The 144,179-nt window shown below is 42.5% G+C and overlaps 1 protein-coding gene and 1 long non-coding RNA gene across 4 annotated transcripts; both read right to left on the bottom strand.

Annotated features, from left to right (window-relative positions):
- Positions 1 to 49,771: 49,771 nt before the first annotated feature.
- On the bottom strand, positions 49,772 to 135,145 carry XYLB (xylulokinase). 3 transcript variants are annotated; one of them, XM_087763577.1, is made up of 19 exons: positions 134,821 to 135,145; positions 132,474 to 132,556; positions 131,505 to 131,574; positions 130,003 to 130,083; positions 128,169 to 128,255; positions 126,835 to 126,963; positions 125,511 to 125,576; positions 123,070 to 123,142; positions 117,542 to 117,660; positions 116,269 to 116,350; positions 115,209 to 115,249; positions 114,685 to 114,800; positions 112,172 to 112,287; positions 109,683 to 109,756; positions 108,531 to 108,627; positions 64,181 to 64,239; positions 60,295 to 60,382; positions 57,880 to 58,028; positions 49,772 to 50,053 (listed from the first exon to the last, which is right to left on the bottom strand). In XM_087763577.1, the coding sequence occupies exons 1-19, from the start codon at positions 134,863 to 134,865 to the stop codon at positions 49,973 to 49,975; spliced, it is 1,656 nt and encodes a 551-aa protein (XP_087619703.1). In that variant the 5' UTR covers positions 134,866 to 135,145; the 3' UTR covers positions 49,772 to 49,972. The 3 variants fall into 3 exon arrangements, with proteins under 3 accessions (XP_087619703.1, XP_087619769.1, XP_087619838.1); XM_087763643.1 differs by having other exon boundaries at positions 57,934 to 58,028; positions 134,821 to 135,142; XM_087763712.1 differs by lacking the exon at positions 134,821 to 135,145 and adding an exon at positions 132,981 to 133,165.
- Positions 120,401 to 123,062, bottom strand: LOC148057687 (uncharacterized). The gene is made up of 2 exons (XR_015698660.1): positions 121,822 to 123,062; positions 120,401 to 120,928 (listed from the first exon to the last, which is right to left on the bottom strand). It is a non-coding gene; the product is annotated as an uncharacterized LOC148057687 (long non-coding RNA).
- Positions 135,146 to 144,179: the final 9,034 nt, after the last annotated feature.

Raw genomic sequence — 144,179 nt, 5'->3', positions numbered from 1 at the left:
CTGAGGACGGTGGGCTTGAGGACTCTGTGGGGACCTGAGCCTTGTCTTGGCTTCCTGAGAAAGTCACTCATAGCAAATTGGGCAGGGCAGGATGGATAACTCGACTCCAGGTGATTGAAATCACTCTCCAGGATCACCACCTTCAGACCAGCTCCCATAAAGGGGTAAATCTCAGGTTTCCCTTTCACTTTCATCCCTTTTCTGGTATTAGAGATGAAGGGAAGCATCTTCTTCAGTGAAAAAATATATTAAAAAATAGGCCTGATGTCTTTCTCTTGGGCTTACATCTTTCCCATGAGCACATAAACCTCAATCATTCTGACATTTTCATTGATTTCAATGAAAGGACAAATTAAAAGCTGATCATTAATTCACAGGCTCCCTCTGCCCCTCTCCCACAGAGGAACATTGGCTTATTTATGTCAAATATTCACTTCGTGCTCCATCCCCAAACGTGCCATTATGCCCCAGAAGTTTAAGAAAACCCTCGGAAATGTGAGGGCTTATCTGGGAATTACCTGGACTGCACCAGATCCTTGCCTGCCGGAGGCCTCCCCTCAACCTCACCAGATCACCATATTAATGAGTTTCTACTTTTCCAAACATTTAACCCTATGATGCCCCTTCATGCCAGTTTGGCTCAGTTTTGAATTCACAGCAGGTTTCCAAAGGAGGAAATCAGCCTTAGGACCCCTTGACTCAAGTTCGTCTGCTGTAACCCATTGAGATTTAATTTACTTTTCAGCAAATGAGCCATTGGCTTGCCACCACTTTGTGCAAAATACCTTCCCTGCAGCATTAGACCTGGCAGAGAGATGGCTTGAAAACTGCCATTGCCCCAAATAGTCAGCAGGGGAAGAGATCTCAGCCTAGCTGAGGCTGCAGCAGGTATGTGGACATGCAACCACATTGCAAACAACTTCAATAAGTATGTCCAGCAAGTGTGAATCCTGACATACAACAACAGCTTATGCTCCAAAATGTCTTGCTGCCTGTAGCCTAACTGCTTCCCAAGCCTTCATGTGGCCAGCAAGGGGGAAAAAAGCTGGAGTGGGGCAAACTCCTGACTCTTTTGGCCTTGGAGGCTGCATCTGCTTGTGCACAGCCCCTCACACACTCCAGCACCTCAGCATGATACTGTCTGAGCTCTTCTACCCAGACTTCATCTGCCACGAGTTGGACTAATAAACAGCATCCTCTCTCCCCCCAAGACCTTGCAGCTCTGACTGTGGCTTTGCTTTTGCATGGGTTTTCCAGGCAGAAAACATGATGTGTGTTAAAGACCCCAGAGCTATAGCAGGAGGAGGTCAAATACCTTAGGCAAAGTCACAGAAGAAGTCAGGAGAGGAGCAGCTAAGAGAAGCCATGGTCCATCTAAGGCCTCCCAGCCCTGTGCATTAACCACAGCCGTCCTTCTGCTTACATCTCATTTTATCCTTTAAATGCTGGAGGCTGTTTAGTGTCTTTTTTTTTGTCTTTTTTTTCTTTTTTTTCTGTTCAAATATTTTACTAGCTGCACTGAAAAGAGAGCTACAAACAGTAGGGGAGAATCTCTCATGGCCAAAGTACAATGAAGCGCATAAGTGCGAGGGATTGCTCCTTACAATGCTTGAATCAAAGATAAACATGAAAAGAGCTACCTCCTTAGAGCATAAAACAGAGGAAGACACCATTCCCGAGAGGAGCAGTAATGCCTTTAAAAAATAAACCAGCCACCTCAGAAGTCAGAGCAATGTGTTGAAGAATAATTTTTCATCTGACAACTCACCTGAATTTCAAATCCAGGCAATTTGCTGGCAAACAGCTTTTGGGAACAAAAATGGATTGGGATGCAGGACATGCTGCAGACAGAGTCCCTCTTCCAAGGACCCCAAAGCACTCATCGGTCTTTAATTAAGGAAACTTTACGACATCCCTAGATGCTGACTAGAAAGCTCTTGTCCTTAAAATGATGTCATACCTGTATTGGGCTGACAGATCACTCCTGGGCTGCCATGGGCACAGCGTGCTCCTAAGCCCCTGTTTTCCAGCCCAGAGTTGCCTTCCAGAGTTGGAGGCCACCATGGCAGCCAGCACTGGCTGTATCCCTGGGAAATGAGCAGACTCATTCCCCAAAGCAGGGGCTGTCTTGGGTGCCTCCTGGCAGACCCTCTGAAGGGCAGGGGGAAGGCAGCATTTTCAGTTGCTTTAGGAAACTGAGTACTCAAGATATTCAAGATCCCTAAAACACGTAATCTCATGAAATAAGAGCCATGGAGACAGGGACAAGCATTCCTAAATCACTAAAGCCAAATATAAAGCTCCCCTGATGCCCCTCTAAGGGACCCCATTACCCCAGGTGGATCTCACTGTGCCAGCCTGGGGCAACCCCAGCCAAAGCCCCCGCAGCAGCACGGTGCAGCATCCAGGAGGGGAGAGAAGTCCAACTCGCAATTCACTTCTACAAGCCCCGATGGCTCTTCACCTCTGCTGGGATTTGCATCAGCATCCCCAAGCCCCAAGGTCAGCAATGCAGAAGTCACCCTTCAGCCCTTGGGTTGGGGTGAAGCTGTTCCCCAGGAGCACGGCTTTAGGAGGGGACTGCGGACCACTACCAGAGCTGCAAGAGGCTGAGGTCTTTGCTCCACTTGAATTTTCTGGCCACGTTATCCAAGCGGTGAGACACTGGCATGAAGAAAAGAAAAGCAAGCTTGAGGTGTCTTCAGAATGAATCCTCTCCTCTTCTGCCCACTTGCAGGGAAGGAGCAACACGTTTCACATGACTCTGCCTTGTGCAACCTCCTGAAATAGAGGAGCATTTATTTGGCTGTGGGGAAAAAGAAATCAGTATAGGAAGGGTTAAACCCCAGGCAGATACGGAGTGGCACCATGTGAAAACCAGCATCAGGGTGCTTTTGGAGCCCACCATGTTGATTGTCAGCCACCAGAGTGAATTGTTGCCATGTCCAGGGGAGATGGAGGGCTGCTGAATATTTATTGCCCTTTGAGAAAAGCTGCCCACTGGTCCTATGTCCAGGGCTCTGCCACCGTTGGTTGTAGATGTCAAATTATTCTACACTTACACCTAGCATATAGCTCTGCAACTGCCCCGCAGCAGGGTCTACACACTTGGACTCTGTTGCTGCTATCAATAATTTTATTCAGCAAATGATGCGAAGATGCAGAAATCAGCCTGGCAGGGGAGGGGAAGGGATGGGCAGCTGCCCAGGACAGATGCTGGGCATGCTCAGCCGCTGCAGGCACAGCCTCAGCATCACCAGCTCTTGGTGGGGAGGAGGATGTTTTGAGCAGATAAAAAAGAATGATCAGAGAGAAAGCAAGCATGAGAAATAAAATGAGCATGCACAGAAGGACCGAAGCAAACAGAGCTCCTTTCACTGGTATTCCCCTAGCACCCAGAGGCAGCCAAAAAGTTGGGGGGAAAAGGGTGGTGGTGTCTTTCAGTGACTAATCCTTTGAGGGAGAAAATCAAATTGATGTATTGCCCAGGGAAAATAGGAGCCCGCCACCAGCACCAGAGGAATTTGATCGTAGGAGGGCTAAGTGAAGAAAATGCTTTTATTTTTTACTTGATTTGAGGACATGCCTTTTCCTGAAACAGGGAGGGAGATCCCGCTGTTAAGTTACATCAATGCTCTCCTTGAGTCCTGTGAAAGCCTTCTGCTGGCATCCATGACCTTGGGTACGGGTCATTTGGGGTATGTCACAGCCAAGGAGAGCTCCGCTTGCCAGATAGGCGCCAGACAGAGTTGAGTGTCCCATGGGACCCTTGTGCTTTACATTTCGAGTCTGAGGAGGCTCAGCTTGCATGGTTTCCATGCAGTTATTTTGGACAATTTGTTATCTTTTTGTGGAAACAGAACCTCCTTGAATTGCTCCCAGAGTCAGAGCAGCCTTTGCTCTTTGACACATCCCCGGTCGCCCTGACACTTCTTTCTCAGCACTCTGGCCTTGCATGTGTTACAATTTACGGTTTATATTTCCTCTGATATGGGATGGTTGAGGTGAATAACACTCAGGTTTCTCCAAGGTGTATATGGTTACTCTAGTTAGCACAAGAAACACACTGCTTTAGACAAGAGCAAGAAAACACCTGTGTGTTTTCAACTGCCTCAAACTCCAGCTTTTAAAACATAGGGCAGACCACAAAAGATAACCTTTAGCAATTGCTGGCCTGTCTGGAAAACAAATCCGTTTCCACCTGGTGCCAGCGGAAGGCTGCTTCTGAACCTCGTTCTTGCAATATGGACAAGTAACATAACAGAAAGCTGAACCAGCACCGAAATGTGGTAAAAGGGACGAGGTCACGTGTGCTCAAGAAGGGGTAAAAGAGTCTTTTGGCTCCAATGTCACTGGACTGATATGAGTCCATGGAAATGGCTGCAAAGATAATTTAAGCCAGCCCACCAGACCATTCATCTCTTCCCTCATGTTTCTTTACCCTCAAGAGATATAGAAAAAAAAAAAAAAAACAAACAAACACAAAAAACCAAACCAGTTTAACTATATTTATGGTAAATTCACAGCTCTCCTGAGATCTTTAGCAGCCCAACAGGCCAAGCACAGGCAACTCTGACCCCTGACTAAAACATAAAGCCACCGCAGGTCAGGCTAGCTCCTTGCACACTACAAGACCAGCTTTTCATGCAAGGGCTCTGCTGAGTGTTTGGTCCCAAGAAGGAATAAATTGCCTTTGTGCCCTTTCCATGTGGATACACCCCGCTGGGATGGAGGGAGCCACTGGGCCAGAAGTTTTCACATTCTGGCTTGAAATTCAGTTTTGCTTAAATGGGTCCATTTTAAAGGCAACCTGGGACTGAACGCATGTCACAGGCACATTTTTACCGATGACATCATTGTTCGCGAAGAGCACTGGGGAGACTCAGCCACAAAATACGCATTCACCCAACGTCGAGGATGCCCAATGTTAAAAGCAAAGCAACTCCCAAAAGGCAGCAAACTCGGTTGCCAGAGGCCACCCATTTGGGCTGCTCCAGGCGGCCGGGTTCCCAAGCAAACAAGGACGGGGCTGGGGGAGTAGAAAGGATTTTGCACGGTTCATGTGTCAGACACAGCCCAGAAAGGTCAATCAGTTTTGTAGCGGGAGCCAAAGGAGAGGGAAAACTGCAGCTGATTAGGAGGAAGGGGGGAAGGGGAGAAGGAATCTGTGGCCATGCCCTAACCTTTGTAAACAAACTTCACTGCAATGTTGCAGATGAAAGAGCAATGCCCGGCAAGCGGGATCCAGTTCTTCGGCATAAATCAGGAGCCTCTCCAGCAAAATCAAGGAAGTCACGCTGGCACAAGCGGGAGGAGAATCACCCCCTCCTGCTCCCAAACAATAGCCCTGGGCCCCCAAACACAGTCCCCGCTCCCACATAGGAGCAGCTCGCTTGGGTGGTTGCACAGCCGAGTGCCTCCGGTGTAAGAGGAGAGTTGAGCCCACAAACACCAGTCCCTGCCCTGGGTTTGGGAAGCGAGGGTGCATCCACCAAGCCGCAGCCAGTCCGGGAGGAGAGGGCGGTGGTTTCACCTCCAGCTGCTGGATGTCCTTTGTTCCTTCCTCGCGTCGGGTCCCTAAAATGTGTGCGCACATGCGGGCGGCCGCTCTCCCTGATAGGGGAAGGGCGGTTGTCCAGAAAGGAGATGAGCAGTGACACAGACCGCAGCTCGCCGACAACACACTGAGCCACAAGCCACTTTTTACACCCTTTTACAATAAATATTAGCTGGAGGGGGCTCTGCTTTTCCCACTCTCCCGCCAGCAAGGCCTCTTATTGTTTACTCTCCCCAGCAGTCCATGCGCTCTTGTTAATGTGCTGTGATTGAGTACTTTGGAGAGGACGGGGTTTGGGGTTAGCTCCCGGCTCCCTTTGGAGAGCTGTTTACTCTTTAGTGGTGCCTATGGCCCACTGAAGACAGAGCTCCTTCACCCCTGCTGGGTCCATCTGCTTTGTCTGCCTGTTTTCCTGCTGCCACCGGCAGGCAGCTGGCCTGCGCATTTCAGCTAGCTGTTCGTAAACCCCTGGAGGAAAAAATAAAATTAACCCTGTAAAGAAGGGGGCTGGGAAGGATGGGGAGGAAGGAGAAAACGGAGTGGTTCTGCCTACCAACGCCGCTCCCCCTCTGCAGCCACCGGCTTTCCTCCCGCGCAGGCAAAGCCTGCAAGGACAGGCGCCGGCGCGGGGCCAAGCCCTGGCTGACGTCAGGACACTGCTGGCACCAGGTGAGGATTTGGATGCTTTTTTTGTCTTGTTTTGTATTTTTTACCTGGAGTGAACAGCACGCAAGCAGAAGGTTTTAGCTCTTCTTGGGTCCTGACGTCTCTGCCCCACAGCATGGGCAAGCCAAGAGGGCTTCAGACCCCATTTCTCCTGGTCTTGATGTTGTGCCGTGGGTCTTCACTGGTTCCCCAGCTCCCGACACCCCTCAGCCACATCTGACCCAAGCCACAGAAGGCACAGTCCCCATCCTTCCCCACCATAGCGCCCAAAGCAAGAACATACCATCAGACACCACGATCACGGCCATGGGGCCAGGTCTGCTCCCCCACATCGTAACCCCACCTGTGCCTCTGTCATCGCTCTGCCAAAATGCTGCACCTTGGTTGCAGCCAGTGGTCCCTGGGAACCCACATTTCGGCTCAGGGGTCTCAAAGAGGCTTAAGGAGAGCTGTGACCAGAGCCACAGCTGGCACAAGCCATGGGGTCACAGTCTGTGAGAACAGAGATATCCTGATCGATGTCTTTTGAAAATCTGGCTCTGCATCCTCCCATAAAGCAGATCCTTTGCAGTTCAGGTGAGGGCCAAGGTGTCTCCAGTGTTTGCAGCATCACCAGACACACCAGCGCTCCCAGTCCCCCCAGGAGCATGCGCTGCCAGCAGCCTCTGAGGTCACCCGCCAGCCCACAGGGACCCTCCGTGGCAGAGCCAAGGATCACCGGAGTCACCGGCTACATCCTGACCCTGCGGGGAAGGAAAGAGACATCTGGCATAAAGCTGGAGCAGTGCCTGGAAAGCCCAACCTCCTGCAAGGGGCCTGACCTTTGGGTCTGGCAAGGGGCTGGGCTCTGGGCTTGTCCCTCCAGCTGCCACAGCCTCTGCTACCAGAGTATCCAAACCCTTTGGTCCATACCAAAACCCTCCGAGACAGTGCTCACTTCTGCACAGGCTGACCCAATTTGAGAAGTATTTAGCCACCAAAAGGTACAAATTATAAGCGAGCTAACAGGTTAACATGCTGGGTGCACGCAGGCAGATGCAAACACATACCTGCGTCCACACTCCCACCATGCAAACACAGGAACTGTGTGCATACATGTATGTACGCCTGTGTTTCACGTGCATACGTACACCTCTGCAGCCCTCACCAGCTGGGGGTTATTCACATGGAGTTTCTCCCAAAAACCCCATCTCTGAGTGGAAACCGGGGCTGTTCCTGGTTTGCCCTTGTCCTCCCTCAGATCTGCAGGCATAAACATAACCTGCTCCTCTTCACACACAACACTGCCGGATAATAGGAAAAGTAAGTGGAACCAGAAGTTAGTTACAGTTGTCAAGCCAATATTTATGCTGGGGAAACCAGCAAGAGTCGCTAATCTCCAGGGAAAACTGCACAGACACTCCTATGGATAAATAGGTATATAGGATCTAGCATCCCCCAGAGACCTCAGCTACTAAGCCTGCTCCCTGGGGAGTCTTCAAAGCATCTTTTCTCCTCCTTCACGCCACCCACTAAATCCGCTGAATGCGGCGGCTTTAGTCACTGCTCAGTGACAGCTCTCCTGTGCGGCGAGCCGGCCCTGGCAGGGGGAGCGGGCAGCGCTCGCTCCGGCAGTGCGGCGCTTGGCACAGGTAGAGCAGATGCCAGGTGCACATCAGCAGGGAATCGCGCCTCAAGATCTTGCATGGGCACACCGCTGCTCGCTGGACCCACAACCCCTTTGCAAAATGTGTCCCCCCCCTCTCCCCGCCCATGCCATCTCTGCAATGGCAGCTGGGCAAGCAAAGCTGCATTGCTTGTCTGACACATTTGCCCTTATATCCCCCTCTCCAGGTGTGCGTAGCTCTTACTAACATTAAACAGAGACGCTCCAGTACCTTCAACAGAAAATAGATACCCTTCATTGTTTGAGACTGTATTTATAATAGTCAAAGTCTCTGTAAATTACAGTTATGTGGATGTTCTGCCATTGGTCTGGGTCAATTAGAGACACTTATTTTTCTTACCCTCATTTCCTCTCTCTTCTTCCAAGTAATAGGCTTTGCCGGTGCTGGTTCCATACTGCTGCCCATTGGAAATGGCTGCAGGCGGGAGAGGCTGAGGATATTCACTCCCCAAAGCCTTTGACTGTACAGCAAGGAGAGAAAATGCCACCTGCTACCTGATGGGGACTAATTTCCTACTAGGAAAAGCTGGTTGCTAAACATCTGGCCTGACAGGCCAGTGAGATGATTTCCAGCAGAGCTGGAGAAGGCAGCAGAATGTGCATGCGCTGGACTGGAGACCCTGGCCACAGTTCAGCAGTACCAGGCTGCCCATGGTGACAGCAACAACAAAAAAAACTGATTCTGGTTACCAGAATCCTCTGCAAACTGTGCAGGGAGCACAACAGCGCCTTTATGTAGGGGAATACACCACCACAAATAGTATTTTGTGCAAATCGGGACCTCAAGTGGCAGGGAACTGCAGGAGTTTAGCCTGGTCCCACCTACCAGCTGCATGTGCCTAGCTTTTCCTGTATTCCCCCATGGCTGATGTAGTAACAGCCACTGATACCCTGACTGCAATGCAATAAACCACTGACCTGGGGAGGAGATACTCTGAATTTTCCTTCTTTCCTCTGCAGCCCTTTGAGTGTTGACAACTTAGCAGGGTTACTGGTTCCCTTCCAGTATGGGATTTGGTGTCCTACTTTCACCCCAGGCTCCGTCCAGGCTGTTTCTGGGAGCCCTGGCCAGTTGTCTGATCCCACACAGCAGAGGACACCCAAGCAGCCAAGGATTTGTGAGCTGAGATGATGAAACAGCCTAGAAAGAAAACACACCTTTTGTTTTCTGGGGAGTCCAGCACATTTCCAAAAGCGAGTCCAAAACCTACCTACGGGATCTTTCACACAAGAGAGCTGGAAGTGGACCTGGATGCTGGAAGTCTCCTGGGGGAAAGGAGAGAAACTTCAATTTTGATATGGTGGGGAAGTGTCCAGGGAACAGAAATCCCAGCAGCGATGGGACATACCCTGTGCCCAGGTGGCCAAGAAGGCCAACAGCATCCTGGTTTGTATCAGGAATAGTGTGGCCAGCAGAACTAGGGAAGTGATCATCCCCTTGTACTTGGCCCTGGTGGGGCTGCACCTCGAATCCTGTGTTCAGTTTTGGGCCCCTTGCTACAAGAAGGACATCGAGGTGCTGGAGCGTGGCCAGAGAAGGGCAACGAAGCTGGTGAAGGGTCTGGAGCACAAGGCTTATGAGGAGCGGCTGAGGGAGCTGGGGTTGTTCAGCCTGGAGAAGAAGAGGCTGAGGGGAGACCTTATTGCTCTCTGCAACACCTGAAAGGAGGCTGTAGCGAGGTGGGGGTCGGTCTCTTCTCCCAAGTAACAAGCGATAGGATGAGAGGAAATGGCCTCAAGCTGCGCCAGGGGAGGTTTAGGTTGGATATTAGGAAAAACTTTTTCACCGGAAGGGTAGTCAGGCATTGGAACAGGCTGCCCAGGGAAGTGGTTGAGTCCCCATCCCTGGAGGTATTTAAAAGCCGGGTAGACGTGGTGCTTAGGGCCATGGTTTAGTGGTGGACTTGGCATCGTTAGGTTAATGGTTGAACTTGGTGATCTTAAAGGTCTTTTCCAACCTAAACAATTCTATGATTCTATGAAAACTGCAGGGTAGGGCTGTTGTGCAGAACCAATAGCATCATGGTAGTCTGTATTTTGCAATGCGGCTTCATACCAAGAAATTAATTATGTTGAATTATGAATTATTTTGTGTAAGCAGTAGGTTGTGAGGAGACACTTTAGAAGAGAGGGGAGATAACAGAGCTCTATACATGGCCACAGAAGTAAGACAGCAGGAGGACCTCTTAGTGTTGCAGCTCAGCCTCCTGCCCCTATTTCTTCTTCTAAGGCACAGCATCATAAGAAGAGACATGACCTCTGTCCAAACTTCAGAGACTGATCTGATTTTGCTCATTTTTTTGGTATTTGGATGAAACTGAATGAGCTTTTTTAGCAGTCTGACAACAGAGGGTTAGCATTGTCACCATGAAGCATGAGAAAAACCATGAGCCAGCTTTGGAAATCATGAGATTGGCTTGAAAAGCAGAAGATTTTTTTATTATTATTTTTGCATCTGTTTAGAAACAGTACACATTCCTTGTGTTCAGTTCCAGTTCTCCGAAATGTCATGGCCTGGGCTTTTAAGGAAATTTATCTTTTTCAGCCAGAAGGAATAAGAACTTCTTTTCTTTTTTCTTGTTAGTGGTTCTTGCGTGGTTGCATGACACCGAACTCCAGCCTTTGGGGTGGGGGAAGAAAGCTCCCACTGTCAAATTAATCAGTAAAATAGCTGGTCATTGGCATGCATATAAACGCACGCCTGACTCGTGCTCCCACCACATGTGCGTGTCCACTCGCAGAGGTCACCTCCCATGCTGTGTGGCTACATGAGCCAGGAGCATCCACCCAGCTGCAAGCACACACACAGCACACGTGAAAATCAGGGTCTGCTTTTCTATTTGTCTGCAGCTTACAATAAGTGAAGTTATCCCCCTGCCCACTGCAAATTCCTGCTAAGGTTCAGCCTTTGGACATGAGCACCCAACCAAGGTGCTCAACATCTTCAAACACCAGGTGGTAAAAACCTTCTTATTGCTTTGATGCAAATCTCATGGCTGAGGGTCCTCACAATGAAATGCATTGGGTCATGCAAAAAATAAACCCAAAACATTTCTTTGCCTGAGATAAACACCACTGTAATTCTGGCGTTAGGCAGAGCCTGTCCCCTGATGCCAGCAACTGCACGTCTGGTGCAAGCAAGACCAGAGTCAGGCCCTTTATCAAAGAAATGGGCAGTTTTCCCCAAGTCTTGCAGTAAAAAAATGGCCATCAGTTTGCATTAAAAAGAAAACGCAAACTTCATATGAAGCATTCAGCCATGGAAACGTGCTTATGGGGCTCTCGGGATCCCTTTCTTTTCCTCAGAATTCACATGAAAAGCCCTCTCGCTGCTTCTCGTGTCAGCATTAACTCTTCCAAAATGATTGGCATCAAAGGTAGCAAACACTCCCTCCTGACAGAAGCCCCCCCTCCGCCTCCCTCCGGCAGCCCCTCGCCCGCCACTGTCCCGCTCCCCACCGCTGACGTCTCCCGTTGTGCCTCCCTCCCAAAGCAGCTGCAAAACGAACAAAGACATCAAGGCGCAGGGGCTGGGGCTTGTTGAAGTTGTGGAAGGAAACACAAGCAAAGGAGAAAAGTGGAGCTGAAGGGAAGGGAGCAACAGTCGTTGACTTATGAGCGCGCTCGGGAACACGTGAAAAGCAGCTAAAACCTAAAGGTTTTCTGCAAATGTACCTGCACAGGCATTTCTACCTCTGATTATTCACTGCGCTGGGCTTCCAATAGTATCGAAATCACAAAGCTAATTGCACTGTAAAAGTAACGGCCTATGAAATTTTTAATGGAGCAGATTGCACTTACAATTTTTTCCCTCTGTGGTTCAATATACTTCAATATCTTTTGTCTCCTGCAGCGTTTGATTCAGGCTGACAGTGGATATATACAATTGCCTTTCTCCACACCATAAAGACTGAACCACAGGACAACACTGGTCCATTTTCCAGCTGGATCCAGGCAGCCGAGGGCCACAGCTGGATACTCAAATATTTTGAGGAACATCTAAAAATACATCCTCACCACCAAATCACTGATACATAGATACGTGGAGCCATCACTTATCTCCAGTCACAGAGCTTTGGCATCCTTCTGCCATGGCATAGCACAGGGTGAGGACAAGAGGCAGTGGGCCTCGCATAGGAAGACATGGCCACTGTGCTTCTACTGCTCTTCCAGGGAAAATATAACTGGAAAAGGGAAAAGCAGAAAATATTTGAAGAGTTAGTGTCAGGGATGGAAGTAACGCAGCATTTAAGGTAGGATGAGGATAAGTTCTAAAGGCAACATGGACCACCGTGCTAGAATGCAGTAGTAAGAGTACTGGTGGGGGCCAAACTCAAGGCAAGCCTGCAAGCACCAGGCATCTTTCTGCACACAATTTAGGTCCAAAGCTGTCACATCTCACAACCACTGCCAACCCCCAAAGCTGAAAAAAAACTGCCAATGGCAAATGGTTGATTCGTGTCTTTCAGTCACACCTCTTCAGCAGAAATGGATTGTCCTCTGTTGATGCTGATGTCCAAGGGAGCAAGAGACATCCAGCTACAATCAGATCCTACAGACACATCTTACCCACTGCTACCTTTGTGGAATTGAGGATGTAAGCATCCGTCTCCCTCTGAGGTTCACCACTCATCCAGGAACCAGGCATCCCATTGCCCGAGTCCCCCGAGGGACACACTCCATGTTCAGTGCTTGCCTAATGCATGCAAAAGGCAACAAATCCTGCATAAAGCACAGCACTCAGGGTCACACGAGTACAAAAACATGGCTAATGGAGGAAAAGAAAGAAGAGAAGAAGGTGCTGTATTGGAGTTCTGCATATGGAGCAGGGAGAGCCAAGCAGCGCAGGGATCCACAGATGTTTTTCATAAGACATCAAAATGAAACATCCTCTCAGCTGTTTCATATAAATATCATGAAATTCCTATTCCCTCAGAGATAACAAAATGGTCCATTTTCCACGCTGCCTCAGAAAATTCCTGGGTGAAAAATTCCAGCTCCAGCCAGTCCTAAGTACTGGCAGACAGGCTGTGAAGTGTCTACAGACCACAGCTCCACTGGGCTAAATCCCATTAGAAGAGATGGGATCCCCCCAGTGGAGTGTGTCACACGAGATAAAGAGCACAGAGAAAGGCCAAACAGAAGAAATGGGGAAATATGCCCACACCCCAAAATTACCAAGCACCCCAAGGTGCCAAAAATAACTTGATTTCCTGACTGAGCCCACCCTAAAAATGATCAGTCACAGTCTGCGCTGAACAAATCATCATCAGATGAAGAAACAACCAGTGCTACGCTGATGACACCCGCTTTCACATCTGCAGAGAGTATCAATTTTAACAGCATTAGTGGGAAGCTTGTGCTGCTAATTCACACAAACACACGCACGATTTAGATATATTCTAATAGACAGCTCTGGTCCATGACATTCCTGCAGGTCAGAATTAAAATAAAAGGCAGAGACGCGGCATGCACCTCTGGTTAGACTGTTGGCTGGCTCGGTGCAGAGGCAGCCTGCAGTTAATCAGCCTTCTTTCTCCACTAACTGTCACTGCAAACAAAGGAATTAGCAGAAGGTCTGTAGGGAGCATTGAGATAATTTGGCTGGCTGAAGAAAAGAGAAAGAAAAGAAAAGCAAAACAAAATTACTGAGAAATTTACTTGCACTGACCTCTCCATAAATATTTAGATATAATCATCATTACCTTGGAGTAAATTAAGTTATAAACAGTCTCCACAATTGCACATGATGAATGCGTATCGGCATCAGAGAGCACTTTATTGCAAGTTAATGTGGAAACAGAGCACCTCAATCAATCAGGATGCAGAAATGCTGTCTGATGATGTCAGCCTATCTCATCCTGTTCATACTGGACACCGTACACTCGCTCACCCACCCACGCTCGCCCCACGTTCTTATTATATTAACAAATACATATCAAACCGCGGTAGATGGTAAGACGTATGTTTGTGGAGCTGGAATAACAAGGGATGTACAGTTCGTGTCCTCAGTTGTGCTAGTGGTATTATTTGTATTACAGTAACAGCAACTGAGGATATTGCCCCCCTGCGCCGAGCTCTGTATACAAACACAGCCAAAAGCCATCTGGGTAGGATCCATCCGACTAGACACAGACATCTACTACAGGGATGTTGAGCTAATCACCATCAGCTCCTTTCACAGCCAGCTGAGAGAAATCGGCACTTTCTGAGCACAACTTTCCAGACCTATTTTAGACGTCTAGTTTAAGAAGAGATGAATCATGCCCTGGACTCCTTCGACTGCCTTGGCTCAATCCCCGCAGACCCTTCGGGAGCTCTGGGTGACTACTGCTGAAGTCAGCATCTACACTGCAGATGCCAATTTGATGAGACGAGTCCCATCCGCTCCGACCGAGAGACTTGACGGTTTAGAAAAAGCAGACAACCACATGGCACGCAAAAGGGAATTGTATCTTAACTGCATTTTTGGACGTGAAACCCATGTAGCCTCCCAGGGCTGATGACTTCTCTGGCTTTAGAGCTCGGCTGTTGAAGAGGAGAGCAGAAGGGGGAGTGTGTTGCAGAGACTTGTGCTGCTCACACCTCGCCTACCCCTTCACTTTCAATGCGAGAGCTGAGAGATGACAGATCATAAGCTTTGCCTTCCCTTCAAGCCATAGAGGCTCATTCCCTGCCCGTGTCTGGCCCTTCACCTCAAGCTCCTGCCCACCCCAAGCTGGGGCAGTTGCAAGTGCACAGCAGGTTATCCAGTGAGCTCTGTCATGGCACTGCCAAGTAAGGACAGGTTTTAGGAATTGGCTTCTTCAGGACACCTACCAATCGCCCATACCTTACTATTGCCATCACCCAACACATCCAAAGTTAGACACACTGCACACACAAAACTAATAAGGGGTTTCCATGCTGCAAAGAAGGAAGGAAGGTGGTCTAATGAGACAACCAATGATGAAAGTGTTTCTAAAAAAAGGAGCGTGATCAGAGATTTTATTAAGACTCATGACTTCAGCAAGGTAATGAATCTTGCAAGAGAACAAAGATTTTAACTGGAGGGTATGTGTGCCTAAACCTCTTAAGAAAGTCACTGAAATAGACTCTAATACTGTAAAGCACTGGCCTTGGGTCAATTCAAGACATCAGTGCATCGTGCTCTGCTAATGGTCTTAGGAAAAACTGTCTTCATCCAGTTTTTCACTTTAGGGTTTTCTCTTATGAAGAAAACTTTAATATGCATTTTCCCACCTAAACTGGGATGTCCAGTTCACAGTGATGCTCAACTTGAATTTACCATTGCAAAACAAGAACAACAATAGACGACTCAACAGATGAAAAGTGCCAGACAGAGAAAATAATTAAAATGCAAACCAAGTGGGCTGAGAAGATCCTTCTCAACGAGCAGATATTTATAGCCAGAGGTGAAAGAGAGACAACGTAGCACGGACTGTCTCTACCCTGTTACAAGGTGAAACAAAAATATTCCTCTTCTTACCCTCCTCGGATATAGCCTAAATAGAGTAAAATAAATCTCAGCCTGTAGCTGCCTTGTTCCCTAAGCTGTGGGACCTTTCAAAAAGAGGTATCACAGATGCCTTTGCTGCTTTTGCACCAGCCCTGACGGTTTCTTCTGATAAGACCCTATCTTCTGTCAGTGCCGCCCCTCAGTGCTACAACACTGACCCTTAATCTGATAATTACCCAGCCCAGTAAATTATTGCAATTAAGCCCACTTCCCAGCTGCAGCCGAGGACAGACTCCCGACAGGGCTCCTACCGCCTCGACACAGCTCAGCAGAGCGACGAAGCCCATTTTGCCAAACGGTCTCTCATCCCTACCGAGCCTTAGTCTGAAGGGAAAGAAAGAAATCCCTAAATCTTTCAACACAAGGCGAAGATTTCTATAGATACCGAAAATCTATTGACGGGCTCAGATCAAGGGCTTTTTAATTGAGTGAAGAACGTTAATTAGTAAATCTACTGACTTCTAAACACAGCAAGACCTAGGGCTTCGGCTTACCATTGTGCAAGGACAAAGCAGCTTTCAAGGTCTAGAGAGCATTTTCCCTTTGCTGCCCTACCGCCAAACACCAAAAACTATTGCAGCTAATTGTGGAGATATTTGGACAGCATGGTGGCAATCAGACATTGCTTCTCTTTAGCTGAGGGAAGTGCTCAAAGGAGTCATCAGGGATGGTTATCTCTGAAAGGTGAGGAAGTCTGAAAAAACACAAGGTGTTGCTAGAAAACAGAAAGATCAAAGTTAAAAGCATTTGGATGGATAAAATGGTTGCAAAGACTATTTCTTCTTAACATATAAATTACTCAAATCACTCCCATCTGTCTGCCTCCACAGCCATATGAAAGAGGAGACCAAAGGCTTAGCTCCCAATACATTAAATCCTAATAAATCCACCCATGTTTTAAGTTGTAATACATGAAGCGCTTTTCCTGGAAAAACTGTCTGCAGACCAGCAGCAAAGGCTTTAAAACATGTTTGTTATGGAATCAGAAAAAGAAGGGATCAAACTGCAGCAACTCAGCAGTGAAGGATTGCTGGAAAAGCAGAAACTAAAAATGTAATAATGGGAAAATGAAGACAGGAGGAAGCAGCTTAGCAAAGGGAATGGCCTTGCTGGGGAAAGGCAGCAGAGTTTATGGCCCCACTCTTTACTAGCTGAGAAAGTCAACGCAGGCTTTGGGGGAAAAAAATAGGAAAGGAAATAAAAAGGAGTTTAAGATCATTTTAATGGTTTGAGGCCAGATTCATAGCAGACCTGAGCTGTGTCCAGGGATCTCACCTCTCTTTGTAACGTTCCCTGATGTTTTCCCATGAAACGATGGCTGGGAAGCTGACGAGCACCATGTTTCTCCTGTGCCGCTCTACATCCTTTGCCATGCATCCGCCGCCCTGCCAGCCCACAAGATCCCTCCAGCAGCATTCGGCAAATGTCCAAACCAACCTCCACGACCTTTCACAGGTCCTGAACCACTTTCCAGAGATGTGGGCAGCCCTTTCCCCAGCAGTAGATGACACATCATGGCTATTCTTATGAGCCACATTTTCCTGTCCAGAGACAACACTTTGGCCAAACTGTGGTGTCTTTGTGGAGCAGGGACGGTGCAGGGACATGTTTCCTCAGCCCACTTTGGAAGCCAGCTGCAATTTTTGACCAGATGTGCAAAACAGGAGAAGGCTGAGAGTGTGCAAGGAGGCTGGGGAGGGAGAATGGGGGCTTCATCCACCATGTCACACACATACACTGCCCAGACAGCTTTCCTACGAGGAACAGGGTGATATTTTGGAGAGGTTTTAGCACCCAGGGAGAGCTACAAATTACCTACCACCAACAAGCAGCTTCTGGCCAAGTGGAGCAACATCCAGCTTACACAGTTTGCCTGCATCTGTTCAGGAGAGGCCAGGAGTATCTTGACATGAAACTTGCACAGGGATGTGGGTAGGTGGGGTCATGTTTCAGCATCTAACTGTGGATGACAGCAGCCTGAGAATCTTTAACGGCCTCAAAAGGTGAGAAAACCTTTGCATTTCACTTCATAGACCAGCGATAGAGCCGGGCACTTGGCATGATACTTGCCCATATTTTTTTGCATGGTTACAACACATTAGGCCCCTGGTCCCTGCCAGGTCAGCATTTACAGAGCACAGCGAACAACGTGACAGTCCCGCAGTGACACCTGTCCTAGATGTAGCTCTTGCAGCAACCCATTTTTGCCTTGGTAAAGTCAAGCCCAAAGCTAAGTCAAGATACCTCCTAAGTTATGGACAATTTGCAGCCTCTGGTGGCACAGCGGCATATCACCAAGACACAAAGGCATTATTTTATTTAAATAATTCTTACAGGGATTTGTTTTCTTGACCAGAACAGACACTGGCACAGCAAAAGGTTCTGCTGGCCTGTTTAGCATAATCTAGAGTTAAAACACAGAGGTAGTATTTCCTATGTCGGCTCACTGCTTCAAATCTTACCTGACATCCTGCATCATGTATGAGACATCTGCGCTACACGCTGGTGGAACAAATCTGTCAGCAGAACGAACGTGCAGGGACAAATCCATCCTTATTGCAACAGCAATGGTGTTAACCCAGGGGACTGTTTTTGGCCCGCTAGAGTCAAATGGGATTCAGAGCAAGTAGGTCCCTATATGCATCTTGGAAGACAAATGAATGACTAAAATAGCATTAGTGGAAGCAGAAGTGCCTGTTCAGTATGCTGAGATACACTGGCTCGACCGTGGCTGTGGGAGCCACACTATGTTTTGATTCAATTTACCACCAATCAGTTATGCCCTATACAAATCCGTCCCTTAGTTAAAAAAAAAAAAAAAAAACAACAACAAAAAACCCCCCACCCTTCTTAAAACCTATCTTGTGTTATGCCTTCAGGGCAATTTTGCTTTTATGAGCATGAATAATTCATGCATGTTCATTTATTATTAATTAATATTCCATGAACATGCATGGTTTATTCACCCAAACAAAGCACTGCACGCCCCACGCTCTCCCTGCAGCCTGGCATTAGCTACTCACTGCAGCCCGGCTGACCAAGGCATTAGATCAGTACCATTTATCACCTCTTCCTCCCCAGAAGCTACTGAGAACATTTTCACCCTTCTTTCTGGTCACCGGCTTTCTCCATTTCCAGAGCTAGAATAGAGCAATTCAACTCCACTGAGCTTAAACATTTGGGAGAAGTTGAAAATTTGGTTGCAAGAGGGAGGCAAGAAGAGGAGTTTGACTTTTTTGCTGGGCTGTGCCAGGCTGCACCCATTTCCATTTTGGAGAGGCAATGCCAGGCACCCTGCAAAATGCTGGTCTCCCTAGGTCATCGCGTGGGTCAGTGGTCAGCAGGGCTGTTGGGGGGACTCATTTCTCATTCAGTGTCACGTCACCAACACCCACAGCAGCATTGCCCATGTGGAAGTATCTCCTATCAGAGAGACTTCATTGCTTATGGCAGAGCCCATGCCAACCACATTTCCCTGCTGTGCAGGCACCTTGCTGAGAGCAGACAGGGATTCTGCAGCAAAGCCAAGAAACTAAGGAAAATCTCTTCTATCTCAATATCGATCCTCATGTGCATAGACTCCGGCATCAGTCCACATCATGGCAGGGCAGCTGGATTTTTCTTCTCAGTGTCCATCCTCTGAAGAGCCCACACTTGCTGCATTTGCTACTAGTCCTGGATCTGTCTCCAACATATGAGCAATGCCTGCAGAGCCAGCACAAATCACGATCCATTGCCATTTGTAGGCAGCTCTAAAGGAACCCCAGCTGAGCCCCTTCAAGCAAGGTCAGACCTGCCACTCATAGCTCTCGGCAACCATCACCGTCTAAAGACTAGCAATGCTCCATATTTTTATGGGACAGGCAGAGCAGGATTAGCAATTGCTCTGGAAAAACATCACCCACAACACTGTCCTCATCATTGTCTCCACACAGGCCCAGGAGGACTTCAGGTGCAAGCAGACTCACTTGGTCAAATCACCACCTTGATCTTCTTTGCCCTCCCAGATGGTGCCCACAAAACCCCACTCAAAGGGATGTTTAGCTCTTGAACCTTCACCTGGTAGGAGCAGCCCTGTCACAAGGGCTCCCCAGGTCTCAAAACAACCACCTCACCTGCATCCTCTATGTTACAGTCATAAGGATGCAGGGCCAAGAGCTGGATTTTCTTTATTTGGGGTAAAACATTGCAATCTCTTTATATGGTCATATGCGAGTCCTGATTTCAAGCACAGGAATGCTGAAAGGAGATAGTAGAAAACTCCCTGTGTGTTAGACACTGGAACAGCTTCAAATCAGGAGTTAGCTGAAGCAAACAGAGGAGACACGATTTTGGCATTTACTAAGGGTTGAAGTACAGCACAGGGAGAGAGGGGGATAAGAGAGCATCACTTATGGGAGATGTTGACATGGTCCTCCGCACAATGAGGTACCAACCAGAACGACGGCAGGTCCCTTGATATTCCTGAAGTGTCACATGGAGGAAGAGAGAAATGAAAAGCAACAGCAATCTAATCGGTTTTAAATAGTGCTGGGTCCAAATCACAGGTCGAAAGCCAGATAACCCCATCTTTGAGAGCCTGGAGAGGGGAGTGGAGACCGGGCATGAAGCAGGCCATTTCACTTGTTTCTCTGTAATGGTTTGAACCAAAGGACTGGGTCCAAATTCCCCAAACATGGCATGTTTCAGATCCGGACCTGAAGTGCCTGATTCCAGTAAATACCCGGGGCACCCTCCTATTGCCTCAAAGTGTTTTACAAATAGAGATAAGTTCAGAAACACTTTGAGAGTTACAGACAATTTAACACGCAGGGGCTGCTCTGGGAAAACTTAAAACTGTCATAATTCATTCTCCCCTTCCCCCGGTCCAGAAATGAAAGATTAAACCTAGGAAGATTTATTAAACTGACATTTTAATAGAATTTTTAGACTTTCCCTGTTAATAGTTTAAATATAATTGAATTCCATGAAAGGAAGGAATATGGGATGGGGCCGTTGTCCCCCAACAATAAGAATGTTTTAAACACTGGGGCATATCGCTAATGCATAATTTAGTCTTATTTGCATGGCTCTTAGAACTGGGAGTAACGAAAACACAAATCTAATTAACAGAGTGAAAGAAATGCCTCCACCAGCAAACTTCATCGCAAGCTCCACTACCACACACCCACCCTCCCCAAGTTACAAACATGAAACAGATGGCAAGGAGGAGAAAAAAATAAAAGACATCACACGTCAGCTCTTGGAGAGGAAGAGGGGGGAAAAAGAGAGAGAGAGCAGAAGGAACAGGATGGATAACTATGCTACTTGACGATGCAGCAATTAACTTGCTGAGGGTGGAATAATTCTTGCAGTGCCTTTCTGGTCGGAGCACTCTCCCAACTTAGCTAAGGAATAGATGTATTGAGTGCAGTGGAGAGTAAACCAGTTTTCATAAATCCCAGCAGGACCCCGTTTCACTTTATGAGACTCGTGTGAAAAATTGAAAATTCAGGTTTTTCCAAACGCATCTGTAATCAGCAGCCTCAGCTGCGCGGGTCCCCAGAGGTAACTGATCACAGCACAAAGTAGGGTTTCACAATCACACTGAGCTTCTCCACTGCATTTTTAAAGGTTAGACATTAATTCCTGATCGATACAAGGAACAGCAGGCTACCCCCTACCCCCACTCCCAGAATTGTCTTACATTACTAACTGAGCCTTGGCTTTGTCCTAGAATTACTTCAAATCACAACTTGGGGCTGTAAGACGCAGAGTCCCTCCCGATCCAGAGCAGAGTGGAGTGAGAAAGGCCCTCCCCAATACCTTCTTCCCCCGTGCAGAGACAAATCCACCTTGTCCTAGTTCTGACTGGCATTTGCTTTTTTTTTCTAGCCCCCTTTTATTTTTTTACCCCCCATTAGCAAAGTTGCTAAAAAGAGCTGCTGGGCTGGGTGAGGTCCTCCCTCGTTGATCAGGGACAAAACCTGCTACAGGTTCACCTAAGTAACTGGTGGCTTTTGATTTCCTTACTCAGGAGGTATTTCTTTCACTAAGAGAAACACAGACAGCAATGAAGACCTCTAGAGCTCAGCCATTCACCACAATCCTTCTAGTCAGCATTAAAATCGCCGTGAAACTGAGAGCACAATGTATCCTATTCTAAAAGAAATGGCTAAGTTGAATTAGATTAATCACTCCAAAAAAGGTCTATGTTTCTGTCCATTCAGACCAAATATTGGGAAGGTTTCTAATTCAGTTCCCAGAGTACATAAACACACGGGCATGCACATCCATACACACATATTTCATATTTTGCATACTTCAAAAATAAACACCAGCATTTGAAGCTTCTCCATGTCTAGTTGGACTATGTAGAAACAAGTCATTCCAAATTAATCTTCATGTTTGAGTATCCCTCCCTTAACAACGTGCCACACTAAACATTTTTGCTGGGTTCCTCTGTGCCGTTACCATTACGAATTTCATTGACATCAAGGCAACCCCCTTGAGCTCTGGAAACAAAACTCAGTGTGTTCCAAACATCAGGTTTTCCAGCAGCATTAAAAAAAAAAAAAAAAAAAAATCCAAGCTACTCAACAGCCTTTAGAGATATTGAAAATTTTCTGGTCTTCTCCACACTTGCACACTGGGCTGTCGTCTGCTTTCCGTTCACGTGATAGGTGATGGCTGCTCTTATGTGAAGACCTGATGCAGTTTGACATGGTCTAGGTCAGTGGCAGGATGGATGCGAGCTAGTCAGTCAATCAGATTTAGAGTCGATTTTTGATTGTTGGTCATGCTGGTTCCTCCCCTGCTTCTCTTGCCCTCGTGGTAACACTCCCACAGCTGTGAAGGCTTCAGCTGCTAACTGGAAGAGATTCCTGGACTTCAGGCAGCATTTTGGGGAGTTTTTGGAAATCTTTACAGTTAGGCAGGCCTGGGTTCATTAGCATGCACTCATGGTCTCATATTTTTTACTGCCTCTCTTTAGGGCTCATTTATTCCACTGAAATCAAACACAAGAATTCCCCCAAGGCATCCTTGTCAGATACGAAGTGACTGGGCTAGATGACACACTCTTTCCAGGTACTGCAGCAAGTACAGGAAGGCTTACAATGGTTTTCGGTGTCGTATCAATTCATTATCAAAGGGAAATTGATGAATATCCACTTTTGCTGAGTTAGAGAGTCTCCTGATGGTTAACGAGCGTGAATAAAATGTTATGCAAATTAGTGGCTGAGAAGGGAATTCTGGAACTGAACTTGAATATGAAATAGGTCATTAATACAACACGTTTTTAACATCTGTTGATTGTTTCTAGTGTTACATTTGTGGTGAAAATATCTGTGTTAAGATTCAGTGAGAAGAATGTAAGATGACCCCGCACTCGTGCATGCACCCCTCTGAACCCCCCACCACGCTCGGTGTGAGAAAGCAGGAGGGATTCTGGAAAACCAAACAGGTCCCTACTCCTGATGAAGAAACACAATTTATAGTCTAGATTGCTATTTGCTCACCTGTTCAGGACACCTCGGTATTGTGTGTGCTTAGCTGGCTGTGCAGAGTTTCTCATAAAATATGAATACTTCTTCCAGATACAGATGGTGCTTAACTTGCATTTACTGTATGAACAGTTATAGGTTTCTATTATTATTTATAAGCCTACAGTGCAAGAAGATTTTCCCTAATGCTCCAGAAGTGGCGGTTTCTGTCTTGCCAAGGACAGACAGACAAAAGGACAGCAAACAACAAACAAGAGATGTGTAGACAAGGCAAACTAGATTTTCTGTAAGCTGTACAGGCCATCTAGGTGTTTAAAAACAATTAAAATTGGAATGGATTTGGGCTTTGTGGCCTTGGTAGTGTAAGGCACAGTTTGCGTCTTATCCTGTGGGTACAATCCAGTCTGTCTGGGTTCCTGCGCATGGCATTGTTTGGGATTTTTTTTTCCAGGTTGAAGAATGAGTGATAAAAGCCAGCAGGTAAAACAGGAAAAACCCAGTTTCTTTAAAGATAGTCCATGGTGCTCACAGCTGCCCCAAAGGGTCTCTGACACATCACAGGAGAGGAGTGGCAAGTTAATATTTGGAGGAAGTGTGTCAATGGTCTTTACAAACGAAAAATGAATACTGTGACCAAAAAACCAGAATGTCAGAATAACTGAAATGTTCCTTTGTGGGAAACAGGCATTGGGATACACAGACGTACTCACACCCCTCGCCTCCCCTGCGGCAGTATCGAGACCTCCCAGGAGGGCTAGGTCTGGGTAGGAAATGGTGATCATTGCAGGGCATTTTTAAATCTGGTTCTGCAAAGCAGCAACGTTACAGTCTTGCAGACAGTAAAGGGGAGAGGGAAGGAAGGACGAAAGGAAGGAAATTTCTTTCCTACCTTCTCCCTGCCCAATGGTTATTGAACTACCCAGATAAAGTGGAAAAGGTCCAAGAGGAGAAAAACAACCCATCTGCAATACCCAATAAACTGCGAGCAGGGCAATACACACAGGATGCAGCACAGTGAGTTTCAAGCCATGGTAGTGACACGAGCTTCAGCTTCTCTCTTCTGGGGTGACCACCAAACTCATCCCATCTTCAGGTACTTTAGATGAGGATATTTCTCTCTGGCCAGAAATTCTACCCTTCCAACATAAAGTTTCAGCTTCCATGAACTACTTTCTACCATCCTGTCAGAAATTTCTACACAAGCTCTACATAGGACAGCAACAGGAGCCCCCATTCAAATGAGGTCCATCACCGAGGGTGGGCGGGCAGGAAGGTGGTTTGGTTCCCCTGTCATTGCTTTAGATCCAGCACTTCATTCACAGTCATCGTTTACAAAAAGGAAAAGCAAACCAAGTCTCTTGCCAACAGATGATAAAAGCTGGCACAAGTGGCCCATCCAAGCCATGGTCTAGAGTTTTGGTCAGCAATATGAGGAGAGCAAAATACAATGACCACTTCTAGTTGAGGCACATAACCAAGGAGAACACAATTAGGGCAACACTGCAAGAGAAGACCAGGACATGCTTCTTCAGAGACAAAGGCATGGAATAGCAGGATCACAGGAGTACTGTCTAAAATTTAAGAGAGGAGAAAGGTAACAGTACAACATTTTTACATTTTCAGGTGAAGGGTTCTGCCCACCCCACCCACACTCTGTAGTGTCTGCACTTGTTTCTTAGGTATGAAACCTCAATCACTGCCTGATGAAGGAGCTTTGAGCCAATAGATTGGTGTCTCAGGTGGTGCAATGTGCCAAAGCCTACTGTCTCACAAGATAAGGATCACAAAACATGCCCTTTACCAGAGCAAGCCACAGGGCAGAAAAATAGAAACGCAAGTACCCAGGTTTTAGAGTTCTCCAAGTACAGAAGGACTCAGGTTGTAGACATCCTCATCAAAATCTAAGGTAGTGAGTTCAAAGCCCTCATTCCAGATCAGAGCCACCTCTATAAACGAGGGGCAAGAAAAGACAGCAACAGAGTTTCTCCATCCAATGTGCATTGCAACCCTCTGGAGTGAAACTCCAAGTGGCTATAAGGAATGACAAATCATCATGGGGAAATGAAACCTGGAAGTCACGCAACTTAACCACAGCCCAGGGGTTGGAGGTGCCTAGACATCAGGCTACCAAGATCAAGAGTCACCTGATTTCTTGAATGAGGACCCACAGCCAAGTTTAAATGATCCTTAACAGGCCCCTGTATCTCTCATTCATTGCCTGCTCCTAAGGGTTAGCAGCCACCTTAGCAGCTTCACTTCCATTCTACAAACCACAGTGGTGGGCTACTGTATTTATTATCCCATCACAATTAACCACCTCTGATTAGTTCAACTAATTACTGGGTGCTAGCAATTACTCACTGACAGGCCTCCTCAGAGTCTTTAATAGCTGTTCCCACAAGATCAAACAGGTGAAGGCCAAAAGAAGAAAGCAAAATAACTAAACAAGTGGGAAATGAGGGAAAGAATTAAGAACTCCCTGAACAGACCCAGGTCCTTTGAGACCCAGAGTAGCAAACAGCCCAGCTAATTAGCATGCCTGTTGCCTTGCCAGCGTGCATGGAAATTTTCCCTCCAGCCCTTTTTCTTGCAGAAGTTCATGATTTGGGATTCCTCCACAATACAAGCACAAGACAAGATGCATTTGCACATTCTTGTTTCAACACTGCAATGGCCCTCCAAAACACTAAATCTTGTCTGGGTAATTTTGTTTAGAGGGTGAATTTTGGATCCTAGGCCTCCAAGTGGAGGGATTTTCTTTGCAGCTGACTGAAGACCTCTGACGATGGGAGGGATTAGGGGAGAATAGAAATGCTGACAAAAGGATAGCCTTAACTGATGGGGAACATGCTTCTTTTATGGATCTCAGAGGCAAAAATCCTTAGGATGATGCTCTACACGTTGTAATAGCAACTGTATGTTTTCTGTTTCAGATCCTGCCAACAGAACTGAATAGAAGATATATTGTTAAAGACACTCATAGAAGTGATCTTGACCTGTATTAAATTCTACAGGATGCAGAAAAAAATTGATAGAATTGTATCTGATGCTTAGAGAATGCTCTTGCTCCTATTGCCATTGAATTTTATGGAATTTCCCTAAACAGGAGAGCATCTAAACAGTATCTTTGTTTCCAGGTGTGTCTTTTTGCACCTGTGGTGGGTTGGGTTTTCAGATGGCTGGTGAGGTCAGCTGAGATGTCAGCACCATCTTTACCTCTGGCTTAAGTCAGTCTTGTTAGAACACGCTTGTCCATGGTAGCCATAGACATGATAGTTTCTTCCTTGTGATGCAGATGTTTGCTTTCCTCAGCTGTGTGCTCACTTGGGTAAGAGCAGGTCTGGTTACAGGCAGAGCATGAAAGTTTCTGAAGAGTGAAACAGTTCATTCTCTTTTCTCTGCCTCTTCTCCCTCCTGGCTCCCCACTTGGCTGCGTGCTTCTCCCCTGTGGCTATAGCACCTGGAGGATGTCTGCTTCCAGACATCCTACTCCATAGCCTTTTGTCTTGAATAATACTGATCTGACAAGTTTTAAGGGAAGATTTCAGGGTGTCCATAAAGCACTTGTGTTGGCTTCCAGGTGACTTTTTAACCAGAAGCCAGCTAGCCACAGACAACATGGCCACAGATCCTGAATCACAGAATCATACAATCGCTAAGGTTGGAAAAGACCCTTAAGATCATCGAGTCCAACCGTTAACCTATCACTGCCAAGCCCACCACTAAACCATGGCCCTAAGCACCACATCTACCCGTCTTTTAAATACCTCCAGGGATGGGGACTCAACCACTTCCCTGGGCAGCCTGTGCCAGTGCCTGACTGCCCTTTCAGTGAAGAAGTTTTTCCTAATATCCAACCTAAACCTCCCCTGGTGCAACTTGAGGCCATTTCCTCTTGTCCTATCGCTTGTTACTTGGGAGAAGAGACCAACCCCCACCTCGCTACAGCCTCCTTTCAGGCAGCTGTAGAGAGCGATAAGGTCTCCCCTCAGCCTCCTCTTCTCCAGACTAAACAACCCCATCTCCCTCAGCCGCTCCTCATAAGCCTTGGGCTCCAGACCCTTCACCAGCTTCGTTGCCCTTCTCTGGCCACGCTCCAGCACCTCGATGTCCTTCTTGTAGTGAGGGGCCCAACACTGAACACAGCACTCGAGGTGTGGCCTCACCAGTGCTGAGTACAGGGGCACTGTCACCTCCCTGGTCCCACTGGCCACACTATCCCTGATCTCAGCGTCCCAGAACCAGCCTCTAAGCACAGGTGAGACCCTACCAGGAGGACTCTAATCCTGGGGAAGCTGCTGGAGAACAGATATTAAGCAGCTTGACATACAATAAACTTGGTTCAGTGCCTTATTCTTCCCTTGATCCAAACAAGATTTTCCAAAATGGTGAATGATTGTTTTGCAAATAATGGGTTTGCATTAGAAACAAACATTATTTCCTGATTTGCTCCTCCAGCCTGGAAAGACTGCTGCCCGCACAGGGGAACGCGTCCAACACTTTGAGCCTAGCTGTGCCACAGGTGGTGATGGGGGGACTAGAAGGCTGACATGGGACAGGTTCTCTGAAGGAGACTGGTGGAAAACATGACTCTCCTGTGGACCTCAAGCTTCCTGAGCACAGCCCTGGGGATGGGCATCAGACTTGGGTATCTGTGTGCGGTGGGATGAATCCCTCTCAAAGCCAACAAAGGCAGGATCATCTGCAGACCATGGATGGAAGAAACACCTACCCCACACGTACATGACATATTATTACCCAAATGCCCTCCCTGCTTGAGTGACAAAGGACAGCAAGCATGATCAGGAGACCTCTCACACCCTGACAAACAGCACCACAGAGGTCCTTTCCCTTTTTGAAAAAAACGAGGGGGAAAGAGGGGGAGGGTACAGCTAAAGCTAAATTGTCCCATAAAACATTTTACTACAACAAACCGATTAACATTTGACTCTGCTATAGAACCTGAACAATGCTAAAGGCTGCAAAATTCCTGCCTGAAAAGGCGATGCAGAACAATACGGTCACACAAAGAGCCCTTGCCGAGGCGGGAAGGGCCCCCGTACAGCCCCCCTGCCCAGCTGCCGAGCGCTTTCATGTTCCACTAGCTACCCATGCTGAAAAGGCGCAGGAAAGGTGTTTTGTTTCAAAGTAAAATCTTTCCATACCAAGTGTGCGCTGCAGAAAGGCAGGGCACGCGATGGTGTTCCCCTTTTACAGGAATGACAAGAGCCATTTGCTCTTGCAAATCAGAAATACTCCCCAGGTCCTGCTTTGTGCCCTCAAGGCGCTCCCCACCCACGCATGAACCCCCACAGGCTCAGCCTGGGGGATCCCTCCCGTCCTGCTCACGTGGAGATCGGGAGCACATGGGGACCAGAGAAACCGGCCACGCAGCCACCGCCTGAACTCAGCCAAGCCATTGCTAACGACAGTTCTTCTCCATTTCTGCAGGTACATTCGATTTACGTAACTCACATTCTTCTACAGTACTAGATGAGTTTTCTAGACCTAATGAGATTATCATGTGAACTGGATTAGAGAAGACTAAGTTTTAATTCATACACTTTTGCTAATAAATTCAACGCTGGAAATCAACTGAGGTTCAAGCAGCCACGAGCATCTCTAAAGTTAAGATTTGATACTTTTAGTCAGCCATAAGCAATACTTTCTCCTACAGACACACATGTACAGAACACACTTTTTTCCTTAAAACTATTCATACCTTTTTTTTTAAATTCTTTTCTGCGTGCTTTTTATGATCAGAACTGCCAGAACATCTTGCAGAAAGGCTTTGGGAGACCTCAAGAGCAATATCTCATGGGACCAATCCCTGCACAGGTCTTGCAGGCACCTCCGGCAGCAGAAGCAGAGCTGCAAGTGGCCTCCGACATTTGGGGACCCATCAGGAAAGCAACAGGAGCTGGTGCACTGCCATCTCACCCACCCTCCAAAGTACAGCAGGTTTCAGCGTCCCAGGCTCAAAGACAAGCAGGACTGACATTCAGGAGTGGAAGCCGTGGCCTGAGGAAGGTGGGTACAGGAATTTCCAAGAGCAGCTGCTGTCAGAAAATCAACGTCGGTAAGGAGCCTCCTGGGTGGGAAAATGTCAGACCAACTTGTCAATTAGAGGGCAATAGCTGGCAAAGGCAGGTTTCTTGCTGCCTCTTACAGGGGCTTTTTTTTCACCCACAAGCAGAAATTCTGGCTCTCCCACATTCATGACAAGATGCCTCTTGCAAAGCATCCTCCACACTCCATCAGGTAGGGAGCAACACAACAGCGGTCAGGTCTGACCTACTGCTCCAGGTCCCCTGAAAAGCAACCGCCGGCCATCACGGGCAGGTCAAGCAGTGCCAGATGGGGACCCATTTTCAGGGCTGTGTGCCTGCAGGAGCAGGGGTTTCTATTGTTCGAAGGGAGACGTGCCCAAGGGAAGCCCCGCTGCTCTCCTCCGGCAGCCCCGAGGAAAAGGTGGCCACAGCGTGAATATCTGCACTGGTCTGGGATGTTTGATATCAAACAGAGAGGGAATTAAGGTGCTTGGGTCTGAGACTGCTTTACACGTTAACTCTGGATGGGATGAAAACATAACCCGCTGTTTTTGCCTTTATAAGCAATACTTGGCTTATTCTGTTTCTGAGCTTGTCTCCTGTGCAGTGTATTTCTTTTGCTGATAAATATTTATGCTCCGTGATTTTGATTTATACAAGGGCTTAAATATTGTAAAGCTGGATATAACCAGCGTAAAACAACATAAAACAAAGCACTCATATCCAGAATGGGGTGGACTAAAAAGGCATGGCTCCTGCAGCAGCCAAATTTTACCCCAGAAATGACCTCTTCCCCCCCTAGGACTGGCACAAATTGGCAGCTTCCCCCTCTCCGCTTTACAATTGAGATTCCCAAACTGTGTGTATCAAACAGGAGAGGTGTTTGCAGTATTGCCAAGGTTACTAGAGTGAAAACATTGCAAATGGCATTTGCATGATTGTACTTTCAAATCCTAACTTGTAGCAACAGTGCATTTTAAATGAAGGTGATTTATAACTCAAACCAGAACACTAATCATATTCTGGAGTAATAGGATTTATTTGTTGGTTGTTTGGTGGCTGTGTTTTTTTTCAGCTCAGAGACAACAAGCTATGTTCATGAAAAGGGAGATGGCGGGGCTTAAACCCTACTCCAACAATGTTTTGAAAGGATTAGAAAATAAACACAAATGTGCTCCATTTTCAATATGCAGTTCAGAGTCTGTGTAGTCTTTAATGCTTCCTGCTATGAGAACATCCTAAATTGCTAAGCAAGTTCAGACAATTGCCATTTTAAATGAAAAACTCAGATTAGCACAAAAAAGGAGTTGTCTGGGGATCAAGAATGGATGTTTAACAGCGCCCAGCTGTTCTCCAGCTATGAAACTCCTTACCCAAAGCACACTGGGCACGTTATGAAGCAATGCTCAGTCCTCCACCAAGACTAGGATTTACAGCCCAATATCTTGACCAACTAAAGCTGGAAGCAGTTGCCACATTCCCCACGACACTGGATTTCTGGGATTGACTGTTAAGGTCCTGGGGCATCTAACTTAAAGTCATGCAATATTTACAGAGAGAAAGAGCTCGTTTAGGCCGTAATTTAGGAGGTGCACTAAATCTCATGGCCCGTATCCTTGCATGGAATAAATGGATTAAGTCAATATACACCACCCAAAGAGCTTGATTTTAACCTCCACGCCCTGCGCGCACCAGACTTACGGGAAGAAAGGTGCTCCATAAGGGACTGAAGGTTACCAGAAATAGTTCCGACAAATTCCCTTGTTTTTTTAACAAAAAGAATTTTTCCAGACATTTCTGAAATATTTCTGTAAAGCACACATTAAAGCCACCTTCTAGGTTTTGTTTTAATACAACTATTCTCCGTGGTGGTCTGTTAAGCTAACCTGTCAGACATGGGAAACCAAGAGTGCTCGTGCGGTCTGTAACTGCAGCCATCTGAAGAGATGATAAACTTCATCCGACCGGTGGGAACGTCATGTAACACGCACTAGCCTGGTCACTTAAATTGCATGATCATATATATATTGGCTATTGAGTTTGGGCTAGTTAAAGGGGTGTCAAGTTAGACACCTGAAAACAGCACCTAAAATCTCTGGTTGTGCTTGGAAATTTTGGCCTTAAGTATGTTCATACACACACTGATTATATACAGTGTGTGTGTGTCTATATATATATATATATGTATGTATAATTTCACATGCACATATACATACATCTATAAATGAAAAAATTAATCTAAAATATGTTGCCCTGCAATCTGTCAAATAAAGCTGATATAATAAATATGTCACTTTATTTAACAACTGATGCTGAAGAGAACTAGGCAGAATGAAAGAAATCAAGACAGGGCTTAGTAAAAACACTGAGGAAGGCAGAAATTAAAGCAATCAATCACATTCTCGTGGAATGTCTACACCACTCGAAATAATATTTTATTGTCTGCTATTGATTGGATGCCACTGAACAAAATTGCAAACAATGAATCTGGTGTTATAAACAAGAATCACAATAAGAATAACTTATTTCAAAGCCTCGGCCACACAACAGTTTGGACCCTGCAGAGTCGGGCATGGAGCATCAGGCATCTACTTGCTCTACCACCATAGCCTAAGAACGCATCCCTGCTCATTAACACAGAAAGGCTGGCGTGCAACGGTGCCCAAAATAAGGGCACACTTCCATTTTGCGCTCATTTGTATTATTTCAAGCGTGAACGTTTAAAGCTTGCAAACTTTGGTAGGATTAGAGGGAAGGACAAGGATGCAAAAGAGAAGTGGCACTGTTTTTTTCAAACGGTGAGATCTCCATCCAGGAAGGCGGAGAACACCTTGAATTTTAATCTCCTAGTACGATCATGAGAAAAATCAAGGAAATTATGCTAAATCAGAGAGCAAAGCATGGCTGTAGTACCCAGCAGCCAAACCCAGGCAACTTTGTGAAAAAGAAAATAGAATTTCCACGGGCCGTCCAGCAGCCACTGGCCCCAGGTCTCTTCCCAGGTGCTTTGCCTTCACACGGATGGGACGCTGCCACCCTGACCTGTGCAGGGACAAGAGAGATGGGTCAGGACCCAAGTTGAGTCTGATGGAGAGCGCAAGGTGCAGGACAAGTCATGAGAGGCTATGTCCTCACTGCTAACCAAACCACAAGTTACTCATTGAACACCTCCGCTAACACCACCGGGACAACCTGCGAAGCAAGGTGCTGCTCATGCTGAGCACTGGTCTGAAGATTCACCTCCAGAAAGGGTGAGTTGCCACAATACGGTGCTTTACAGCCATGAGGAGTAGGACCCACAGCTGGTACCCAAACCCTCTGAGCTTGGTTTGTTGTAAGAAGCAATCAATACCTGGCAGGGCTTTTTGTGCAACTAGAGGAAAGTCCTGCTTCTTTCTCTCCCCTCTAAAGCCCAGACGACAATAAAACAGAGCACTACTAACACCTCTAGGAAAACCAGATGGGATGGTGATTAGATGAGCCAGCCATTCCTGATAACATCCGGACTCTAAAATAGAAGTGGGCAACTATGAATGCAAAAGGCTAGATGAAGGAGCAAGCAGCCAGGATGGATCAGAAGATACGTCTCCTCTTCCTGGGTTGTCCTGTCATGCCACCGGGTTGTCACACATTAGCCATTTACATACACGTGCAAATGCCATGAAAACACTGGGCCAAATCCATCTGTGGTGCAAATTCATTGAGTTCCAGCAGATCTATGCTGGGTGCTAATTTGGCTCATTATGTATAACTGAACGTAATTCTAATTGATGGTTTTGATTATGCCTCACATCACTTCTGCTCTAATTTACCTACATGGGGTGAGAAAGGTAGTACACAGATTGAGGTCTGGCTCCAAGGGTGACAACAATAGGAGAAAGAAGGAAAACATCCCTGGACCTATGCACGATGGCGGGGGTGGAGCTGGAGGCATTCTCTCACTGAAGAAATATTTCCCCTGCTGGTGTTCAGGAATCGGGTGGTTTCTAATTTACCATTACACAGCTGTACATACCCAATAGTTTGCTACCCACCCCTGCAAGATCTGATCTCTACTATTACTACAGATTTTATGGAGTGGGAGTCCCTATAGGCATTCTGGGGGTAAAAACTCTGCTTGGTATGTGAGGGAGAGTGTGTTTGTGCATGGGCGGGATCACAGTTTGGGGGATTTGGAGTTTATAATTATTTTCTCCCATCTGTCTCATATACTCCCCCTTCCCATACAGACTCTTCGTGTCTCACATTAAAAGACAATCTCAAACCTACAGGGATCAATGGTGCCAGCCCCACCTTTCTGGGGAGAAGAGGTACTTCCAAGGGCGTTCAGCTGATGTGGATGAGAGTCTGGTACACTGGATACACCCACCAACCAGTTCAGAAGCAAAAACTCTTGTCCTAATGAATTATAATTACTTCAGAAAGGTCAGCCTAGACCCCCACCAGGATGGGAACATCCTCGCAGGGCTGGGACTGCACAACAGTGTCCATGGGCAGATCCATGGATCTTGGTGAATTTGTACCATGGATGCTTTGGGCCCAGAAAGCCCAGCTGATGGCCCCAGGCTGTAGGAGAAGCTAAGGAGAAAAGGGCACAACTGGTTGAAAGACAGCATGCAAAGTGGTTAGCGATGGCTCACTCCCAAACCTGCAGAGGCTTGCCTCAGATCTGGGTCTGGCCAATGTCTTGATCGATGCCTTTGATGAAGGGTTGAGATTGTGCTTGTGAAATGTATGGTGGGACCAAGCCCCAAAGGGGCGTGAGTGCTTGAGAGGAGAGGAGCAGAATTCAGACTGACCACAACCTCAAACACAACTATCTGAAAGAAGCAAGAAGGAAATCCAGAGAGGCGAGTTCAACCTCCTGCCCTCCGGAAGGACGTCTCCAGAGCACAAGCACAACAAGAGGTGCTGGTTTATGGTCCGGGGGCAGGCAAAAGGGCCACAAAGAGCCAGCAATGAGAGCAGCATCCCATCAATGTTGTGGGATGTGCTGACTGGAGGGGGTACACAGGGAGGCACATGCGGGGGGATAACCCCCAACCTTCCCACTGCAGGGGCTGAGGGCAGCTGCCCTCATCCCAGCCTCTGGGCTCCCTATCCAAGACCAGGGATGCTTCCTGCTACCAGGTTAGGCACGTCCCACGATCAACCCAATTTGCTCTTTGGCCACTGCTGAATTTCAAGAAGCAGCTTTGGCTTTGGGACCAAGCCAGCCTGTGCAGAGGAGGACACCACACATCCATGGCACAGATTTTGGGGTCGTCAGTGCCCTGCCGCCCAGTTAGCAGAAGGCTGTGCACGTACAATGAGCATTTAAAGGAGTGGAAGGAGCCATCAAGATGTACAAAGCCAAATCTGTCCAAACCCGTGCGAAGGAAGGCAGAGGCACAGAGGAAAGCAATCTGGCACCCTCTAGTGTGATGCTCCGAGAAAAGCTCGTCCATCCTGCACCCTTCGTCGTACCTCAGCCACATCTTTCCTCTCAACCACGCAGGCCGTCCGTGCCTGCAGGCTCAGTCTCATCAGCCCCCTTTAATTGCCATCCGCTGTAGCAAGACGCGAAACTCATTAGCGTGAGCAGCAGCGCATCACAGTGAGCCTGTCGGGCCATTCGCCTCCCAAGACTTTCAGCAGGCACAAGCCTGATCTGCAGGAGATGTGCAGCCTGGTGAGGCTTTGAAAGAGATTTTCAGTTTTGGGGACCTGTCGTGGCTGAGACCGAAGAAGTGCCAATGCCAGGACACCGGGGCCACTGTCACATGCAGTGCTGCGGTTGCGGGTTTGAACACGAAGGCAGATGTGTCCCAGGGCACATGCTGGGAAATGAGATAAATCGCTGTTTGACAGCATTAAGCCAGGAGAGAGCAGATTCAGGTGACTGCATGACATCTGGGGTGGGACATTTGTATTAAGAGTCTGAATTATGCAAAAAAAACCCCAAGGACCGGCCAGGGTCTCCCAGCCCAGCCCAGCCCAGCCCAGCCCAGCCCGTCCCCAGCAGCGCACACACAGCTACAGCTGCCCGAGAACATTTCACCTTTTATGACTTGGCTCTCAAGCCATTGGAAGAAAAACAACTTTCTTCCCTTCCTAATCACCTTCACAGTCCTCCAGTGAACTTTTGGGTAATGGATGCTGTGTCATCAGAGCAGCACCGCTCCGCGAATGGTAAACAGGCGCCCATATATTTCTCAGGATGACAGTTCACATTATCATTGAACCCGAGGAGCCAACGCAGAGCACAGGCAGGAGGAAGTAAAATACCCTCAAGCCCAAAAGCATGGCTCCCTCCCAGGGACTGGGACTGCTTCCACAAACGCTACTGAACAAAACCTCCTCCTTTCCCAGGGCTTTGCAAACAAAAGGGGTTTGGGGTCAGACCATGCGGCCGTGGGACAGCAGTCAGTGGCCTGACCTTCAGCACCTGGGATGGTGTAGGTGGGACGGCTGTCCCAGCAGTGACTGCCGCCTCTGCCAGCTGTCAGAGGACAGGGCTAAGCCCCAAAAGGCCATGATAGATATTGCTACTGGTACTGCAAAGCCATTAATGTGAGTGTCCCTGTCAACCCTGGAGAGCTGGCATCTAACCAACCTTCATGCCACCAAAGGTCACCCCTTCTCGTCACATCATTGCTGGCACTTTTACATGTCGGAGGTTTCTATGATCTGCATAGAAATGGGTATTTTGTGTTTGGTTTAGGGCAAGCTTGTTGCCCCCAAACAGTCCTCTATCCTCATCCCTTCTACCATGCTCTTCCTTGTCCCGTAAGTCCAATACCAAAGGACCCTGCTCGGGCAGGGAGCAACATGGGGCCACGTGTCTCCTGCATCGCCTCTTACATCTCCCATTGCCCTCCTCCAGGTCCTCTGCTCCTCTGCATCAGCCAGGTATTCCCCATGAAAACCAGCTGCCGGTAACACAAGCCATGGGTCTGGCTCAGCTCTGGTTAAAGCTGGATCCAATTTTACAAAACCCATCTCACAAGCAAGTTCATCTCCTATTAATAAAAACAAAACCTGGGATGTTTGCCTGGCCCCTGAAACAAAAAGATTTTTGCTACACAGCTTAAATTTTTATTGCTAGTTAGTGTAAGAGAGGGGGAAACACAAAAACGCAGGCTGAGCCAGGATCTACGCAAGCTTTTGCAGGCAGATCAGCCAGTGTATCCCCTTAATGACCTTTAAAATGCTTCTTGCCTGTCACGCTAAATTGCATGGTCATTTTGTGATGTGGACACACATTCACAGAAGACTAAGCTGAGACCATCCATGAGGCAGATTGCTCTCAATTTATATACATATATACATATATATATGTATTTATATACATAATCTCCCTTAAAGATGTAAGATTCTGTCTTAAAATCAATTTATATTTTCAAACCATAGACTCACCAAAAATGAATACACTGAATTCAGCGAGCTAAAGTTATCAGAGAGGTGACTCAAGCCATGTTCGAGACATTAGAGCTATGACCAGATCACCAGCCCCCATCAGAAGCAGCAATTTTTTTGGAGGCAGGGCAGGAGGATAAACATTAAAGCAAATCCCTTGCACTTGCTTTTCCACTTGCAAACCACGGCTTCCTTGACACATGCGATGCTTGAATCTTTTTGGAAAACCACAGAAAGATATAGCCTTGCCATAAAAACATTACAGAAGCAGTGCTTCATAGGACATCACTTTAAAAACAGGTCTTGGCAAGGTGCAATAAGTACTGCCCTCCCTGCTGCAAAGCAGGCTGATGCTGCTCTGTATCCTGCCTGCCACCGCAGGTGCCTCGGGAAGAGTAAAAAACAAAGTCTCTGAGTGTATAAAATTGGGTTGCCTTTTCTAGTTATGCGCTTACAGAAGACACAAAAGGAAGAGAAACAGGAGCCCAAGCACGATACTTGATCTACGTTTGTACAACAGTGCAACATCATGCTTGTCCACGTCTACACCTGTTAAGTGCTACTGCAGTAGGAAAACTAATACAGTAACACCCAAATCAAATGAGACATCTTTCCTCTTCGCCCCACCCTCCCCAAAAGTTTTGAAAAAGAACCATTAAATGAAAGCTGGAGGGCAGGTCATTGCTCAAGGTCAATCGATGCATCTCCTTCACGGTCAGTGAAGTTGCACCTGGCGAGGACCCGGCCACAGGGTCTCAGGAAGGTTTGGACAGGGGCTGCGTTGGTGAGACCAGAATGAAATCAGTGACAACGAGAGAAAGAGCCTGAGCTGTTGTAAAACTGAGGAGCTGAAACCAACTATCAACTAGGAATAGAATAGAATAGAATAGAATAGAATAGAATAGAATAGAATAGAATAGAATAGAATAGAATAGAATAATTTCAGTTGGAAGGGACCTACAACGATCATCTAGTCCCACTGCCTGACCAATGCAGGGCTGGCCAAGTTAAAGCACGTTGTTAAGGGCATTGTCCAAACACCTCTTAAACACTGACAGGCTTGGAGCATTGACCACCTCTCTAGGAAGCCTGTTCCAGTGTTTGACCACCCTCTCGGTAAAAAAAGGCCTCCTAATGTCCAGTCTGAACCTCCCCTGGCACAGCTTTGAACCATTCCCATGCATCCTATCTCTGGATCCCAGGAAGAAGAGCTCAGCACCTCCCTCTCCACGTCCCCTCCTCAGGAAGCTGCAGGGAGCGATGAGGCCACCCCTCAGCCTCCTTTTCTCCAAACCAGACAAGCCCACAGCCCTCAGGCGCTCCTCACGGGACATTCCTTCCAGCCCTTTCACCAGCTTTGTTGCCCTCCTCTGGAGGCATTCAAGGACCTTCGCATCCTTAAGCGGTGGGGCCCAGAACTGCACCCAGCACGCCAGGTGAGGCCGCACCAGCGCTGAGTACAGCAGGATAATCCCCTCTTTTGACGGCTGGCTATGCTGTGTTTGGTGCACCCCGGGATGGGGTTTGCCCCCTTGGCTACCAGGGCACACTGCCGGCTCCTATCGGGCCTGCTGCCGACCAGCACCTCGCTGTCCCTACTTCTCAGCTGGGAAAAGAGAGGAGTGCACAAGCAATGGCACGTATCCGTGTTTGTGCCATTAGGGAAAAAGCTTTAATGTTAACACATTATGTCTTGCTTTCCAATGATTAGTGAAACAGAGATAGATTTTTCTCAATATCCCTATTACCTTATTTTTCTTGCTTGTTCTATAGCCATTACTTAGTCCAACTCAAACTTACTGTTAAATGTACTCCCATCAATGCTGGTCAACAAAGCATTTAGGCACGTGCTTAAGTCAAAGCAGATAACTAAGGCTCATTCATCAAAACTCACCCATACACCTCACTTTTTTTTTTTCTCAGAAGAGGGACCCTCCATCGTTTCAAAAGCTGTATTTCTTTTCAGCATAAAGTACTGCAGCCGCAAAAATCAATGCACTATGCTCCATCAGTGTGCATCTGTCACTCAGCTCCCAGCACGGGAAAAAGAAGCGGCACGCATAGAAAACACTCACCCAGTCCCCTTCCTTTAAGAACAGCCAAGAGTAAAAAGATGCATAATTTAGCAGAACAGTTTTATTTGTGTATCGGGTTATTTTAAACGTCAGCTAAGGTTATGTTCTTGTCTTCAGTTGCTGCTGGGTGTTGTTTCAAAGTCATTCTGAGTCACTGCTCTCCATCTTCATCTGCTGATGGGCCCCCAGGTAGTGATGGAAACATAACTTCACTTGACATGGATAACCTCCAATAAAGGAGCGACTTCCCTTTTGACACGCTGATTAGAATAAACGAGGGAAGGCAGAAGGGAAGAGGAAGGGGACCGTAGCTCCTGAAAAGCAAAGAAAATGGGTCACATCCTGCTCTCTGCTTCTGTGGCATCAGGTCCACTCCAAGCTATTTGCAAAGCAGCAAGAAACTGCTGCTAGGGCTATTGATGGAAATGCAAATCTTTACCTACAGTACCTTATTCCACAGCAAATGAAGAGCAGGCTGAGGAAAACCAGAATGCTGTAGTCTTGGGTCCATGAGTCCGGCAGACTGAAGTATCATCTCTGGTTTTCAGATCTCAGTCCAAAAAAACCCCGAGGTCTGACTTCACTCAGATTTTCCATTAGTTGCACGAACACTGACTTTAAAGAAATTCCTCCAGGTTTCCATGAGCCTGAATAAGGTGAGGATCAGAGCCTGAGTGTTCAGTAAATCAGCCTCGGCCCGGTGCAATGTGAAAGGGCTGTGCTCAGAGGGATGCAGTCTGGCTGGCGCTTTGCAAGACCAAGGGAAGTCTCCTCCGGAGTCGAGCTTTTGTTCTGGCCTGACACAAGACTTGCCAGAGCCAGTAATTCTTTCCATTATCTTCCATGGTCTTTGGATTAGGTTGCTTATAGTGAATTCAGCTTTGGCTGCCCAAAGCGATACTTCATGAGATCATCTAGCTCAGAAACTGGGTAGAAGGTTTCCAGAAAAATCCTGCCCTCGTCTTCCAAGGGATCCTGCTGAGACAATGACTAAGTCATTGCACTGGTCCCAGTAAGGCTACCTGCAACTGGATCAGCCAGCCAGGGGCTTCTGCTCTCTAAGAAAGAGCATTACCACCCCCCATCTCGACCCCTCAGCAGGGTCTGCACTCGCTGTCACACGCACATTTTCCACAGAGCGCCAAACATTGTCATTTGCACCCATAAAAAGCTGAATTCAGCACTCTTTCCATAAAACGGATCGTGAACCCTTAACACCACTTGCCTCTCCTTGGAATAATAAATTATGAGGACAAATGGCAGAATCATTATCAGTTTCAATATCCAGTCATAAATAGTCTTGTAAGAACACTCAAATGATGGTGTTTTATTGCGTTAGATATCACTTGCCATTAATTACAGCATGAAACTTTTGTACTTTGATGAAAAGCATTTTAGCCAGCTCAGTTATAAATTTAAAACAGTCTTAAAACAAAAGTCACCTCAAGTTGTAGGGTTTTTTTTCTCTGTATATCTGAACACAAAATAGCAGTTTGAGCTTGGAATGACACAAAAGCAAGGTTTTATAAAAACTATTTTATCGCATAGACATTCAGCTTTAGTGCTTAGAGCAAACTAGCAGTACCCATGGCTATTTTTTTACAATAACATTGTTGGCAGCTGGATTTCACTGCTACAGATACTTCATAGTTCATTTGGTTTAGCAGGGGTTTTCTTACTAATGATGAAGTGCTGTTGTGAATTAACGTGATCTAGTTTACGTTTCTGCCCTGTTTCTTTTGTTTGGATCATTTCTCCTTCCTTCTGTCACCGTAACTCACCACACAGGACAGAAACACAGCTGGCTGCAGAGCAAGCCTGGCGTCAACAGGAGCTGGTGGGTTCAGCCCCTGGCAAAGCTGGGATACCCACAGGACCTCCCATACAGAAGTCAACTTCAGCCTAACTGCAGTGGGACAACCCATGGGAGTGAAGCAAAAATCTGCATTTTCAAACAGTTGTGGGATCAGTCTTCAAATTGGCAGGTTAAAGGGATTCACGCTGTGGCAATTTAAGTTGCTGCTCCTGTGGAACTGGGGATCAGCCCATGGCGTTGATCACATTTTGCATTCGTTTGCAAAAGGCATTATTCCACCCTCATTCTGGACATGGTAACCTTACAGCCACCATAGCCAAATCCCCCGAGACCAGGATTCAGAGCCTCTGCTCAGCTGAACAGCAGTACATCTATTATTAAATCCAGAGGGATTGCTAACATCCATACATGAACGTACAGTCCCAAATCCAGACGCACAGCACCAGCTGTACTGGTTCCCATAGATTTTTAAGTAGATTTGGAGAAGACATTTTGCTTTCCTTTCCCAGCCCTCCAGGAGGAATTATGGGTGGCTCAGTTTCTAAATTATTCTCATGAGACCTGGGAGACCAAGGTTAGGCTCTTGTCCTGCCAAAGGCTCTCGCTTTGCCCAGGACACAGGAAAAACAGCCAGCTTCTCACAGATATGGTGGGAATCTGCTCAAGCTTAAGACAGCTAAGCTTAGGAGTCAAATTCCCATGACAGTCAATGGAGATCTTGTCCCTGCATTCAGCGGTGACTTGTTGTCCTCACGTGCCTGGAAATGGCTCCCAGAAGATTTGCTCTGTAACCTTCCTGGAGACAGAGGTGAGGCTGATCAGTTTGCAGTTTTCTTGGATCCTCCTTACTCTCTTTGAGGATGAACCTAACACTGGCCTCTTCCCAGTCATTGGGGATCTTCCACAATCATCACCACCTTTCAGAGATGATAGAGAGCAATCTCACAATGACATCAACCAGCTTCCTCAGCACCCTCGAACACACCCCACTTGGTCCCACACACCCACGTATGCCCAATTGCTTCAGCAGTCCCTAAATTGATCCTCCCCTACTATAGGTAGCACCTCTCTCCCCTAAATTCTGCCACTAGGCAGAGATAAAGAGGCCTGACAGCAGACCTTGCCAGTAACGACAACAGCAAAAAGCACCTCAGCTTTTTCCATGCCCTTTGTCACTAGGTTAGCCAACCCATTCAGCAGCAGATCAATACATACCCGTTTTCCTTTTTCTGGTGATTTACCTATGGAAATCCTTATTCTTGCCCTTCACGTCCCTCACCAGTTTCATCTTACTTTTGGCTTTTTAAATTTCATCCATGTTGGACCATATTTGAGATCCAAGGACGAGTGACATTCCCCAGGATGCATCAGCACCTGTAAAAGCAGATGTCATTGTCGCAACTCAACTGTTGCTTGAAATGGTGACCATTTGCTTTTTGACACAAAAGTGAGAAACTGAAGAAAACAGTCTAATTGCTCATTTAAGGCAGCCTGTTCTTTCCCTTCTGCTTAGCCAGTTAAAACCTCATTTGACAATCTGAGAGTTTAGCTCCCAGTGCTCTTGCTTAAAATATAACAGATGGCCTCTAATAAGTAAATTGAAAAGTGCAAATAAGGTTAAAACAATTTTTCTTTATTGAATATCATTAACTTCAAGGCTGTCCACTTTAAAATGCTAATTAAACCTCGCTTCCTTTTGCAGGGTTCTAGTGAAGAAAGATTGCTGTGGGGTAAATTCCTCTTGTTTGTAGAGGACTAGCCCAGCAAACCAATAGCAAACTGGGCTATGACATGTCCCAGGCTTAAGAAATAGAGTTGGAAGCTTTCCATTTATTTGTCCCTTCCATACTAGTTCCTTCCCACAAAGCAAACACAGTCAAGAAGGAAATTCAAAAGAGGCCAAAAGTGTGAAACCCTGCTCTGTCCACGTGGCAAACAACAGTTTCTCTGAAGGTCACTACTAGTCCAAACCAAATGCAGTTTTCAGCACAGGATTTCTGATGCCATGTTATAGCCCTGCAAAATGTCACGCTGCAGGTATGGGGTTCGATAGTCCTGGCACCACACACAGAGTACAAGAGGTCCTTCAGCACACTGCCCCCACCTCATTCCTAATTTCCAGTTCAAATTTATTCCCAGTCAGTATGTGCCACTTATTAGTGTGCCAACATTGTTCTTTGGCTTGAACAGCTTTCCCCCAGCTCTTTACCCCCAACTTGAAGGATTTATACTGAACGATGGTATCAACTCCCAGCTTCCACTTGCTAGGAGAAGCAAGCTAAGCTTTTAATCTCCTCTCCTAGGACAGCCTTTCCCTTCCCCTAATCAATGTATGAGCCATCTTCTTCAACTGTTCCAGTTTTAGTTCTTCTTTCCTGAATACAAGAGAGCAGATCTGCAGATGCCCTCCCAGACCAGATCTCACCAGAGCCTTGCATGAGGCAGTGCTCCCACCTCAACTGGAAAGGCACCCAGGTAAGCTCAAGGATAACATTCACCTTCTTCATGACCAGGTCATACTCACAATTTCTAGTCACTGTGTAAAAAAGACAAGTATGTTGAAATCTCAGTTCTCTATGCCTGCTAAAGGTTGAGCTCCCAGTCCGATACAGATCCAAAAGGCACCACAACTCAGCCCCCAAAGCCAGCCTCATGCTTAACTAAAAGCAATGGGTGTGAAGCAGCCAGCTTTTTGGCCAATGGCCTCAGGATGACAGCACATCACTTGGAGCAGGGAGCTCCCTCTGCCCGCTGGGTTTGATCCCAGGTCCCAGTTTGCAGGCCAGCGTCCGTAAGCTGGAGGAAGCTTAGGGAGGGAGCAGTTTCTGTGTCTTCCATGATCTTGGGCTGCCGTAGAGGGAAAAAGGAAGATGCATCAGGCCAGAAGAAGGGGAGCCTGACTGAGTACCTGGGTCTTCTCACCAAGGAACTCCTGAGTCCAGATGCATTCTCCCTCCCCCTCTAAACACATCATTCTCACTCATCTGAGAAAGTCAATTTACTTTGTCATTTAAAGATTCAGAATATAAATTACAAAGCACAGCACTTGATATAAATTACCTGTCCAGTCTCACCTCAGTGATTTCTCACCTAGACAATCTGGCTGAACATCAGCAACCCTTAAGCCCAAAATACTCATGCTATGGACAATCCAACACTGCCTGTCCAGTGACTCTGTCTTACAGCAACATCTCTGGGCCAAGAGAGAAGGGAAAATGTTTCTTGACATTTACTCTGGCCTTTACAGCAAGCACTTGCCCCATGGTGGCTCGTCTCTTTTGCTATGGAAGCCCACGAACGATGGGGGCTGACTACCAACAGACAGGGGAAGTTGTTAGCAACACTTGTTTAACCGGTCCATTTATGAAGCTTGGCAAAACCACACAGATAATCAAAAATCTGTCTTCACTGGGCAAATAGCAAGATGAGTCTATGCTGAAAGGCTTTTGGGAGAGTCCGCTGTGCTGCAAACACAGTGAGATGGAATCAAACAAAACACCACGGCCATATCTTCTGAGCCAAGGGTCACTCTGAGAAAACAAAACAAAACAAAACAAAACAAAACACCTTTGACAGCAAGGGAGGTCTTGAAATGCAGCTTATTTGCTTATTCATTCAGTTGAACTGACTAAATCACATATTGGATTAGCTTCTTTCAATGTCTTCTCTTCCCTCTGCTTGAGTAGGCATTTCTTCTAAGCGACAACAGTGGTAGGGACCAGAATAATTAGGCTGAGAAATGGAAATTGGGAAAACATATCGTCACCTTTCAACATCTTTCTTGATCAAAAGGGTATATTCAACTGTCCTCAACTAGGGCAGAAATCTAGCAAAAAAATGATACCAAGAGTGACAGGGGAATGTCCCATCCTAACCTAACAAGCTATGGCAGCAGTGTGAAGAGATGCTCTCAGGAGACATAAGCCGTGATATCAAAGTTGTGTGAGAAACCTTTGCTTCTTATTTGTTTTCTGCAACATGTTTTATTTTAAGATAAAGGCCCTCATCTAAGAAGCAGCTCTGTTTCTGCTCTTTTTCTCTGTCTAAGCCCTTCTCTTATACAACATGGCTTAGACTATTTTTCAAGGAGAATTCCATCTTCCAATGCACCAGTATTTATCAGATCTGGAACAGAGTTGAGGTTTCAGGAGGGTAGTGCATACATGTCAGTCAGAGAGTAAATATTGTCTCCAAACAGCAAGTTGAACAGACCTTTGTTTTCCTGTGCAATGCTTGTCTAAGTCTTAAGGGAGCTGTCTTTTAGCGAACCGGGGTACTGAGCTTGCAGGCATAACACAAATGCCTGAAAGAGTCCAGCTTGAAGGGATAAACACAAGCAAGGGCATGCAACAAAAGGACAAAAAGCAAGAATGTAAGTAGCAAAGCTCCCGACCTATGTCTGCTGGGTATCTCCACGCAGGTGTAGGGAGAGGACTGTCTGAAGGGAGCCGGGGAGGTCAGTCTCATGGATTTGACAGTAAAAACAGAGCAGTCCTGGAACAAGAAAGCTTTCTAGTTGTACAACGGTAACTGGAGACAAATCTTGTCTCCAAAGTTGAGACCAGCTTTCAAACAAGTCTTCAGGAGTTTCGGCACAAGAAGAAAAATTGGCTTTTTCTGTCCTCCACACAACTGCCTTTCTATTCAGCAGGGAGAAATGGCTCACTCAGGGGACAAATCACCTGGTCTGTTGTAGACATCTGCCACAAGGTAAGATGAACAACAGCCAGACACTCCTCTCCCTTGTGGTCCTCTCCTTTGATTATAAAAGGAGCCCATACGAGAGCAGACACAGATGTCTACACTGGTCAGATGAATCCCATACCTGAATGACCAAAGACTTCTGTTTGGCTGATGAGATGCTAAAAGAGAAACGACAACCAGATGGATGCGTTACAGAGTACTAAGGCACAACATACCAAATGAAAGCAGAGCTAATCACAGCATCCTAACAAAGAACATATCACAAATACCTGTCATCTAAAGAGCTTAGAGCAAGAAACATTGTGCGCGATTAATAATATCCCCAGTTGTTCTAATGGGCAGGCTGACACATCAATGGATGAGGCAACTTAGCGAAAGACTGAAATCAGAGATCGTAGAAGTATCCACAAGCAGCAATAGCTGCTCCTTCACCCTTACCCCTCGGGGTACGCGCTTCAAGAACACTGAACAAAATCACCGGGTTTCCACAATGGTTGAGACATTCCCAGGAGTCTGGGATCACTGCAAAAGCATCATTCTGTTTGTCAAGGCCAACTTTGCAAGAAGCAACAGAGAAGCACATGAACAAGTAAAGCAAAATGAGGGGCTGGATGTCAGCAGGAGACAAGTTCACTTGGGAAACTGTCATGTAAGGGAATTTCTTAGCATCCCGCAGAAGTGGAAACAGCTAACAAGGCAAACTGTGTACAAGAAAAGGTCGCATCTGCTGCAGGAGAGGAAAAAAACATTCTAGGGAAAAAAAATTAATCTAAAAATCTTACATTCTGGTAATGCAAGCTCTGATGACTGAAAGCTAAACTGCTTGAACTGGCTAACCAGAGAGGCTTGACCTAGGCTGTATCAAAACACAGAAGTGAGCAGGGGCTCACCCCAGCTACTCTGAATACCCCAGTCAAAGATGTCTCACTCACACTTCAGAGACATGCTCAGAAAAAAGCTGGTTACCAGAAAAATTCATCCCGAGTTCTTTTGCCTTGCACATCCCATCGTGATTTTGACCTGCACAAAACGAGTGTAAAGTAACAAGAGAAGATCCTTTGGTGCAGATATGATTTTGTACCCCATTTGCACAAGTGTAAAACACCATACTAAAATGTCAAGTCACGTGGAATCAGGACTGTGGTCACCTTCAGAGAAGCTTCTTAAGGAAACACTCCTCATGGGATAGCGATCCCCTGATGTCTGAGTGAACGTCCACCCACCTTCTAATCATCCTTAGCCATATTTTTAACTTGTTTGCCAATTTCAACCCAATTTTAACTGAGGGTAGAGATCTCACCAAAATAAAAATCCTAAAGATTACATGTAAAGTCAGAAAAATCCAAATTAGCACCCTTCTGCTAGGGAAAGGGTTATAACTTGGCCCCATATTCATGACAAGCACCAAGAGCAGAGAGTTTAGTTCTCTAAAATGTTACTCTTTTCTTCCCCCATCCCTTCACCTGCACGCAGCAGTCTAGGGACCAAGGTAATAGAAATACAGATAAAACAAATGATTTGTTGAAAGTCCTGCTTTGGCTTTTTGTGGCTTTAGATACACACCCTTCACTGCGCTGCTCTGTGATCTGTGGTGGTAGCTGCAGCTCCAAAGGAAAAGAGAGCTGAAAAACAAAAAGGTCCCACCGGGATTGCACACGGCAGTATTCCGCTCAATTACTTATTAAAGCACTGACAGAGCATAGACTTTTTTCAGTACATTACTTATTCAATCAGAGCTCCAGCTCCCTCAGACTGATCCCTTAAGAAAAAGCAAACATCTTTTCCTGTTTGTTTCCAGCTGCATCACAAAAGACTTTAAAGACTTCAAGCTGCAAAGAAAACTGTTTGTCTTTGGGTCACGGTACACCAAGAGCTTGTGGGTGAATCCAGTGAAGCTCTGATTGACTGGTGAGGGCACAGGGCCATCGAGCTAAGGAAGCTGCTTGGATTTTTCCACGTAACTCCATGACCCACCTCCACCTAGAGTGGCTCTGCTTGTGCAGGACAGGAGCTGCAGGTCAGACAGCGATGAACAACCTCCTTGTGGCAATCAAGGGTTTTTTTCCAGGAGATGAGATCAATTTTCCAGCAGATCAGTCTAGACTGGGAATAGCTCAGCAGGTCTTTAAACACAGAAGCTAACCTTTTGTCTAGACAAGATGGGGATGCCACGTTGCTCACCTTGAAGAACAGTAAGGTCACTTATAGGGGAGGGAGGGAATCAACCTCCATCAAATATGCTGAGGTAGAAGACACTTGCTTGCCTTTAGATTTCTGTTAGCAAAGACGTTAATTAAGTCAGTAACCTCTCTACTCCAGACAACCAGAATAACATAAGGTAGACAAGTTGGCAAAAAGCCACATGATTTTGGAAACCAAAGGGCACCAGATCCTTCCATCACTGTGCCTGTGAGAGCAAGAAACCTGTGGTTCCTTGGCAGGCTAATGTGCATTCCTGGAAAGACAAAAAGAAAAGAGTGATGGAAGTCTTACAGCAGCATTTCTTCAAAGGACCTTTCTATGGGGAGATTTATTGAGTCTTATTCTATCTGACACTAGTCAGTGAACATGTGCAACTTTGGTGAGCTGGAAAAAAAAAAGAGCTTGCCTATAAATTCTTATACTCCAGACACCATTCCTCAGAGGCCAGCCCTAATAAACCCATCTCCACAGCAATACTATAATTCAGTGGTGCTCAACTCCTGGCCCTTCAGAGCCTTGCATCTGAGTCTTTTCTCAGGGACTCCTGCAGCAAGCACACAGTGCATCAGCTACCTTGAGGAAACAGTGGTTTAATGCTAACATGGGACACATCAGAGAGCCCCAGCCCAACAGAGAAGGATGTGCTTCCTTCTCCCTACCCAGAGAAGAGCTCAAGTCCAGAAAGTAGTTAAACCATCTAGACGATATCCTACTAGCACCACATAACACTTTGTTAGGAGCCAATGTATTATCTAGAAATGTTCTAACATGTGCTATGAGCTGGGAAGCGTAAGCTTTAACCTTCTTCAGCTGAGTAAGAAATTGACCCTGAGTCTCCCATTTCACAGGCAAATAAAGCCACAAAACTACAAGAGACATCAGTCTTCTCGCTGTGATAAACCAAATGAGCTACTCAAGAAATTGTCACCAAAACTGCACAAAGCTGAAACACCTCTCTGAATCCCTTCCCTGTGTGGTTAACCTTGATGTCAAACCAGTAACCAGGCAGAACTAAAGACTAATGATGATGGTAACGCTGCTTAAACTAGTAGGCATTGTTTCACTTGCATTAATGAATCCTTCTGTACCTCTCTACAGCCTTGCTCAATGACAAAGCAACTGCTGACGGCAGAGGCCCGTGAGAAGTATTATATGTTTTAGCACTGTACCTTGGGACACAGAATAATAAGCACATAAAAGAGATAGATGTGTATTTGTAATGCCACCTTTTAAAGCAATTGCTTAAAAGAAGCCTGCTTTAGAAACTCGGAAATGTAATTCTTGACCTTCCTGAGTAATCATGCTAATATCAAGAGAAGTTATAATTATTCAGTTGTGAACAAAAAAAGGCACTGTTTGTACTCGCAAACGAAGCACTTAAATATAAAAGGGAGAGGAAAGGAGGAACGTGCCCATTCCCCTGCCACTCCGGAGGTAGTCACAGCAAGGGGGTCCCAGCCTGACCGCAGAGATGCAGCAGGGACAGGCAGAGTGCTCCTAGGCTACGGTAATGTGAAGAATATGAATTTGAGTCACTCACTTCCAGCAGGGATATAATCCAGCCTGCAAATACTCGGTAAAGAGATCCTCTGCTCCCTACAACTCCCTGACTTACTCCCTAGGTATATTACAACTTCTACAAGAAGGGAAGAAAGGCTTCAGCCACTTTCATTAAACAAGTCTGCTCTATTCCCAAAAGAAATTTTATCCTAGAGGAAACATACCAGCACTGCAGAATGGTGCAGTAAAATGTTCCCACTTGCACAGGGTGATTTAGGATGTTCATTCAAATTCTGCGACTTCCACGTCTCTGTAAAAAGATCTCCTGGCTTGTATTTTCTCTAAGATTTTTCTCAGCCAAAGTCTACTTTATCTGCATTAAAACATTTGAAGAGCAACACCAGTTCTGCTCAGGATCTCCAGGAAAGAAATAGGATATTGGTGGTATAAAAAAAGCAGTCACCTTCATGCCTTGTTGGGAGCAGAGCCAGTCTTCTGCAGTTGCACTCAGCACGACACAAAGAATTTCATAGCCATGACACCTGAAGGAGGAAAGGAAAACAGTATAACCCCAAAATGCTGTGCAGATAAACTGACTCTGCTGTTTGAAACAGAAAGGAAACCTGTAAAACTTCCCTTTGTTCTCCTTTTCTTTTTTACAAAACTGTATTTTCCACAATTTATAAAATCCAACCACATCGTGTTTTATCACACAACAGACTTTCCATAGTGTCATGGGACAAGAATTCCCCTTCTGTGAGGATGCCAGGGAGTCTTGAAAGACTTTAATCACCCTTCACTCCACAAATCTCCACATATTAAAGAAAGATGGGATTAAGTCAGTGTGCTTATGCTTTCTGTTGGTTTCATGTAAGCAAAGATAGAAACATCGAGAAGTTACAGATGTACAGAAAGATAGTTTCAAAAGATTGAAGCAGAAGAAGTTGTGGAATTAAGATACTGTGCTAGATAGGTATGCAGAGAGGCCGGCATGCTAAACACATGGAATCAAAGCTGATAGAGATGGGTAGAGTGATTCATATATACAATGAACTTGACTTTGCCAGCTATTCCAAGACAGCAAGCACAATCTGAAAAGTACCCAAGTTAAATTGAAGTCACAAACACACAGAGCAACATGATGCTTTTTTAATCAGGTTTTCAATCACAATGCCATTTTTTCCACCAACACACTCGCACACAGACATTTAAAAATTATTTGTCTACAAAGAGGAACAAAATGATTTAAACAACTCCAGTAAATTCTGAGCAAATCTTTTCTGATCTTCTCCTTGGGAGTCCACTCTTCAGCCGACTTATAAATTTTGTTTGCTTCTATTTCGCAAGACAAGAGCTTGGGCTGTAGATAACCTTCTGTTCAAGCTCAGCATATCTTTTCAGAAGTGGACGATAGAGCTAAAAAGGAAAAAGAAATAAATACATCTAGGTTGAAAAATCAGATTTTTAAATCATGCTGCAGTTAAAAAGCATCTTCAGACCTGAAAAATGCAGCATCTTCATAGGTACCTGAAGGCTTAGGGTTTTTTTCCCCCCAATTTGCTCAAGAAAATGCTGCAGAGTCTTCCTTCTTCAAATGTCACAGTCCTTTTTACCATCTCCTTTACAGCTTAATTTTATGACACGCACAGGTTGTTCTTATTGTGGCTGCGTTCTTGCTATAAGCAGAAGTCATTACTTCCAGAGGAAGCAGCTCTGCTAAAGTCACCTCTCCCAGCCTGACATGCCCCCTCGGTAATAGCCGTCCTAATCACCCAGGCAGAACTCCTGTCCTTGCCTCCCTCTGCTACCTCAGGACGGATCAATGCCTCTGTCCCCTCCTCCTCTGCCTTGCTAATAAGCACACTGCCACCCCCTAGCACAGTCAAACACCACCGTCAGAAAGGTCCTCCTTGGCCAATATGCTGACCAGGGCCTTCTAAAATACACTTCACACTCCCTCTCCCGCCCCTCTCATACTCCTGTATCTATTTGAGCTTCTTCTCTCCTTCACATCTTTCACAGACACAGCTTTTCCCATCTACAGTCTGCTCCATGGCCAGGCTCCTCACTCCCTGATCCCAGGCTCAGAGCGACAAATGGAGACCCAACTTCTTTCCACAACCACACTGAGTATCTGAGTAGCTTTTTTTTGTATTTCCCTAGCTAGAATTCTCCAGGAATTTTTATATCCAGAATTGTTACAACCATAAAAAGAAGAATCAAGACTCAAATGTATTCAAAACCCCAGATTCAAACATGCCCTATGCTTTTGGATATGGGCGAGATCCATGTTGGGATTTGTTTCATTCGTTACCTTCCCCCCCCCCCCCCCCCCCCTTTGCTTCAAATTCATCACAGGACATATCGCAGAAGATGAGCTGCTTGTATGTGACCAGGTTACATAGCAGAAACCGTGAATAGAGCCTAGCCCTACTGCTGGCTCCAACCCAAAACTGTACTTCATCTAGATGTTGGAGATACATCTTCTTCCTTCTCTCTTCTTTCTGGTTTTAACTGTCCATCGAATAAAATCAGTAGTTTGACAAGCCATACCAGGACAGCTTCACTCATTTGCTGGCTTGAGCACAAAGAAGGGACTGCCAGCAGCCAGTACGGGGTCTGGTACAGGCTCGAGCAGTCCTTAGGAGGATGCCATAAGGTCATATCCCTGCCGCAATGAATCCTAGGGGCCGCCAGTCTAGTCTACACGCCTCTGCACTGATGTTATTCATAATCAGGGCAGTCTCGCTCCTGGCTCCAGGTTCAGAGAGGTTATAGAGCCATAATGAATCATACCCAGTAAATTGAATTACTGTTCTCATCAATAAGTGAGATCCAGCATTTAAATGCATTTTTATCCTTTTCCAGATAAGAGCCACAGCCAACAACTGTATATGCATGAAAAGTTCAGGAGGAAGATGTTTCAAGTGTAAACTATGAGGCCGTAGGAAGAGACAGGGTTGTTCTTGCGCAGTTTTATGTACAGTCCTGCAGTAGCCTCCATGTCTCTAACAGTCACACTTTCTCAGATGAAAGAAAAAAAATATCGAGTTTGCAGTTTTCTCATCTAGGAAATAAGAATTAGTGTGTTTTGTTCTCATTTTCAGTTGTTAGCAAAATATCCAGTTTCTGTGTTTCTTTCTTCCTGAATAATAGTTTCAAGTCTGAACAGTGAAACCTGGATTTATCTCTTCATTCCCACTTCCACCTTCCACGATGGCAGGTGAGACCAAGTTAATGAAGAAACTCTGCAGAAGCAGCCTCTTATGATCAACTCCTCCCTTTTGCCAACCAGATGTTACAGAAGTTAAAGTACATTTCTTCAACAGATTAAGTGTATCAAGGGGAAGAAGAGAAGGAGCACCTACAGCAAGTGGAAAGAGACACTGTTCGGTAGCCAAAGCCTCACCAGGACCTTTTTTAAACCTACCTCACGGTGATTAACTGAAGCTTACAGTGTCTTAAACTTATACTGATCAAAACAGAGAAACCTACTCACTCCTACCTCTGCAACAGACTCATTCAGCAACCCCAGGCAAGTCATTTAACATGTATGTGCCCCAAATCCTCTTCTCCACAGGACCGCAATACCGAGATCCATGGAGATTTATGCAGATTTATGAGATTAGAAAATAAAATGCACCACTATTACGAAATGCCACATGACTCAGCATGGTATTTTTAACTGACTACATGAGGGCCTTGGGGATTCAGTGAAGCATGTACATATATTCTTTTCATGTTCCCAAAGAATATTATTGCTCCCATTTCTGCTAAATATGCACATCAGAGTAAACAAAATATTGAGCAAGGAACTATGGCTATACTGGGAGTATCAGTATGTCAAACAAAAACAGCTCCTTTATTCACTGAAGCATCTATAATCAAGCCTCGCTATTTCTTACTCTGCTATTCTGTAAATTTGATAAACCCTAGGTGCTTCTCAACAAAGATTCAGCACAACAGAGCTGCATTGGTAAGCGAGCTCAGCCACTGAGAAAGCAGGCTCCATATTACTTACCCAGCAGTATTTTACAAAATACACAACAGAGCATTTACTAGAAGGCTGGGAAGTATTATTGTTAATACATCACTCTGAATTAAATTGTGTCAAAATAAATGAATGACCACATTTACTGATACAGTTTCTTTTCCTGTTTATTGGTCTTAAGCACTTAGCTTGCTAATTGAGAAAATTCAGGCATTTGCAATAAGCTTCCTAGCCATTAGTGTAAATGAATGCTGCATTATGGACCCTCAGAAAAAAATGCGAACAAAAAATTAAGAATATTCCTTGTACTCTATTCCTGTTCATTTGGGGTAAAAAGCAGCGCAGTTCAGAGGGCTAAGCCAAAGTTTTAAATTCCTCTTCCTCAGGGAATTTGGCTGTAATACCACCAGTACATCGTGGTTGATAAGCACAGCAGTACTACAGGCTTTTCACAAGCAGTATTTTTCATGCCAGCTTGACACCAGCTGAAGTTTGGGGCCAAACCAGTGCAGCTCTCATGAAGTACAGAGAAGAAAAGCAAAACTACACTGATCGAGAACATGGCCTGAGCACACACAGTTGTGTCTGCAAAAGATGCTTCGCCACGTCTGCCGTGACTGAACTGCCTCCGCAGAACCTCAGGCAACTCCTTCTAAGCGATTCCAGGAGCCTTCTTCCTGAGGCAATTATATAGATTTATTTTTATAATTGAGGTCCAAAGGGAATAAAGAACTCTCAATGATGCATAAAAGCTCAAGAACATAAATTCCCTCTCTGTCATAGCCTCAAACCTAATATATCAGACCATGATATTTAACAAAAGTAATTACATGTATCACAACATGAACCTTATTATTGTCCATAATTTAATTGTCCTTGCTAGATTACAGTCTTTTCTCCTGCTTGTCTCTATAGCCTACTCCACAACATTAGCTGTACTCTTATGGCTTCGTTTACAAACCCTAAACTTCTCTCCTGGGACAATTTGGCCACACTCCGACAGTCCCACAAATAACTAAGAAAATGCTAATGATAAATATTGCATTATAACAGAGAATAACTTAACCTGCCCTCCCTGGAAAATGCATTCAAATAAATGTTACCTTGCTCTCTAGTCCAAATCAAATATGTCATCCTCAGACTACATCTTGCCATAGTACCAGCCTATGAACTCAATAGGGCTTTTACTGTTCCTTTGTACGACGTCTGGGACAATGGGACATTGTCCCTGCCGCCCTCCAAAAGCAAACCCAGCTGCGAATTACTACTAGTGACAATCCACATGGATCCTTCTATCTCCTGCAATGCTATGTTAGCCAACGATTGGAGCAATTCAAAATTTACAAATCACAAAGATGATGCTGATGATTATCTAATTTTAATCTACCCGAGTATATTTAATCTACCCTGAATAGATTAAAATTAATCAGTCTCTCACAAACACTTGCCACATAGGTTCTTTTTTTTTTTTTAAACCAAACTCAAATTACTCAAAGAGATTTGCTTAAGCAATCAAGAGATACAGATATTTTATGTTTACATCATAGCAGTTGTTCACCTTTCTTAACACAGAAAGAATACTCTTAAAGCAGAAAGAATACAACAGTGTCCTGAAATACTCTGAAGACTCCTCCAAGGAACCACACCTCAAACCGTCACTTTACTTACTTCAGATATTCATCCTGCAAGCTTATCTTTATCAGTTTAATAGGTTAAAAAAAATTATTAGCTACACAAATCACCTTAATCAAACTCCCATCAATACCTATTATATTTTTGTGGTTGTATTATTATTATCTACTTTGCACTAAATTACCAACCTAAACCAATTCTAGGAAACAACCTCCCCCCTCCAAAATCTAACTCAACACAAATATCATTATTTTAAATCAATAAATAGGTCATTATAACCTTCCTGGGTAATAGAGTCACTTCTATAAATCCACCTACTTACAAGGCAATTCACCAAAGTCAAGAAAACCTGTTAGGTCCACATTTTCCCTTCTTGAATTTTTGCAGGATTAATACATCTCAGTAGAGTCAATAATGCAATCAAAAATTACACATGCAGAAGTAGTGAACTGCGCTGCACCTTCTCCCTACAAAGCCCTACACGACAGTATTACAATAAATCTGACAGTACATCATAGGCACACGGCTTGTATAAACACAAGTGATCAACTCCAGATAATCATGTTCTCTCTCATGCTTTTTTGCTTAATTAACCAACTAGCCAACCATCTCTGTTTTAATAGATTACTAAAATAGAGCTGAATTCTAATGCCAGAATAATAGATTCTTTCTGTCTGATAACATATATTTATTGCTCTACAATCTCCTGGTTATTTCTGTCATGCTTAGTGGTTCTGATTAATCTTTTTCCTTGAGGGAGAGAGGAGGCTCCAAAGAGGTGAGATGACTCTCTAATTTTTGCTATTCTGAAAACAGGGAAGAAGGATTCATCAGGTCAACCCACAGATGACTGACTTCACTTAGCCTCCTTAAGTGACCAAAGACTATCACCACGATGGTTACCACCAGAATACCTTATGACTTGTTTGGGTCTTGACAGAATTAGAAACAAGCTCAAGTTGGGTGAGCCCCGACACCCTACAAATATACTGTGAAATCAGGTTCAACTAAGAGACTTAGGGTCATAGCCACAGAGAGGGATTTATCCTCTTTGAAATGGTCTCTTCCAGGCAGGATGGTCTGCTACAGGATAAAGTCACATTTTTGCCAGACAAGGTGGAACTTATGGGACCTCAGTGTCCACTAACTACTAACTCATCACTCAGCACAAGCTCTGTGTCTCCCATCTTGTGACTTTATTTTACCTGCCCATCAGCTTAATTGAACCAGATTTGTCTGTCCTGCTTTTCCTTTTTGAAATCACCCTCATTATCACAAAGGATCCTTCAGCAATCAAAGAAACACTTTTTGCATTTTTGGTTCCTGGAAAGCCCTACTGCATGCATAAGCCTTGGCAATGAAGCTACATCAGACTGTTGTTTGACCTCTGTCTGCAAGAGGTTTTCCTCCCTCCAATGATCTAACACATGTTGCCTCCGACCTATACCAGGAAGAAAGGATGAAACCAGAGCAGATTGCTGTGTTATGACCTGTTTTTTCACCATCCTGCCAAGATTTAGCTGTAGCCGTCCAAAAAATGTAGAGATGTGGTCCGGGAAATTTCACATTGGTTAGCCAGACTCTTTCAGAATTGCTCCTCAGTGAGACAGAACTTAACCTCAGGATGACTTTGAAGTTTATAAAAAGAACCGTCATTTAAGTGAAAGCCTCTAACCTCAACAGAATGAAACTGGATGGACAGGGAGATGCAGCTCTGTAAAAAACAGAATCAAACTGACTCATCGCATTATGAATTTTTACTGCACTGTTCATGCTAACACACTGTATTACTGACAGGCCCTCTGGCTTTCTGCAGTTTCACAGCCATGAAACTAGCCAGGGAATCCACCATCAACTGCAAAATTGTAAGACAGGAAGAAAAAAAAAATGGTGTGGAATACATAATTGCAAGAAGCTGCTTTTAATGGAATGAAGCTGGCAAGCTAAGCTAAAGCACAGGAGTGGTTATTCCTTCACATGCTGTTTGGCCACTACCTTCTCTATCATTCACGCCTATCTACTGGGGCAATAATTCACTGCTGTACATCATTTAAAACCAATAAAAAGATGTGCTATGAGAGCCAGGTCTAACCAAGTGGAAAAGAAGAAGAAAAGTATCGAGAAGGAGATAATTAACTCTTTTAGCTTCCAGGCCATTTTATGCAGACAGTAAAATAGAAAGAGGTAAATGAATTCCCCACTGATCTTTCCAGCTAGGTTAGCTTGGCCCCTGCAGGGGTACAAGGTGTTTGCTGCTCTTGCAAGGCCCCTGTGAGTGACAGCTGTATTCCCTGCCCTTGAGTTTTATAGCTGAAGCAGCACTGGGGGGTCAAAAGCAGGTCTCTCAGCACTCTCCACCTCCACACAAGCCAGCCTGGCAGCTTTTCAGCAGACAGCATTTTTGGGGGGAACAGGGCAGCAACGTGAGGTTGAATCAGACACCGGGGATCTGCTCCTGAAGTGTATTCCCTGCAGAGGGCTTCAGCTGCAACACACACGACACAGGCCATTGCTGTTAATTATTTTATCTTTTAAAATGAGGGGGGAAGGTTGAGTAAATGAGATCAGATCAATCAAGTTTAAATTATTCAATGTCTTAATATTTCTGAAGGGGACTTCTATTCGATTACTGAGCTCCTCCATCTCAGTTAATAATTAAATAATACGCTGGCAGGCACAATACAGCATGATCATTTCTATTATTACTCATGATGATATCTGGTGCTCCACTACACATGTAGCTGGGAGTTAGTAGTTTTGGCAGATCATTAATTTCCCAGTTTAAATAAAAGCTTTAAAACCTTGTTGCCTGTAGTTAGGGCACATCCAAATCTCATAAATGGAGGCTGTGTTGATGTAAAAGAAGTTTCTCTGCAGCTGAAGACACAGTTAGATTCACCTTTGGTTATTTAAACTTCTCTTCTCTAGGAATCTTGCTATATTGTATCATTTATTTATTACTGGACATTACATTTCAGAAGCTGTTGTAAACGAAGGCCTTTGGCACCTGACAGTGAGAGGCGCGCAGTTGCACTGGAGAGCCTGGGACGATTCCTTCCTTGGTTTTACAGGGGCTGGAACCACACAGTCCGCAACAGTGACTATTTCTTTTGCTTTATCCATGTGGCCCCATAAAGCGCAAACATCACCTTCAGATGTGCTGAAATTTCCAGGATGGGCACGGTACCGAAGACCTGTGCCTACTGAATCCTCCCAGTTGGCAGGCTTTCCAACTGGGAGCTATGAGTGAAGATACACAATTGCTGACCACTGTTTAAGATCAGACAGGAAGGATTTTGGGGGATGTTTTCCCAAGAGGCCATCACCACGCCTTTTTCCACGCTGCTTGCTGCAAACAAGTCAAGACTATTTTGTCAATATTATCAGTTACAACCTGACTGACCTGTGTCCAAATTCAACCTATTTTATAACTTTTTCTGTCCCTTAAGGAACAGATTTCACTCTCTGATCACCTGGATGGACTGTTCAGATTATTGCATCATTACAGCACTAAAGATCTCTCAAAATCAAATCTATCTTTACAACAAGGAGGAAGAAATATGTAACCAAATGTTTCTTGAATTAATCTATTTTACTAGAAGAATTAGTAAACCATTACCTTTGGAAGCAGACAGGAAATGAAAAGAAAAATGGTATTCCCAAGCTTGCTCACCTCCTCAGCCCCAGCGGTTGGTGTAACAGCCAATCTAGGCTCCGGTGCTAATTTCACGACATCAGCCAAGGACACATTCGTCTCAGCTACAAGCCCTGCAATGAGAATCACAATCCTGATCAATGCAAAAAGCACGGTGAGGGATGTGCCTTGACTCCCTGGCAAATTAATACATTATATTGATCTTCCCTGGTCAAGTCAGCATTCAGGATTGAAAGATAAATGGCAGAAGATCTTACATTCCAACGTGTTAGCCTGGGAAGGGGGGACTCTGTGATTGAGTTTTTGCCAATCACTCAATTCGTACCCTGGAGAATAGGTAAGCAGCAGAAATGCTACTCAACAATATCAGTAATTATTTATGGTTACAACAATGCAGTAAACAGCAAGTAAAATATATGGAAGCAAAGGATTCAAGGACAAAATGTGACTAAACAAAAAAGGAAGAGAAATGAAAACACTGTCAAGAAAATATGCTACAAATTATTAAATATATTTATATAAAAGGAAGCAGAATAACAGGGGAGTTCTGCTACTACAGCATTTTGCTTTGCAAGTGAATCACAGCAGTTCAGGAGTTCCTTGTTACACCTGCTAAGAACCCCAGGCTAACTGCAGAACACCCTACTAGTACACTGTAATATTATTAAGGAGCCCTTGCCATCAATATTTCATTTATATTAGCAAGTCTTCACTTTTACTCAATTTCTTTGCTTGGCCAAGAGTGAGTCAACTGAAGGCATCAATCAAAAATGCCATTTAGAAACACACACAGCAAGCCCCTGGGGCTTGGCTGGCAGAGTACCTGAGCTAAGGAGTCCCTCCATCAGCATGGAAAATCTTCACTCAAACGCTCTGTCAACCAAGCCTCAAGATTTCATATGCCAAACTGGCAAAGGGAATTCACATCTTCCATACATACAAAATAACTGCACAAATTTTAATGACGGCTCGACATTTCACATGCATTCATGGACAAGGAATCTGCCTGCAGCATTAGGTGCTGGGAAGCTTCTGGTGGCTTCTGAAGCAGTAGGCAAAGTTTGAGTACAGAGAAAAACAGTTTGGAAACTTGGCCCCCAAGGTGGAAAAATGGTCCCATTGTGGCTTCAAACATACTGATAATGTAACAGCACTGTTTCCACTGTCCTGCAAAAGCGTACTTTGCCTGACAGAACCCTTGTGGCTTTTCTAGAAATAAAGAGGAGAGCATGCTGTGTGCATTAAACGCATCAACTCCAGTTTTGGCTGTGCAATTTTCTGCACTGTTTTCAAATGCAAGAGAGCATGTCATCTTCAGATGCTATAATGTGACAGCAGAATTTGCTTCTAAAATTAAAACTTGGCTGATTTCTTCTGATGGCTGATGCTATCTTTTCCATGCTTGTTGCGCAATCCCATGATCTTACATGAACTTGTACAGAAGTTATCCATGTCTTAAGGTCCAAATCGTAAAGCTTCTTATCAGAAAAACTGAGGCTAACAAAAGTTGGCCTAAATAAGGACTTCAAATTTGATACACATTCCTTGATTTGTTTAGCTGTAAGATATTAGAAACTGTTTTAAAATATGTGAATTAAATTTTCTGCCTGGGATTCAATTCATAAATGGCTGATGGCCCACTCAACATACACCTGCATGCTTTAATTAACATTAATACACCTGCATGCATAAGTTAATTGACACTTTAGATCTGGGACTTGGAATGTTGCATTACAGTGAGTGATGCAGTACAGCAAGCAAAATGACTGGTCAACCTAAGAGTATTCCAAGATTTACGCTTTTACAAGAGAAAGTGCATACTTGAGCATGGAGCCCAGGACACCTTGCATATCCTTTGTCTTGACATTTAAAAGCTGGAAGATAGATATAGGTTTAACAACATTTACTTGGCCAGCAGTATTACTGGTCCTGTCGCCCCTGCCATCTCTGATCTTCTTTACTAAGACTGATCTTTTGTTTGGTTGGACCATTTCAGCCATCCAGTTTACAGCCTGCTCCACAAACTGGGGCAGCAGGCTACACCAACACCTTCAGTTGGCTGTATTCCTCCAAGAGCGGCACATGGAGGTAGCAACTCAACACATTAAGGTCCTAGACCTTCCCCTGTCAGTATCAACAGTTTCCAGGTCCTATCCCTTGCTTGAGAAGCAGCAACCAGACTTAAATTATAATGTAAATGTTATTCTTGGGTCTGATCCAAGCATACTAAGAGCAAAAAACCCTCTTTGACCTGAGTGACCTTCCAGTCAGATCCACACAGCTTTATTCTCACCTCATTTTCAGTAATGTTAATCCCAGGTATTAACCAACTGAAATTAAATGCCCAGACCGCTCAGAAGTATCTCCTTACAGTCTTACCGTGAATTGCTCTGTAAGCACTCCCTAAACAAGCGGAGTTGGCGGTATCAATAGTGTACACCGGTGCGCTGAACACATCAGACAGGACCTGAGAAGTATCAAAGCATCGGTTATGCATGTCCATGAAAGACAAGGGATAAGCAATCCCCTATCACTACTTAGGAAAACAAATAACTACCATACACCCCAGCCAAGCATTTGGGTACCCATGGAAAGAAGCACTGCAGGCAACAACGAGTCCTGAACTTGTCACACAACAGGGTATTGGTAAATCTGAGTTAGAGATGTAACTGCAGCCAGGAAACAAAATCCCATTTCTCTCCAGATCTCTTTATCATAAGTTCAGAGGAGTCTGGGTTCAGGCATCGTCTCCCTCATAAACCACACAATCAGCTCACACCAAAGGCTTACATCAGGGCAAGGAGATCTGCTCAGGAACCCACAACTTGTCCTTGTTTTCTTCCATCACGTTTATGGCTGAGCCAAGTGGGAAGGAAGGAGAGAGGAACCAGTCATGGCTCCTCAGTTCTTAACTTTGATAAAATACAAGCTCCAGCAGTATGAAGACCTGCTAAGCCTGTCTTCTTCACCTCCACCATTCCCATCATATTAAGGTTAGCAGGAAGACAGGAGCTGGTTATACAGTCTCTACAGCTACCAGGAATTTTCCTGTATTTGAGGGATCCTTAGCTATGAAGATATACAAGACACTGCTCAGCTTGGCTTGAGCAATACAACGAAAATTTTACAGGCAAAGAATTCGTTATGATATTCAACAGATACTAAAGTTATTCAACCACACATCATTCTGCACTGAAATCAACACCAGGCATTGCGCATTCACAGAGTACATGTGCTCTTCCCCACAGTGTAGGTTTAGGAAAACAGATACAGAAGGGGAAAAATGAAGACATATTTGGATAGGGACATGGGAAGTTCAATAACTCTTTTCCAAAAACATTGTCAACAAACCCTTTCCATTTTGGTTTCATCACCTCTAAGATTGCAGGTATCCCTCAGGCTGAGCAACGCGAGAAGCAGGTAACAATTCAGATTTAACTCGTGCTGGTTTTATTATTTTTGCCAAAGGGAACAGTGTATTACCCGATTCACATCCATACACTCAAGTCCAAAATAAGGCCAGAGTGTCCAGGAATTTGGATCATTTGGATCAGTGATCTGCAACCCCGATCCAGGAATTCACAGCCCTACTGATCATGGGCCCCAAGGCTTCATAAAAGATGACTAAAAAATTCAATCCATATATGCTATAGAAAAAAATAGTATGTGACATTTCTAAAGGATTTTTCCTCTTTCTCTGAAAGTTTGTGGGGAATCTGCAAACCAAAACCTTTGAAAATCACCATTTTTCATAATTTTAAATAAAAGTGGCTGGTTGCTAGCTAGAATCCAATCAAAGCCTGAGCTTATACACCTAAAACACTCTCTTCTGGTGAGACAGCCAAGTATTGCCTAACTTCACTTGCAAGCATTGAGCAATACATGAGCTTCAATGCTAGAGGACAAATGGAAAATTAATCATGGTATCTATTAAAAAGCCCTCTGGAAATTAGAAGGTCACAGAGTGCTGGTTCCACTGCCCACCCTGCCAGCCAATACTACCGTATTGTTTCAGCACATTCCCCATCTGCTTCTTCATCTCATCTCTAATAGGTATTTCTTGTCTTAAGCTTGAATTGTACATTCCTTCGGACAACAGAGGTCTTGTCTTTTTTTTTTTTTTTCATCTCTGCGGAGCCTTATACAATGCAGCTCTACTCTATACTGAATGCTAATAAGTGCTGTGATACTACAAATAATAACTACTTTTTGTGCCACATGATTATAAAGTTAAAATTATTCCAAGTTCATATATTTAGCAAGTCATTTGAAACTGTAGTCTCTCTCATGAATATTTTTAAAAGAAACTGTTAGAGGTTTTACTGTTAAAATATTTCACTGTGTTTCATGTAGTCATTAATCAAGCACCACGTATGTTATAAAAAGCTTCCCAGAACCGTGGAGAAAGCTGCCCTACTATATATTTTAACAGATTTTCCTAAGTTGCCTCCTTTGCAGTGTAAAATATAGGAGTTACTGAATGTTGATTAATTAAATGATAGTCTTTTGTAGCCCTGGAACAAATTATCCAAAATTGACCATGATAAGGGTGGAAGCTGTTATTCTTCATGCAACTGATATGGTTTCTGAGGTTTTGATTAAATTAAAAAGGAGGATCCAATTAACCAGTGATTGAATTAAGTGGATGACACTGTATTGATCATATTATTTTAAGACACTTCTAATGAGTTTTAAAAGCAGCTGTGTTGTTACACATGAAGACCAAGCACCAGAGCCACCACTCTCCCATCCCCACAATTTTTCAGCTATAAACGTTGCAGAATTACATGTTATAAGAACATTCAGTTCTCTGCCTTCATTCCAGAGCAAGGAATGGCACTGAAACGGGAAATACAGCTTTAAAAACAAACTCGTCTATTAATCCAATCTCTTTCCTGACGTATTCTCAGTAGAATTACTCCAGTAGGGACCAATGTTTTAAGCAATTAACCTATCAGTTAATTTTCTAACGTCAAGTTCCTAAGCAAAATAACCAAAGCAGATGAAGACAAGTGACATCTACAGGCAAAACATGCCAAATTTGTTGTGTACCAATCAGCTGTGCAACCAATGGTGATACAAATGTGTTTTAGATGCCTTAGGAGAGCAAGAGCTTTCTGCTCTTTGCTCTTCAACCTCCATTTATTCCAGTTCAGGTTTCGCAGAGCAGACGAGCTTCCTTTCATACGACTGCAATTGGATAAGAATATGGTGCGTAGTTGAGGCTGGCCTCTAGACTCCCTCTAGCTGATGGAAAGGGATTGGACTTAGCCCAAGACTAAGACAGGTACCTTTTGGTGTAAACACCCACCTCCAGCCTCTGTGTCTGCACCTCTAGTCAAAGGAGAGCTTGTCAAGGCAGTCAGTGGAGTACAGAAAGCTCGTTGGCTCACCCGGAGGGAGACATCTACGTTTGAGAAGTTAAAACACCATCCAGTTTCCTTTGCACTGTAACTGACTGGATCTCCCCTGACTATTAGAGGATTGACAGATCATAGACAGGCATCACATGGCAGATGACTGGATTCAGGCAAGATAAATCCCAACCCAGATGTCTAGTTCTGTGATAGCAAAAGGCAGGTGAGAGCAAGGCTCGTGAGCAAGGCTTTGCCATATCTCAATGCGCAGAAACAGAGAGCATGCCGTACTCTGTTCTCAAGAAGACAAATGAAGGATGCTAAACAGGGCTGGATGTGCAGCAACAGCAGCAGAAGAGGAAGGTGGGAAGAGGGAGGACAGACTATACAGAAGCGTAGCCTCCCCCCAGTATGTGACACAATGCTAATAAGTAACAGATACTCAGAACAACAAGGGCAGGGTTTGGGGGTTGGTTTGGGGTTTTTTGTTTGTTTGGGGTGGGGTTTTTTGAGTGTTCAGTACCAGCAAAATCCCCCTCTAGTTTAAATCCATGGTCCAACTTTGATCTGAATGACAAAAACTACAAAAATCTCAGGTATTGTATCAAGTCTCTTCTTGATTTCTTTGCTGATTGATTTGATGTAAGTGATGAGACCTGGAAATCACCAGTGCTTCAGATACACATTCATAAAACTAGTCGAGTGTAAAAAAACCTTTAAAGTTCAATACAAAATTAGCATTGGGCTAACGGTTTCCACACTAAATCTGAAGAAAAGCCCCTGCAGCAGAGTCACAATCCCATATCCACACCTTCCTGTGCAGCTGCAGTAATTTGGATTCAGTACATCAAAATAAAAATGCAGAGGTAACTGGAAGTTCAGTTCAAAGGATTTAATTTTCTACTTACCTGTAAGATCTTTTTATTGTGGGATGCACCACCAGTAGCCAAAATCCTTGTTCTGGGCACTGCAATGCAATACAACATATAGATCAGACTGAAAGTGCGTATTGTCAAGATCTGCACTACTGAACCAAGCAATGAGAACAAGGAGGTGGGAGTCAGGTGGTCTGGGCTCTCTTTCTGCACCTCTAATTTACCTTCTGTAGAAAAGGAGATAAGACTAATTACCCACCTTTCCAAGGCACATTAGAACACTTCCTTAGAAGACGCAACATAAATATTGCAGATCTATTATTATTATAGTGCTATCAAAGTCAGGGAGATTTGCAAAAGAGATATACAATAAGAAAGGCAGAGTGTTATTATACTACAGCTCTGGTTTGAGGTCAGATTGGTTTGGCTCACAGTTGTATATATACAAACTGACAGATAACCTTTAAAATCAGCAGTATTTTCCAAACTTATCTCCTTGTGACGTTCAAAGTCAGAGTTCACTGAAACCTGGGCAATCCCTATATGCTTGAATGACAAGGAAGCGTGTCAAAAAGTAATTAGAGATGGTCTAAGTCATTTCAATAAAATAAAAAAAAAAACCAACCTGAATCTTTATCCCACGCAAACCCACAGCTTTGAGGGTGTTAAAAAAATTATCCTGCATTCTTTAGTCCTTAAAGAAACCCACCCTTCCGTCTCACGTTCCTGAATGTCTATCCTATGCCTCATCGTTTCTTTGTGTGCATGCTCCTCTAGAGCACGGCATGCAACAAGCCATACGTCTATCCATAACCACAGTTCAGCGTGGCATTATGAACGTGAGTAGTCCAAATGATCTGACTGAAATTCTTCAAAGACTTCAAACAAAATAAATGCATAAATACTTTGATATCTTATATTTAAAAAATCTAAACACTTAATTACCCTGATTTATGACAATAATAAATTATACCATCATGTATACCCTCCCAAAAGGGGAATTTTACTGTGGTTATTGCTTTGTTATCTTAACCTCGTTTCTAATAAAAGCTAAAGATAATTTATTTCTCACAAGGCAAAGCTGGTCAACTTACACTGATGCCCTAAATAACTTATCGTCATTTACCCTTTCAAGTATCTTAATGACAAAAGCCCTGAAGAGAGAATTAGAAATAAAGAGAAGATACAGCTCACCATGCCATTTCCAGACCCACAGCTAGGTGCTCAGGTGGAGTCTAAGACCCAGACAAAGCATTGCATGGGGGACCCTATTTTACTGATAAATTTAATTTTATTTTCCTCTTTGGAGGATATTCAGTGATGCACAAATTGGGTTTTAAAAGCCATTAGGATCTCTGTCAATGTCAGTAAACAAATAAAACAAACAGCAGAGTGATTCCTCAGGGAAAACAAATTTCAATTATACCAACACAGAGTGACAGATCCCTGCCAAGATTATCACAACAACATAATAGCACAGAAACCACTGAAAAATAACTAGTAAGCCTCTGTTCCTAGACACCAAACTGAACTCGAAATGATTTGCCTAGTAGTCGCAATTCTGTCCTGCTAAACCTTGTTGCAAATATAAATTTTTGCAGAACTACCATATCCAACATGAAAACACGACATTTCAGAGACAGCCAGCATGACAGAATGAGAAACACACGTTTGCTACACTTCACAGCAGCTAAAACCAAAGAATAAGGCATGCTTGCTCTCCACTGTCCCTAGGAAGGGGCTTAATAAACTGCTGGGCTATCACCATCAGGAAAGAAGGGTGGACAATATAAAAGCGGTAAAGCCAAACAGCAATCACCCCTGTGAAAACTGCAACATATCTTAGCTCAGCTGCTTCTTGCACTTCCATCTGCATGCCAGCTCTCTCTGTCTTAGGGCTGCTGCTCCACAACTTTCCCAATGTTTTGGAGTGTTTATTGCTGCCTGCTTTCACTGGCACTGTAACGGATAGGCTGGGTAGGGCTGGTTTGTGCTTTCTAGCTGACTCCAGTGGCCCTGTAACAGATAATATTTTTGCATTAGGAACTGAGGACTGGGCAGGAGGCTTACTCCTTGCTAGGTCAGAAGATTCCGGTTTTGGCTACATTATCAATTTATGCCGTAACTGTAATTCAGGATACTTCTATATAAGTAAGTTACCATAAGAAAAGTAGGGGTGAATTTACAGTGCATTAGCTATTCAATACAAACCACTCGGGAGAATGCATTTACCCTACTATTAGTTGAGTAAGATATCTACCAAGAGGGTAAATAGATCTCAGGTCTAAAAGTGTTTAACACCCTAATTATCTTCACACTCATCTTAATCCAGACTAATTCTTTCATAGCAAAATAGTAAGAATTATTTAAGTATATTTAAGTATATAGCTAACCTACTTGATAAAAGAAACTAACTTAATTTACACCGTGAAGCTTCTAATGTTGGTTAGACATCTCAAGTTCTAAATTGGATCAGCTTAGATACACAGTAAAAAAACCCCAAGCCCTGGCCTGAAGCTACACGAAGGGCAAAACCATTCATTCTCCCCCACTTCAAATATTTAGGATGGTTCGCTTCACCAAAACATATCCCAGGAGGTAACAGCCTAGAGAACCTTAGCCATCACTGTCTGCCAGAAGAATCTGACCTGCTGTACTGGTGGGACTGATCCATCCACGGCACGTGGTGATCTTAGGTGAACCTGGTGCGCTGCATTTCCAGAGGCAGCTCTGCCTACAGCCAGAGCAGAGGCCACAGCTTCCCCGGTTGAGTTTCAGTCACTTCTTACAGATGAGGAGCAGGTCCCAAAAGAACCTTCTTGAATTTGCTGAATTTTAGGTTTACCTCTTATTTCAATCTCTCTCCAGAGAGTGAGGAAAATGCATTGATCGCTGATTTCAGGGATTGTCTTTTTAATGCCAATATTGTGCGCTTTACTGAATGGTGGACATTTGCTCTGAGATGTGTAATTGGATACATCTTATAAATAAAGAAAGCAAGACCATCATTTATGTATACAGGGGCATTAACAAAGACATCGTTCATCCATCACTAGCAGCGTTCTCAGCCAGCTGTGTTTGAATCTGTCAGGAGCTACCATCTATCCCCTACGGCAGTGCACAGAAAGAACTTAAATACACTGTTACTAAAAAAAAAAAAATCCACAACTGTAGCAGACATAATTCATGAATTCAATCCTTTGACAGTTGAGAGAATCAGATTTAAACATCTTTTAATTAAAAGCTCCCTGCATAGTACCTAACCAACCAGTTTATTTCCTTGCTGTTTAAAAATTAATGATTTTTTTAGAGAGCTGATACAGAATTTTAACCCTATCTAGAAAGCATGTGCAGCTGCACATGGCATGGTGTTGTCCCGCAATATGCACACCTTCTACACATCTATTATCTGCTGTGGAACGTGGTGACTGATCTAATGAAATTCAGTTAAAATAATAATTCCCACTGGACAGGAGGAGGGGGCAAGACCCAAGTAAAGAAGTTCACTTATGTGGGAGGACTGAGCATAAGGCACCTTCCCACGCCAGGCTGAGAAGTCAGTCCGCCCTGTGTATGTTACTACTCACACAACCACCCCCGTTCTGCCTTTCACAGACATCCAGCAAGAATTGAATGATGTTAAAGTTCATCTCCTGGCTCTTGTTTTCAGCCAAAATATTGTTTTCATTGAAAAGCACATAGGGGAAAAAAAAAAAAAACTGAGAGAGAAATTACTGTTATTTGTGTCCAGCCACTGTCAGTCCCAAAAAGACTGAAGTCCTGCATCACTGTATATTTACAAACACAGAACTGATGCCTTCCCAGAAAGGCAAGCAGTTTAAGCAGATTAAGACAAAACGTGGAGGGAAAAACAAAGATTTTAGAAAGTGCAGACTTGCCGAAGTGGATTCAGCACGCAAGACAGTGGAACCAGTAACACAGGGCAAGCCTCTCCTGAGCAGCCCGACGTCCCCTCTAATGGTCTTGGCACATAACCGTAGCTATTAAGAAAAATAATCACATAAGCAAACTCGCATCAATCAGAAGATTAGTGCTGATAATGAGCACCAAAAGTCTGCTGCCACATCATTTGTGCAAGGAGACTGGAGGTAGAAATTCGGCCTCCTGTTCCACCAGGAGTGGGGTCAGAGCAGACCGCTAACAGGTCCGGGTGCTGAAATCGATGGGATGACTCCTGACATCAGGGCTTTCGGATCTGGCTAGATTTCAACTGGACGATAACAATGCGCCTGTGTCAGTCCAGAATTTTGCTGGCTCATGCACCGCAAAGTCTGAAAGCAGAATTTGACCTTCCATTTTGAGGCTGGAAACTCTTCAACTTTTTCATCTAAATTTCCAGTGCTACACACAGCCCCGCTTTCTACCCCAAACTCCAGGTACTCACTGATTTTCAAAACTCCTAAAAGACATTTCCAAGGCTTCATCCAAACAACTTGATAACATCTTTCTCATCACAACTGAATCCATAAATAAAACAGAACAATAGAACATGCATTCAAAAAGCAGCTGATTATGCACATGAACCCACGCCAGCTATAAGCATGATTGCGAATAACTGCAATTTACAATTTGCAAGCAGCGAGAAAAGTATCAGCCCCTCCTTTATTTCTCTGATTAACTCCAAACACTATAATTTAAAAAAAAAAAGTATTTTCTAGCTTTTTGTTCAAGAAAAACAAAACAAAAATATGATTATTTTGTCCCATTTATAAAACAAATGTTCCCAAATCATCCTCCTTGCATATTAACTCTTCCAAAATTCATGCTAATCTTTCTTATTCGTATGAAGACTGTGAAATTAAACTCCCGCTATGGTAAAAGGTTTCTCTTGTCTATACCCTCTTAAATATGAAAATGTACAAGGTACTGAGCACCCTTTATGTTCCTGTGAGTTAAAGGACTGCGACCAAAGGCACTTGCTTCTCTGCCTTGTTGTGCTGCATCACTTCTGACATCTCCAAGTATTTCATAACCGAGAAAAAAAGACTGCCACAAACCAGTCTTCAGCATATTAGACAATATCTGCCTGACTGAGGCAAAAGGAATGCTAACCGGAACACACTCTTTTTTTTTTTCTTTTCCTCTTTTTTTTTTTTTAATTGGACCAATACAACTGCCCAAGTGAATAAATTACAAGCTTGAAGCCAAATTCAGCCACCTTTACAATTCTAAAAACAATACAGTAATTCATAAAAGCTATTCAAAACCTATTTTTTAGAATTAGTTTCTGACTTTCACTTGGAAGCATCAGCTAATTTGTTACAGAGAAAGGCAAGCCATATTTGCCATTAGGTTGGCTGTTTTCTTACTTATAAGCAAAGAAGTTTTCATATTTTGTAACATGCTTTAATTTCACCGAGGGTTTCAATTGCTCAAATGTATGTCAGAAATCTTCCAGACATAGAATTTATTCTTATTTTTTAAATGCAGTGCCTGGGGAAGAAAAACAACTTTTAAGGACAGAATTGATCATCAGCCTCTAAGGCTACAGCTATTATCATACCAGCTGTAATTCAACAGTGGAAAAAAGCCTCGATTTTCTCAGCAGCAATGACAAATATGGCTAATATTCTCGGCATTTATGCTACTTACATAGATAAAGTCTCTACAATGATGTAGGGGAGAACAGATATGATTCTTCTTGCTCATGCTGCTGTAAGGCAAGAATAATACTACTAAAATGAGTAGATGCACACACACCTAAGTAAAACAGAGTAGGAATGGTATCCATAGTATCCGTTAAGATAGTCTAGGTCACCTTATGCTCTCAAGCAACTTCTAATAGCAGAAATTGTTCTTCATGAGGATGCCAAATTTGGCTTTCCTAAGACCTTCCTTCAATAAAGACAAAACTTTGTATTTCACAACCTGAAGCTTAAAGACACCTAACTCTGAAAATCCTTAGTCTAGCTCACTTCAGATACAAATTTCAAATTTAACATTGACTGAAAGCCTTCCCCTTTTTGATGGATTTCATAAAAAATAAACATAGAAAAACACGTACCTAAATTCTCTCTTAACAGCACCTTAAATTTTTGCAGATGACCCAAAAAATACACACAGCCTAAGAGGTACTACAGGAAACAAAATCTACTGAAGATACAACGCCACTGACAATTCAACTTCATTGACTTCAGCAGAGTTATACAGCAAGGAAAACTTTGGTACACGAATGGTAAAGACTTATTTGGGAACAAGCAGATCAATAGTCATAACACTGTTATAACATATACATTGACACGCTCGCAACAAGACCTCTGAAATATTTGCACTTCTTGTAGAAATACTGCAGAGCTGCAATTGCTTATCAATTTGCTGTGATTTTTTTTTTTTTTTTGAGATGCAGATCTCTATTTGACAGAATATTTTGATGAAGCCTGGGATAAAATCCAATGGTAATGTATAAAAAAAAATCCACAAATCAGCACTAGAGTTTACAGCAGGGGGAAAGAAAAAAAGCAGCAGATTCAGACCAAAAGTTTTTGTAGATATAGGCTGAGTATTTTGGAAAAATATTTCAGTGAAAGCTTTTAAGGAAAGAGATGGAAGACAAATTAGAAGGACCTCTTAAAATCTGTTTGGTCAAGACTGAAAATGTATTTGGGGAAAAGTCCTCTCGTGAAGACATTATTGCTAGAAGTAATTTAATAAACCCTTGCTGTCTCTAACTTGTGTAAATTCTTGGTTCTGGATTAATTCCTTAAAGAAAAAATAAGCAATATATTTCATGAATTAGTAAGGTAAAATGGGTTCATGTACCAACAGAACTTGCTTACATCAGGTATAATTTTTTATTTTTTGGCCACTCAAAGTTTTCCTCTTTTATTACTCCAAGTTTGGATATGGCAAGAACTGTGAAACTTAAAAATAGTGTGTGTTGGGGAAAAACACTAATCACCACAAAAACTATTCAGCAGTTGACCAAACATCCATAAAGTAGCCAAGGCTCCAATTAAAGGCTTAACATAACAAAGCGCAAATCTGCTTTGATTTACCCCATGCTTCCACAATTATTCATAGACTCTTGGCAACACCTCTACCTTCACCTTCCACTTCAGAATTCCTGTCGTTCAGCAAATAAATGTGAAATCTGGAACCAATGTGACAAATTAACTGATTCTCAAAAAATATCCTGAAGCAGGTGGTACCAGTCTGAAAACAAAACCTAGAGGAGATCCAAACTGGACTTTTGAAATCTAGCCATCACATCCAGCTATTTAATAACCTACCTACAGAGAGCTTCAAAAATGTAAAAGGTCAGAGTGGACCATCTGCTTAAATGAGATCACACACTTTTCCTACAGTGATCCCATCATCCAGCCCAGCTCTGTACTCACTGAACTACAGTAATCTGAAGAAGACACAGAACCTCAGCTGAAGGACTCAAAGTGACAGAGAATTTACTGTGTCTACTGGCTGTTTTCAAGTTTAATACCTTTAATGTTAAATATTTGCACATTTACCGTAATTTAGATTTTTATTCTTTAAACTTCTAGGCACTTGATCTTTGTGGCTTCAGCCTTCCAGTTAAAACATGACTACAGAATTGGGTTTCCCCTTCACATGTTGGCACTTACAGACCACAATTAAATTGCATCTCGTGTTTCTTTTTGATAAGCTAAGGATATTAAGTTCTGGCACTCATTAAAAGGCATAATGTCAAGACCACAAACCACTGATGCTTAGTGCTGCTGGTATTCTACCAGTGTCTAGCAGAAAAGTTTTCACCTCTGAAACCACTATCAAAAAAGAGCAGAGTTGGTAAGAGCATTAAAAATGTCTACCCTAGAAGTATCTGACCCCACATGTTGTCAGTTTGCCCATCCAGATACTTAGTAGGAGAGTGCCAGTTTATAAAAACTCCTGATAAATCACAGAGAACCTTGCACTAGAAAACTGACTGGCTTCTTGGGAGACTGTTCTGGCTTTGAAGGTCTGTAGCTCCAGCAGACACATGCTTTGCAAAGCCCTGTGGTAGGAGGTCAGGTGTCCTATGGTCCCCGTCGCAGGAAGCCCCAGAGCTTAGGAGAGCTCTGCATTGAGCTGCACATCGGTGCCTCTGGGAACCCTGGAAATGCAAACTTAAAATTCCTGCTGCTCACTTCCCAGGACTGGAGGTGAGACATTCGCCCAAAGTCAGGAGCACGCAAGATGTTCCCAGAAATTGCATTAAAAAAAAAAAAAGGTCACCGCTACCTTAGGCATTTCCACTGACTAAACCCAACAATTTCATGTGCTCTGTTGCTAGCACTGCAACACAGCTTAGTATTTCCTAAAAATATTCTGACACATGAGAAATTCGTGCTTGAAACTCAGCAAAATATACACCCTCCCATGCCTATCACAACTTTGATGTGTATAATTACCACATGTGGCTTTACAGATCACACATCAGTAAACAATGCTTGCTACCGAGTTATTTAGAAACACAAAGACCATTGTTTCATTTTTAAAAACTATTTGTCCTCATATACAGCAATATTCAGCCTTGCAAATCTTCTAAGGGAAATAGAAAATTACATTGGCAAATCAACATGTGACACCATCCATCGAAGGTTAACATGAGAAAAGCAAGGAAGGAGATAAATGAGCCGCCCAAGGTCGCACAAAATCAGTAGAACAACCAAGAATAGAACAAAGACCTCTTCATTACTTAGATCACAAATGCATTCGATTCTGCATTAGTTAATCTGCAGAGCCTGCGCATCAGTAGCAAGACATGTCCACAGGAGAAAATATAATAATACTCAGCTGCAAGTTCAGTGTTACCTAAAGCCACAGGATATAATTAAAAGGTACACAGTGCGATGACCTGACCTTGAATGCCACTTGAGTGAAGAGAGGAAAGAACATCCTACCAGGTATTTTGCTTTTAGAGAAACCCAAACCACCCCAAACTTAGGAAAAAAATCCGTTTGGGATCTAGATTTGCAAACCAGATCTCTGCTAGATCTCAGGACTACTCTGCTTGATCTCAGGACCGGTCTTTGCATTTTATCAACAACATTAACAAAGGCTTCTAGAAACGCAACAGAAAAGAGTCAAGGCCCAAGTATCATTTTATTTTTGCAAAGGATAAGCCAGCTGAAAAACAGAAAAGAACTTATAAAACAAGGCAATTTGGGTGTTTTCTTTACAAGATTTTTTCAAAAGACTTATTACAATTATTTTGGCATCCACCAATATTCCCTGTAGCTCTTCTCCTAGTCCTATAAGACTGTTTTGTGTTTGGTGCTGGTGAAGAATTTTTCTTCTTGATTTTTCTTTTTAATACCTCCTACTCCTCTCAACAGAAATAACCTACAGGTTGCAAAGTACTTCACAAGAATAAAATCAATTGACTGGAGGGTGTACCTGCTTGCAAAACACTAGGCTGAGGCTGCAGAAAATCTGTTTATTTTGTTTGTTCAGTGAAGTTCCATATGGCAAGGAGGGAAGCAAATATATTGAGCAGGAAACATTTGCTCCTTTTTCTTCCTAAAAACTATGCCAAACTTACTAGCAGAAAAAAACAAAACACACTGACCTTCTGTATGTGACTGTGGTGGGTTACTTCACTCCTCTGAACCTCTTTCTTTCTGTACCTACAGAATACAGCACTGGGGACCGCTTGTGCCAGCTGAGGCTCTGAGCACTACTAAAGTGTTCTGTTATTAATAAACCTCCTGCTTTCCAAGTGGATTATTTATAAACGAATTTTGTGACCTCTGGCAGGCTAGAACTAAACAGAGAATACAGTTTTTTCCCCTTTAACTGAAAAATAAAGGCTACAGAAAGATGAATAGAGAGAAGCAATTAATATTTCCTAATAATTGTCATACTGAATGGGAGAACCGCTACGTTTCTCGGGGTTTCTGTGCAGAAAGGTTCCAGGTAACTATTCATTCACGGGGCTGGGTTCATGTAAATCGGATGCTGTTGCCAAGCAACTATAGGTGCTAAGGAATGAAATACAGTCTGCAGAAACCTAATAGCCTGGAGAGAAAAAGAACTACAATCTGAGATTTATGGCATATATAAAAGGAAAAGAGTCATTCTCCCACACACAAAGAACACAGATACTTTATTATAAATGTCCTTAGTGTGTTTTTCTAAGACATAATTAAGCAATAAAATCCCCACTCTACCCCAAATCAAACAGGTAAATTCGGGGTTTTTTTATGTTTTGTTCATTAAGCTTTCTAGAAATAAATCTGGAGAAATTACCTACCAAGACAAAAGCTGAAATTTAACCCAAAGATCTTTCTTTTGCACAAGAAAAATGATAGCTATACATACAGCTGATTGGCAGTTGCAGTGCTATCTACTTTACCTTCTTATGTTTTTATACCATGCTCATTAACATTGCATCTGATCATCAGAAATTCTCTTTAAGCTTATTAAGATTTTAAAATATTTTTAGCAAGTTAATTAGAATACATTAACAGAGCTCATCTGTGTTCACCCATCATGCATATTTTATTTTATTCAGGCAAATTGCTTTTAAATGAAATATTAGACCTAGGAAGGGTACACTGTTGGGTACTGAACAATACAACCCCTGAGTATAAACATCCACTCCCAAACACCCTAATAACTTCATGCCACTGGAAAGCGGGGAGATTTTCTGGTGGCAAAGGCTTTTTTTTTTTAGTGCGTGCCCTTATCACAATCCCCTCCAGCTGGGGTGTCGGTACACAGACCTGGTGGATCATCCTAGTACCTGAACCATCCTTAGCTGCCATCATGTTCCTGTACAATCAATAAAAGTTAAAGCCGCCAAGAAACCACTGCAATGGGAACCAAAGGTCCTGCTAAGGAGAAGGAAAGAACGTCTTCAACCCCTCACACTGTAGTTCAAAGGTTTTTACAAATTCATGTTTGGTGGGGCTTTTTCTCCTGCTGACAGTCTCTGAAGATATCATTTGATCTTAAGGCAGGAGCCCAATTAGAAGCTCTGGCATGGTGTGGCATGGGTTTCTAACAGGCAGAGGTGCACATGGATTTGGCAGAACAGCAAGAACAGCTCACAAAGAACAAACGTGAAATACCTTTGCTTTAGCTAGCATTATAAATTCCTCCCTTTAATGTGCACTAAATGTCACCAAATTCAATCACATAAAATTAAGTAACAGTTTATGAGGAAAAGGGAGACAGCAAAAACTACCTTGGGGTATTTTCAGCATGCCGCTTGCAGAATTTCACTCAATGAGATGAAGTCCATCACTGAAAAGTAACTACAACACTACCGTAATAATATGTTCCTCAAGCTCCTGCTATACATTCACTCAATCCAGTCAAATATGACATCTTTGAAATTGTTCCTTTAGACTCCATACAGCCCAAATCCTTCCTATCTAAGAAAGGAAGGAAAATCACACTAATTTCATCAACAGTTCTCAAGCTAAGTGGTTACTTTTAGAGATGTGCATAAATAAAAGGATGAACAAAGTTTGTCAACCTCATGCTTGATTCAGATTCTGCACTCTCGCTGCATTTCAATTAACCTGCCACAGATTGCAGATCTGACATATTCGATTCAGATAGTAAAGAAAACACTCTTCAAAAAACAACAGGTCTGAAGCTTTTGATGAGCGATCATACAATCCATATCAAAACACACATTTAAATCTCAGTCACCACACATTTCACAATCTGCATCATTAACACTGTCTGGTTTGAGGGATTTTGATAATCTCTTTTACAATCTATAACAGTTCTTTATCTCCAAGGCACTGATGCCTTTTAACCAATGATCATTATTTAGGTACGCTTTGCGCCTGTAGCCTGCCCTGAAATGTTAATCTCTTCAATTCTAGAGGCTGCTCTTTCATAAATTGCTGTCATACTCCCCATGTTTTCTCTCACTGACAAACCCCAAAACTGGATGCATTTTTTTAGCATTTGGCTGCACACATCAGCCATGCTAGCACAGGGAAATTTTAATCACAGCTGGGCAATTCTATGGTAAGCTCTTCCAAAGGCCAAGAGAAGAGAACCATATCGATGGGTGGAGTCCCTTTTCTCTGAATAAATCACTATCGATTGCACTGAATCCAAAACCACCCTGTCATAACCTTTTCCTTCTATTTCTACATTTATTAATCAACTCAAAAGCATAAGCTGCAGTCTGCACTTTCTCCTCAAGCTTGACCGAGCAGAAGTTTTGCTTTTTAAAGGAATTCTCCACCTTCGACAGCTGGAGCAGAGATTTCACTTCCCTGCCATGGAGCTGGAGTCAGGCAGCCGCCTTGGCCGCAGGGATCAGCTGGGATCTCTCCCCGGCACTCGCTGCATGCTGAGTAACCAGTCAAACAATCCCAACAACCTATTTGTTGCCATTAAAGAACACAAACTGCCTTCGTTTGTTTTGTAACATTTCAGCGGAGATATGTCCTATCCTAAGGAAAACACCCACCTAGAAATCAATATAAATTTCTAGTAGCATCCTAATTGCAAAGAGTAGGGCTTGAATGAGCAATGAAGGCAAACCAACATTTTAACGCCATTTAGAGTGACCAAAGACACTGAAATATGTTTACAATTAAAACTATTCACTAGCAAAAGGAGGGGGAAAGTAAAGCATGACTACCAGACAATAGTAAAATAAAATGCAATTTAGCAAAGCCCGTTTTGTCATTGGCTTACCCTGGTGCACGCTCACTGTTCCTGCAATGGAAACAGTGACTCAGTTATCCAAGCCAGCACAATTTTACCGAAACCTGACAATATCACCACTTGAGCTGCATCTGTAGTACAGCTACGCTCAAGCTCACCTGGCTCGGGATTTTAATGAGAACCTGGAGCTCTCCACTACTTACAGAAACCTCCCTGCTAACCCAGCCATCCCCAGAGCAGCTCGGAGCGTGCTACCCACCCCAATCCCCCGTCTGACTCTGCCACCCCTCCAGAGAAGTCTCAGCTACCTTTATCAAAAAGCTGCAAAACTCCCCCTGCCCGTCCTCTCTCTCCTCCCCTTCTCCCAAACCCACACCACAGAGGACTCCTGACCAATTCTTTTCTTTAAATTTTCTTCTGCAGAGGCCAAAACCTTCTGCTACCTAAAACCCAGCCCTACCTAAGTATGGGACATCACTGAATAGCCACTGAGTCTACCAATCAATTTTATTTTTTTGTTATTATTATTATTTTTTTTTATTACAATTTTTTTTTTTAAGTAAGAGGCTGCTCACATCTTCCTTGGAAATGGCAAAAGGACAAGGTTTTCCAGTCTGGGAACCCAAGATGTGGTTCACCACATACACCAAAATACAGCATATTCTCTTGAGTCCCACTCACTACATTATACCCAATCCTTGCATAGAACAGCAGTCAACAAAAATGCACAACATCTTTTCCCAATTCCTCACAGTTAACACGTTAAGTGGCAATAAAGGGTGCAATGACTTTCCAAGGGCATGTACCTGTTTAATTATTCAAAAGAAAATTGACTCAGGCACCACGGTATGAAACACTAAAATATGCAAACGAAGTAAATTATGGGGGAAAGCAACAAAAGAGAAAAAAAGGGATCATGGTGAGAGGAACATATGGGGGCAGATTCTGATCTCCTTGTCTATCTGAGTTTCTCTATATACTTGTGTATAAGAAGAAAAGGTTGTGAAGTGACAGAGAAATTATTATTTACTCATTTCAGTACTCTGACTAGGTCTTGAAACAATCTAACCATGCCTAGAATTTCCTAAGAGAGTGTTATTTTCACCTATATACATGAAGCAATTTCAGAAAAAGGGATGTTTACACCTTTCTAGACAATCAAATCTCACTGCTGGGAAAACACTTACTTGGTTCAACAGAGGCTGTATAGAACAGAAGAAAAGACGCAGGATCTGATCCATGAGTAAATCTTGCTTATTCTAAATTAAGGGCCTGAAATAACTAAAATAATAAGAACAGGTTAACAGAAAGATATCATAGAATCATAGAATCGTTAAGGTTGGAAAAGACCCTTAAGATCATCAAGTCCAACTGTTAACCTATCACTGCCAAGTCCACCACTAAACCATGTCCCTAAGCACCACATCTACACATCTGTTAAACACCTCCAGGGATGGGGACTCAACCACTTCCCTGGGCAGCCTGTGCCAGTGCCTGGCTGCCCTTTCGGTGAAGAAGTTTTTCCTAATATCCAACCTAAACCTCCCTTGGCGCAGCTTGAGGCCGTTTCCTCTTGTCCTATCACTTGTTACTGGGGAGAAGAGACCGACCCCCACCTCGCTACAGCCTCCTTTCAGGCAGCTGTAGAGAGCAATAAGGTCTCCCCTCAGCCTCCTCTTCTCCAGACTAAACAACCACAGCTCCCTCAGCCGCTCCTCATAAGCCTTGTGCTCCAGACCCTTCACCAGCTTCGTTGCCCTTCTCTGACCATGCTCCAGCACCTCGATGTCCTTCTTGTAGTGAGGGGCCCAAAACTGAACACAAGATTCGAGGTGCGGCCTCACCAGTGCCGAGTTACAGGGGCACTGTCACCTCCCTGGTCCTGCTGGCCACACTATTCCTGATACAGGCCCGGATGCCATTGGCCCTCTTGGCCACCTGGGCACACTGCTGGCTCATGTTCAGGCAGCTGTCAACCAACACCCCCAGGTCCTTTTCTACCAGGCAGCTCTCCAGCCACTCCTCCCCCAGCCTGTAGCGTTGCATGGGGTTGTTGTGACCCAAGTGCAGGACCTGGCCCTGAGCCTTGTTGAACCTCATACAGTTGGCCCCGGCCCAACGACCCAGCCTGTCCAGGTCCCTCTGTAGGGCCTTTCTAGCCTCCAGCAGATTGACACTTCCACCCAACTTGATGTCATCTGCTGTCTTCATAACATCAATTTGAGTTATTTGTCCATAAAACATGAATATCCCATTAAAACAAGGAGCATTTGATTTTAGCTTGGACCAAAGCAAATGTCTTTCCAATCAAGACATCTAGTGAATTGAATGTCTCTCATAAGCAGGTGCTACTGTGTTATATTTTCATCCAAGCTGCTGAGAATAAGCTAGAAGAAAATGACAAAGTAAATTGAACAAGAAAGTGTCTGATCTTGATGAATAATTCAATGATGCAATGCAACAAATACTGATTTTTTCCTGGTAAAGGCAGTTTACAACTGTCCTTTGCTTAGAAAAATGACCTTCTTGTGGTAATTATGCTTTTGTCTTTAGGCACTGGATGACAGTCTCAGTAATACTCGTGATTCCAGTTCACAGCTCTGTTGTTGATCTCAAAGCACTCCATTCCTGCTATATCATCTAATCTTTTTTTAATAAGATAATCCAACTACCGAAGAACTTCAACTACAGTATTAGGCACCCTGGTCACTGACTGTTCTTTAACTACTTTGGTCACTTTTCTTGGGTCTTGAAAAGCATGAGAGTATCTTTGAATAGATCTGACAGAGTCACAACCTGCACACAGGCATGAGCCATAGTAACTGCGGTGTGTTGTACTAACCAAGGCAGGAGCGATGCCATCAGCCAGCCATATGGCAGCTCGGTGGACACCTAACAACTTCTTACATCACCAGGGAGAACCTGGAAGCTAAGGATTTTATGATCACATTCAGGATTGTCCGAACTCTAACGAAAGTACATTATACCTATTTTTATCTTCTAGCTGTTAAAAGGCATTAGACTAGAACTACAGCTGGAAAGCGGGATTCAGGGCTGTGGGACTGCAGTTCTGCCTTACACCGTCAATGATTTCTTGCATTACCTTGTGCAACCTTCCTTCATCCTTAAGGTAGAGCTTCTACTTTTATGGACAGGCAGTATTAACATTAAACCTAGTGGAAACTAGCATCTGCAAGGAGAAAGGGAATAAACTCTCTTCTCCATAGCCAGGACAGACAGAACAAAGCCTGACAGTATTAAGCTGCGACCTGCCAAAGTTGGATTTGTTGCAATAAAGGCTTTTTAATAGTCAAGATAACAAGACATAGGAACAGGTTAACCACCACTCCCATTCCCTGAGGAACTGCCTGACTGTATGGATAACAACAGTGCAAACACAGACAACCATCACTCTTCCCTTATACAAAAGTTACCATACAGCCAGGACTGCCACAGCCACGGGTCCAGAATAACCATGGCCATATAGTCTAATGAGAAGCAAATTTACTTGGGAAAGGGCTGAGGTGGATGTCAGTCCCTGTTCCCAGAAGTATGTCTCTTATTCCTGACAATTAAAAAAATACAAATAAGGATCACTTGTCAACCTTGTTGTATCCACAGTAAAGACTGCATGGGAAGAATCCCACCACCGGGGAGGGTGGGCTCAGCCTAATGATCTAATGCCCAGAGAGCCAAAGAAATCTTCCTTGGAGTTGTGGTACACCACACTACATTCAGGTCTTTCTGTAAGTGACAACCTGGCATATAGGTATTAAAAAGGGACATACTTCACTAGAAGACCACGACTGAGAAAGGCTCGTTTTGCCTTCTCTCATTTATTCTTTGCTAATTGTGCTCTACATCTCTTTCTTGATGCATAGCCTTACTATAACAAAAATATACAGCAAAGAATCCAGTCTACAGTAGATTACCAGTTCAGCCAGAACAACAACAACAAAAAAAACAATTAAGAAAAAAATTAACCCTACTAAAATCTGCGATACTAGACACAACCATTGGCCTAAATGCAAGTAAGGACACAGGCACTCAGGTGCGTATTTTCTGTCCCCTGCAATGTATCAGTATCTCTTGCTCATGAATACTCAGATTACATTTGGCTAGTTGGCAGCACTTCTTAACACCTAACAATCTAATAAAAATATATTTTTTCTCTGTGCTAGACAAATCTGCCCACCTTCAACCTCTGCTACCCATAAAACACACAATTTATTCAAGTACCTTTACTCTGAGTATAATTAACCTTTTCAATGTACAAAAGCTTCTGTGCCTCTTAAATGAACAAAGAGCTATTAATGAACAAAAAAATACTTTCCTGATCAAATGTTTAATACTATTTCTGGGAATAGAGAGTATAAGATTACTACCCGTATGTTTTATATAATACAGTATATAGCTCATGCATCTTCTTCCAAAAGATCTCTGTTTTCAAAGTATCATTGTACAAGACTGATTTTTATACGCCACGAGGATACATAGTCAGGTTGCTGCAGATTTACACTGACAATCAGACACAGAATGACACGGTCACGAAAAAGAAAAAGCCTATTTGCCCTAGCTTCAAAGCCAAGGGATGAATGTAAGAGGAAAACATGATTAATTTTGTTTTATTCATTTCAAGGTTAAACTGCAAGGAACCTTAGCATCACACACATGGACATAAGTTTTCAATGCATGGTCCGTGAACTCTTGGCAGCCCATAAGGTAAGAGAAGCAGGTCAGTTGTCAAGGAGATTTGAATTTACCGTGTAAGAAGTCCAGTCCCATAGTGAAAAATTTATGGAACCTACAAATTTTAAGTTTGAAAATCAGTGACCAAGAGGAAAGAAGGCAGCACATGAGTGGTTTTCATCCTCCTTTCCCTAATTTCTTATAGGGATGAGAGATCAGAATTGGACTGGAAGGCTTGAATTCACCAGCGTCGCACATCTTCTCTTCTGTACGGACACTTTACATCAAGGCAAATGCCGGCTCTATTTCTGTATTTTTAGCTGTATTTTAAATGAAAAGATGCACTGAATTCTGCAGTAACACAACTGTTGATCACATTCTGTTTTGTAACAGAAGTCCTGTCAGATATTTAGCCTTAGTTACCAAAAACTATCTTCAGGGAGTACAAACATTTCCCCTCTGGCATCCTGTCAGTCACAGCAAATCTGTAAATAAACTGTCAAACTCCATTCCAATCATTCCTGAATCTGCAAGGGAAAAAAAGTAGCAAAATTGGTGCAGCTGGTTGTAGTCCCTGTAGAGCAGGGCTGATTTCACAGCTCTAATATGGTTCACTACTTCACAGCAAGTCCGATCTGATATACAGCATGCAGAAATGAGTGACACCTTTGCTAATCATTTTCTTAAACTTATCACATGTGGAGGTTACAGATGCAATGACTTTTCAAGGGCACGGACTGGTTAATTTTTCAAAAGCAAATCAACTCAAGTTCTGCAAAATTAAAAATCCACTAAGACACCCTGTCAAGCTATCTAAATTATGGAGAACCACACGAAAAGGGAAAAACAAAGCTCTGGTCATGAGAATGAGAGTGTTAGAAGAGGGTCTTGTATTGTCATATGCAAAGTGGGAATATAGCAGCTGCAAACAAGCCAAGGAGCTAAACAGAGATTCTGACTTTAGCAAAGACTTATTAAATAAAATGGGAAACCCTACGTACTACTACCTAGAACATATTGGCACCCTTGTTCTATAATTCATAACTTACTAAGTAATTCTGAGAGAGCTGGTCAAGAATTTTTCTGCCAGATATTTTTTGTTGGACCATGACAGCTAATCAAAGAGTTTTTCAGGGCCGCGACAGAAAATGTGCAACAGAAGAAAGATCAGAAAGAGAGAAGATAAACACTACCACCTCGCTGCCTATGGACTCACTTAGGATGTAAATCACCTGATTTAGAGCAGGGACCGAACCTGAACTGAGGTCTGCTTTATCCCACAAATTTTCCTTCACCACCAAGTCATACAAAGTCACACTGTCTCTCTGGACCGGTGAATATTTCATAAGAAGCAGAATAGCCCCAAGCAGAAGACAGACTATAGCAAAGACACTGGCTTGATTTATGTCAAATCTCGGTTCAAGACTCATTTCTGTTATCAGTCAGAAAAGGCATCTCAGTCTCAGTCTCCAAAAGGAGATGCATCCTTCATATTTCTTCACAAAAGCCCCCTGAAATGTGACTTTAATCATCAGACAGTTTGAAAAGAAATTTTGAAAGCACATAATTTCTTATGAAACAAAAATGCACATGCTTACTCAGTACCGCTGCTCGGGAAAGCAAACTTTTCATGGGAATAGCTGAATGCACCATAGGAAAGGAAAGAGCACTAAGGTCAGTATGACTGCAATGAGTTTGAAGGTGAAAAAAAATAACTTCACCCTCTTAATTAGGGTTGCCATATGTTCAGATTTCTGCTTTCATGTTTTCTTTTTTGAGCTCAAATTTTGACTGGCTGAAAAGAGAGGAATACAAAATGCATCAAGATTTACCATATGTGCCCTGGCCTCCTGTGCACTACATGTGTCAGAGATCTGACATATCAGAGACATCATGCTCACCATGCAAAGGCTACATGGCCTATCAGCTATTCTTTCCTTCCACGAATTCCCAGAAGAAACAATGTGAGCCCTACCCCTCATCTTCCATTTTCCTACTGCACAGAAATCCAAACCATATGCTACTCAAGTTTTCAGCAGAAGTGCTGCTCTCCAGAACTAAGTGTCAAACTGGTTTATTCTCCCCTACGTGTATACAAGCATCTCATCCGAGGCGCAGATAAACCACTGTGAACCTGAAAGCTTCAGTGACCCTGGTCTAGACCCCTGTACATGTTGGTGTACAGCATCCTTTGCAGATCTTTCATCTGAGAATTAACCACAAAAAAGAAATCTCTGGGCCTGAATCTCATTTCCCATATAACGACCAAGTGGGTTTATAATCCTGGCCTAATAATAGTCAATTCATCCTCAGAATACCCTTAACGGATAGAAATTATCATTATCCTGATTTCAGATGTGAGAAAAAGACACAGTGAAGATACTCATCTAGATGAACTAGGACTGCAGGCCAAGTCTTCTGAGTGTCAAAGCAGCATCTAAATCGCGCCATCTTTTCACTGTGAACTACAGCCAAGGCTTTGCTTTAAAATCAATGAGACATCAAAATCCAGCCTGTACACTTTTTTCCACCCAAAAAAGCAACATTATTTCAATTTCCAATACGAAAGAAAATAGTTTATTGGATTGTCCTTCCAGTATCAAAAAAAAAAATTACTTTGCATACAAAAGTTTCAGCCCTACAAAAGTCCACAGTGAAATACAACCCGCTCTGGCAGACAGCACAGCACAACACAACAACTCATGACATGAAATGAACCCTAAGATAATGGCTGACAAAAAGGGGACTTTAAATAAAAAGAATGCAATTATCCCAATGGGGGTTGCTCCAGAGCACCTGTGTTAACTCCCCTGCCAAAAGTATTTTGAACTCTCTAATGGCTACAAATGATAAGAAAAGCTATGATGAGAGAAAGTCCGTGAGGCTACACCTGCAAAGTGAAGTATTTTTAAGAAAAATGCTTCAGATACAGAGACGGAAGCAATTAAAAACCAAAAGAAAAATGTGTACTGCTGTCTTTGTTTTCACCCAAGCTGAACTTCCCCTGCAATTGAATCGCTGGCTCACGGGGCAGCTGGCTGACATCCTGAGCCATGAACAGGAAGAGCTTGTCTGGGAAACCAGCACAGACCTCGGGCTTGTTTGTTTGGAAACGTGCCCACACGTAAACATGCACACACATACATTGCTTGTATCAGGAGTAGTGTGGCCAGCGGGACCAGGGAGGTGACAGTGCCCCTGTAACTCGGCACTGGTGAGGCCGCACCTCCAGTGCTGTGTTCAGTGTTGGGCCCCTCACTACAAGAAGGACATCGAGGTGCTGGAGCACATCCAAAGAAGGGCAACGAAGCTGGTGAAGGGTCTGGAGCACAAGTCTTGCGAGGAGCGGCTGAGGGAGCTGGGGTTGTTCAGCCTGGAGAAGAGGAGGCTGAGGGGAGACCTTATCGCTCTCTACAACTGCCTGAAAGGAGGCTGTAGCGAGGTGGGGGTCGGTCTCTTCTCCCAAGTAACAAGTGATAGGATGAGAGGAAACGGCCTCAAGCTGCGCCAGGGGAGGTTTAGGTTGGATATTAGGAAAAACTTCTTCACCGAAAGGGTAGTCAGGCATTGGAACAGGCTGCCCAGGGAAGTGGTTGAGTCCCCATCCCTGGAGGTATTTAAAAGACGGGTAGATGTGGTGCTTAGGGACATGGTTTAGTGGTGGACTTGGCAGTGATAGGTTAACGGTTGGACTCAATGATCTTAAGGCTCTTTTCCAACCTTAACGATTCTATGATTCTATGATACAGACCAAGGTCTGTAGCATATGGCTGCAAACTAACGGGACCTGGTGATGAAGGACCAAAGTTCTCGATGCCATCTTTGCCTCAGTCTTTACTGCTAAGATTCACTTTCAGGAATGTCAGGTCCCTCAGACCAGGAGGAAAGTCCAGAGCAGGGAAGACTTACCCTCAATGGAACAGATCAGGTTAAGGAACATTTATATAAACTGGATGTACAGAAGTTCATGGGACCTCATGGGATGCACCCAAGAGTGCTGAGGGAGTTGGCTGATATCATTGTGAGACCACTCTTGATTATCTTTTAAAGGTCATGGCAAATGGGGAGGCTCCTGAGGACTGGAAGAAAGCAAACGTCACTCTGATCTTCAACAAGGGCAAGGAGGAGGATACCAGGAGCTACAGGCCAGCCAGGCTCACATTGACCCTTGGGAAGATGGAGCAAAATGTCCTGGAAACCATTTCCAAACATATGAAGGATAGAAAGGTGATTGGCATTAGTCAGGTTGGCCTTCTAAGATGAGATGACTATTTTAGTGGATGAGAGGAAAGCAGTAGATGTTGTTTATCTCAACTTTAGCAAGGCTTTTGACACTGTCTGCCACAATAACCTCACTGACAAACTGATGAAGTACGGATTACATACATGGACAGTGAGGTGGACTGAAAATTGGCTGAACTGCTGGACTCAAAGGTTGTGATCAGCAGCCCAAAGTCCAGCTGGAGGCAACTCACTAGTGGTATACCCCAGGGGTCAATACCGTTCAACATTAATGACCTAGAGCGTATCCTCAGCAAGTTTGCAGGTGATACAAAACTGAGATACACTGATACACAAGAGGGTAGTGCTGCCATCAGCAGGACCTCAGCAAGCTGGAGGGATGAACCGACAGGAACCTCATCGAGTTCAACAAATGGAAGTGCAAAGTCCTGCACCTGGGGAGGATACACCCCATGCACCAGTACAGGCTGAGGTCCGACTGGCTGGAGGATGGTCAGCCGGAAAGCAGCTTAGCAGAAAAAGACCTGAGGATCCTGGCGTACAGCAAGGTAAATATGACCCAGATATGTGCCCTGGCAGCAAAGAAGGCCAACAGCATCCTGGGCTGCATTAAAAAGAGTGTTACCAGCAGGTCGAGGGAGCACTGCTCAGCACAGGTGAGGCATATCTGGACTGCTGGGTCCAGCTCTGGGCAAGAGTACCGGAGAGACATGGACATACTGGAGTAAGTCTAGTGAAGGACCACAAAGATGATTAAGGGACTGGAAAACCTGACATATAAGGAAAGGCTGAGAGAGGTGGGACTGTTCAGCCTGGAGAAGAGAAGGTTCACAGGGGATCTTATTCATGTGCATAAATACTTGATGAGGGAGAATAAGACAACAAAGCCAGATTCTTCTCAGTGCTGTCCAATGAAAGACCAAGAGGCAAAGGGCACAAATTGAAATACAAAAAATTCCTTTTACACATGATTTTTTTTTTTTTAAACTGTACAGGTGATCAAACACCACAGCAGGTTTCCTAGAGAGGCTGTGGAACCTCCATCCTTGGAGATAATCAAAACCCAACTGGACACCGTCCTGGGCCACCTTCTCCAGCTGGCCCTGCTCTGACTAGATGATTTTCAGAGGTCCTTTCCGTGCTCATCCATACTGTGATTTTAACTACTCTTAGTATAACTTACTACATGTCACTGTAAACAGTGTAAAATACCCTGAAAGACTACTTTGCAAAATCAGCCTAAACTGAGATATTAATTTACAAAGATCCATTACTCATCATCACATGTTCCAGTCCGTACAGACAAAAATACTAAACCACATGTAAGAATCTACTTTGAAATATAGAAACTAAATACCTAGGGAGCAAGTAGTCAGAGCAAAACAGAAAACTGTTCATATGCCTGTAATTTAAAGTGCATCTTCACTAGACTTAATGAAGTCAGGACAGAACAAGCTTAAGATGACAAAATTACTCAAGAAAGCACCATTATGAAGGTAATTTTTTGAATGGTAAGTAACGAAACTCTTGAGGACATGACAGTTATTTTGCAGAGCAAAAGTTTGTGAATGTAGCCATCTCTGCTTTGCAGGAGCCTTTGACCCCAAGTAAGCCAACTGATTTCAATGGGAATTGGATGGGACCATAGCACTATGGTGCAACTTGTGATAATCTAGTCCTAAAGACTTCAACAAGAAACAAATACATTTAAAGCTGAAGATCCCAAAGATAGCTAATTCACAACTATACAATTGAGATAATTTTCTATCCCCCACTATAAAGGCAGGGGACTCTTCATCCTTTTCAAGTTCCTCACACAACATTTCATCAGAAAAAAAATGGTACATCCTAGCATGGACAATAGTATGTTTTTTCAGTGAGGAAATGGAGGACAGAATATGTATAAAAGACATGACTAAATTAATTTTGAGAACCTCCTGATTTTAAAGTGCCTGGTATTTAACATTGTGGTAACTCCAGGGAGGAGAGTTGCCCATAACTTTTTAAGGAGGAAACAAAAGGAAGCACTCGGATACTGCAGAGAAACAGACAGACAGACAGATTTACTTGACATGCTCTCTAGAAGCCCTGCAGGCTTCATCAGCGGTACTTGTAAGGCCTTTGAAGTGTAGCTGTTGCACAGCTTGTAAGTCCCTTCCCCCGGAGCTAGTGAGCTTGTGGTGTTATAAGCTACTTAAGCTCCTTAGTCTAGATCTAAGCAAACAGCTTGACGAACTTACAAGCTTCACTCCCTCTTATTCTGAAGATGTTAAGCTGCTTAGCTTACTGTCTTCAACTTTCAAATTCCTACAACCAAATCCTATCCGTACACCATGCATCCACCTTTATTAGCCTGATTCTCCCCTCTGCTGAGGATTCTGAATGTCTTGTGCCAAGTCAACGGTAGAACAAACTGATCTTTTATAGCTTAGTCCTTCCAAAGTCACAGCCAATACCTGAATGCCTATTGCTTTGGCAACTACCACTCTGCATTTTCAGTATCCATAGATTTACTGTAAATCAAAGATTTTATGTATTCTAACAAATCTCTTTCCATCAATAAAGTCTATTAAATATTTTGGTTATGATTTTCAAAAAAATCCTACACTGGTGTAACTGTTCTCACAAATATGAGCTTTTACTATTAAATTTTGATTCAGTAGGAACTGCAGAAGCTTTTGGAAGAAACGTCGCTTATGCAGGAAAGATGGGTTTCATCTGAATCAAGCTGGTACCAGACTACTGGCATTTACAATGTTACAGGAGAATCTTTAAACTAAGAAGTGCATTAAAGCTGGTACAAATGGACTTGACACATTTTCTAGGGCTGAAATCATTAAAACTTTGTATCTATAAATAAAAGATAGAGCAGACATTAATAAATCTGAACAAGAAACCACGAAGAAGAAATAATTCCATTTTAATCATAGCACAAGAAATAAGCTACTGAGCCAAGCATGGAAGTGCTGCTATACTGATACTAGAAATCTAAATAATAAGATAGAAAACCTTAAAACACCTAATTTTCAATGAGGATATTGACAGAAGCAGCATACTGGTGAAAGGCAGTCAATCATTACATGCTGTAAAATAAAAGAACAAATTATATTGCAAAGAGATAGGAAAACCACAGCAGTGAGTGTTGCTACACGTTAATGAAAACCTGAAGTCAGAGCAGACAAACAAGTTAATTGTACCAACTTGTAACACAATCCATATGGTTTGAATACCACATCAATATTGGGACCATACAACAGACCGCTTGCCCAGAATGACAACAATGACTAAAACACACACAAAATGATCAGAGGGACTGTCTGGACTGACAATACAGTAAAATTGAGATACTACAGTTATCCTTATATGAGTTAGGGTAAACATCAAACTCGCATATGCTTTAGGCTATGACTACTCAAGAAACCTAGACAAAAGGAAGCAACTCCTGACCAGTCTTACCTTAAGCAGAAAACACGTGGGTTACTACTGAAGAACCACGTTATAATAGTTACCCTGAAGTACTTAGATACAGGGGTCCATCAAGAGCCAATCAATCAAAATAGATAATCAATCCACAGCAGAAATATGTCATTTCAATGAAGTAAAATAACATAAAGAGGTGAAAGCACATTAAAAAGAAATTAAAGGCAGCAGCCAAAAGCCTAAAATGCTCTTAACTGAGACTGTTCAAGGGCAATGTATGAAGAATTTGGGATGTATTGGAGGACTTGTCCCAGACTGAGGTGTCAACAAGAGATGTTTAAGAACAAATCAGCTCAAATAAATGAGAAGAAATACATAAGATCATATGTTATCTGTGCAAAAGCTGTGTATGAATCAAGTGCCAATTTGTTAAAACTTTACCTGTGGAAAATATAACCTTTTGCTTAAAACTGCCTTACTATCAGAGGCATATTGATGACAAACGTGGTGCCAGTTATCAAAATGGGCTCCCAGTTGGACATAGGGAGCTTTCAATAACAGAGATCCATACTCGGCTAACTGTCAGGAAGCACTGCAAAAACATATTCATTAGATACTTTGACAAATGTGATTTAATGGGGAAGACTCGGTGCCTTTTGTAAGGGAAAGTCCTGCCAAACATATGTCAAAAGGCGTCTCTGCCTCTATTGCTTTACACAAGCATGAACATGGATTTCCAACAGTTTTTTTGACAAGGTCCTTCGCCAAAGTTTCTTGCAGAAAGAAGGCTGTCACAGGACAAGAATGGAAGTGGTCTTATGGATTAATGATCATTTTTAAAAAAGACATGAAACAAACAGCAGGAGTAAGTGATCGGTTTTCACAGTCGCTAGTGAAAGGTGATCACAAGTAATGTGGGAAAAGGCAGAGAATGAGACAACAAAGCCAACCCCGAGGAGTTACAGAATTTTCTCATGATAGAGATGGGATAAGAAACAAAATGGCAGACGAAATTCAATGTTAATTAGTACAAAGTAATGTACATGGAAAGAACAGACCTAAATTTGCACACTCACCAGGCTCTGAAGTATTATCTTTGAGTAAAGTGAGGTAAATGTCAATAATTTCATTAAAATATCAAATCAATACTCAAAAATTGAAAGAGCAAGTACGTTAAAATTTTTATAAAAGGAATAAAACCATAAACAGTATTATGCCACCTTTTACATAAAAGATTGGTCTCTTGTTTGAATACTCGCTGCAGTGCTGGTCCTACATCTCAGAAAGAACATAATAAAAATGGAAGCAATACAGAGAGGCACAACAAGGCTGATCAAAGGTGTGGGACCGCTTCCAACGAGACAGGAGTAAGTCTTGATTACAATTCTTCAGCCAAGAAAAGAAATGGCTAAGGGGATACCAGAGGGAGGCCAGCAGAGCACAAGCAGTCAAGGAGATGATAAATACAGAGTAACTATTCACTGTTTCTCATAGTACAAAACCTACTGAGGAACAAATGGAATTATCAGGTGACATGCTCAACACAAACAAAAACTAGTGAGAGACAATGCACAGCTCAGCTGAAGTACTCAGTGCTACAGGATACCACGGGTGCCAAAAACCTACATGCTTGTAAAAAGTGATTAGGGAAGTTCATGGGAAAACATCTGTAACAACTGTTAAATAAAAAAAACTTCAAGCTCAGGAAGTCGCTAAACTGCAGACTGGTGGAAACTGGGAGGATGTAATAGCTGTTCAAGCCTTGCTCGTGTACTAGAAACCGGCCACTGTCAGAGGAAGACTCTAGCCTAGCTGGCCCTTCGGCCGGACTCAGGATAGCCATTCTTACTTTCACCAACAGTAGCAAAACTATTTCAGCCTTGAGCACTCTTTAAAGAACCTCCCCTTAATTCTCTGTCATTTTTGAATGAAAGCCTGAAAATCGGGTCAAGCCAGAGGTCATCTAAAAGAATTCTCAGTGGGGAAGACACACCTTGCACATTTTTCCTTTCCCCATCACAAAATACATGAAAGTATTTGACATGGAGTGTTTAAAAAAATCCACCATCAAGCCAACAAATAAGGCAGCTTCAAATCTGGCAAACAGACATTTGATTGTACCAGCTCTAAATTTCCAAGTATACCCATTTTCCCCTGAATGTTTTTGTTTTAAGAGTTATGAGAAGACAAAAGTCTTACAGCCTTAATTATATTTATCATAATTCTGGAGATTGCAGCAATCTTGACCTTTTTTCCCACATCCTAATGCAATTTCAAATTAATCTTCTCTGTTTAACAAGAGTTATCAAATGCCACATAGCATGTAAACTACATCTTGATTGCTGAGAAAACATCTCTTTGCAGAACATTATTTAGGTATGCATTTAAGTTTCATTGACCTTACAGGTACCTAAGCACTTTCTTGCATCAGGCATTTCTAATCCTGACAGCATCAAGAATCAATGGGAGCTGAAAGCCTACACTTCAACATCGAGACTTTCAGTCCGTAATATCCTAACCAAAGGGTGGCTGGTCAAGATGCTGCTTTGCCTTTTTCCACTGTCATGAAGGGCATCACACAATACAGCTAAAAGAGAAAGCATTCTCTATTTGTCAGAAGTAATTAAACATGTCACTGACTTTCTGTAAAACTCAAGAGCCATCTGGGAAAAGAGCAGTATGTCTCCACATCCATCTGAGTGACAAGGTCAGAGCATCCCTCACTTCCTTGGTTGCATCTCCATCACTGACTCTGTTCATCATGCTGTAAATTAATCTGTAAAAATTTGGATACAGTACCTACTGTAATTAGCTCTCTCTGTCCAAACAAGGCAAAATGAGATGGGGTGGCAGCTGAGGGATCCAATTGGTTCGTGGCTGCAGAGTGACAGAACTAGGTCAATATACCAACTTTATTCAGGAGGAGAACAACATAAAATTAGCCGTGTCTTGCTACATTTCTGAGACAAGGTTTCAAGACTTTCAGTTACCCAAGAGCCTGCTAATAAAAAGTGTTACATTTATACTCCTCCCTGTGAAAATCTTCTTTTGTATATCATCCCATTAGAAACTCTAATCTACCGATTTATAGACATTGTCTCACATTCTTCTGCCCTACACTCTAGCAAAGAGCACCTCAGCAGGCTGCCATTAGGTCTCCCTGAAGCCTCCTCCAGGCTGAACAAGCCCAGCTCCCCCATCTCTCTGCTCAGAGCAGGTCCTCCAGCTCCCAAGCATCTTGGTGGCCCTCCACTGCACTTGGTCCAGTTTATCAATGCATTTCTTGCATTAAGGGGCCCCAAACCAGGCACAGTACTCCAGATCTGATCTAATGACCGCTGAATAACGGACCATAATTCACTTCCCTCAATTGCCTGGCTGTGCTCCTGTTGATACAGCCTGTATGCCGTCAGCCTTCCTTGCTACAAGGACAAATTGTTGGCTCATTTTTAGCTAGACCTCCCATGTCCCTCTCAGCAGAGCTTCCCCCTAGATTCTTATCAATGCAGGGAGTTCATGTGCCCCAGGTGCAAGACTCCACATCTTTCCTTGTTGAATCTGATGAGGCTCCCGACAGACCAGTCCTCTGTTTAACATGCAACTTACATGATTTATTCAAGTCACAAGCATGAGCTTCTCATCACCATATCAGAGGATAAGCCCCGAGATAGAGATGAATGTGCAACACAGGATTAGGTGTACGTTGGATGAAGTAGCGTGCTGCACGGCTCACCTCTTTGGCCTTTTCTCATTATATCATAAACCTTTCTCAATGTTTATATTCACAGTGACTAACACACTGGAAGTCTCTCCGCTAATAGTTCTCTGTTCTGAGAAACTTGGCCCAAGCCACATGTCCCTGTTTAAGGGATTTCTGCCAGGAGCCACGAAGCATACACTAGGTCACAAATGGCACGACTCCGTTTTCTTGCTGGCTCTCGGCAGAAGGTGAAAAATTAAAGCTAGAACTTAGGAAACTATTTCAGAGCATGCTTAAACACAAGTAGCATCACTAGCATCAACAAGTCAATGAGATGACAATGTCTTTATTTAAACCTAGACAGAAAAATTTAGCCAGACTAGAGATAAAGCCCATTTATATAAAATACATACATTTTCTTCTAAAGGTGCTTTCTTAAGTCCGAGCTGGGACTGATGGGTGGGGAAGCTTTCACTGCTGCTGTCTGGGCAGAACCTGTTCTGCAACTAAAGAAGGAATTGCAGTTTCCACCGCTGCTGATCCTGTTTTCTCTTGGTTTTTGCTTGCCTTTTAAACATTCTGTGAACTTTTAAAGAAGACAGAAGCATTCCAGGACTGGCCATCTGAAATGGTAATGCCAAGTGAAAGAATACAGGAAACTTTTCCTTTTTTTTTTTTTTTTTTTTTTTTAAAGAGTCTAGAAGACTTACACAAATAAGTTTGAGGGAGGAGGTACCATTAAACTGACAAGTCAAGGAAGTGCATGTATTTGTATTTATGTCAACCCATGGATACTTATGGATACGAACCAAGTGTGTCTCAAGGTAAAAATTTCTACCACTAAGATTAGAATAGCAGGACACCTGTGTAATTTAAACACCAGTTTCATAAGATTTAGACGGCCTTTTCACTAAAATAAGCATTCCGAAATAACTTCCCTGGGATTATTTATTAAAATTATTAATAACTTTCATAACCTTGTGTGTTTCCCTTTGAATCCTTGTCAAGACTAACATAACAGACAACTGCTATGCTTGCAACTTAGAAGCACTTGGGCTTTTCATGCATGAATGGCACTAGGTCAGGAAGAGGTTAAGGTGTGGAAACACAAAATGGATTTGGCAAGAAGGAAGACGAGGAAACACTGCACTTCAGCCGAAGAATATGACATTTCAGCACATGAGGATACTAAAACATCAGCTATTTTCTTTCTAGGCAACAAGGGAAGCACACTACTATATGCTCCATATCTTGGCAAACTGAGCATTACAATTTTCAGAAAACATGGAAAGGAATAAGGGAATCATTTCTCAATACAGTGTGGGATTTGGATGAACTTGTATCCTCTCAGGGTCTGGAAATGTCCTTTTTATCTCTCAGTTACAATACAATTTTAAATGTGGTGGGAAGGAAACAGTTATTCCCATCCTGTTCCGTAGCTGAACCATGAATCAAGACCCAAGGTGTCAATTTACCCTCAAGAATCCTTTGTTGCAGTTTAATTTACTTTTCCTCCTATGTAATCCTGGTGTCACCTTACTGTTTAATATTGAAAATTATTGACAAAGGAAACGCTGATTCATGAAAGTGAGATTTTGCTCTCGTGTATTCATGTGAAAACAAATGAGCCTGTACCATTCCATGGTTCTTCCTCTTGCTTACATTTCGTTTCAGCCCTGACAGAATTTCAGATGGGGTGACTGAATCCTGCACACATCCTGCAGCAAGTTTTTCTCAGTCATGGGCCAACAAGCAAATTTGATTTCAAAGAAAAGTTTCATCCTTGGTGCAATAACAATTGTCCTTAGAGTGTAAAAGGGCACGACCACTTACAGACTGAAGCAGAGCTGTCTCTGAAATTATGGAATCTCTTTAGCTTGTTTCCTATTCATACAGCACGTTCTGCTCCACAGGTACATATTTGCTGTGGCTTAATCCTGATTAAGATTTATATTCTAATCCAGCAGTACTATCCTCACTATTCATTGATACTGGGGCTTGATTGCCTGGGCTGGGTCACAGCCTGCAAAACACTTTAGCCACCTGAAACCAGTCTGCTTTGCAGGAGGAAGCAATACAGGCTTCTATGGTGCAGCATGGTCAAACCTTCAAGTTCAACACCAGCCCACCTTTCCTCCATGCCAGTGCTTCCAGGACTTCTCCATAATTGATTCCCATTTATGCATTGAAAACAACCCACTGTTTGCTCTTCCTGCAGGCAGTGATCCTCATTCTTTGCAGATTGCTGCAGTGCCACACCATTCAATTCAGTTAAGCAAGTACAAGATAACGCCATTGCAACATGGTGCTAGATGGCCAGAGGACCATTCTGGAAGTCTAGTTATCCTCTGATCACAGCGTGGCAAAAAGACCCAGAAGTTTGGAAGAAGCACCTGAAAACGTCTACGTAAGAGCATTTTCAAAAATCTTCCAGAAGAGAAGCCCAGCAATGTCAGCCTCAAAACCACAAGACGTCTCCTGCAAGGTAAAATCTCTGTTTGCAACCCAGAAACTCCTCATCTACACACCACCACCTGCCAGGAGGCACTTGATAGCTGCCATCATGCTCACCAACAAACCCAGCACAACACACGGGAGGTTTTTGAGCTAGAATGGTCTCATTTTTAGTCCAGGCACAGAGTAGGGATTCTGACGACCATGGGAATGGAGTAGCACAAATAGACTACACTGACAGACAAAAGTGTTTCAGGGGGACATTCTGGAGCCACACTCCACGGATTTCTGCAATGACGGGCATGGGAGGAAAGCATCAAGAAAGGGAAGAAGCATTTTGCTAACTGTATGGTAGCAGTTACTGAGCAGTCAAATGCACAAAACAAAGCAACATGGCAAACACCATGAGGTCCTCATCATGATGCAGAAAAGAGGGTTTTTTCCATTCATTCCAGTAACGAAAGATTACGGTCTCTTTCAGTGCTTTCACAGAACCATTTTGAGTGCCTCAGGATGCAGGTTGATCCAGAACTCGGAGAAACTGAAAGAGGAGGAGGACAGAGAGAAAGTAGGAGAAAAGGACTGGTTTCCAATATTTGAAGTAGAATGGGCAGAAGTTTCTCTGGGCACAGGGTGAGAAGGTTTAGTGCTCAATGTCTTGTCCTACCTCTGCCACATGCTCCCCCCATAGACACAGACATTGCAAACGACTTAATCCCAGCATTGGAATCCTATCTCCCAAAGCCAACAAGCACTTTGGATACACTAGCTATGCCCACCACATTAGGGTAAAACAGAAGAGGAACTACCCAACAAGCCTCTATCCTACCCAACAAGCCTCTATCACATCAACTCCAACACTTATCCTGCCGGGAAAAGGTTAATTGACTGAAGCTGAATCAGTTTTACTCACATGGATGATGATGAAGCTACTAGCACTGCTTACCTCACACAGCGGGAGAAAAAGAAATGTATGTACACACAGTGAAACCAGAGCAACTGCTGTAAACATCAGCTGTCGCCACTGCTCTGTCAGCCTCCCACGCGCATGGATTCCTCACCAAAGGCCAACAGGGCCTTCCAGAAGGTTTAAAACAGTGACGAGGTCTCATATTTTCTCTCTACACCCTGCTGTAAATGCAGTGCAGCCAGAAGCACAGGCAGCTCATCCACTTGTGCTGGACACGTGCCTTGACACTGCTAGAATAAATTGAAGTGAGGAGCATGCTGAGCTGTAAGTATTTTACACTACTGTACTGGCAAGCTATGAACGCTTCTGCGTGGGGGCTCAACAGGACAGGCAAGTTCTTCCACACTGCATGATAATACAATTCCTCTAGCAGCTCAAACAGCAGCTCTAGAGGACACCAGAGAAACCCTACCATCTTACCCAGAGTCCTGCAGCACCAGGACGGATGCAGCAGCACAGGCACAAACCAGCCACAGCTCGGGAACGTGGTACCACCACGTGTGCCTGGCTTGCCCAGAGCTGCGCTGGGCCAGTCCTGCAGCAAGGTGTACCCTCGGTTACAGTGTCCTCTCCCAACTTGGGACTGTCACAGGGTAGCCATGGGCAGCTTTGGCGGCTAGTTTGCTCGATTTCGCCTTCCTGAGTGGCTTCCGAGGAAAACAATAGCTTAAAAATGAAAAAGGAGCTTTTACAGAGACGAGTACCTTGACTGTGCACAAAGCAGACAAGCCCCAAAATGGCACATACATTTTCCTCTTTCCTACCTAGATTTCTACTGATTTTGGTCAGTTTAGGATACAGCATTTTATAAAAATATAAACCAAAGGATAAAGAACAACTTGGAGTAATCTAGTTCTGATACTTGAAGACACGCTTCATTTATTTTGGATGTTTTAATCATATAGGGAGATATATGACGTGAAACTAGCATTTTCCTCGCTAGCTACTAGTATTTAAAGTTAACATAGCAGAAGCCACTGAACATTTATTCAGGTGAACTCATGTATGTAATGGAGTTGCCTTTAGCAACTCTGCCTCGCTCCTGGGCCTCCTGTGACTACGCTACCTTAAGTTTACATTTATCTTTCTCTGATGATCACAGCTGGGCAGGATTTTAAAACTTTAACCTAGAAAGCCTTGAAGCCTGCATTATACGCAGTGCTAACAGCCCAAACAAAGAGGCAAAAGCAGCAAGAGGTTTATTGTAATACTGGTATTTTCTGAGCTCTTATTGAGCAAAACATTTAATCTAATGTATTACACTTAATGAAGAGTCAGGAACTTGTACTGCAAATAACAGATCAGATATAATTGGAATTTGTTCCGCACCACTAGCCTACATATATCAATAAAAACAATAACCACATTGGATTTTGGGCTCACTTCATTTGCATTTCTTAATTTAGTGTTTAACTAATTTAACAATAGTAATGATTTAATTCAAATTAAAATCTAAGGAAAATAAAACAATCTTAAAAAGCCATTAAAGATTTCATTAAGTTCCATCTAAATTAATATTAGCTTTCTTAATATTTTCAGTAAATGGCTTTTTCTCTCACCACTGAAACAAACATGAAGTTTCCTCTGTGCAGCCAAGCTTTAGACAAACCTTGTTAGATTTATTGGTATTATTTCAAGCAATTAATTAATATACATTAGAGTTATTTAGAAGAAAAGCACAAAAATGGCAGGAAAATGGATGAAGCTGTTTTTAAAACACTGCATTCAACTTATATAATTGTTCTTTGAGCCTTTTATGTGGAGCTCTTAGGTATACGTTATCCATTAGATCCCATTTCCCATACATTTGTGGTATGGCTCCTAAGCATCAGACGCACATGAGTTACCCAAGCCACAACAGTTTTTTTACAAGACATTTTCTCCACATGTAGCAGTCACTTGCACGAGTGACTACTCAGAGAAAACAATTCATTTCAGAAATACATCCGTTATAATAACCTAAAGGTTTCTGTAAAGCTCCAGTCTTGCCTCCCATCCTCTAAATGATACAGAAAAGTTATTTGTATGATATAGGCATCACTCTCTCTCTCTCTCTCCCCCCCCCATGTAGTGTGAGTATGCATGTGTATAAATAAAAATTTATGTATATAAAACTTTCTTGTTTTAACCAGTAGAATACAACACATCCTACGTCAGTCCTCAACATATTTTTGCTTTTGCAGTCTCCCAGAATTTGGAGCTGATTTTGGGGTGTTGGGCATGCCATCAGGCCAGCCAGAAAGGATGTACGGAGGAGGTAGATGCAAGAAGTCAAACTGAGGCCTCTCTAAATTGGAACTGCTCACTCTATCAGTTTAGCCCCTTGGTTAAAGTGCAAACCAGTTAAATGGTCAGGCCTCTAAGGAGCTATCTAGCTCATTTTCAAGCATATAACAAGGGCTGGAAATTAGGGTTATAGTCCTGCACTCTCCTGGTTCTCATGATTAACCTTTATTCATGCAAATGGCAACACTGAAATCAACAGGAATGCCCTTGCAGTGATTACGCTTGTAAGTAACAGCCTAGATAACATTTAAAATTTGCACTGACCTGTATCACAGCTCATAGCAGCTACTGTAGTTGAAAGGATTTATTAATAGCTTTAGGTAATGAATAAAAAAAAGGGAATTTAAAACACAAAAATAAATAAGAAGCTACTAGGTCCTGAGTAATTGCAAATCACTCAAAAACACAATTCCACCTTTTCAAATAGATATTCCAGTAATTTTTTTATTCTAATGTGTCATACTTAAAAACATCGGCTTCAGACGTTCACCTGCATTTCAGTGGGTACCAGCCTTTCATGTTCACAGGCAAAATTAAGTATGAAATACGAAGCTTTGTATCACTTTTTCAGCAGCACAAGTGTTCATTTGCAGGTAAACTTAAGTCATTTAACTAGAAGTGCACTTAATTTGAAGAGATTACTCAAGCAGCTCTCCACTTGTACATTTGTGTTACCATTATAATTTGAACTACTTCAAAACAACAAAAAGTTCATTTTTGACCAGAATAAACACAGACGAAAAAGATCAAGAGCACCTTGAGTGAAGAGGGTGAATGCTTTTGAAAATATCCTTTAAAATCCCTCCAGTTCTGTGACCAGTGACCACCTTCATTCCAATGCTACTCACAGGGCTGCTGCTACAGAGGCTAATATATGACATTATTTTCTGCTGTCATGTATGTTTTAAGATGGGCACTGAGAGGACTGAAATACTTTGCTGACCTGTAACAATGCTGAGTGCCCTCAGGCTTTCCGTAATTACTTGTTGAGATGCATACATGGAAATTGCTATGTACGGATAAATATTGACGCTTGTCTGTTTGGTAAAATATACCAGCAATGGAGAGGGAAGGAACTGAGCGACTCAGTCCTGGAAACACAGAGGAGGCAGCCAAGGATGTGCTGGAATAGAGCCCCCAGAAGCCTTCCTTCAGCACATGGATACCTCTAGGATCCAAAGCCCTCTACCAACAAAGCCCAGATTTGAAATATAGCAAAAGTGATCTTAACCTGTTGAAAATAAGACATGAGAACACCCTGAAGAAAGCTACTCTCAATGATGGAGTACATTAACTAGACAGGTAAGTACACTGAAACTTTGGCTACCGACTTTAGGCTACGGAAATCGAACGTATTTCTAAGTCAGTTCATTTGTTGTCCAAAATAATACTGGCATTCGATACCACTTCTACAATGAATATACATTGTTCAGTATTGTTACCTTTAGTAATATCGTTGCTTTGTAAAAAGAAAGAATTCAGTATGATGTGCTTGCGCACACCAAACACCTTCTAGTGGAGTTTTTCAGACAGAGCGTTCAGCTCATTCAAACTCCTATGCAGCCGTTCCTTTCGCTTAGTGTTACTGCAAAAGCGGAAATACAAAAGCACACAGATTTGTATTTTAGAAAGACGCTAGCTGATTTCTACAAACAGGGGCTAATGGAACTTTCATCCACCAGAACTTCTGAAAACATCTAATCATTATCATTCCAGAAGAACCAACTGAGATAGGCACACCCAGAGGTGAGACATTAAGAGTTAAGCCACGCTTTAGTAACATTTCAGATAAAGATTGACAAGTGCCGTTACCTGCAGTACAGGTATCCTCTAAAGAACTATTTCACTTTGAGACACTATCAAAAATAAAACCATCACAAACACACCTTTTCCTTGTATGTATACACATACTTCTATTTTTAATTTCAAATTTCCTGCTTTCAGAAATTTCTTATTAAGCTTCAAATATTGTCAAATGGAAGACAAATACTTTAAAACCAACAGAAGTGGTAGAGAAGTGACCGTTTTTAAACTCACTCTCTACTTGAGCAGTAATTGATGTACAATGCTCAGCAGGTACTCCTGGGTTTAGTTTTACTTTGAGTCTGTCTGATGCTGTACAATCACTGTAAGTGCAGTCAGAAAAAGACAATTTCAGATTCAAGCAAACTTTTTCTTTGTGTTCTTTCATCCATTCTTTAGATTTTCCAACTAAGAAAAGTATAGCACTGATGAGCTGAAGGCCACTGTAAGAGACTGCCAAGTCCGGCCTTTTCAGCATCAAAGAGAAAAATGATATCACTGTCCGGAAGCTGGGATCAGGAATTTCATGTCACCTACCCTATCACTAAGGGACTTAATTCTGTGGGTGCTCTAATCTCACTCTTCCACACACCCAATTTTTCTTCTTCAGGTCAGTCCTGTCACTGATCCCAAAGTCCAGCCTCCAAGTGCAAAGCTAAAAAATTTCTGTTCTTACTCACGTCAGAGAGAGAACTTTAGAAGTACGTACCGCACTTGAAGCTTATTTTTCATGAACGTCCCAACCTTTGCCACCCTTTACACTTGGACTAAACTGACACTGTGAAAGCCTTGGGGCTGAGACCTGCCATTTCACATGCACCATGCACACCTTTGCTAGTGCATAAGTTAGACACACCACATACAGGCTTAATAACATTATAGTTTAAAGGCGGAAAAAAGAATAACCTTCATGTGCGCTCTTGAAAACCACAGGCCAGAATAAGAAAAAAAAGCTGCCCAAATTAACTCTTTCATGTCTGAAGAGAATTAAAGTTATACAAGTAGACTGCAAAATTCCCCTTGTCCACAGACGTGTGAACTTTTACTTGGTTTTTACTTAAACAAGAAATGTGGGGGGTGCTTGGTTATTTTTTTCTTGAGATAATCTGAGTAAGCACTGAGCAGCTGTCCTCTGGAAATCAAAGTCTGGATCAAACCAAAGCTTTAGATATTTTAAATTGTTTTACAAACTTAGGCAGTAATCTCTTTTAAAGTAAGGCAAAACTGTTTTGCTTAATCTCATGCAACAAACACAGTCACAGCTAAAAATCACTGTACGTGCAGGCAAATAGAGTATGCAGGGAAAGAACGACTTCTCTAGTGGAACCCCTGTTAACACTGCAAAACCTCAAGTGTGGGTTGATGCAGCTGGAAGCACTGAGATACTCAGTGCTCAGAACTGAGGTGTAACGTGAGATGTGTAAGAGAAGCTGAGTCACCTTAAATCAGAAAAAAGGAAAGTCAGCTGGAGGGACTAGGGAAGATTGGGAGAGCTGATTAGGGTTCACTAACAGGCCTGTCACATTTGAGCAACAAAAATGAAAATACAGAAAGACACAGGAAGAACGATTTAAAATAATAAACATGTAACATTTCACTAAGTGTCAACTAAGGTAAATGTGGTATTTTACAAGCAGAATGATCATCAAAACAGGGTAGCATTTACAGTGATACCAGCAGCTGCTATTGGTATAAATGATTAATACAAAGCAATGTATAAATAGCTGTAAATCAGATGAGCTTCCTAGCAATGGCATCTCTTACGGATTCCCATGTGTCTGAGACAGAATGGACCATGCTGATCCTTTGAATTCACCCTTCTATGACATAAATGATCTCTTTGGACCAGATCACCTGTTTTTAGAAAAAAAACCCATCTTGTTCTTAAAACTGCCAGTGCTAAAGAATTCACTATACCACCGTCAATTGCTGCACTGTTTGATTTCAGTTTCTGTTAAAAATCTGCACCTTCCTTGACATTTGAGGTTTGCCCACCTTCAACTTCCAGTTATTGAACCATAATGTTTCTGTCTGTAAGGCTCAAGAGTCCTATACTATCGAGTTTCCTTTCCCCAAGAAGGTACTTATAGACTGCAATCATGTCACTCCCTTGCTAATCTAAATGGATTTAAAACTATAGATCAGTCTCAAAAAACAAGCGATAAAAGGAGATTTATTGGATAACCCAACTGATCTCCAAGTCCCCAGCTTCTAGAGATCCACGAAGCTCTAACAAAACCAGCCAGCTGACAGCTTGACTATTTTTCTGAATACTGCTTGAAGAGTACATCCACTGAAACACTCATAAACAATCTCTCCTAACATCAGGGCACAGGAATTGAACCATTTACATACTTGGTCTTTTGCTGACCAAACATTAAAAGTGATTGTTCAAACAATGACAACATTTTATCATTGTGTCAGGAAAAAAAGACAGATAGTACCCCTTGCAATCTTTTTATTAACTCTTCAGATTTTCTGTCTTCATTGTGTTTCCTGTATATGTATAACAATAATAAAACAAAATAAAAGCAAGACAATAGCCACTGCATGAAAAATTCTACAGCACGTAAGCAGCTTCCTTATAGCACATTAGGTCATTTCCTTCAGAGACATTTTATCTAACCCTTTTAAAAATTAGTTAAACTAATACTGTACTCTCCTGAGCCAAGTAATAATAAAAAGCCCTTTTCGTAAAATACTTGGTCAGGGAATTGGTAATGAGCTAACCAACCTTTCACTCCAGATCACTGGCTTAAAACCAAGCCTTGCTTGATCGTGCCTAGAAGGCTCTGCTACGTGATAAAAGCCTGATGTTCTGTGGGAAATAAGAGGGGATACAGTCAAGTCCTTGGCAAGGTATTGCCCGTCTCACGCTGGCAGTCTTATCAGCCAGAAGTTTCATCAGAAAATACAAATATCCTCTGCAGCAGAATCACTAGCTTATCTGGGAGGAAGATCCTGCCTTTGATGAATTTGAAAGCACTTCTTGAGCCAGCACTCCTCCCTCAAAAATATAGGCTTAAGATCTAATGGCAAGGGTGGTATTTATGGTCTGTTTGTACCACACACCGAGTGGTACGCTCTGCCCCGTCCCTATTCATACATGTTTCAATCTGACCATTACCACTATTCAGTATTACTTTAAACAGAGGACTTCAACCTCCTGTCAAGGGCACTGTCTTCTAACTGTTTTTAAACTGTTTTCACTCACTTGCTGAAGCACAAGGCCTCTAACAAAGCCGTCACCCTTGTGCCGCTGAAACATCATCAGCACTCTTAGCAGCAAACAGCAAGAGACAAGCACGAAGCCAACACAACATTTTAGTATTGATTTCTCCAAGAAATTTAAATCCCGTGGGGCATAAACATCAATTTAATCTGTATGCAACTACAAAATGGCCTCACTCACAGCGTTCCTAATTTCAGCCAAAACACTGCTACAACTGGAGTAGAAACATACTTGGCGGTGAAGGCAAAGGCGACTGACGGAACGAGTACCCCAGCGTTCCTGATAATTCGTAAGAGTTTGAGAGACTACAATCACAGAAGCCAGTCGGTCAAAGACAACCACCAGCAGAAAAACTTGTCTCATAGCCTGACACAAAGCCATCCCCAGAGAATCCTGAGGACCAGTGACACCCAGCCTTGCCGAACTGCAGAGCCACTTCATCCTCCAACAGACCAACACTTTGCTGAGAAGTGACAGCCTCATGCCTCACCTTCGGGTTTCTGAGCCTCCAAATGACAACATGAACGATGAAACACAATCGTTCCATGTTATACTAATTGATATTTTCCGAGCTTCCCTCGCTCCATCAGATTGCCTTCCCTGCAGACATAGAGCCACACATTATTACTACCTTCAATCTGCTGAAAAGAGCATCAGAAGAAAACACCACCTGAAGGAAAAAGGAAATTTGGCACCTTGGAGTTTGCCCTCATGTAATCTTAGACTGAGTTCTTCAGAAGATCTAAGTTCCCACTCTAACCACTGAGAAGTCAGGCCCAGCAGGCTCTGACATTTCCCTTTTTTTCCCTAGCGCTGCAGGACTGCTGTTTTGTTTAAGAATGCATCCTGTTGTGTATCCAATCAGAAAGATGTACTTTCACACATTTGAAACACTGGTAACATGTAGCATTTAAGGAAAAAAAATGGCTCATTCTTACACCAGTGCAAAGCCACAGGCATGTCTGTGTCACCCCAGCTAGTACTTACGCACCCAGTCAGCAGAATTCAGGGCACCAGCGTTATTTGCAAGCGACGGATTTATGTACGTAAGAAACCGTAAATCACATAATAAACACAGATGCAGGATTTTATGGACAAACCTTGCGCTTGTAAAATTTGGAACCTTCTATCCGCCTCCCCCTGCTGATGACAGTTAGGTGGCAGAATCAGATTCCTAAAGGTATAAATATGACACGAACAGCACATTGGGCAACTGGAGTACTACGAACCCGCTGACAGGCAGAACAACGTGAAGGCGGAAAGCCCTGTCCAAAGCTAACAGCTTCAACACAGACCCCGCCCCAGATAATCAGCCTACCTACAAGACAGGATTTATTAATTGCTGCTGCAGTCCCACAGAAGCTTATTTAACACAACCCTAGCACACACCTGACCCAGTATGCATAGACATAGTGCTCAGATTACCATTAACATGAAGGTTTCTACACTGTAGACCAGCACATCATTTAAATATCTATTGACTACATGTGTGATCAACACCAGAACCCCTACCTGTGTGCTGTTTTCCTTCAGCATACATAACATACATCATACCAATATTTACTTCACCCATCAGCGGGCAGGGGGAGAGATTTTGCTCCCAAGAACAATCAGTTTTGTGGGTCTTCACCAGGACAGCTTTGCTAGGCCCAAGCAAGGACCATCGCAACATTCTCCAGTCAGCATCAATATGAATTTTAGGATTGCTTGGTCAGGAACAGAGGCAACTCTGAAGCGATCATCACGATTATTAAAGTCTATACTGGCAGATCAGTCTGAACCACTGACAGCTTTATAGCTGCTGTGATCACCTGTGTCACTGAGCTGCAGACACTGTCATTTCTCTATAAAGTTGCCATGGGTTTGACTTCAGAGTCCTCAAACCACGCAGCAAGCCTGTCTGCATGACTAGCCTCTGAACTCCAGTTGTAAGTTCAGCTTTCAAAAGGGGATGGCTGCGAGCAGAAAAAGGAAGTGACAAAACAGAAGGTGTTTATGATACAATCAAAATCCAGGAAAATAAAGGCAGAACAGCAAACCTTCACCTTATCTACATGAATCTCTGAATCGGAGGATGTAAACAACAGGGACAGACCAAACTTCACTTGTTTGTTTCTAGATCACAACACTCTATCCACCCCTTAAGCACATAAGCAAAACAGGATACAGGGTGTTACTGAATGATTTCCCCTGAAATCTGATTGAGAAAGATTAGAGCAATTAGAACAGAGTGACACACACTTTTAAAACCCTTAAATCACGATTAATGTAAGGTTTAACTTTTCTCCTAAGGATCATCTGGTGACTCTGTGCCATTTCCAAAATAAGGCTGACATACACATCCCAGCCTCAAAGGAAAAAACCATGAGACAGAATCCCCTGCCCTCTACTGGCACATGAGCCACACTGAAACCTCTGCACATGCTTGCAGGCAAGCGCAAACAGCACCTGAAGAACTGTTTTAAGGGGTTTTTTTTAAACTATTATTTGTAATTTATGTAAGAACTATAATATACGGGACACATCAAACTGAGAACAAAGCCTCACATATAAAACACTCTTTCAGCATCATTGCACTTCTTCCTGCAGTGCTAGCTAGACCGAGGATTCAAAATACTGCTCCTAGCAAGATAATATATTCATTAACTGAAAGTAAATTCTAGGGGATTATCTAATGTTTGTCTTGTTCACAGCGCATAACTGAGAACTCTAGATGACAGATTTTTATTTATTTATTTTTATAAAATTCTCTTCCATGTACGCTGCTGCTTTTCAGATTACAGGCATCCAAACTGCATTTGGCCCAAGAATAAAGAGGCAGATTCATGACTCTGCCAAAACAATTTTCCATCACCTTGGTGCCAGAGCTAGGGCAATTCTTAGCCAGGTCTCCGACTCATTTGCACCACTGAGATGCCACCACACAAACCTCAGGACACCACAGCAAAGCCTTTGTTGTGACTGACCGTGCCACTTCCATTTCTGTTACGGATCAATTTGATAGGTGTCATCATATAACTTTCAAGATCTTCTGAGCAGTTATTACTGTATTCTCCCATTGGTGTAAACAACAATAACAAAAAAAGCCAAGATTTACACTGCTGTGATTGTATTTCTGAATGTAAATCAGCTTGATTCCTGGAAAAAATCAAAGTAAATTCCCCATGTAGACAAGGAATTGAATAAACACAAGGGTCCTGACTGTATATTTCATCCAAAAGATAAATAAGTTTTTAAATCACGCTAAAAACAAAAAAGCACCCTGAAAAACAGCAGCTATTAAACAAGAGAAAGTCTGGCAATACCAGAGTAATTCCCACAATGCTCATCCATACCCTGAAAGAAACATGCTGAGAATACACCCTGTTTTCAGAGCTGCCACACAACAAATGCAGATGTAAGCCTACCATCACCACACAAATAACTGAACATGACATTTAAATAATACCACTAAGGAAAAATGGGAGATGCGTACAGCCTACACTACGTACAGCAGTTCTTTTTTAAAGCAACTCATCTTTTAGTTACCAAATAGCTAAAAGACCCTTGGGATGAAACAAAACAAAAGCATACAAGGTTCCAAGGAATCTACAGGAACACAGTGCAATCACACCCATCTCCTTTTTACTGTAGACATATACAGCATTAAAAAAAAAAAAAAAAAAGTGTTCTTAAAGCTTATTAAGCCACATCCTAAAACTAGTTAGGTTTTTGGCTGTCCTACTTAGCCTGAATGTATTTACAGATAATTTCTACCTGTTTGTTTCTGTGCCAGAGCTGCCTGATATCTTAAATAGTTCTTCTTGCACTCTGGTGTTTGTCTAACCCCTGACATTTACAGAGTGCAAAAGTATCCTCTTCAGCCATGAGCCTTCTAGGCTATTCAAGCCAAGGTTTTGGTGCAGCAGAATCTAAGAATGAAGGATAAACAGGTATTTTAAACTATGTGGATCTCTGCCTGTCTCCATAAATAACCTCCACAAATAAATACGGTTTCAAGTATATAAGAAAATATATAACAGGAAAACCTTTACAGCATAAATTTATGAGGTGGTCTTGCCAAGCCTTGTGATTTGTTCCAGTATCTCCACATTTTCTCAACTTTCAGCTCTCTTAAAAAAACCCAAAAATATTTTATCCTTCATGATTATGGATAAAAGCCTGGAGGTTGGAGTCAAGCAATGGCTTGTAAAGGAGGAGATCAGCATTGGCTTGTAAAGGAGGAGGTCAGGATGTAGATAAAAATAATATGTTTTTAAAAAATAAAACATTGGTTAAGAACCCTCAAGATGAGTTAATTGAGTATTTTTTAGGATGCCACTAGCTGATACACTGACAGGAAACACCAATAAAACATCTTACCAACTTGCCTGTATTCTTTTTGTAGAATTGCACAGCTAGTAATGATCTGATCCCATTTCTATAGGTAAAATACTGGCTGATTTTGTTGTTCCAATATGCTAAAAACTATTCATATTACACATTCTAGCAAGCAGGATCTCTTGCTTTCTAAACCACAGGACAGGGGAAGGGCTTCAGCTTTATTAACAGAAAACAGAGGTAAAGAGGTAAGTGACCAGCTTATGGCAGATCCAGGAACTGAACATAGATTTCAGATTTTGTGTGCCTTAGGCAGAAGGCTGGTCGTCTTTTCACTTAACAAGCTGTCGAAGCCCAAACTCTTATTTAAAAATTGACAATGCAGCTCAGTAACAATGAAGCAGCAAGAATACTTGAAAAAGAAGTCATCTTAAAGTTAAACCATCGGTCCTTCTAAAGTTAATACCTGCAAAAACTTGCTCCCAACACACCACCAAAATTTCTTCCAGGAAGCTAACTTAGAATTCATATCAGTTTCCGTATCCGTCAGGCAGGACAAGAATCACAATACTGACACTACTGTCGAGACTCCTATCTTTGTGTTTGATCTCTGGCACCATTAGTTCTGCAGCTTTTTCATCGTACTTACTGACTTTATATCCCAGCTTTTCAGCATGAATCCTCTTGGCCATGAACTGCCCTTCAATCAACGCTCGTACTTCCACCTCCTTTGGAAAGTCTGAAACCTGTATCAAAGAGGGAATGCATGAAGTTAACGAGCACCTTACACAGTATAAAATGCCAAGCTGGAGACTGGTTAAAAACACAAAAGATATTTATCATTGATTATCCTTGTCTTGACCCTGAAATCTGCTTTCAACTAGGCCCAGTTCTTTACTCATACACACAAGATGGACCTAAAGACTCATGACGGAGAATGCAACCCATAACCTCGGTGCTGTTGGCAAATCCATCAAACTTTAAATCAGTGCATGATGGGAAGAGGTTCTAGTGCAAGTTGTGAACTCTTCTCTATGCATTTCTCAGCACCAAAGGCTGCTTAAGAATCAATAACTCAGAAATATAAAATTAAAGCAAGTACATAAAATTCAGATGCATCAAGCAACGTCACAAAAGTTTAAATCTATTTCTCTCTGCACAAAAGTGAAACTGTGTCATCTTTTAATTAATGTATTTATTTGCTATAAATAACATTTTTCTGTCATTTCGTCAACCAGAATATGAGAACGGCAATTCCTATTTTAATTCCAATTGGACTTGAGCTTGCGTTTACTTACATACCACTATGTAGCTTGTAGGTTACTCCAGGCAGGACAGCAAAATGAGGTCTTTACATACGCATTTAGAGCAAGATAAAAGACAAAATATTATAGCACAAAGTTTCAACATATCCTTATCTGTGTGTCTGCAACTTAGAAGATGGGGACTAAGTCATGTAAGTGTACTAAGCTCTCAATAAGCTTAAAGTTAATCCTGTTTCAAAAACGGCGTTGGTTTCAGTAAATCCACATTTTCCAGTAAAGGAAATATTTCCTCAAAAAACTACCGTATAAGTTCTAGTTCAGACTTTGCACTGTAGATACTCTCAAGCTACAGACCAAATACTTCCTTATGAAAATCATCCCAGGGACTTGCATCAATAAATGAAACTTGAAAGCAAGTATCTCAGACAAAAAAAAAAAAAAAAAAAAAAAAAAAGAAAAAAATCAGATAACGGCAAAGACTTCAAGCCTTGACCATATTCTTTCAAGGTTTGAGACGTTAACTAGGTTATTACTACCTTTTCGTTGTCTCTGTTGAATCTGTGAATCCCAACTGCTTCAGGAGTAATTTCCATCACATCAAAGTAGAAACCTGCATCAAGGAACATTAAAGAGTGTCATGTTTGCTCCTTGCCCAAAGTTGGAATCTTATTTCAGCACACAGCTAAAATGATAATAAATGTTTATCACATATTTGGAAAGACATTTGAGTCACCACACAGCCTGTTTCTTAACTAATTTCAGTCCACACATTTATCAAATTTAACTACTTTCAGTTTACAAAAATGTGGATCTTAAGCATGTCTGGCTCGAGGCATCCAAACAATATAACAAACAAGTCTACAAAAGAGCACACATCCACCAGAACACACACACATGCAAGTAACATAGATAACATAAAATACATCTGAAGAAATAGTTTCAGTAGGTCATATGCAAGGGTGAGAGGGAGAAAAAAAAAGAAAAAATAGTAAGTTAGTAAGAAGAGTACAGGAATACGGGAACACTTCATGCACTGGATTAGATTTCATGAGCTTATTAGGGAACATCAGATATTTTAAGTCATGAAGCAGAGCTGGTCTCTGAATAGTTTTGATGAGATCTGAAGAAATGCAGTAATGCTTTGTAGACAGCTAGACAAAAAGTGTGAAAAAGATTTCTTTTGTGTTGACGGCAAGAAGGGTTGGTCAGAAAAGACATTCAAGAAAGGAGACAAAAAAAGAAAATGAGGACAGAAAAACTGAACTGAATAGCTAAGAAACTAAAGAGAGTTTCTAAGGTTCAGATCTTTGGAACAAGAGTATGCTGTCCTGGCAGCCCTATGAATATTAGAATATTAAAACACAAAAATAGTACTGTGCTTCAGCACACATAGTCTTTTTGGTTAAACATTCTGAAAACCTGCCAGTAAGCAACACGGCAGCTTACAGATCTGCAGGCCCTACCAGGGAATGGATATCAAAATTTCCTTTCTGACCCTGCTGCCACCTTGAATCTGGCATACGAGGTCTTCAAGTAAACTTGTTCTATCAGCCTTCTCAGGTACCTCCCAGACGCAACAGGACCCTCATCTCTTCACCACTCCCTGTAACCTATTTGTTACCCTGTTCCTCTCATTCTGCCAACCTCACTTTAGCAGCTGCCTCTGCCGGTCCCCAAACCTCCACAGCCTCCAGGGGCACCTTCTCACACAACAGGGAACGCCGGGAACAAGTGATAAAAGGGAGGGTGCCTAACCAGTTACTTCTTTGCCCTGCTTCCCTCGGGAACTCAGATTACCAATATCCAAGCATGCAGGTTATAGAGGATGACTTTCACAAAACACCCATTTTTGTAGGGGACTGAGATATCCAGGTGAATATGCCATAATACAAATTTTAAAACTTTAAAGCAGTGTCCTGATATATCCCTGAAATCAGTAAAAATATTTTCATCAATTTCCAATGTTTTTAATTCTGCCTAAAGTGGCTGACTTCTGGGTTTTGGAATAACTTCTTCCCATTTTCTGAAACACCTGAATTGATTTTGTCTTTTAGTGAAAAGAGATTCCTGTCCTTTTAATATCCCACACAGACTGGATTTCACAGACAACATAACAGAGCTTCCAAAAACAAAATCAGTGCTAACGTCACAGTGTCAAGAAACTGTATCTTAAATTCACATTCCTAAGGAATGAAGTCTTCTATAGCTTAAATATCTACATTAAAAAACTTTGCTACCTACAGGTTTTTTATATCATTTTTAATCATATTAATTCAGATCTAGTATGATTGCAATGTTTTCAAACCCAGCTCTGTAATGGTTAATTCTTCATCTTGATTACACATATGCTCACCTTTGAATAACTTATTTCAGAGCTATATACTACACCAGTGAAATGTTAAACTGTAGGAAAGAAAATAACTTAAAACTTCAAATACGTGGGTTTATTAATATTTTTTAAATATTTCCATCACCATTTTGTTTGATTTCATTCACTTAGCATAACGTGGGAAAAACAAGGATGAAATGACACTGTGACAGACACTGGGGAAACGCAGGAAATCTAGGCACCATTTGATATTACTGCTTTCTTCATATGCACTGAACAAGATTCTAGAGTAATGTTTAGAGATCAAAACCATTGAAGATTGAGAAAGAAATAGTATGGAGCTACTTAATCCACCTGGTTTGAGTCTTCAGTAAAAAGAAACAAACTTTAATGAAAGCCTCCTTCAGAAATTACTAGTTTTAAACATTCTACAGCTAACATGCTACTAGCACCTTCTCAATGACCAAGACAGCTCCATAAATATCATTTTCCTACTTAGTGAATATTGAAGAAAAATACTATCATGTCACTTAGCTTGCCAACAGAGCACTTCTAAGTACACATTAGGAATTTCTCTTACTCTAGTTAACTTAATTCTTGGCCTTTATAATGACCCAAGTGAAAAGTAGGTACAACTCCCACAAAACCACGTGTCTAAGCAAACCCTGGAACTCCCAGCCCTGCTAAGGCTCATACCCAAGTTTCCATTGTTTCCAGCAACAGTAGATGATAAGGCTTTGGAGAATTCATCCCAGGAGCCTGAAGCACAGTCATCTCTGATCCTCTCTCTCATCAGAGAGCCGTTCTTAAAACTGAAACACACAAACATACCATATGCATTTTCCGAAACATTTGGCTCTAGATTTTTAGAGCAATTTGTTGTTTTACTCAATATTGGAGTTTATTGTACCAGCTGAATACAGCTGGGCAAGCTAAAAGATACAACCATTTCTTCATGATGGAAAGAGATGGAGAGGGAGAAAACTAGATAAGAGAGAAAACAAATATTACAGGACATGTTGAGGAATGCAGTGCACAGATGCTGGTATACATCTCTCCAAAGAGTCAGCTTAGACCCAGTCTGGCAGGCCATGCTAAACCCAGGTTACCTCTGAACAGCTAAGACATCTCCTCAGAGCTCCACGCACAGGAGCTGCAGCCCACTGCCTGACTTACTATGGTCTCTTGGAGCTCAAAGCGCTGGAGAACACATGGTACGCACTGATGGAGCAGGAGCTCTGATCATGCTGGTCCTGGAGCAGGTCCTGTGGAGCTGTGTTTCTGCACTGTGCCAGCACTCCCGTGAAGAGCTTCACCAAGGCTGATTGCACCCAGCAGCCAAGATGAATACCTAGTTTTGGACTATCTGCAGATGAACCTTGTAACTGCTTTAGAGAGAAATGTTCTGTGCTGTGGTTGCAGAGGTAGCTCTACTATGCATTGTCAGAAGTACTCTGACCCAGCGCTAAAAAGATCACTCTGAGATGACTCTGCAAGGAGGAGCAAGAGCCTTTCTATGCTGCATTTATGATTTCAGGAGCATGGTACCAGTATGGAGCCAGCTTGGGTCCAACAGGACTTATGAGGTCTAGCTCCGTACCAGGATCTGGCACAGGCAAGCACCACAGCTGCATCGGCACGGTTCTGGTCCAGAGCCAGTAAACCATGCTGTAAAATATTCATCTGTTCAGTGTTTATCTTTGCACCCTTTACGCAGTCACCTCCTTCGCTTCCTCTGTGAATATAACACTCCTGCAAAACACTGCAGCATTGGACTCGGACCCAGAGGAAAGCAGTTTGAATACCCTCTAGCACGGAGTTATCAGAGCAACTCAGCAGGAAAGGCACAGAACTATCCAGAAAGAGGGCAAGAAAATTATTGAACTTGCTCAGTAACAGCAGCTGAAGTTACTCAAGTTTTCTGTACAAATACTCTGCCTGGTAGCTCAGGCACTCTTCTTCTACTAACCCAGGTAAGTCCCCTATTAACTCCATTATTTTATAAAAAAAAGGGGCATTGCTGCAAAAAGGGCAGCGTCAGGGCAGAAATGGCTAGGCAGGGGGAACTAGAACTCCTTCTATCTGCATGGCTATGGAAATATCTTGTGTTCTGAAAGGCAGGTTTGGCCTTCTGCACATGTTAAGCTGCAGTCAAAGAATGGCAGTATAACAGTTATTCAGAAAAATGCCTCTGCATCTCCTTTCCTATTAAAAACAGGTTGTTTATATAGCTCTTTTACGCAGCAAAAGTGGGAAAAATATTGGGTAAAGGAGAAACTTGAATGCAAAACTTCAAAAAACAACCAAATGCTGGGAAATCATACTATGAAACCCAGTGACTTGCACTAGACATTGCGCTTTTGCACTCAGCTTCACGAGCACTGTTCCCACTGTCATCGACAGCATCCTATTACTGTACAGGTAAGACTCGACATTACGGCTAAAGGGCAGATTTGAGCTTTGCTGAAGTTTTGAGTTACAAGCACCTACAATCCAGGGGATTTAGACACAAAATTTATCTGCATATTACTTGTAAATATTTGCCTAAGCACTATGACCTGTTTTGGAAGGTTTTGCCCTGAATACAGTGACTCAGTGAGGGAAAACAGATTCAGGCCATCTTTCCACCTACTTGGCTGGCAAGGGGCCAAACAATTCCCAAATCACAGTGGCCAAAAGCTACCAGGAGGATCATTCTCTCAGCTGGGTTTCTTGAGATCTCAGTATTCTCCACATGCTCAGCCTAATACGTCCCTGAACAGCACTGATCATGCTCCTCTACGAAAAGGGAATCTTCACCTGTCCTGTTATGTCCCCTCTGGACCACTAGAAGAGCACAGACGTTATACAGCCTGGTCAAGCTTCTGACATTTTACATTATTGTATTTCAGAAGACTGGTATTCCTGTACATTAAATGCATGCTATGCTTAGATACATAGTGAACTGGCTCTGTGTATACGTAAAAATAATTTCAGCTTTTTATTGCCATGAGAATTTATCCTCCACAACTCTGCAGTTTCAGTTACTCAAATTAAACAATAGGAATGCTATAACGTTGATGCAAATGTTTCAGCAGTAGATTGCCATATACCATACAGAACGCTGAATGTTCTATTCATTATCGTTTTGCAAAAGAAATGAAAACACTAACACAGAGGAAGAAATATATGTTATTGATCCCAGATGTACAAAAAATAAATTATATTACCATAAAAGTGCCATATATGTTTGAGAATCAACAGGATTGCAGAGGATGTGACCTTCTAAGGCAGGAGCTGGTTCTTGGAGCCACAGAAACAATGTGTCACTTGTGCCAAGGCTAATCTGGAGGGGAAAAAAAAATAATTGAAGCGTTATCACAATGTGCATGGAAAGCAATACAGAAATTAAATTAAAACCATTTGTTATTACCACTAATTGTTTTTAAATTACACATTAAGTCAATTGGATTCATGCTGAAGCTAGCTCTGACTTCGGTTGTCAGACCATTGAAATACATACTAGATGGAGACTTAGGTTTTCATGTCTGGAGCATCAGTTAAAAATAGGCACAAGAGTTTACTTAAAATCTTTCAGGCAGCTTATAGATTGATAGAAATAAAACAAGCGTGAATCCAATAAACAGAAAATCAACACTAGCAGATAAATTTAACTGATAACCTACATTTTACATTTCATGTATGTCATTTATTCGGGGATATGGACAGTTTTCGGGAGTATGTTTTGACTTACTGCAATATCTCCTTCTTGAAGTCTCATCCCTGCCAATGATGCTGAAAGCAAAGAGTCAGAATACCAGATAAAAAGTTAATCGTTTGACTCTATTACAGCATGTTGCATGAGACATCATAATACATCGCATTCACCATCTCAAAGTACGATATAAACGGCAAACATGCTCCTGGTGGCCTTGGCCTATACACTGTAAAAAATGGGCAAAGCATTTGGGCGAGGGAGTGATTTTTAACAGGACCAAAATGCTCAAGACAAAAGACTACAGAACTGTGTGATCCTCTAATGTTTTATGTATTCAGGTTTTAAATACAGAGGACCCTTACTTAACAACACACTCTAAAGGAGAAACACTCCCACTTACATCAGATACTCACATATTTATTGGACTAAGCTGGATTTGAATCTCTAGAAGAAAAATTGGACTTTTGGGAAATGCAAAGTTTAACCCTCTCCTAGAATATGAATGTAAAATATACCGTGATGAAGCCTCCATCTTGATTCAAACCTGCATATGCCACTATAATACGGATAAGTATTTTATTTTCACAGTCTTGAGAAACAGGCGACTTTGCTCTACACTGAAACAATCTCCAAGATTCCAAAAACTGACCCTAAATTAACACCTTCCCTTATACTGATAAGTCTGAAAAAAGGATGGCTCTAATTCTTAGAGAAAGCCTGAGGTCCATCTCCACCTTTTTGCTTGAAAAGATAAAACAGCAATTTTTAATTCATATTTTCTAAGTTAAAATGTTAGCAGTTCATAGTAAGAATAGTTTCTTAGGGGCAGGCAAACCAAAACTGAAGTTATCAAGAAGCAAATGAAGTCACCTCTATTAGTAAGCAAAAGAGAATTCATTTGTCATAGCCAGCTTATCCAAGATGCCTGTACCTCAGAAGAACCAGTGATGGAGGGCTGCTGGAAAAAGGTATTAATGCTGATAAACACGATATTCTTTCACTATACAGGGAGCATCTGAGAAGCAATGAGATTGATTTAGAATTTTAGTACATACATAATCATATTCACAGGATCTTATACATTTAATCATCTCACCTGGATTGTCTCCTGTAAATGCTACTATTTTACAGTCTGGGCTAAACCCATAACGCTGACTATAATATGGAGAAATGGGCCCCTAAGGAAAGAAAGAAAGAGAGGAAAAAAGCTCAAAAAATGGAAAGTAATCTTGCAATGTATGACACAACGTGTTGTAACATAGAAATGAAAACTCCAAAGCAGTTGTAATAATCATTTCTGTGTATTTAAGGTATGAATGAATATTTTAAAGATTTTGAACCCAATTTGTTTGTTGTTGAGAACCTCACAGAAATATCCTCAGATTAGATTTTGAAATAGGTTAAGTAAATAGTAACATTTTAGCTTTGGGTCTCTCTCCAGTTATTCACATCAAGTCACATAAAACACATCCATCTATTTTGCACACATACATGAATATTAATACATAGAAATTAGAAATTCAATGCAAACATAAGAGGAAACACCACATTAATATACATCACAACATCAAATGCTGGAATATGACCCCTATTATTTTAGGGATCAAGAACTGTATTCTTTTAAGCCACATTTGATAGCCATAGAGAAAAAACAGGAGAAGAAAACTATCCGTAAGAAATACAAGGACATCTACAAGGATTTTTTATGTGTTCCTCTCCATTACAGAAGATCAGCACTGAATTCAGATGGATCAGGTGATGGGTATCTACACTCTCTTGCATGCGCACCAGATAAAGCAATAGCTCTTTTTGTGCTGGGTAGTAAGACTAAATTCATTTACTCCAAGAGATGTGCGGCTTGATTTGATTTCAGCATTATGCTACATGAACTGAGGAGCTTTAAATATCCCAAATTATTCACAAAGATTACCTCATTAACTCTACAAACAGTTTAAAACACAGTCCCTGTCAAGAAATGCAAATGTTGGGCTCTGTTTCTGCAGTAATAAATACCGTGCACAGTTCTGCAGTGACCAGGTGTTTGTGGGCATGAGGGGGGACCCCAGAGATTCTTATCACTGGAGCATTTACCAAAACTTTTCTCATCATAGCCCAGGGCATGCAAGAATCCGAGGTGATCAATGATGAAAGCTACGACAGACACCAACTACCAGTCACTTTTCAAAGATGGCTGTTTCTGCTCTGGCATACACATTCGCAACACACCTGGAAATATTAAATCAAGCAGCGTAGCTCTGAGGATAACTGTGCATGAACGCTTGCACGCACGCACAAATACACTCCAACTGCAGAATTCTCAGCACAAAGCTCGATTCGTTGCTTACAACTCTAGAAAGACAGGCACATACCAGGACCGAATGGGATGGTACAGGGCATCCTAGTTTCTCCTCTAATCCAGGTGCACAAGCATCAAGGCAGGACACTGACCATACCTTTTCCCAAATCTGCAGCAAGTTCATACCAGAACCTACAAGACAGATCAAACCAAGAGGCATGTATCATTAAACATAAGACAGTACTGTATCAGAAACTTCCACCTCGTTACAGGCAGCAGAAAATTTACGGATGCGTATTTTACATTCACAAAGAATGGGTACAGCTCTTCTAAGCATGAAGGATACTGATGATTCAGCCTCTGGATAGCTTTCACCTGCACAGGTAGCAGAAAAGGCTTCTCCGATGCACAATGCACTAGACAATTCAGTTATTCCCAAACCAAGAGCAAAAGGAAGAACACTCATGCCTCCCCATCAATTCCTCCCCAAATCTTCCACCTTAGACAGAGACTTCACTACAACTATCTAAAGGTGATGCAGCAACGTCACTTGAAGGCTTGTTGTGCTCACCCAAGACCTAAGAATGAAGAAATTCCCCCCTGGGTGGTATGGCTTTATACTACTCCTGCCTTTCAGTAGAGTATCATATAAGCATCTAAATCCATGCTGACTCATCTTCCTCCGTATCAATGGTTCGTTCTTCAGAGATGACAAAATAAAGGCTTAGAAGTCAGAAAAAAAAAAAAAGGTGCAAGAGGGCAAATTTTGAAATGCAGCTTTAATTTTGAGGCTAGTTTGGAGAGTCCAGCTTTAAATACCAAAGTCACAATTTTCAGAAACGCTGAACAGCCCAGCTGAGGTCTACATAACATACTGAGCACTCCGCATCCCTTGCTTATGCTTCTAAGATGCCTTTAATTGCACATTTCATTAAAGTTGAAAATCTGTATGTGTTTCTGGTTAGTACTGTTCAGGGACATATCAGTCTTATTCTAGATGAACATTTTCATTTCAAAGGCTGCTTAGCCCACAGCTTACTTATCTCAGACACACAGCCACATTCTCAGGTGAGCACAGTGGAAAACCTGAAATTTACTTAATTTAATACACCTTTAAACTTTTTAAAACACAAAGACGGTGAAGTTGACCCGATTTGCCGTGTCTGTGGAATAAGAGCACGCTTGCGATGCTGAGACACAGAGGAAGAGAAGGGATGCAACCACATCTCAGGCAGCACATCACGAGGCTCTAGCAGCACTCTTACGCTAAAGAAGGGCACCCGCCTGCCGCCCACCCCACACACCGACACTACTGCTGCTTACGCACGCGCAAATGAGCCCACCCTATCAATTCCCAGCAGCCTTTTTCACGTAGGCTTAATTATTTATAAATGTTTTTAAATTCATTAAGTATCTATTTGTGCAGTCCAATCCTAAGCACCATCAGCAAGGTCCGGACCTAGTGCTTCACACACTGTTATAAAGAGAAAGCGCTGCACGCTCCAGCTGAGCCACTGGAATAACCCAAGCCAAACAGTAGGATATTTGGATTATACTTAATAACATATAAAATAGAATTCAATATATTAAATTTAATCAATCCTACTTCAGGCGAATGGAGCACACTTAACATATTGTGCAGTGGTTTATGTGGCCTATGATGCAACGGCAGGAATTTGATGGAGCACAAAAGTGCAACACACCTCCTGCAGGCAGAAGGTGCCTGTCCCTTTTCTGCTGTCAAAATTGCTACCACTCACAGAAAAGGGAAGATGGCAACATTTACTCCAGCTTCTCTCAGTTCTCTACGTGAGACCACTCTTAAATCTCGCCATCCCCTCTTTCCAGGGGTAAACTGAGTTCTTTCAGGGTAAACTGAGCCCAGCATCACTGTCTGCACTTCCCGGAGGCAGAGGGTGTGAGCAGCCTCGCGTCCCAAGCTCCCGGGCATAACAAGGCTTTCTGTGAGGAAATACGTAAAGCTACACGTTTTCCTGGAAAAGTCCCTAATTTAAAAGGCCAAGCAGCCCTTCGCTAAATTAAGTTAACCAGTGAGCAACAGAAACGTTAAATAAATAGGAATTTTACCAGAGAAAGGTTAGTTGTTGTTTTCTGTGGGTTTTTTTGAAAAAAATCATTTCCCCCCCCCCGCAAGCCTAGAGAAACATTTAACCAGTATCCTCCAATGCAATTTTGCAAGACATAAGGACAGCCTCCAATCTTTTCTGCATAAAACAGGAAAACCACTAACCTTTATAACTGAAAAGGTCTAAGTTTATATTATATAGAAACAACACTTCAGTTTATTGACTGGTAGATATAGTTGCACAAAGACTTTAATATGCCCTGAGAAAAGAAAGATGAGCTAATTTACCCCATCCTCAGAAACTCATTTAAAAGATGTGAAACAACTCCTTTACAAGAACTATTAATATGTTGGCCTGCATTCATCCTATCCAACTGCGGGCACTTGTCAGTGGAAAATAAAAACCAGAGCTGAATACTCCCTGCAACTGCTTCTCTTTCTCCTTTGATTATACAGGGAGTGATGCACAGTGAGTTCCTAACTCAAGCACCTCTGGTCATGTTTTACACTGCTAAGTTTACCATATCAAATAAGTAATAATCTGAGAACTAAGGGGAAAAAAAAAAACAAAAATCAAAGGCAGCCCTTTGACTTGTCATTCCAAACGGATACCCCATCAGCAACGAAGGTCAATAGCCAAGGCCATGATCTAGTAAGGACTGAGGAAAGGGTCAATACGTGGATGAATAGGATTCAGTATTTCACTGCAAGCATCACTGACTCTTAACATAAAATGACCAGGAGCACAATCAGGACTTGCTAGTATTTACTACATATACAAAAGTGTAAGTGCTTCAGTGCCGGGGGGCGTGGGGGAGGAGGAAATTCATTACAAAGACCAAACAATGCAGACTAATTGGTTTTATTAATCAACAAACTAAAGATCAATATTTGCATACATTTATAAACAGTTAAGTGCATCTGTATTACAGCACTCCGGATTGCCTTTTCAGTGAGCTAAAATCGTAAGCAATGTAACTCTGCTGACACCACGCAAGCTACATTAGGAGTAAATTCAACCCACCACGCTTCCTTTTGAAAAGGCTTCAGTTTGAAGCATCCTTGTTTGATAGAACAACAAAAACAAGTACGCTAAGCTATGATTTGCCTAAGGCTCTTAGAAAAGCATTTCAAAAGATAACGCTTCTCTAGGTCAAGAGCTGAATAGCTGTTCTTTAAGGTGTCTTCTAAAAGAAACAATGCCTCAAGTGTTCAAGTTGTTTAGGTCCCAAATGTATCTTACTTTTAACATCTGCACAATATAAATGAAAATCATTCTTCATTCCACCAGAACGTAATTTGATTTTTTTTAAATCAGTCACCCAGGGTGCTCAGCCATTCACGAGGAGTGATTTGAACCTTACGAGATTGGACCTTTAAAAAGAAAAAAAACATCCTGAAACTGAATAGCACATTTCCTACAATAACCTGCAAATTTAAAGAGATAAGTTATTGTGCAGAGCTAAACAATTTGACAGTGTCTTTTGAAGACTATATGACCTGAATTTAAACCTAGAGAAATGAAGAATAGGTCTATTATCTGAACAGTATTTTGAGATGCATTTTAAACTACAATATACAGGTGCAATGCAAAAGATCAAGTGAATTGCAAGAAATCATAAATGACAAGAAAACAACTTTTTCAGCTGGATCCAAATAACTACTGCATACATTATAATTCTATTTTATTACCAGAATTAAATTCTCTCTCATTATGTTAGCAGAAGAAAAGAACTAACAAGACAAAACAGAGCTTACAATGCCAAAAAATCTTTTGTCTTGTAAAGAGAACTATAACATCCTGCTTAGTTCTCTTATCTTTTTTTTCACACAAAGATTTAATAATCTTACATACTCTCAACAGTAGATAACATTTATTCAAGTTCTGTAAATATCCAGAGGTGTAACAGAACAGGCTCTCCTAGAGCTGTTTGAAAAATAAAATACGTTTTCTATGAAAATTTTCCAATGAAGCAAATTTTCATTTTCTTCAGTTTAAAATGTTTTCATTTTCCATCAAACACAGAAATTCTCATGTTCTGAAGCTGAAGAAGCACAGATTTCCCCCACTTTCTTCCAGGCAGAAAAGGCAGAGGTAACATTACCAAAAAAAGAAAAAAAAACAAAAAAACAAAAAAACAACCAACCAACAAAAAAACCAACCCCAAAACCAAGATTTTTTTAAAAATTCTTATATTTTTAAACATTTGAATCAAAATTAACACTTCACTCTCATTGAAAAATAAGAAGTGAACATAGTTCTTTACCAGAAAAAGTACCCTGAAGATCTCACCATCTCTCTTTGAAATGCAGTACATGGAGCTAGTTCTGTGGGTTGCCGAGTGGCTGAAGCGCTCAGTATTTGGGCCTACTGAGGGGCAAAGCGCACATCTCCAAAGAGTTATTGTTGCCAATAATACACAAAAAAAAAATAAAATTCAGCTGTGAAAACACATGGCTAACAGAACAGGACCAGGAGACAGATGTCATAATCTCACAACTGCTGCAAAATAAGCATGGATTGTCTTGCAATTTTTAAGGTATCAAGTATAACTGGGAGATCTGATATTGAATAAGTTGTCCATTAGCTAAAACTGAGGTTTCGTGCCTTTTCCTATGAGCTTTGATGGAACAACGAAGGAGAAAAAATGAGTTGGTCTTAACACATGGGTGTCAACTACGGCTCTATAATGCAAAATTTCCTTAGAGCGCCTTGTTATCTAATCTTTCAGCTCTGAAATATATCTTCTCTTAGTTTCAGAGCAGGAATCAAAAATGCTATTTAGAAATAACAGCACAGCTCCCAGGAAAATGGTTTCCTTTGTAATTGCCATTTAAAATTGCCATTTAAAAGCTGGATAACTGAGATAACACACAACAGAAAAGAGAGACACTAGCCTTGTCACTTTTTTGTCTTTGTTATGATGAAGAGAGAGATATGGAAGGTTGTTTTGTTTTTGTTTTTTTTTTTAAACTGAGTTTAGGATTTTTTTTGCTTGGTTTATGCTTTTTTCTCTCATTAATTTCAAAAAGATATTTCTGTTGCAGATTCATACTCCAGTTGGGGAAGGGAGGGGGAATAATCACAATATACATCTTGTTCACATCCTGTGCAACTCAGAGCTAAACCAGCAAAAGCAAAGAGCAAATATCAGAACTACGAAGTCTAGCTTAAAAATCCACAACTTTTTCATGCTTTTAAATAGATATTTCAACATTCCTTTATACATCATAAAGTAATGGAAAAAAGGTACAATTTCGTTTAAGAATATTTTCTGCAGATCCATTTTGTAGAAATGGGAACCATAGTATGATGGGGATAAATAAGCACAGCTGACAGCGCTATCAAGAGTAGCAACAAATTGAAAGGAGTAACTTAGCTTAAAATCTAATATACTTGTCATTAAAGACTGAAAATAAATAGCAAAGACCTTGTCTCCCGTTTATGTAAGGTGGGGATGGAAAGGAACATTTCCTTGTTGAATTGTTACTACAAGAAAAGCCCACAAACTTACCATCACTATAATCGATGGGTGCATAAGCTCCTAGGAAAAGGGAAGACGCAAAACTACTAACCAAAGAGATTCTCTGAAAGAAAAAGAGTGAGGTAGTGAGTCCCATCAGTATTCACTTCAAAGAAAGTAAATAATTAAATAATTGGAAGCAGCAAATGTTAATAGATGCTTAATGTTAAGCACAGAAAGCACACACAAATACGCCTAGAAGGATTACTCAGTTCTGTCTTACTGCCTAAGTAATACTGCAGATATTAATCTAAAAGTAACCCCATGATAAAACCTGTTAATAGCTTTGCATTCTGAAACATGCAAAATACACCTAGTATATTAGCATACGCTACGTTATCATGAATTAATTCACAACTTCGGTGTATCACAGAACCTCATTTCAAGGGAAAACACTTACTAAGAAAAAAAAAACCAAACAAAACCACCTGTATGTTGACAACAGGGCAAATGCCCAGAAACCATGCACTGGGCAGCCCAGAGCACAGGTCTGTAAGCTGTTCACCACCTCTGGCTAGGCTCTGCTAGCACCTTTACGTGAACTCTTACCCTCCTCCCAGCTGAGACCCCAGACCTCCCAGGAGTTACTCCCAGGAGCTGCTAATAATCAGCTTTGAACTGAACCACCACCTGCAGCTCTGCCTCAGGGTATGTTCCAACAACGCATTACATCCAGCTGTAGGGCTTCTAATACTGGCCCAAAAACGCCCCAGCCACAGGACACAACGCACTGATCCAACATGAACTTGCTTCCACTTCAAATCTGCTATACAAACTACCAAGTTAACTGGCTACTGCCAAGCTTTCTGCAGGATCAAGTATTATCTGTTCCCAAGAAGCTGGCATAAAAGCTGACAAATTCCTTATCGTGCACTCTGATTAATTCAGAAGAAATATGATTGTCACCCAATAACTAATTAGAATCACATCTCTACTGGTGGAGTGAGCCAGCAGTGACATTTTTTTTATTAATGATCATAAAACCACTGCTTCACGCAGCATTCAAAGACAAACTACAGCCAGAGCTCTAAGAGGTGGTTATAATGGCCAGGAAACTTAATGATGCACTTGCTCTTCGCGCATCTTTCCCCAAGAATATATCACATTGTGCTTAGATAACGAAGGCCTACCTTCTGTGGTGCCCCAATGGGCACTAGCTGCCTGAAATGGAAGGAAAAGGATGAAGTTAAACTGTGAATCAGTCAGTTTAGCAAGCTGACCTAGAGAAGGAAAAACATCCACCTTCCATGTCATTGAGGCTGCCGAGCTGCTAAGTACTTCCTGAGGGTTCCCAAGAGCAACCCTGACATAGAGATATTTTGTGCTTGAACATATCTTGCATATCCTTTAACGCTAAAAGGTGCCACCAGTGCAACCAGCCCTCAAAGTCTGAGCTTGGTCTGACTAGTTCTCAGTTCCACAGACCCACTTCCCCTCCACTAACGCATTTTTCTCCAAATGTAGTCTTAAGCTTATGATCAGAGTTGTATTAGTGTTCTGTTTCACCCCATCGCTTACTAGCATAAAGGTTATAGAACATGTACTTAGAAAGAAAAAATGGAAAAAAAAGCAGCATTGACTCACAAAATACAGAGTCAACTTTGCAACTCACTTCCCCATGAAGTTCCCAAGGGGTCCGATTGTAAAAGCCACAAAAAAATTATGATCAATACTATCAAGAACTGCAATAATACAAAAACACGAGCGGCCTGACTTCACTGGTTTGGGTGTTTGGCATATTCTAATCACATGACAGGCGCCCTTCCCTCATTTACATCATATTTGCATGGAGTTTTCACCTTGCTTCAAACCATGGCATTTCAGTCACAGCTAGATGCAGACTCAACAAACTGAAATAATGGAACTGCAAGCTGATTTCTGAAAATTAAAAATCAGAAGGAAACCAACTACACAACGCAATTCATTTGTAATAATAGAATCAAAGTAGCTCCTCAAGGGAAAAACTATGAAGAAAGTCTAGAATCAATTGCAGGCTTTTTTCCTACACACATCCACATGGATGCCAGCTTTGTATGGCAGAGCAATCACATTTCTGCATGCAGACGGCCAGTTCTAAGTGCGGACATTTCAACTGTGTGCTTAATTACCCACTTGTGTTCGAACTGCCGTACATACAATTTATTACCACTCAAATGAAAGTCTGTTTTTTTAAAACTTCTTCCACAAAGGTGAGATCCAATTGAGCCCGCTGTGTTAAACGTAACATTCAAGACAGAACTGATGCCCCATTTTTATCTGCCCAATGACTAATAATTTAACAAAACCAAAATAATCAAATTTACAATTTTCATCTTAAAACCAAATGCAAGAATCAAAATACTCTTTAGCAAAACAGTCTGACATCCCCACAAAATTAATTTTAAAAGATTTTCAACTATGTTTTCCGATAAGTGTATTGAAGTTGAGCCAACCTCAGTTTGCATGTAGACCTCAGGATTCTGGCTGTAAATCTTTGCTATCTGGTTTCCTGTAAAACGCTGAGAAAGAAATGCAAATGCTTAGAAACACAAACCCTAAATGGAGTCAATAATCATTAACTCTGTGTAATGAGTTCAGCACATTGCACTTTGGATATTTAATTTGCCTGATGCATGATGGAAGTCAGGGCACAGCAGGCAATCTGTACTAAACAGGCTATAACGCATAGTCTCATTATGAGAATTTTGCTCACCTTTTGAAAAAAAAGCATGTGAAAAAGTATTACTATCCATAATTTACATTTCAGAAATGACAGTTCAATGGAATGAATCACACTTATTCTGTTCACAGGAACTAGGACAATTCAAATGCTTCCTTCAAATCCTTGAAAAGGTTTAGGCTACCCAACCTATGTCTCTCTCTGAGGCAGGCAAATTGAGAGCAAAGCAGGAAGCTTCATACTCAAAGAAGCAACTCCAGCACAGGCTAATAATAGTTGTAAGAACAATCATTTTTCATCCACGTATTATATCAAATAACAAAAAACTTCTAACACTGAAACCTTAATCTTCAGCAAGTTAAAAATAAACTGTTAGTGGTATGCAAAGTCTGATTTCAACACTGGCCATAAACCTTGCAGGATGATTCAAAACCAGAATCAGCAATTTGGGAGGTTAGAGCCTTATTCTGTTGAACCAACAGTAAGAGTAGCCAGGTTCTGAGATGCCTGGAGGACAGCCCCGCTCCCACTCCACAACTCATTGCCACAGTTACGAGAGAAGAAAGTGCCAGGAAGAGGAGAGAGTACTCTCTGATAGAGTCCTGGACTTCTAAAACCCACTTCTCTTAGGTCAACAGCTGATTTTTAGCCTTCAGAGAACATTAAAAAGTCAATCTTTTAATTGCAGAAGTAACCTAGAGCAGTGACCCACAAACAGGGGGTCATAACTCCAAGTAAACTTGTAACATAAACTGGATTGCCATCCCAATGGAAATGAGGCTGCGTAGGAGCTCCCAGGGGAGAACCAGGCCCTGAGACTGTAACCACAGCCACCAAACAGTGCATTTCAGAACCACTGGCCAAATGCAACAGCTCACCCAAGCTGCTTCCTGCAGCAAAATTTCCAGTGTTTGCCTAATTTCACTTTAAAATTTCCACATCTTCCTTTTTGAGAGTACTGCAAAGCACAGTATCATGGGAGTTTCCTCTCTTTCATAGGTAATGGCTGATCATTATCTGCCATGGTACCACTGTAATGACAGAATTGTTTCTATCACAAGACTTTGCTGAGGACTTTCTTCCCATCTGCTCCTTACCTCATAGGCTCGAGAACCAGTGATGCTCGCTAGCTGCTGTGCTCCTCCCACGGCTTTCTCCAGAGCACTGCACTGGGAAGCTGTGCTAGAATCCATCCAGATGGGGCTGTTACTGACAGAAAAACAAGCCTGCAACGAACAATATCCTTTATTAGTAGGTCTGATCTCTAAGAAGTCCCTGCTAGATAAGAGCAATACAGCAGACCTACGTATCGGCTCACAGTTCAGTTCTCTGACATGCCTCCTGGTCTCCTCTCAATAATTAGAAGAAAGCAGATACTGGGCAGCATGTTGGTCAGTGGTGCAAAGTTTAACCCAAACTTCACACCAGAGGGAAGCAACAGGCTTTTTCTGCTGTTACTTGACATAAACTGCAGCACAACGTGTACATCACATACCCTGCAGCACGATGTCTCAGTACACTCCTTTGGTAGCCAAAGCCCCAGGCCCTCGTATGCAAGTTCAGCCCCACTTTTTAGAACTCCTCTCTAAACAATTGGATTATCTTTCCACAGCTCTACTAACAGATTTCTCTCTAATAACTGGCATAACCATTTGGAAATGCAACTGAGGTTTAGTACATCACCAGAGAGCACTTTAATTCCATTACCATGAGTTTTGCGCAGATGAGATACTTCCAAAATTAATCATTTAACAGATCAGTTACACAAATGTCTCTCTTTTAACATACAACTGTCCTTTCTGATCTTGAAGTAAGGAGGGTAAGGGTCTTCAAGAGGAATGCTGATCCCTCCTTACTTCTCTTTTTAAATAAAATTTGTCCAGTCTACGTTCAAAACTTACGAACCACACACACACAAAATGTTGAGGTTCAACAATATACTTGTTAGGAGTTTGTGTCCACACAGCATTATACTTCCATCCTTTCAGAGTTACGTGTAAACTGGTCTTTTTTTTTTTTAATATTTTCTAATGAAATCGCAAGCACTGCAAGGAAACTCAGGTATGATAGTATTTTTCACCACAATTTTTTGGTAATACAAATACATAAAAGAATGTAAAATATTTACAAGTTGTTTACAAAAATACTACATTTTGTAAAAGAACAAACAGGCTGTTACTCTGACACAGAAAGATTCTGGGACACCCACTTGCACCTGTAAGCTTTTAAAGCAGTATATACTGTCACTCAGGAGAAAAGGAAATGTCAAAAGCCCTGGAGTTGAAGGAATAACCAGTACATTTCACTTTATGCTGCAGGGGCATGCAACTCAGCCAAACAAGAGGAAAGGTTTGCAAGGAGAAAAGCAATGCGTAGGGATGAGAAAAAGAACAGCGTAGCTCTCCCTTCAGAGCTCTTTTACGCACGTTACCTTTAGCGACTGATGTAAAGGCAGTTCGGATGATGCATTCTTTAAAATTTGGATGCTTCCTTTTTTCCAGTACACACTCCCATGTTGCTGTAGAAAGCAGAGAAACAGAAGTTGGAGATGCTCTCCCAAGCCACGAAGTTCATATCCTGATCTGAATTTCAAACTCTAAGGGACTCTCTCCAAACTAGGACGAAAAAAATTACCTTTTCAAATCAAGTGCCTCATTAAAAGACTCTTCAAGATTGAGCAAAGCATATACTAAACCAGAAAATGTAGGAATCGAGACAATGATAATTTTCAACTATAGCAACTTCTAGTGGGACCTATTATTATACTGCTAATGGCATTAGATACTTCTTTGAGCACTCTTTGAGCTGTAGCCAGGGCTCCACAGTCAAGACTGTTAGTTCTGTGCTATTTCAGCACAGCCCCCAGATTCTTCAGTTACATGCCTGCCTCTGTCACCGCTGACAGACTGCACAATATTGAGAAGGTTATTTAAGCTCTGCCTCTCAGGCACCTTCCTCAAGGCAGGCATTTCTGGTTACGCACCTGCAGGACACCCTAGGCAAACTGCAAAGCACCATCCAGTGACCCACTAATAGTTCTGATGGCACCAAGTGCACACAGAAGCGCCTGGGCACAGAGTACTTGATCATAGTGTCATCCAGATTGTATTTCACATCTCTGCCATTTCTGCAGACAATCGAAACCAAGTTTGCCCCTACTTTGGGACAAACACTGGCACATCAGTGCACCTCTGCAGTGGTCTCCAGCATAAAGACAAGGTTCAAAGAGAAAAGGGAGACAGACAGCGTGGTTTGGAAGGGGGCAACTAAATGAAATCTTTTCTACCTGAAATAATCTGAATATAGCACCAAGTTGATACCCCCAGCTTGTTGGAGGATGGGTACAGTAAAGGGAATATGGGCAATCTGGAAACGCACTTTCTTTTTTCACTTGAGTAAGCTGGGGTTACTTGGCAGTCCCTAACTTCTGTTGCACTGAAGAATTCATAACAGAACCTTGATATCGGCTACGATTTTCAGACACTTTGCTCAGACTTTCAACTGAAATCAATGAAACATGGAGATCAAAGGAAGAGTTTTGATTTAGTCCTAGATACATCAAGATGAATAACCTAAACCTTATGTGTCAGAATTAGCTATCGCTTTGGTGCTGTCCTCACCCTGAATATCATCTGTGAAAGTTATAAAAGGCTTCCTTGGTTCACCAGAGCACTAGGAGACTGGCTAACTGACTGAATGTCAGGATGCGTTTTATAAATCTCAGAAAAAAAGGCATTATGCACTACAGGCTAAATCATGGCAGCATCTTTGTCATTTCTGCAAAGACTATCACCATTTGGTTTTTGTTGTTCCTAGGCAGATCTCTATCCTAACCAACAAAAACTGTGCTCAACGGGATGCTACTATGCCTTTAGCAAACTGCGCTCCTCCCTATTTTCTCTACCCCATTTCCCCAAGCACCTGGATATGCTGAAATTCAAAATGACCCCAGTCATTTCAGAATCTCTATGTACAAAGTGTTTAAAGAACAGGAAACCAACCAGTTACGCACTATGCCAATTTAAACAACTGCACTGTAAACCTCATCCTCCACTCCCACCACCTTCTAGTGATCGTTTTGTGTGCTTCAGGTTTTAAGTTCCCCTGAAGAACATGTCTTTTAATGGAGGCTTATATAGAAGACTCGGTCTTACTTGATGTCATTGTGGTCTTCTGCAACGTAATTATTTAAATGAAATTTATCACTATACCTTATACTCTATTTAAGAAATATAGTAAGACTGATTTTTTCTTTATAAACTAACCTGGCCAGCACCAGACAAAGCTCTGACTTGAGAGAAGTTAAAGCCCGAAGACTTCATCTTTTCCAAAATCATATCCAGAGCCTACAAGAACAAACAGAATCAAGAATGACTGTAACGAGCTATCAAATTATGCATACTCACAATCTGAATTAAACAGTAAATTCATGTCATCACTGATGAGAGTTCATTGGCAGATAATGAAAAATTAGCTAATGACTATGGACTTCTCAAGAAGCTGCATAAATTAATTTACTAAGTAAGAGTCCATAAAAGAAAAGTTGAATCACACAGGGAAAAAAAAAAAGATCTTTAAGCAAGCTGAATCACGAAGATCCATTCTTTGAAACCTCAATAAGAGGCAAGAGTTAAAGAATTCCAATTCATTAAAAAGCCCCTTTTAAGAGTGCCAGACACAAAGCAGGATTATCTTTTTCTGTTCTTACTTTTGGAAATCTATAAAATCTTAATGAGGTGCACCCTGCCCCCCACCCTACAAGATGTTAGGTATCCTCAATACCACTGCCCCCAGTGTCAGCTGAAAACTCAGGGTCTCTTTAATATGAGGCTAATTCAAGTGAATTTTAGCACTTTAAGCACCCAGGTTAATTTTGTTCTTGCCACATTTTCCTGAAGTTTAAAACCAAAAATTAATCTATCTTTACATACTCTCATTCAGATCAGGATTTCCCAGACTATCTTGATAAACGGACCACTGCAAGACTTCAAAATTTCCCAAGACACATCATATACCTTTATCATCATATTATTAATTTAATAATTACAACTGTTCCTGTTCATTATGGTTCAAAACAGCAACTGCAAGCAAATTTACCAAACCTTTGTCAGCTACTGTGGATCAGCAGCTGGGGGTTCTGTGACCTTTCAAATATCTTAACTATTCAAATCACACTAGGAAGACAAATTTACATAGTCCCATGTGAGAGCAAGTGTTGCAGTGCAGCAAGGAAGGCCTTCTTTTAAAACAGAAAAGAATGCTGCATTTCAAAATAAACACCAGTCAAAGTGACTGGGAATCACTGAATAAATTGCTCTTTAACCACTTACCATTTGAGACATCAATTGGTTAGCAAAGCCTAATCTAAAAAAATAGTGCAAGTAACCTGGATGCTACAAAAACAGAGATTTAAGCTAGGCAAAGCAACAGCTGCCCCTTTTGTGTATGAAACAAGAAGATGAGGAGAAAAAGAATAGTCATTTTTCAAATGAGGGAAAGTCAGGAAAGGATTAATCCCACATACAATGCTATAATAGCAGAGAGTGAAGAAACAAACAAAAAAACCCTTCAAAATACTAGCAACTTCCACTACCTTTGTTGATAACATTAATATTTGCATACCAAAGACACAGAATACCACTTAAAAGAAACAGAATACAAGGAAGGACTATGTTGATTTGAATGATGAGTTTCACTATTGTTTGGAATACATTTCCATTTCAATAACAGCAACGAAGAAGTCGAACTACATAAAGCTTGTTCATACCTTGACCCACATTAGCACAGGAGAAGTGACTGTCAGTCTGTCACTGTGAATATGGACTCCACCTTGAGTCCTACAGAAAAACGGTATTTTCTCTTGTTAAATTCATCAATTTTTTTACCCATCAAGCAAAGTTCTTCAAGTTTATTAATAACCAAAATGAGTCTGCAATGCTTTTATGTTAAGAGCAAGGATACAATCAGTGTTTGAAACCTGTAAAAATAAAAGCCAGCTCCTAGGAGGTGACATAAGAAATGTTTGACCCAATTGCAAAGGAAATAATTTGCAAGGAAAGGCTCTGATCCTCACGTAAGATCTGTGATAGACTCCAATGCTGATACTGCTCTTTGCCTCCATGTAATTCATAGTTATATCTAAGTTTCCTAACTGTCACCATTACTGGCTTGAATCTAGGAGATGAAATTCAATTTTTGCTGTTAAACCATCAAGTAAGTAAATGTACTTCATTGAAACTTGTGACCACGGAGGATGACATTTGTAAATTCTAGTCTATTAACCGAAGTAAGCAAATACTGTCATCCTACATCCTACTGTGAGATCTGGAACCACTGAATTTGTCTCCAAATGCCTTTTAGAAGTTCCCCTCATGCGATTTACTTGCTCTTATCATAGCATCCCACCCTGACACAAAGGTGTTGCTTACTTCTGTGACCCAAAAAGCAACAGTCATGTCCACAATTCTGGAGTCCCAAAAGAAAAAAACAAATGGTTTATTTATACATAATACTTTGGGGTAGATTTTTTTTTACTTATTTCCTGTTGGGAGTTCCTGCCATATTTACTCACCAAGGAAGGCAAGAGCATATACTACCCTTGCCAAGTATCGAACATGGCATGAACTTTTTCCACGCCTCCACACATATCAATGAGACCAAGTAAGGCAACAGCCCCCCTGCCCCAATCCCCAAAGTTCTAAGTTATATTATCCAAGTAAAATATAAAAAGCCTTACTTAAATTCTGGAAGGTCTTTATCAAAATGAACATTATCTTCATAAATGACTTTCAGCTGTTCATCAATAGCAATGACTTTCAGCTAGAAGATACAAAACAGGATGTTAACAAAAACTAACAATAATTAAATAGAGCTGATAATTTATAATAATTCAATTCTCACAGACAAAACAGGAAAGAAGATCACCCCAATCCATACAACTTGCTGAAAGTATGGGCACAATTTTACATGAAACAAGTTATTATGCGAATTTCCAGCATGCCACCTACTCAGCAACACGAGTATTTGTTTGCTTGCATTTCCCCCCCCATTTTCTCTCTCCTTGAATCGCACAACATCGAGATGCAGGCATATGCAACAAATTTGTTTGCTGTTTGTAGCTTGCATCATGGTTTGTAGCTTGCATCATGGTAACCAATTTTTCCGATTTCTCCAAAGAATACAGTATCTTAAAGATGCCATATGCTCCCCCCCCCCCCCCGTCCTTTTTTTTGCCCCATCTTACCAAGGAATCTAACAGACCCTTAGGATACCTTGAGGACCTTCCCTGCTCCCCAAATGGTGAGTAAATCAAACTCCACCAGTCTGGCAAAGCTCAGATGGCATTACACACGTGTATTCTGAGCTTCTGCAACATACAGAAAGCAACATCCCAAACAGGTAACTCCATAAAGCTGAGCTTTCTTGTAAGCACAAACTGGAAGAGTACCACAAGCTTCCTCCTCTACCTTCGCTCAAGTTCACCTACTACAGAAGAAAAACATTAACAGCCTAGAAGAAAAGTGAGAAGGTAGCTAACATTCCACACATATTTTCAACAAGGAAGAGAGTGCAAACTGCTGCTAAAGGAACAGACAAAAAAAACCTACAAAGTCATCTCGAAGAGTTGTATTCAAATAACAAGGCCATCCCCATTTAGGAGTGGCTTACTTCAATTTTAGCCATACTAATGTAGCACCATCGTTTATGCGCTGGCACAACTCATTACCAAGCTGGTGCCCTGCGCTAGCTTAAAATTGGCTCTGAGCCACTGCGGCTTCATTGGCTTTCTGCTTGCAGCACGCACCCTTAGAAAAACACTTGATCAGCCTCACATGGGTAACCTGGATGTGCCTTTCCAAGCTCCCAAACTTCAGCACAGCCATAATGAAGCTATTTATGCTCATATGCCTATTGGTTAAACATATTCAGGCTTACGCACAACTTGGGCAGCATTTCTATTCGCAGTGTAGTAATACCCAGTTGTGCCAACAAATCAAAATTTCAAGAAGTAACCTGGGCATCCAGGTTCACAACCCTGCTAATCTTGATTCACACGAGGACACTAGATAAATGGGATTCAGGTGCAAATCCCAGCTGCCGTCCTGAGGCAGGCAGAGGGGTCTCCGTGCAGTCTGCGTGCAGAGAAGGGCCGTACCAGTCCTTTCCAGGATGAAATGCATCCCTGGCAGGATGGGGAAGCAGGACATGTTAGGGCACGCAGGCTACAAGTTACGGCCTCAAGCTGCGCCAGGGGAGGTCTAGGTTAGATATTAGGAAAAACTTCTTCACTAACAGGGTGGTCAAGCATTGGAAGGGGCTGCCCAGGGAAGCGGTTGAGTCTCCATCCCTGGAGGTATTTAAAGAACAGATAGATGTGGTGCTCGAGGACATGGTTTAGTGGTGAACTTGGCAGTGATAGGTTAACGGTTGGACTCAATGATCTTAAGGGTCTTTTCCAACCTTGACGATTCTATGATTCTACAGCTTCAGACAAGCAATGGGACAAAGAGAAACGGACGAAGGATGCGCTCATGCAGGCGAAGGGAAGGAGGCATGCCGACAGCCGGGCACACACACTGCCCGTGGCCCGCAGAAGCCTTCATCATAGACCACGCAGAACACCAGGCTGGAAGGGACCTCAAGGATCCCCTGGTCCTTAAAACGCATTAAGCGCTGGGAAGTACTTTGCCTCAGCTGCGGCAGGCCACTGGCAGCCGGAGCCCTCGGCAGCGAGCGCAGCCCGGCCCCGCTGCGAAGGGGGAAGCCCTGCAACGCGCAGCCGTCGCCGGGCGGAGGACGAGAGGCGACGGGAGCTGCCCGGGGAGGAAGGCCCGTTCCCCCCCTGCGCTGCCGGGCAGGTCAGCGGGCCCCGATGGCGGGCGGGCCAGCCCGGCCCTTGCCCCCTTCCAGCTCCCCGAGGCGCGGCGGGGCGTAGCCGCCCGCACCTCAGACCCCCGGAAGCGGCGGCGGCGGCGCCGGGCGGGCCCCGGGCAGAACAGGCCCCGGGCGGGGACAGGGCCGCCCCGCCGGGCCCCGCTGCCCTGCGCGCAGCCGAGGGAGGGGAGGGGAGGCGGCGGCGGTACCTGCTGCGTGCTGAAATCCCAGCCCAGGTAGCAGGGAGCCGCCATGGCGCGGCGGGGCCCGGCCGGCCCTCACCCGTGCCCCGCGGCCGGGGGTGGCTCCGCAGGCCCGGCCTCCCCGGGAGGGAGCCGTCGGCCCGGCCCCGCGGAGCGGCGGCAGCGGGGTTAATGAGCGCTCGGCGCAGGGGGAGCTGAATGCCCGCAGGGCAGAGGGCAGCTGCCGAGGCCCGGGAATCGGCTGCGAACCCCCGGGGTCCCCCGGCCCGGGGCGGTGAGAAGGCACTGCCGCAGCTGCAGGGAGCGCCCGGTGAACAGAAACAAAACAAACACGGGACAGCTGCAAACCACAGTCCAGAGGAGCTCACAACATTTTAATATTCCATTAAGACGCCCCAGTCCCCTTGTGGTAATGCGCTCTGGTTTTCACAAACACAGTTTTCCATTAAAAAAAAAAAAAAAATGCAGAACGGTTACTTTGGCTGAAGTTTTGTGGTTTACTTTTTTTTTTTTTTTTCCGGTTGGGAGGGTTTTTGGGTTTTGCATTACCTGCCATAGCATGTGACAAGCAAAGTGGCATTGCTTAATCAGAAGAAGGCTTATCTAAGATGTGCTTTCATTCTGCAATCAAGCCGGTGTCTCAGCAGAGCCTTAATGAAGTCAAATAGGTTTTGCATGCCCAGGATCTTAAACTGGTTTAACAGTACAAATACTTAATTTGAAATGTCCTTCAAACTATAAAATATTACGAAATTTTGTCATATACTGAATATTTTAAATACATTTTAAATATTCCCAGTGATTTCTCAAAGCTCTAACTCCCATAGGTTTATACTTTTAAGATTCCTAGTTATTATTGCAAAAAAGAACCTTTAAAACATTAATCCTGAAGACTCTCAACCTACAATGCAAGAAACCATTCTAATATACTGACTTTGAAACCAATCTTACTCTATGATATCACCTTTGAATACTCCGTATTGAGGGTACCTGTATCAGAAATGCGATCACAAAAATCTTTAAATAAGACAGAGTTTAAATTAAAGCTGCCTGGAAAATATTTACCATGGGGGAATCCCTTCAAATGCAGTGCGTTGTTGGCCTGTTGTTTTAGTCTAATCCTGCAAACTTATCTGAAGAGTTTGCCATCAGGAAACATCCCAAGAAGTAAGTGGAAGTACCAGTCCATTTAAAAATAAAGGTATGTAGAATTGTCACTCAGTTTGTGTTCTTTAAATCAGATGGCTACCAGGTAGTGGTGGCATTTCCCTGCCCCTAAGGAGCTCCTGCTGGATGGACCTGTCCTGAACAAAGCTCTCAACCTAGAAGAGGCTGCGAAAGGAAATAAAGTTTTTTAAATGGTACCGAGAACTGTTTCCTTAGCGTAACTCTTACCAGACAACAAAGGACCAAATAACGCGTAGAGGCTGCTTTTCTATTAATGCAAAGTGTGGCTGGGGAGCCAGGGAGGAGAGGCTTGCTCTGCCCTTTCGCTTGCTGCACGTTCCCTCTGAACAAGTAGCAGGTACGGAGGCTGAGGCTGGAAATGCTGCCATTTTCAAAATATAACTACTCACAAAAATGAAGAGAAACTGAAGTCAGTTCTGAAGAAAGCCGTAAGAATGATAAATGATTTCAGGAAAAGAGACATTAGTGGATTTTTAATTTTTTTTGAAGTAGGTATTGGTTAGAAAGGAAACAACCATTTATAAATAAATAAAGCAATCTTATGGGGATGTAAGAATCAATTATATTCTTCAGCAATCAGATCGGAAGAATAGTCCCGAATAGCAAGAAATACTTCGCTTTAAATAGCACAGAAAATTTGGAGCTGGAATAACCACCCTTGTGTTATCAGATCTCCTTAAATTAGGAACAAGGGTGCAAGACAATAGGGCAGAAGAATCCACTCCAGGACAGAATGGGAACGTTAACGTTGCTACTTTCACTCGTTATGTTTTTCTAGAGAAAATAGGGAGGTTTGGAGAATCATTGCCTTACCCAGTCACTGTTGCCCACCCTTCCATCAAGGCAGCGTTCTCTCAAATTTAGTTGTTTGTGTATGGAAAATGTGCATTGCTGCTGTTCTTTCTGCATTAAAGTTGACGCTGGCAGATACTACCATAACCTCCAAAATTGAAAGCAAACAAGGTTTAGCTGCGCAGTTATCAGTGAAGTTGTAGTCATGTACTAGTGATGCTTTAGCACTGACAAATCCGGAATTTCCAGAGGGGATGGATAAAATTCCGTTTATAATTGAAATGTCACCACTGCAGATTAACAGTCCGAGGCAGAGCATAGATTAATCACTCAAGACGCACAGAGCAGGGTAAAGGGAAAAGCGAGTTTATTCCCCCTTTCCTATTAACTAGTTTCTGACCTGATGGAGAAGCAATACTTCCATGCTATCGTAGGCCCTTGGCTGTTTTGATAAGTTATAACTAGCATGTCAGTTAATGCTTTTTTTTTTTCTTCCCCCCGCTGTCAAGTTAACTTCAACTGCACATTTATTTCAAGTCATTGCAAAACATCAATTATTTTAACTGTATTCCATATTCCTACATACTGAGATTTTTCACTTTTTATTCTCAGTTTGAGTATCAAAATCTGCCTCTGATCTCAGTTGCACCCTGATATAAACTTAGATTTAACTGCATTCTTCAGCTTTACACTGGTGAACTCCTTCAAAGCCCCACTACCGTACTTCATTATCATCACATCATCGTAGACATGCCAACAAGCTAGAGAACAGATAGACCAGACCTTTGATATAAATTAGGATTAGTATATTGACAGCAAGTCCAGCTATCCTGATTTATACTGCCTACATAATTTAATGGGATGTGAAAATACTCACACCTTCATAGAAAGTAACAGAAGTCCATGGGCAACAACAAAGCTACCAATCCTTTTGCTTCCAGCAGTAGATTTTGGGCATCTAACTAGTTATTTTAAGTAGCAGGGCAGCCAAATATTTCTAAGCCCCAAACAGGTATTTCACATTCGTACGTGAGCATAGCTTGGCATAGAAGAAACAGCGGGACAGGTAAGAGTCACTGCACATACAGACATCAGTTATGCACACTGGATACAACCGCGGCAGCCCGTATTTTAGACCTAGCACCATTAGGCCTGCTGGCACAATTATCTTTTTCCCAATAAGAAATCTTGTGGGTCTTTAATTAGCCTCAGAAACATTAAACATACTAAGCTGGGTCAGATAAATGCCAGCCTATCTGCCAAGTAACCTGACAGTCAGGTACAATGCTGCTAATTAGGTGGGAGATGTTTACAATGTTAAGCCCCAAGTAACACAACAATAACGCATTAACACATCACCTTAAAAAAAAATCCCAGCTTGAGTACTAGACCTACCTACTGGAAAGAGATCTGAACGACGACAATGCTCTAAAGGTCACTGCCTTTGTGCTTAGCATTGCAGGTACTCTGTTATCACAAAATCTCCAGCAATGTTTAACCAAGTACTGATAATATAAAATACCACAGTACCATAAATTAAAAGATGAAGTTGCTCTTCTTTTTATTGAGATGGCATTATAACATCAAAAATATTTTCCTTTCCCTAAATATGCACTTCTCTGTTGAAGTTGCTTCTGCATGGGACTTTGTGGTAACCACTGTGTTTGTCCATACCTCCAAATGCTGTGGAGAGTCTCATTATTCACTCTGTAAAAATAAGTACTTAATGTTTAAAAGCAATGCATCGAGGTGGCTGTTATCCACTGTAATTTCACTGAAATTAAAATGAATGAAAGTATGTATAAAGACCCAGCAAAAGCCCTACACATGAGTTCCACAAGAGGAAGCCCAGACCACAGTTGTTACGTGGAGACTGAAGACATAGCTTATTTAGGTACAGTAATTATTCCACATACTTATTGGTTGATTTAATTCTTGACATGTGCATATTCAAAATCCCAGGTGTGGTACTGCATTAACCAATTCAGGCCCTTTACAGCGACCTGATGAAGAACTGGCACAGGATTCCGTTTAAAAGCACATATGTGCACATGAACAGTGGGTACAAGGAAGCACTTAAATGATGGCTCAACTCCGCAATCTCAATTACACTGCCAGTTTCATAGGTGTTGGTCAATTTTCAGCTTTTATTTCATCATGTACGTAAAATCCTCCAATTTCACTTCTATCGAATTCAACAGAATATGTTGACTTCAATGGGTAGTGAATCAGGCACTATGGAATTGTATCTGGTTTTACATACTCTAGTTTTACAGATGTAATTTCATTGACTCAATTAGGCTACTAGTGATTATGAAATGCAGTACAAATTCCTCATGAGATCTCTGCATGGAAGTGAAGGACGTTTCCGAATAGCACATTATTTTTAGGATACTTTTCTCCCCTGCACAGATTTCAAGTCCATATTCATTCTCACAATAGTAATTGTACTTAACCATCCTCTTTGGAGGACTATCTTAACTAGAGTCATTTGCAAGGCTTATTAAAGTTAACTTATACACCCGGCAGATTTCCTTGAAGATGAATGCTGAAGTGGTTTGTGTCCTAATGCTCAAAAGCAAATATCTCAGAAGCAAGATGTTGTCATCCAGATAAAACTTTTCATTAACAACAGATTAACCAGTTCTTTCATGCTGTACTTGATTCTTATCAAACTCCACTTACAGATAAGTACATTTTATTGATTAAAAACAATCAAAGATAAACTCATTCCTACTCAAACAATGCCTGAAGTGCAAACTAATAAGGGCCAAACCTTGCACTTTTCAGCACCATCCTGCAAGGATCAAAAATCATTTTGCAATCGAGAATGAATCAAAATCATGTAATTTACGGTTGGAAAAATCAAGGCAGAAAATTTACATAGCTTATCTCATTTGTTGTAGACCCTGCCTGAAATTCTCCCAGAGTTCCTATATGCATATTATGTCTGTTGGGAGAATGAATAAACACGGACTGCTGTCACCTCCCAGAGCTGTAGCCATCATAAATCTATGGATAGGAGACAGTCGGAGAAGTACATGGTATAGAAAAGATACTCAGCAGTATCAGAAAGGTGAACTCTGCTTATCAGTAACTGAAATTTTAGGCATCTGTAGGATCAAGGAAGCTTCAATGAATCTTCTGAAGAGGACTATGGAAGGGCATTCAGTTCCCTCACACCCTCTTCTCATGGACAGTTCTATGAGGTCAAAATGGAGTAAACCTAAGCATCTTGTTTGTCACGCTGATTTAAGAAACCCAAGAACTAAGAAGGAAGCAAGGGAAACGGTAAGGAAAGATGTCAGGGTTCAGTGGTTTAAAATCTCTAACTGGTAGATAACTTCAGTTTCTTCTTAGACTTGCCTCTGCACACTATCACTTCTAAAAGGCAATCTCAGAAGTTCTCAGTGGGCAAGGACAGCAGAACTACAAAATGAACACCGACCTCTGACCCTAAGTTTTGGATGCTCATTGTTTACACAGAGGGAGTAATAATGCGGACAACCAACAGAGTGGCCCTCTAACAGAGCAAATTTCAGCATTTTAGTTTATTTTCCATAGCAAGTAACACTCCAAAGGAAGGTTACTTAATCCTCAGCACCAACAGAGAGTCAAGACAGAACAGAGGTTTTTAAATGCTGCTTATGCCAGGCACAAAAAACACATACCGAACATGTGCTGCATTTAACTCCTCACAACCAGCACAATTCAATTTGACTTAGATGAATCCAATGATTTCAGTGTGACTGCACTAACGTCCCCAAAATAAAAACCAGAATGTGGTTCTGCAGAGGGAACTGGATAGCACCAAGTTCTCAACACATGCAAAGCCAAAGTATTAAATACACGAGTATTGAAGTTGAAGCACAGGATGATTGGTATGAAATCCTCGGTGCTAACTTGGTGTTCTTGATTTAAGCCTTTACAGCCAGCCAGGCAGAGCGCAGGATCAGAGATGCCAGAGCTCACCACTGCACTGGAGCAATTTGGAGCTTCCTAACAGCTTCTACCTCATTCTGGGCGTTTTGCAAAACCTCTCCCAATGACTAGGGCTGGATCAGCAGTACTGGATTCGGTCACTTGGGAACCTCAGGGATCTAAGGAATAGAAATTTGGCAAGCCATTTTACAGCCTGTACTAACCGGGCAACCTTCTCAGACAGCTAAAAAAATAACATTCCAGATTTATTTCTGATATACAGATATATTGATATATACCTACATACACACACCCTACTGAATTATATTTACATAAGGACCCCAAGGGATAAAAGGGGAAAATAGAATACTATCAAGGAAATGTGAAGGTGGACTACATACGACCCAAGCTCACCAAACCTTGAGAGGGACTTGAAGGACAGCTGGGCCACCCTCCCTTCGACACGCTTGAACCCTTTATGTCTAAAAACACATGAAAGGTCAGACCAGAAGAAACCTCGAGATCATAATGAAAACTTGTGTTGTAGGCTCCATCATCCCATTAGCATGGACATGCAGAGAGCACCAAAAAATAACCTTGCCTCCTCAGAAAGTCCTGTTCTCTAACTACTTACACCAGTCCCTAACTGTGGCATGCTTTAAGGGTGTGCTTTCAAATAACAGAAATATATGTGCTCTTATCAAAAATCTCATTAAATAGTAAACAATTACTATTGATTCTACTAATACTGTCTGGAATCCAAATAATAGCAGCCACCCTGTTTCTATCTTTCTTTCTGTTATTACATTTTCTAACAATAAAATAGCTACTTTCTAACACTTCAAGACTGCATTTAAATTTAAAAAAAAACACTATAGAAAGCTAGAAAAAGGGGATTATCACAGTAACTTTGGTTTACCTTCTCCATGCCAGTTAAAATCTACAGATATTTGTATTCTGTCTTTGTAACCTGCATGAACAGTGTTGGACATGTCTATAATTCTGCGCATGAACAACATGAATAATCATATATACCTCTGGTCCCAGGTGTGCAGTAAAATCCAGTGTTAGAGGAAGTGCATTCAGACAGTTAACCATTATGAGCATTTTTAATTATCTTTAAATCAACAATTATTCCTATAAGGTCCTCCAAACATTTTTTTAATAAAAACCTAATTTACTACTCACAAATTAATTAGTATGAGATAAAATTAGTTGCATCTTTTTAAATGAGATTTTGCAACCAAGGTCAAGGGCAGTAAACATCTACTTCAAGTTCTAAAAGCCATTGCTTATGGATTATGAAGGATTCTCAAATTTTTTTGCCTGAAGGAAATGAAGAATCGCTTCCATTGTGTGATGGAAGAACAGACTTCAGGGAAATATGGCACTTCAGACTTCAGTGGGTAATCAAATGAAAACCACTCACAGATGATGTTTTTGAGAGGAGTTTGTTCAATTAAAGACAGACAAGTTTTTACACAAGCCTAATCATGGCGGTAAATTTTCAGAACCTACAGTACTGTTAGGAGATATATGTACCAGTGCTAGGAAATGGCTTGACTGCTTATATTCCTCAGCAACCTACAAACCAAATGGGGACCTCTAAGATTTTAGGACTAAGGCAAAGATAGTCATACCACTCCAATAGTGCCACCTGCTGCGTATTTTAAAAGTATACAGTGGTCTGCAGATCTAAGTAACTCAATTTAAAGAAGACTGAACGATTGACTGATTTAAACAGAAGTCATAATTTTGTGTGCATGTATGACAATATGAAAATTTAATTTTTTTTTTTATTAGTAATACCTAAACAGGCTAGAGGTACAAAGGAAGTTGTTGCACTATGGTATAAGAACAGAACCCACAGGTAATCCATTTCCAAGTTTACATCAGTGGCATAACAAGGATTACTTACATCCGCTCACTAGGCATCAAAACCACAATTAACCCTACGTACTTTGTGATACCGTGTAGATTAGACCTGCAACTCATTTCATGAATTGTATTCATCATTTGCAATCAATTGCAAATTATTCACAAGAGGTATGTCTGTGAGTGTGTGTGTATATGTATATTTTACACACACATGCACACGCCTTGATAGCAAAGTATATACACCCAAACACATATATACACACGAACACATATATACACACCTCTTGAGACTGAATCAAGAGGCCCTGTTCACAAGCTTTCCCTGAAAAGGAAAGAAACTGCAATGTATATGGGATTGGCTCAGCAAGACACAAGCTAATCCTGTTCCTGGTTCCAGCGCTCTGCTGTACCAGCTGGACTCATTCACTTCATTTCACTGGGCATCTGGTTTCTTTTCACGGTTTCTGGTTTTGCTGCTTACCTATGCAACTGTTTGGGAAGAGACTGCCTTGTATAATCCATTTGCGTAACTAAGAGTGACGGCTTTTCCATGATCCTGAAGGAATGGTATAGTACAAATAATTAATAATAATAATAGTTTCTGATCAGATACAAACTCATTATACTTTAAATGCTCTTCTAATGAGAAGTTAAGTGTACGTCTTTTAAGACAGCGTACATTTCATGTTCAAGGATGCCATCCTGGTAATTCCTTCTACAGCACATAGTCAGTCACGTTGCACAAGTCACTTTCACAGGAGGTCAATGAGTCAAATAGTGTGACTGGAATTTTAAAAAGGTTGGGTAACTTTTATGACCATTAATAATGTTTGTATTGAATGCCAGCTAAAACTGTAATGAGCTTAGTTAAATCTCCCGCCCCAATGTATAAACCAACTGCCTGAAGGTCCAAAGGAGGACTCCATGTACCAACAACTCGGAACACTGAGCAAACAAGGCAACTGAGGTACTCCTTTCTACAGAGCACTAGGTGTTTGTCACTACTGAAGGCTGAATGTCAAAGTAGATCTACCAAAGCCATGATACATCAGAACAACTCTAACAAGACACGTGCTTTTTCCAAGGTCAAGAGAGAAGCTAACTTGAAGAGTATCTACAATGTCTGACAAAGTATTGTGTTTACTGTTCTTTCCTGGCTAAGGCAGGAGAAGACCACAGTTGAGGTAGGCAACATGATCTGCAAAACACAAGCATATTGGGAAGGCAAAAGCAATTAAGAAGTGAATTACAGCAGACTTACACATGTGAGCCTGCTGAGCCTTACCAGAACTCTATGAGCTGCGTAACCGGAGTCCTGTCACCTGCGTATGCACAACTGCCAAAGGGATTCCCGAGATCTGCAGGATTTGAGCCCGATTCGGTAAATCATTTCTGATGCAAATCATCACATAATTTCTGCCAGTAACTGGAAAAATACAGCACTCCGGCATTCTTTCCACACAGTGCCCTTTCACAATATTTTTTATGCAATGTTTTTCACTGCAAGGAACCTAGCAGATGCACAATTATATTAAAACTACTGTTCAACTGCATTATTTTTTCACATACTAGTCTCTTGAGCCCTT

This window comes from Nipponia nippon, unplaced genomic scaffold, assembly GCF_047370975.1.
Source record: "Nipponia nippon isolate SJK-2023a ecotype South Korea unplaced genomic scaffold, ASM4737097v1 scaffold_1, whole genome shotgun sequence".
Taxonomy (NCBI): domain Eukaryota; kingdom Metazoa; phylum Chordata; class Aves; order Pelecaniformes; family Threskiornithidae; genus Nipponia; species Nipponia nippon.
The sequence above is the reverse complement of the archived record's forward strand: the minus strand, read 5'-3'. Positions and strand labels throughout refer to the sequence as shown.

Coding starts and splice junctions, on each gene's coding strand:
- XYLB (XM_087763577.1), bottom strand. CDS start 134,865: ATGGCGGCTCCCTGCTACCTGGGCTGGGATTTCAGCACGCAGCAG. Junction 131,575..132,473: donor AAAGACCTTCCAGAATTTAA/GTAAGGCTTTTT, acceptor GTTTTTCTGTAG/GACTCAAGGTGGAGTCCATA. Junction 109,757..112,171: donor TGGAAACAATGGAAACTTGG/GTATGAGCCTTA, acceptor TCCTTGATGCAG/GTTTCTACTTTGATGTGATG.